Source organism: Callospermophilus lateralis, chromosome 3 (genome assembly GCF_048772815.1).
Source record: "Callospermophilus lateralis isolate mCalLat2 chromosome 3, mCalLat2.hap1, whole genome shotgun sequence".
NCBI lineage: Eukaryota > Metazoa > Chordata > Mammalia > Rodentia > Sciuridae > Callospermophilus > Callospermophilus lateralis.
This window is the reverse complement of record NC_135307.1, coordinates 162,662,841-162,807,019: the sequence shown is the minus strand read 5'-3', so window position 1 is coordinate 162,807,019 and position 144,179 is coordinate 162,662,841. Positions and strand designations below refer to the sequence as shown.

The following is a 144,179-nucleotide window of genomic DNA, read 5'->3' as shown; positions in this document are numbered from 1 at the left end:
CGGTTTATCCACAATTTATTCATAAAAATTGGCTGAATTTCAGGGAAGTGAGAGAAAATGAGCACAAATAAGCAAGCCCTGGGAGCTAAGCTGTCAGTCATAGTAATGATACAGGTCAGTAGTATTTACACTGTGTTCTGTGGAGTTCTTTTGTTCCTGAGGGGTCCCTCAGTGGCAGTCAGAAGGCTAGCGGGGGAAATGTGAAGAGAGATCTGGACAGAACAGCTGTTTAATCCGTCAGGGTTCTACCAAGTATGAGAGTGGTACAAGGGGAAGATAGATTGGCCTGCATGCCATTTCAGTGAGTTGGATAAAAGAGGTTTCTGTCAGTGAGAAGAGTTTTGACTTACACAATTATAAAAGTTTTAGATCTTCCCTCTAGGAAATAAGAAAACACAGAGACTGAGTGAGATGTTTATTTTTGCAGTCAGTTATAATTTAACACAAACATGAAGTACCATAGTATCATCACAACCCAAAGCCAGGTCTCTCTCAACTGTACCCAGATGTAACCTCAGTTTGTCTTAACAGACAACTCTAAGGTGGTCATTAGCAATTGATTGGAAATACTTTGGAGATGAAACTTATTTATGAATTTAAGTTCCAGGAAATAGAAAGATACACCAATAATTTCTCCAATTACCTATATTTTAGCAATGCAATGATTTTGTATGGGGACAAGAAATGAGCCTTTGTCAATTTTCTTAACTATTCAACTATGACTGTGATATTCCATGCCTTAATAATACTTCTCTTAGCTCACATCTCATTCCCCCCACCATTATCTATTGCAGATAGATCTATCCAATTATTTGTATCTATATAAGACTCTGATTGAAAACGGACAGCATGATGTAGCTGGTGCATCACAGAATCTATCCTTGGGTGAAGGGGGTGGTGAAGGCTACTGGCTTTCTAAGCCATTAATGGTGGGGATTCTGGAATCTGGCCACCAACATTCTTGTTGTGAACTGTAATGAGGACCTAACTGGAGCAGAGGTACCATATGCTTAGGGCATTGTTGTTGCTCTGGGCATGATGCTCTGGCTTTCCTGGAGATCATTGAATACCTGATGTATTCCTTTTCTGCTTAAACTGGTTATAGTGGGTCCTATTATTTGCAATTATAAATCCTGGCTTAGTGTTTCATAAAAACAAAACAAAACAAACAAACTCCAATTCTTTATCTTATTTTGTACTTGACATGGATGGTGGCATAATAAATCATTCCATAACTTAGTGACTTAGTAAATAGTAAATAGTAAAATAGTAATAAATAGTAAAATAGTAAATAGTAATAGTAAAACTTCATTATCTCTCATGGTTTCTGTGGCTTAGGAGTCTATTTAGCTTAGGGGTTCAGCTGCAGTAGAGAAGTGGGCAGGGGCAGCAGTCATCTGAAGGCTTGACTTGGGGTGAACAGTCTTTTTCCAATATGGCTGGCAAGTTGGAAATGGTATTTGATAGTTAGCATCAGTTTCTTTTTGTAGATATCTCAACAAGTCTATTCTAATGGCAAGTGACTGGCTTTCCTAGAGCAAGAAATCCATTAGGAAGAGACAGGGAAAGAGGGAGGGAGGGAGAGAGAGAGGGGAGGGAGATGGAGAGGGAAGAGTGAAGAGTGAGAGAGAAACAGGCAGAAGTTTTCCTTTCTATTACCTATCATGGGAAGTCATACACCATATTCTACTATACTCTATTCATTAGAAGTGAGTCACTAAGTCCAGCCCACATTCAAGGAAAAGATGAAAATTGCTACCACTTTTCAAAATGAAACAATATCAAAAACTCTGTGGACACATTCAAAAATCACCAATTGTGCCATTTACTATGTAACTTTGCAGTACCTTCTTGAAGTAAGTGAAACACCTGCTCATGAATCTGGGCTCAGTCATCCATTTTACCAAGGGAATCTTATAAGATGTGGTGCAAATAGCAATCTGAAAGGTATTGGAGCATCTCACAGTCCAAAGGGATAAGATGGCAGTGGAATCCTTTGTTACCCAGGATGAAATTAAGAAAGAGTCAGGAGAAGACATGCCTGCTGCTGCTGCTGCAAGTCTTCACCACCAATAAAGGTTCCCACCACCAAAGGGATAAATTCTCCCATGGAAACTCACCCTCCAGTGAGCTACATATTTGCAGTTGGATGCAACTCTGAAAGAACTGATCAGTTTAGTAAAAGATCTACCCAGAAGCTGAAAAAAAGGAAACACTCTTCAATTTTGCAATTATTTTTATGGATCTTAAAAGACCTGGCTATGGAGTTAAGGAATTGGCAGCACCATTTCTGGCTGAAAGGGGACTGATGATGTCATGACCTTGCAGTTGCAGAAGTTCCAAATAGGCCATTATGTGGACCTAGGAATTACCCCTCCAAATCGGGCACCACCTTCTTCAGGGCATTTGAGACCATATTAAATTCTCTTTACTAGATTTTATTTTTCAGCCAGTTATGTAAAATAAATTTACATACTCTTTTTCCTCCCCCGATTTTTGCCATTAAGCCTTTAAATTCTAAGCAAATTGTAGTGCATCTATTTAGGAGTTAGATTTGGATGTACTATGGTTATGAATATTAATAGAAAGTCTATGTTTCAAGCCTCTGTAAACCATGAAAAGTGCTCTTAAAATTCTGTGTAAAACTATTGTTAAATATATGTGTATAACCATCAAAAAGAAAAAAAAGGTACTATACTTTTTACTTGTTCTCTTAAATTTCTGATATTACCATGAGACTGTACTCAAGATAGACTATTGGATGAGGTGCATGGTAAAGGGTTTAGATATTAGTTTATCTATGACTGCTTATGAAATTATCCCCAAACTTAACATCAAAAAAAAAAAAATTATTACCTTTTAGAATTTCTGTGATTCAAGAATTCAGCAGCAAAGTAGCTGTTTGGTTCTGGCTCAGTGATTGCAATCATTTGAAGTTGACTGGGGCTGGAGCATCTGCTTGTAGGAAGGCTCACTCATGTGCCTGGCAAGTTGGTGCTAGATGTTGGGACCTTTCTTTTTTGCCATGTGAAGCTCTTCATAGTACTTACTAAGTGTCTTTACAGCATGGCATGTAGCTTATATTAGACTTGGTGATTCAAGAGGTCAGGGAAGTAGCTACAGTGTCTTTTGTGACTAACTCTTGGATTGACTGTTATTTTTGTAATATCTGATCAGTTATCGAGGACATCTCTATTTTATGTGAGAGGAGTCTACACAGCTGCATGAAGATCAGGAACCAACAATCACTAGGACCATCTTGGAAGATCACAACGACACCAAGTTGTCCTTGTCTTTTTAGTTTAGGCCAATTTCTATCAGTCAATGGCCAGTCAAACACCAGACAGAGGAGCATGCCCTGGGAGATCAGAGAGATGCCCCTGCAACTTCTGCTGGCTCTGGATATGTGAGCAATAAATGAGGTTCTGTAGTTGTGTCTGAGAGCATTCTTCAATACAGCCATATAATGTGCTGATATGAGCATATTAGTGACACTGGCAGAAATTTAAAGGATTATGACTTAGAACTACAAAAAGAATCTTTAGCTTCAGGATTCCCATCAGCTAATGCTAAGATGCACATATAAGAAGAATCTTTATATTCCAATAATTTGTACGTATTTAAATATTTGAGCCATTGATTTATTTGTTTCTCTTGCAAAATAAAAATCAGAAATAAATGCATGCATCTGTATTTGTTCTGAATTGTTCTCATGGTATATAGACAGCAGAATGAATTTTCCTAAACTATTTAAGATTTTTTTAAAAATAAGTTTATTAAGTATAGTTGACATTTATTAAAATTCACTGATTTTTTTAAGTGCACAGTCTCGTGAGTTTTAATGAATGTATATGGTCATAAAATCACCACCACAGTGAAAATATAGCACATATACAACACTTTCAAACTTTGCTTGTGAGGCTGGAGAAATAGTGTAGTTGGTAGAGTGCTTGCCTAGCATGCAGGAAGCCCTATTCAATCCCCAGCACCACCACCACAAAAAAAAAAAAAAAAAAACAACAACAACAAAAAAACCCAACAACTTTGCTGGTATCATACATACTTTAAAGTAACTATTTAATTGAAGTAAACATGTATGCAGGCAAAAAAAAAAAAAAGAAAGAAAGAAAGAAAAACTCACAAATGAGTTATGTACAGTGGTGCACGCCTGTGATTCCAGCAATTCAGGAGGCTGAAGCAGAAAGATTTTGAGTTTGAGGACAATCCTGGCAACTTAGTGACAACCCTGACTCAAAAAACAAACAATCAAAAAGAGTCTGGGGAGTATAACTCAGTGGTGGAAAACTCCTGGGTTCAATCCTCAGTTAAAACAAACAAACAAACAAAAAACCGAAGTTGTACAACTTGATGAATTTTCACCAAGTGTATCCATAATTGAAATCAAGAACTAGAACATGACAAACTCTTCAGAATTTCTCTCATGTTCCTTTTCTCCTGTGGAGACCACTAACCTGTCTTTCATCACCATGAATCATAGATTAGTTGCCTCTTTTGTGAAGTATAATATAAATGGAATCATATAATAACCAGTTGGTCTGCTTCTGTAGATTCAGCCAACTGAGGATCAAAAGTATTTTAAAAAGAAATGCATCTGAACTGAAAATGGCCAGAATCTTCCAATCATTATTCCTTGAACAATACTGGACAACAACTAATTAGATAGCATTTATATTGTTTTAGGTATTATAAGTAATTCAGCGATGACAGAAAGTACATGGGAGAATGCATATAGGTTATATGCAAACACTATGCCATATTATGTAAGGGACTTGAGCATCCACAGATTTTGGTATTTGTGGGGATCCTGGAACTAATCCCCTTCAGGTGTGGAGGGATGATTGCACTCCATTGTGTGGGACTTCTTTTGTTACATAATATGCTTGTGAGATTACTTTCATGTTGTTTCATGTAGTTGTAGGTTATGCATCTCCTTGTTGCCTAGCACTCCACTTTATACACATACCACAATTTATCCATCCTATTTCTGGTGAGCATGTGTTCTGTTTTTGGTTTGAGGCTTCTATGAACATTCTGGTACATGTTGGTTGACTTGCTTTATTATTATTTTTTTAATATTTATTTTTTGGACTGCTTTGGTATTTTTAGGAGATAGTAGAAATGAATATGAAATTGCCCATTTATCTTGATTCAATTTGCTATTTTGAGCATTTTCCAAGCAACAACATAAATTTCAAAGGAGAATGCCTGATAGAAGATTGGGCCTCAGGTTTGTGTTTATTCTATTTTATGAGAGAAAAAAAAATAAAGAGTATAATCTAAAATTTGAGAGGCAGGTTAATAAAATGTTCACATCCTGGGCTTTCCTGTCAACCTTTCTTCCCCTTCTTTTTGTTTTCTTTTCCTTCTCCCTTTCAATCATTGTAGATAGATGTGAATTTCAAAAACGCAGTTGAGCAGTCCTCAGATGAGGATTTGTTTTTTCTTTCATGAAGGTGAATATAAAGTCAAGTGATTTTCAATATTCCCTAAATGGCTCCTTTTTTCTAGGAAATAGATTTGCACTTTTGTAAATGTTGAGACATTTCCTTGTTGTCTCATTTTTGTTCCATTTATTCCATCCTGCCAGATGAGTCTCCACGGAAAGGAAATCGAGGAACTGGGAAACGGGTGAGTGAGAAATGAAAGATGGAGTCCTGGCAGAGATACAGGGGAGAGTTTATTTGCTGGAGCTGACAAATAAAGGCCATCTCTCCAGAGACAGAAAGAGGCAAAACAGGGTTGGATTCGGGACTTTCATGGGATAGGCTCAGAGATTAGGGCCAGGTGGGTCCTAATATGGTGGTTAAAAGTGGGGGTGGTATGAGGGAGTGGTGAGCCTTTCTCAGAGACGCCCTTGGGTAGGAAACTTAAATTTTTTTTTTTTTTTTTTAAATGGCAACTGTCACTTAAGATGGTCATCCAGATGCTAAGCAAGGACCTTACATCCACAAGGCATCACGAAGGCCACAGAGCCATCCTCAGCCACATCCTCTCCGTCCCTGAGACTCTAGTAACACTGCCATTAGAGGCAGCGTCACATTTCATCTGCCATTGATGATAGGCAAGTCTCCATTTGGACTGGCCAGGCATGCAAAATGGCGGACAACCGGCTGCTATTTACATACTCCAGGCTATACATACTCCAGGCTACTTTGAAAGTCCTGTTTCATCCAGGGAAGTTTACCTGTTCAAAACTGAAATCACTTGCAGGTCTACTGATAACATCCCCCCTATGTCACATTTGCCACATGTTTTAAGGAAAAAACCCTCTGCATATTTTAATTGCTTCTAGCTCTTTTCTTAGATAAGCCAACAATTAATCCAGTTTTGAAAGGACATTTTTTAACCCATGGCATCTGTATTAGACGGTGATGTCAGTTCCCCAGTTTACTCCCCACTGACCCTTTCTCAAGAGTCTCAGGCAGGTGGACCCCCCCCACCCACCCACCCACAGCTTCAGAGTGGCACTCAAATGGTTAAGTCAATTACAACTTTAGCCTCTGTGAGCTGTCATAATCGTCCACACAGGCAGGTCAGCACAACTGACCATTTGGCCCTTTGGTCTGAGCTATTGGGATAGCAGTCTGTCTCTAATTTGTAGGATTTAAAAATGGGAGTTTAGAGCTGGGAATTATGAGATTGCTGGGAATTATCTTCTCTGCAAGATCAGGCCCTGTTGTAAATAGAAGCAATACTAAGGAAGCAGTATTTGCTATATTTAGGCTCTGTTGTTTTCTCATTTTTCTGAATTTTGCTGGGGAAAAAAATTAAGTATTTCTTCTCCTTCTCAGTTCTGTCCATTTCAGTAAATGCAGACCCATTTCTCCAAACTGCTCGGTGGAGCTGTGAATGGCCAGAAAAGTTGACTATGCCTTCATTTAGGATGGCTTCAACTCACATTTGCAAAAGAAGCCAATAATTAACTGTGAGAGTTGGGATTTGTGTTTCTCCCCTTAGGCAAATTGGGCTCTGAGATGTATACAGGACTTGGTGTTACAATCTCATTCTCTTTGAGGCAGAAAACTCACTCAATAGGAGTCGTTTGCATTTCTATTTAAGCAGCCTGGGAGACAAATATAGTGAAATGAATAGCCTTTTAATTTAATTGGCTTCCCAGTGTGAATCCAAAAATAGAAGGCACAATCCATCCTGAAATTACTATAGAAATCACTGAGGTCCAAAGCCCAGCTCATAGCACCTCCTTGGAGTCTAAACATCTTTTCCCTAATGACAGACCTCCCATGGAAACTTGGGTGGGCTGAAGATGGGGAGAGTCTAATCCCACGTGGGCATTAGATCTATTTATTGGTGATTAGTTGTGATTAAGCTTCTCTTTACAAAATATGAACTATGTATCATTGTTACAAGAAGAAAGTAACATTGCATAATTATGCATAGTACTTTTCAAAATTAAATAGAAGCATTTAATAAGAGAAGAAATGTAATACATTTTGAGTATTCAAACTGAAAATAGAAGAGGATATCATAGTGTGCCTGGAATGAAAGCTTGGCTAAAAGTCTTCCAAAAGGGCCTGACATCTGAATCTTTGGCCTGTGAGAGCTAAGATCCTGTTGGCCAGTTCTGGAGTTAAATCTTGCCTTTGGATTGGAATTGAGGGAAAGGAGGCGGTTACATGCTGTGTTACAATTCAACATTGGAAATTCTTTAGTCAATTCAAACACCTCCCCGGAATACCATTCTCTCCTGGTGGCTCCTAGAGCAGGATATGTGTGAGAAGAAGGCACTTGGCATATGGTGGCTGTTCTGGAGACAGAAGTAGAAGGTGATGGGAATGAGAATCAGCCTCCTGAGGGGAGCAGATGTTTTCTTCAAAGGACCTTTCTTTGTTTACTGGGGAAAAGATCCACTCACGTCTAACTTCTCTGGAAAACAGATTCCATAGGTTGAATAATATGGTCTCTGGAATTTTGATGGAATTGAAATGCTGGGGGGGAAGAAATGATAGAAACACTATAGAAAAACCCTTTTGTTTTAAATAATACAATAATTGGTATAATATGAGTGGAACCAGAATGTTCCAAAGTAGAGAAAAGCCAACATCCTCCTCATGGCTGAAAGCTTTCCTCATGGTTTGACTTGTGTCCTTCTATAAGCAAAGCTGAGATCTCAGGTCACTTGCATAGACTTTGCTGGACCTGTGTTCATGACGAGCAGGGGTGATTTCATCTATGAAGGCATCCTCTTTTAATCAGATTCTGTTTTTTTTTTTTTTTTTTTTTAATGGCCCTAAGACATGAAACTTAACTAAATTATTTAAGAGGCTGAGTGAACTTTGGTTTATATACCCTTTCCCACAAATTTCTTGGGTATCTCTCTTTATTACTAACCTTTCATCTAGCTCCTCAACCAATCCTCTATCTGCGTCACCTTACTTAATTCTCACCCCGAACAAGCTGGTGATACTGCTTGTCCTGTGTAACAGATGAAGAAAATGAGCCTCAAAGAAGTAAATATCCTGAGTTCTCTGCATTCTTCATGCCTCCAGTTGGAGAGTTCTGAGATGTAGGACAACTTCTATACCCCTAAGGAATGTATGTATCTCCATTTGTGAAATTCTAGGTGCTAGGAGAGCTTAAGGATGTTAATGCTCTTTAGGGTAAGTTTCTGTTAACTCCCCTCTGCAGGTGATTGCTGATTCTCTACTTGCCATTTTTAGCGGAGAAGGGAGTGATCCTATTACATGGGAGAAATGGAGCAATAAAAGTCGGGAGTGATTCCTAGACTTTGCAAATGGTCCTTTTATTTTGGACACCCCCACACCTGTATTTGAGTATGGCATTAAAAGAGGTAGTGTTAGTTTAATTTTTATTTTCTTGAGGAATCTCCATTTTCCAAAATGGCGGTACTATTTCATAATACCATCCACAATGAATCAGAGTGTCCTTTTCTCCAGGTCTTTGCCAACACTTTTTATCTTCCATCTTGATTGTTAATAACCACTCTAATAGGTATGATGTAATATCTCATTGTGGTTTTAATTTGCGTTTCTCTTGTGATTAGAGATGTTGACCATTTTCTTTTTCTTGTATCTGTTGACTATTTTTAGGTATCCTTTTGAATAATGTCTTTTCAAGTCCTTTGACCATTTCTAAATAGGGTTATTTGTTTTCTGGCTATCTGCATATTTTGAACTCCCAGAACATTTTGAATTTTAGCTCTTATCCAATGTGTGATTTGCGAATATTTTCTCCCTATCTATGGGTTATATTTCCACTCTACTAATTGTTTCCTTTGTTGTGTGGAAACTTTCAAGTTGGATGCAATCCCATTTGTCTACTATCATTTTTTTTTTTTTTTTTGAGGCCTGTACTTTGGGGGTTATGAAAGAAATCTGTTCCCAGGCCATTGTCATGGAGCTTTCCTCAGACCTCTTCTTCTAAGAGTTTTATAGTTTCTGGTCTGACGTTCGAGTCCTTAATTCATATGCAGTTGATTCCTGTATAAGGGGTAAGATAAGGATCCATTTTCATTCTTCTGAATGTAGATACACAGCTTTCCCAACACTGTTTATTGAAATCAACACACTGAAAATACATCTGCACTCCTATGTTCATTGCGGCATCATTCACAATAGTCAGGAAATGGAAAAACCCAAGTGCCCATTCATGGATGAACTTTAAAGATGTTGTATATTTACAAAACAGAATACCATTCCGCCAAAATAGGAGGAGGAGAAGAAGAAGGCGAAGGCGAAGGAAGCAGGAAGCGAGAGAGGGAAAGGGAGGAGAAGGAGAAGGAGGAGGAGGAGGAGGAAATCCTGTCATTTGAGATGACTTGGATGGAACTGGAGATCATTATGAAGTAAAATAAGCCATGAGCAGATAGACAAGGACTGCATGATCTCAGATGTGGGATGTGAACAAATGGGCCTGAAAGAAGTTGAAAGTAGAACCAGAATGGCAATATGTAAATCAATGGTTGTGCAACTGATGTGATTCTGCAATCTGTATATGGGGTAAAAATGGGAGTTCATATCCCACTTGAATCAAAGTGTGAAATATAATACATCAAGAACTATGTAATGTTTTGAACAACCTACAATAAAAATTAATTAAAAAAAAAAAAAAAGAAAGTAGAAGGATGGTTTAGAGCCAGAGGCTCAGGGAGGGGGTGGATGGGAAAGGGGAGAGGTTGCTCCATGAATTTAAGTTCAGGGTGGACAGGAAGACTGAGTTCTGGTGTTCTCTTGTATATTTCAAAGTAGCCAAGAGAGGATTTTAGAAGTTCTCATCCCAAAGACATGACAAACATTTGAGGGAGCAGATAGGCTAATTGGTCTGGTCTGATGAGTCCATAATGTATAAGTGTAATGAAACATAACATCATGTTCCATAAATATATACGACTATTATCTGTCAATTAAAGAAGAGGATGAGGCAGTGTTATTTAGAAATAGATCTGGCAGGAAAGAGAATGTTTTGCTGCTGGCTCCGTCTAGCTATCTTGTTCCGTTGGGAGGCTCTGTCTAGGACTTCAGGTTTATTCATCGGTTGCATTAGATGATCACTCAGGCCACGATTTTAGCTAAACTGCTTGCTCTTCCAGAAAAGGAATGAATCTCCATTTCATATGCATGGTAAGAACTGGAAGCCTTTGATTACAAAGGTTTCCAATCAGCTTTGGGTGCGCGTGTGCGCTTTTATCTCTCTCACCTTTGGGATAGTTTCTGACTTCCTCCTTGGCCTGTTAATAATTAATAGCACTGGCGTTTATAAGCCAGGGGTAATATGTTTTGATTTTATGATTTCTTTTCATGAATTATGGATATCATTAAAAAGTGATTTTTTAAAAGTGCAAGAAGGGAACGGAAGTTGATGGGAGGTCAGAGGAGACGAGAGGGCACATGATCTTCTATCATCTGTCAGGTTTAATAAATAGCTTTCAGCTTGAAGGAATTTGAGGCTGTTGGTGGCTCCTGTTCTCTCTCCCCATCTTCCTTCCTGGGTGGGAAGACACAGCCACAAGTGGAATGCAGACTTATAACTACAGCCTTGAGACCTTCTGTCTGCAAGAAAGTACCATGTGAAGCAGGCTTCTCTTAGATGCCATTCAAATGTAAACCCTGGTGTTGTTCCTGAATTGACATGACTCAAATTCTAGAAAACTGAAGTTTTAATATTGACATTGATTCTGACTTACTGTGATTTTGAATAAGGCAATGAATCTGTAGGGTTCCTTATCTCTAAAATGCTAAACCTTACCAGATTCATTCAGTTAAGTAAGACTGTGTTGAGAGTAAAATTCAGTTGTGAATATTAAAAGCAAAAAAAAAAAAAAAAAAAAAAATCTGTTCTTTTGAAAGAAACCTTTAAGAGAATGAAAAGACAAGCCACAAACAGGGACAGCTTATTTGCTAAACATATCTAACAAAGGACTCATATCTAGAATATATAAGGAGTACTGACAGCTCAATGATACGAAGAGAAAATATCTGATTTTAAAATATTTGAATAATTGCTTTATAAAGAAATAGGCATGAATGGCTAATAAGCACATGAAAAGAGCCTCAGCATCATTAGTCGTTGTGGAAATGCAAATTAAATCCACAATGAGATAGTACTACATACTGATGTGGAATAATTAGAACTTTTGTACCAGCTGTAGGAATATAGGTGGTAAAGTGACTTTGAAAAACAGGTAACTGCTTATTATGTGAAATACATACTCATCACATGTCCTTCCCTTCCATTCCTCAGCATTTGTCCAAGATGAATGTAAGCTTGTCCACACAAATTCACCCCAAACTAGAAACCACCCAGTGGTTGATCAGCTGGTAAGTAGATAAATGAATAATGACAGGTCCTTAAAATTGAACCTTGCTGAACAGTAAAAAGGGGTACAACTGCTAATAAACAACAGTGTTGGTGAAAGTAAAAACTTCCATTCCCAACAAAAGGAGCCAGGCTCAAAGGATTTACTGTATGATTCCATTAATGTAAAGTACTAGATAAGGTAAATATAATATATACTGGCAGAAAGCAGACCAGGAGTTGCCTGGAACTAGAGGTGGGGGTGGGAAGATGACTACAAAGGAACATAGGAAAAAATTAAAATTTTCACATTACTTTTAGACAGGATTTAATTATATTGCTCATTCTGGCTTCTGAACTCCTGGGCTCAAGTGATTCACCTGCCTTAGTCTCTCAAGTAGCTGGGAATCTAGGTGTTCCCTACCATGCCCAGTTGGAGCACAAGAAAAAATTGGGGTGTGATGAAAATGTTCTATATCTTAACTTTGGTAGCCTTATAACAAGTATATATGTTTGTGAAAATGTCTCTAAATGTACACATAAAGTGGGTGCATTTTCTCACAGAGATTCTTACTGTATACTTTCTATTTCTATGGCCTTCACATTTATTTATCTTCTCTTCTGCTAATACTATTCAGTGAAGTTTTTCGTTGCAGACATTGTATTCCATTGTGTTTTTCATCTCCAGAGGTTATTTTGAGGTCTCCTTTTATCTTTTACATCTTTGCTCATGCTTTTCTCTACATTCTTGAATATATGGGGTATGCAGTAGTCTCCCCTTGTCCTCACTGAATATATTCCAAGACCCCCAGTGGCTGCCTGAGACCACAGATAGTAGTAACTGTTGTTTATAATTACTATTACAGATAGTAATAATAGTTGTTTTTCTTTTCCTGTCTCTCTCCTTTTTACACACAAAACACACATATACGCATATACATGCATATACGTTGTATATATGTGTGTATAGGAAAAACATTGTATATATATGTATATAAGCACATATATATATTTTCTATACATACCACATATACAATCAAGTTTAATTTATAAATGAGGCAAAGCAAGAGATTAACAATAAATACCAATGAAATAAAATGCAGCAGTTGACAGTATAAAAGTTAGGTGAATGTGCTCGATTTCTCTTTCTCTCTAAAAATATCAATTATATTGTATTCACTCTTCTTCTGAAGGATGGTTGACTTTGGGTAACTGAAACTGTGAAAAGGGAAACCACAGATAAGAGGGAACTATCCTATTTATTATTTCCTTGTATATTAATTCTATTATCTGTGCCATTTCTCTATTTTTATAGAATGATTTTTTTCCCTTATAATATGAGTTGCATTTTGCTACTAGTTTACGTGCCTGGGAATTTTTTAAAAAAATGTTTAGTTGTAAATGGACACAATACCTTTATTTTTATATATTTTATATGGTGCTGAGGATTGGACCCAGTGCCTCACACGTGTGAGGCAAGTGTTCTCCCACTGAGCTATAATCCTTGGAAGCAAGACATTGTAATTTCTGAATTCTGGGTGCTGGATATTTTGTGTGCCTGAAATATACTTGAGTTTTGTACTTAAAAAATACCCTGATTCTTTTGAGGCTTGCTTTTAAGCATTCTTAGGGAGGACTACAATCTTCATTCTAAGGTTAATTTAGTTCCATTTCTGAGGCAATATCCCTCTGAGTACTTGACCAGATGCCCCATGTATCATGAGGTTTCTCCATTCTGTTGTTGAAATAGGAATTATTTCCGATTCTGAATGGGCTCTGAGAAATTTTCCATCTGTTCCTTTTCAGTGGCACTTTCTCGAGCCTCGTGTAGTTAATTTCCTCACATACACAGGCTAATCAGTACTTTGGCTAAAGACTCAATGGTGACTCCCTGTAGAATTCTGGAAGTCTCTCTCTGTATGCCTCTTTCTCTTCTCTGGTATTCTGTCTTACAAACTCTAGCTTCTCTGGCTTCCTCTTTCCCCTGCCTCTGGGTACATTTACTCTCCGTGTGCTGAAGACTGAAAAATCTGTCCAGGTAGTAAGGCGGGTAGTCATAATGTTTGTTTTGCTTTTTATCATTCTTCCAGATTTACTGTCCTGTGCTGCGTGTGGTCCAGTGTTGGAAAAATTATCAATTTTCATATTTTATACAGTGCTTTTAATTTATTTAAGATGAGAGGGAAAATTTAGCCTGTGTTACTCCATTAGGGCTGGAAGCAGAAGTTCCAAATGTGTATATTTTATTGCACATACGTTATACTTTTATAATCATCATGGTGCATCCCCATCCGTGAGGCTGCACCACAACCTTGGAAACTGAAGATAGCTCTGGAAAACTCTGCTGCTCACGTGGGGACAAGTATTAAGAGACTGGCTAGAAATTACAGAGAGGCACATAACTGATCCACTTGGCTCTCCTCCCACATATATCACCCAAATGATTACTGTAGCACTTCTACCCTGCCATTTCTGACTCTGCCTCCCTTTGCCTGTCTATGCTCACAGCAGACTGGAGCTGCTGGAGAACCATCTCTTTCCTGAGCTGATTTCAACCAGTGACTGGTAGGAATTGGTGTAGAAACCCTCCAGCTACTTCACTCTTCAGGGAGAGAACGCTGCAGAGTGTCTTTCACATTGTTTCCAGACTTACCAGCAAAATAAACCACCAGTTGTTCCCAGTGGTAATTTAGTCAGTGACATACCCTTCCTTCACGAGTTTTCATACCGTGTCTCACATATTCCCTCCTACAATCAGTATTTTCCAGAATCAGCTCCCAAATAAGCCACTCACAGTGGAATTCTTGGCTCAGGATCTGCTTCACTATGACAGTAACCAACTGTGCCTTAGCCAGAATCCAGCTGCCCGCAGGTTAGCCACTCCCGACTAGAGAAGAAGCAGGGCCTGCTGTGCCCTCAGTTTCCTGCTTATCCTGTCTGTGGTCTCACACATGAATGATCTAGCACATGTCTTTTGCTTGTGGAAGTATTAAATGAGAATCCATTTCTAGAGAACAATTTTTGGCAGTAAATATACTTCCAAACTTGCCTACCACTTTCGGCTCAGTGATTATTTTTCTAGAAAAGTATTTAAAGAAAATAAATGAAGGTCTGTGTGAGATTTGGCTCTGAAGATCAGCAATAGAATATGGGAAAATGATGGGCTGACTCTTATAATGGCAGGCAGTTGAACATCTCTCATTTGGAAATATGAAATCTAAAATGCTCCAAAATTCAAAACTTTTTGAGTGGTAATATGTGGCAACCCCCAAGTGGAAAATTTCACACCTGACTACATGTGAATGATCATAGTAAAAACACACGTAAACAAAAATTACCTTTAGGCTATATACACAATATATAAGGTGAATATGAAGTATAAATGACTTTCGTTTTCAGTTGTGGCTCTCATTCCCAAGATATCTCATTATATTTATACAATATTACAAACTCTGAAAAAAATCCCCAAATTCAAAACACTTCTGGCCCCAAGCATTTCCCATAGACTTTGTACTCATGAAGAATAATGTAAAAGATGATTATATTTTGACAGAGGAAACATTTTACAATCTATAGTTGAATGCAAGAGGCATGTTATATAGCAATAAATATGTTATGATTTTATTTATTTTTGTTTTGTAGTAGATAAAAGAAATTACACTTAGACGTTGCCCATATACCAAAAGACCCAACGACTGCACAACCCAAAGTCTACTTGAGCTTCCAGCCCATCTCAGAACCAGTTGAGACCCACATTCTAGTTTTTTTTTTTTTTTTTTTTTTTTTTGCTTTTTTTGTGGGGTGGGTGGGTACTGAGGGTCAAATTCAGGAGCATTTGACCACTGAGCCCCAGCCCTAGCCCTATTTTGTATTTTATTTAGAGAAAGGGTATCACTTCATTGCTTAGCACATTGCTTTTGCTGAGGCTGGCTTTGAACTTGCGATCTTCCTGCCTCAGCCTCCCAAGATGCTTGGGTTATAGATGTGTGCCACCTCGCCCAGCCACACTCCAGCTCAATGAACACCCAGATGACTTCCTACAGCAGTAATGACCTATATGTTTTTTTATTTGTTTGTTTTTGTATTAGGGATTGAACTCAGGGGTGTTTAACCATTGAGTACACTCCTTGCCCTTTTTTATATTTTATCTACATTTAAGATCACATGAGTTACATGGGGCCTTGCTAAGTTTTGCTGAGTCTGGGCTTTGAACTTGTGCTCCATTTTCTTCAGTCTCCTGAGTTGCTGGGTTTACAGGTATGTGCCACTGCACCTGGCACCAATTTCAATAGTGAGTTTTCAATTTCCTCTAAGTAATTAATCACAAAGTGCCTTTCAACTTTTTCCTTATTAGATAGGACATTTTCCTTTTTGCCTCTGCCCAGTCCTCATACTGCCTATTAAAGAGAGGCTTGATGAATCCCCCCAGACGGATGTGGCTTTCCTTGCCCAACATACATCATCTAGGAGTTGGCTTTGCTGTTCTGCTGATGTGCGCTGAGTCCAGCCAACCTTCCTGGGATTGCTTATGAATTTGGGATTGCCTCAACAGAGAAGCTTTTAGGGGATTGGCTATTCTTCAATATGTTTGAATGTGGTAGTTCACTAGTCATATTTAAACACTCTGAGTCTTTTCTGAATACATTTTGTCTGCTTTGTGATTGTGCAGTACCAAACATACAGCTTTGTGTTACTAACTCATGAGGAGGACCTTAAGAAAATCATTTGAACCAGGAGTGAAAATTCTACTTCCTACCTGCTCTCTTCTCCTTCCCCTTTTTGATTTTTTTTTCCTGTCTGTATTAAGTACCAAGTGAATCACTGAGATACAAATCAAAGTGAAGCATCACAAATCTATAGGAATATTTTAAAAATGGCAAGGCTCTGGGTGAGAATTGAGAGAGATAAATTAAAATAAATAATCCAGAGTTTATTCTGGGACTGATGCAAGGGACAGAGTCAAAGAATTTTTGAACTAATTAAGCTAAACTTGCCAATTAACAGCTGAAGGATAATCCCCAGAGATTAAATGATTTTCTAAAATCTAACAGCTAACAAGTACCAAATAAGGAAAGCTATTTACATCTAGAACTTTGAATCTTTTCTATGTATTTATTCAAGGGCTGATTTGCCTCTTATTGTACCCCATTTTTAATTTAAAGATAGGGAGGTTTGTATTAAAGTCATCTGAGAGCTTGGAAGGCTTATTTTAGAGGAGTGATTCTCAATCCAGAGTAGGGATTTGTATTACTTGAAGAAAAAATACCAAGACTCAAAGTTGTCCTTTGCAAGTTTTGATTCCGCCAGGCTGAGATGAGACTCAGGGAATCTATTTGTAAATTGCTCCCCAGGTAAATCCCAAGTGAAGCTAAATGTTGGACCAGGTTTGAAAAAGTCTTAGTTAATCTGGAGTGGAAAGGAATGTAACGTGTACAGAAAAAAGTAGGAATTGCACTTGCAAGACTCAAAAACACTTCTGTTTTTTCTTTTCTGGTAGTGGGGATTAAACCTAGGGGTGCTTTAACACTGAACTGCATCCCCAGTCCTTTTTGGTTTTTATTTTGAGTCAGGATCTTGCTAACTGGCTGAGGCTGGCCTCAAACTTGCAATCCTCCTGCCTTAGCCTCCTGAATCACTGGGATTACAAGCGCACACCACTTATACCTGGCTAAGACCCAGAGCCTTTCTTTTGGTGTGAATTCATTTCTGCTGTTGTTGGTATATACGCTCAAATCTATAAATGGAATCCATACTATAACAGGGATTTGTAACATTAGGTGGAGGTGGTTTGAAGATCAGTAAATTGTCTTCTACCTTCACTAATCTGATAGTGAAAATAGAGCTATCTGGTAAAACAGATCTCTGTCGGGAGGTGAGCAGTACATATGACTTTGCTTTTTTATTGCAGAACAAGGCTTTCCGATTTACCATTGTTCTTCAAAAGCCTTTTTCTTCTTTTCTCTGTGATATAAACTCAAATCACAATATTTTGTTTTCTTTCCCAATAATAAATGGCTGTAGACATCTCTGTTTGGTAAGAGTGACAGATTTTCCTTATCATTTGTTTGATTAAAGACTCAGAAACTTTCAGGAGCCCTGCTGATTTCTTCCTATGTTTGAATGCAATACAAAACAAAAGGCTTAAAGTGCCAAGGAGTAGGCAGGTGTGTTTATATTGATTCTATCTATAGCTGCTGTTTATTTTTTGTGTGTGTGGGAGAATGGGTGTCTTCACGCTGTGAACTTCCAGATTCTAGAATTTTGAAGATTATGTTAGCTCAAAATGTTCTTTTCCTATCTTTTCATCTTTCCAACTTAGTCCACTTTGGAACTTGAGCCAGTCTTGTTCCTGAGTTGTGGTGACCCTGAATTAAAGGTGCCATCAGCGGAGGAACAGGGGATCACATCTATCCTGGGGACCTTGTGGTTACTATTAGAAGAAGGAAGCCCCCTTCCAAAACAACCGACCACTTACTACTTCTCATGAGTCTAGGCATTGGCTTTGCTGTTCTGCTGATGTGGGCTGAGTCCAGCCGACCTTCCTGGGATTGCTTATGAATTTGTTATGAGTTGATGGCTCAGCTGGGGAATGGCTTGCCCAGGTTAACCTCGGCTGGGATAACTCTCCTCTCTCTATGTGCTTCTTATTAATTTCTAACAGGGCAACGCAGGCATTTATTCATACAGAGAAGCAAGAGAGAAAGCAGATAACACATAGACTTTTTAAAGCTTCTGCTTGCATCCCAGGTGCTGCTGTATCGTGGGCCAAAGAACAACTAGCATGGCCAGGTCTATAATCAGCATGAGAGGTCATTACCAAAGCCATAGGGAGCAGTGGAAAATTGGGGCTACTGACATGATAAATGTACAACACATATTAAAGTGGGCAGTGATCATACAGACACCATTATTCCTTTTGTCATTGCTAAAATATGTCATAGGTTTCTAAAAACAGATAACAAGGATGCACTCAGACATTGTGAGCAGAAGCATATTTAAGTGCATTGTTTATGTGTCTTGGAGGGGGAGAGGTGATGTTTCTCCTCTTTTGCTTTTTTTTTTTTTTTTTTTTCCTCCCAAACCCAGAGCAGAGAGAGTTTTGAAGACCTTTGAAAATTCTTCTATCAGTCTTTTGGGAACTGTAAGAGGATGATTTTAAGGACACTGCCAGCTGGGAAATCTTTTTTCCAAACAAACACTGTTCTCATTTTTGACATCTTGCTTTTGACATCAAGAGCTGTCTGCATTCGGAGCTTAGAACTCATTTTTGGAAAGTTGGTTATTGTTTTTTCTGGCACACCCCAAGAAAAAGTATTTATTTTAAAGGTGTGAGAGGGTAACAAAACAAATTAAAAGAGAGAGAGAGAGAGAGAGAGAGAGAGAGAGAGAGAGAGAGAGAGAAGAAAAAAAGCAAACCCACATGGCTTGGTTGGTTATTTTTACAAAAATTATGGTTTATTGCAGACTCAGTTCAAGTGAAGATGGTACAAATATTTATTTGTATTTATACCTTTTACTATCTTCACGTGAGCTGGGACCACAAAACACTCAGATCATTCTTTTGGCTATTGCATTTGCTGAGTGCTTAGTAACACAAGAGAATGATGGGAAGTTGAATTCACCATATGTTAGAGCCGGGAAAGGTGGATTCACTGAAGTGAGGCTGCATTCCCAGGTGTCTTCTGTGGGGTCCATGGATCACCAAGAGCAGGATCACCTTGGAAAGGACCATGGCTCCACCCAGAGCTGCTAGATCAGAATCTGCATTTTATCAACGCCCCAGGGATTGGCATGTACATTAGCATTTGAGAAGCACTGGTTTATAATTAATTATGGGGTGAATTAGAGGCCACATCTGGATTTACTAGAAACACTGATGTTATAAAACCACAGATCCTTATTTGTAGACTACATTAATGACAGCAGTAGATCTATTATCTTTAGGCCTCAAGTGTTTTTATCTATCAAATGGAGAATGGAAAAGATCAAGGTATAATTATAGGAAAGTGCTCTGAAATAAATGAAGAGGTCTAAAAAACTTAGGTCTTATTATTTTATTAGGGAAGGTCTCAGGTCTTAACATGTTCTAAACATCAAGGAAGCTGCAAACTTAAGAATTGCAGTTCTGTCTTTATGTGTTATAACAGTTCCACCATCTGCCCTGAGTAACTGGTATTCTAGTACACTGATGCACCTGCCACGTACCCTCTTATATTGTACAATGTACAAAAAAGTAACAGAGAGTAGATGTCTGTTACTTTTTCTAATGATGAATCACCTATCATTTCCAAGAAGGGTCTAACATCTGGCCCCTGATTTCTTGTAAGATTTTGTTGCTGAAAATGGTGTCCTCTGATACATAATAGTGTCAGCCTTGCCTGGGAGCTACTTGGGGATGCAAAAATCTCTAACCCTATCACCTACTGAACCCAAATCTGTATTTTCACAAGATCCTTCAGTGATTCCTTTGTGAAGGAACAAAGTTTTACCCTTGCTTTTCAACATTGGATGTTCAATGGAATCCCCTTGGGAGCATTTAAAATTACCCATGCCCAGGTCCTTGAAGCCAATTAATTAGAATTTTTGTGAATGGCCTCAGGAATCTGTATATTTATAAAGCTTCTGATGATACTCTCTTATACTATTTGAAGGTACAGAATAAGATGGGGGAAGGGCCAAGAAGATTCAAATGACAAAAGTAATGCTTGGCATTTGAAATGATTTGACCTTTGAGTGTGATGGGAGAAGAAAACAGTGATGGAAGAAGCAAAGTTGAGCCAAATGGAATCTCAATTGTGGACACAGTGGAGGGGCTTTGGGAAGAGTTAAACCCAACACTGAATGGTGTTATGTATGCTAATTGGGATTAAAAAAAAATCTTCCATCTTTCCAGAACTGTAGTGTAACATATTGTGAGTTGGTTCATTGTCTGGGAAATATGAAATAAGTTCTGAATGAGATAGGAGTTCAGGGACATCAAGATGGTGGAAGCAGAACACAAGAAATATGCTGGCTGGAGTACTAGATGGGGAAATGAGTCATCATGCCCCTGTTTAGGACAAGTCTCTTTACCATGACACCTCCCTCCACTGAGGGCTTATTCCCCTTGGCAACTCCTGTCACAGGTTCTGTATTCTAATTTGGCAAAAATAAAGTAACCAATGGGAACAAATGGAACAAGATCTTTAATCAGGTCCACAGGAAGAGGGGACTCACAGCTCAGCATACAAAGCAAGACTTATTCAGACATGGGGCCTTGAGTTATTGGTTCTCCTTTGGTCCACCCTGCTTTATGTTATGGAGTATTGTTGAGAGCCATTCATGGGTTATGTTTGAACCAACAACTGGCATCACAGCCAGTGAATAGGAGAATCTGGTGTCTGGGAACTATCAGTGGAAATCTCCTCTGGCCAAGACTGCCCAGAAACATGTGAGTCCTATTCGGCTCTGCCCCAGGTTCCACATAGCACCAGCGGTGGGGTGACCTGCTGCAGCCACACAGCTTCTCAGAGATGGGTGTGACCTGACAAAATGCCAATCAACCTGTTGACTTCAAAACATCAGGAAGCAAGACTCCACCCCTGAAACCTTATCCTTATATACATACTTCTATATGTCTGGCTCAATTCTTTGTTTTGGAATCCAAGAACCTTTGATGCACTCCCTTAAATAAACCTCTGGAGCCATTTTCTAATTGTCCAGCTCCAGCACTTGTGTGGACTGGATCTATCAGGCACCCTGCTTCAAAACTATCTTTGTGACTCTGCACCTTATTTCTTCACTGATTATTTCTGACTTATCTTCTCTAGTGGCTTATACCCTCCAGGGCAAGAAAAAGGATTCAAGTGAGGTGCTGGCTGCCTCCTCATAGAGTATTACTTTCACTTTCAATAAACCTATGCTTTGCCTAGTACTTCTATATGTCTGGCTCAATTCTTTGTTCTGGAATCCAAGAACCTGGACGAGAGCTGGACACCCCACTGTTATCATCAGAATTATGCCTGAGTTTATGTAGAAAATATGCAGTGAGAAGGGATGATGATATGGGTTGTAGGATAATACTCAGGATACCTGGTTAACTTCAAGTTTTAGATCAACAGTGAGGGTCCTCTATGTATCAGTATGTATGACAACAATATTTTAAATATGTGAAGCTTGAACGTCACTGGGTGCCCTACATTTCTATTTGATAAATCTGGCAACCTTAGGATGAACTCTAACTGTTTGATGAGAATTAGGAACTGAGGGCTGTGGGCCATCATAAGAATGTTAACTTTGAGTTGGCAGAAATCCTGGCCAAGACATTGTAGTTAAATCATGCGTAGGCATCTCATTTGCATTTGGTCAGAATCAGAAATACTCTTTCTTTCTTTTTTTTAAAAGTATATTTTTGGTTATAGATGGACATAATACATTTATTTATTTATTTTTTATGTGGTGCTGAGGATTGAACCCAGTGCCTCACATGCCAGGCAAGCCCTCTACCACTGAGCCACAACCCCAGCCCCAGAACTACTCTTTTCTTTATTCTTCATTTTCAAATTTTCCCCCAACCTACCTTTGCCTTCCTTTTGTTTCTTGAAGTGAATTCTCTGGCTTTCTCAGAGCTCTCCAGTTCTAGCTAAAGAAAAGCTCTTAGTCTTAAAGTCAATTCAAATTCATTGGTATTTAGGGAAAGGCTCTTATTTATTTACCATCTTCTCATACACTACAGCATTAAAGATGCATCCACAAATTTACATTCCTAAAGTGCTCTCATTCTTCTCTATTATGTGATAGACAATTTCCTGGGGCGAGAAATAAAGTGAGCCCTGGGTGTGGTGAGAAAATATGGGGGCGGAGATGAAAAACAACAGTAAAAGGAAAACAAGAATTTTGTCTGAAACCACCCCTCACCCCCACCCACCAACTCTCCCCCTGTTTTTTACAAAGAGCCTTTTTCATATGGGTGAACAGGCAAGGGCCTCTCTCTAAACCACCAAGCCTATTTATGTATGTTATTTTCTTTTGAAAATTCCCTATGAAGCACTTCTCAAGTGCTGCCTCCAACCAGGCTGGAGACTGGGTAGTAATAGAGGTGCAGAAAGCACAAAGTACAGGCACTGGAATCTTCTTTCTTCACTTGCATGATAAAGAGGAAAGAAAAGGAGAAAAATGGGTAGCCCAGTGGAACTCAAAACAGTTGGGTCATTGGGCCAGCAGTACCAGAAGCAGAATCTCAGATCCCACCCCTCAGACCTACTAAATTAACATCTCTGGGAAGGGAGCCTCAATCTGTGTTTTAACAAACCCAGCCAGGTGACTGACTCCAAAGTAGGCTGATGTTGAAGAATCACTAGAAGTATTTTATCTGCTCACCCTCAGTAAAGAAAACTCATCTCTTCTGCTGAGTGCCACAGTCTTGTGGGAAATGGATTTTCTAGATTTGCAGGGCTGGGCTGTCCAACCCCAGGTGAGAGGAACAGAGGAGAGGTGTGTCCTTTACGTTTAGGAGTCTTTTTCTTTAACTAGTTGACAAAGATAGAACCAGGATAGGTAAGGGCAGTAGGAATAGCACAAAAAGAAATGAGACTTTTTCTGCCAGCTTCAAAAGCTGACAGCCTCAGAGAAGGAGACATTTCCGTTAGACAGTGAACTTCATATCCAGACCAAAAATTAGTTTAAAGAATGTTTTATATTTTTATTTAGATATCATGTGTATCCAGAATAATAATGGCAATAATTTATTGAGTACTGACATGTAAATAATAATGGCAATAATTTATTGAGTATTGACATGTGACGTGCATTATACAAAACATGATTTAAAATCATGTCAGTTAACGAACACTACACTGCAAGGGATGTCCCCGTTATGATTTAGATATGAGGTGTCCCTTAAAAAGCTTATGTGTGAGACAGTGCATGAATTCTTAGAGGTGAAATGCCAGGCATGGTGGCACCCACCTGTTATCCCAGCAGCTCAGGAGGCTGAGGCAGGAGGATTGCAAGTTCAAAGCCAGCCTCAGCAACTTAGTGAGACCCTGAGCAATTTAGTGAGACCCTGTCTCAAAGATAAAATTAAACAAGGGCAAGGGGCTGGGGATGTGGCTGAGTGGTTAAGTGCCCTGAATTCAATCCCTAGTACCCCTCCCCACCAAAAAAAAAAAAAAAAAAAAGAATTTTTAGGGGAGAAAGGTGAAATGATTATATTATAAGAGTTTATAATAATAATCAGTGAATTGATTCACTGATGGATTACCTGGGTGGTAACTACAGGAAAAGTAGGATGTGACTAAAGGAGGTAGGTCATGGGAGGCATGCTTTGGGGGCATATATCTTTGGGGTATATGTCCCTCATGAGCTGAGCTCTTTCTGCTTCTTAAATGTCATGTCCTAAGCTGCTTTCCTCTGCCATGCCCTTCCACCAAGATGTTCTGCATCATCTTGGACCCAGAGCTATGGAGTTGGCCAACTGGTGTACTTTGAAACTGTGAACCAAAATAAATTTTTCCTCCTCCAAGTTCTTCTTATCAGGTATTTTGGTCACAATAGTGCAAAGCTAAAACAATCCCATGCCCAGGAGTCCACAATTTTTAAGAGGTCAGCTATTAACTCTTTGGTTCTGGACCTTGGTTGTATCCTAAGCTCACTAAGGGAGGTTTAAAAATTATTAGTACTTGAGTCCTAGCCCTAGAGATCCTGATCTATTTGGTCTGGGGTACAATGTGTATTACCCTACACATTGGAATTTTTATAAGCTCCCTGAGATTCTAATGTGAAACCAGGTCTGAGGGCAATTGTCTTACTCCCTTGTACCTTTAGCTCAGTGGATCTCAACCCTGGAGGCAAATTAGAATCACCTGTTTCTCCTTTAAACCATGTTATTCTGCTTTCTGTTACTGGGAAAAAATACCTGACATAATCAACTGAACACAGAGGAAAGGCTTATTTTGACTCACATTTTGGGAGGTTTCAGTCTGTGGTCAGTTGTTTCTATTGTTTTTGGACCTGTGGACAGACAGCACATTGTGGCAGAAACATGAGGTAGAGCAGAATTGCTCACCTCATAGCAGCTAGGAAGCAAAAGAAAGGGAAGAGAAGGGCCCCACAGTCCTCTTTGAGGGCACACCCCCAGTGACCTGATTTCTTCCCACTAGACCTCACCTGTAAAGGTTGTAGCACCCCTTAATAGGACCAAACCTTCCACACATGAGCCTTTTGGATAAATTGAAGATCCAAACTATCAGAGACTCCATTTCTTAAGATTTGGATTTAGTTGATCTGGGGCAGCCAAAACACCACATTGTTCTGATGTGTAGCCACCGATGCAGGCATCCTTGCTCTGACTCTACTAAGAGCTGGGGTAGAAGGCTGGGTGTGTCATTCAGCCTGGACCGTGACCTTTTTATCAGTGCTGATCAAGTACTCATTGAGGATAGAACTGGGTGGTTTCAGAAAAGCAGGTTTCAGACTATTTAGTTCAGGATTATAAATGATTCAAGCAAGTGAGGTGTGTGAGTATGTGCAAGCCAATACATGTGCTGCCAGGACAAATAGGAATTAAAATAAGAGGCTTAATTCCTCCTGTTGAAAATAAGGTGAGATTTCCTCTCCCTCCCCTTCATCAGACCATTTACCCTAGACAACGTATAAATGTAAGGACTTTCCCTGTCTCTTTGAAAATAAATCTGTTAGAAACTACATAAGCTGTTTGTCAGCTTTGGAATGTCTTTCTCAAGGACCTGGGAACCATGTCTTTGAAACAGAAACATCAAGGGAGATAACTCTCCTATTCCTGAGCTTCTTTAGAAGGCAAACTTCAGAGCCTACTTCAAGTTGTAAAATTACCTCCCGACAAAAACATAGGAGTTTGTATTTTTCCCCCCTTCTGGATAAAGGCGATTAGCTCACATGGATGTCACCTTAATTACCAAGTAAAGTTTGGAGGGAGTAACTATGCATGGTTAATGGTGCTGTCGAACCTTCTTACTTGAGAACCAGTGATTGTTTACCTTGAAAACATGTATGTAATAGGTTGTGTCTGCTGACCACACAAAAGAGTGATTGTGATTTGTATCTTAACAGTCTATCCTTGATGCAAAGCATGTTCTGGCTTATCTCTTGCCTTTGGATCTAGAAACTTTTAGCTGAGAACTCTGTAAATGGTTTTTAAAAATTTCGTTCTGCCAACATTCCCATGGGAAAGCTAATGGATGCATAATGCTTATCCACAATAAAAGTGCTTGCTTTCTCTACTCTTTGTGAAGATGATCTCAGTTAGGAGAAGACTGTTTCTTAAAACTGTTTATTTTTCCAGCAGTGTGGGCATGTGTACAAATGCATGTCTTTGTCTGCAATTCTGTGCACTTGAGTGTGTGTGTGTGTGTGTGTGTGTGTGTGTGTATGAGAGTATAAGCTTAAAATTCATAAAAAAATAATGGGATCCTGGCATTTGTGGCAGTATAGCTAGAACTGGAGGATATTGTTAAGTGAAATAAGTCAGGCACAAGAAGACATATACTGCAGGTTATCTCATATGCAGAAGCTATTAGTGTTGATTTTATAGAAATAAGAGTGTGGAATGGTGGTCACTAGGGGCTAGGAAAAGTGGGGGAATAAAGAAGGATTGGATAACAAACACCAAAATATAGTTATTCTATTGTTCTATAGTCTACAAAAAAGTATCACATATTTCAAAATAACTAGAAGAGTTTGCAACTCTTGGAAATGGTAAATGTTTGAGGAGACAGAAATGCTAATGATCCTGACTTGATCATTACAAATTGTACACATGTGTCAAATTATCACACTGGATCCCATAAATATGTGCAAATATTATGTGTCAATTTGAAATAAATTTATGGGGAAATAAAAAGTTTGTCTTTTACTCTCTGTGTTCTACTATCTTCCACTTTCATAACTTTTATAATTTTTTTTATTTTGGTTTTCCTTGTAAGCTTTATTTGAGAAATTTTGCTCTGCTTTTAATAACAGATTTGAAATACAGTGAATTCAGTTTCACTGGGGTCCCCTCTAGTCCTGATATTTTGGGAATTATGGCTCATGCTAGGACCCTGACCCTCCTGGAGTTCCCAGTATGTCAGAATATCACCTATGTGAAGAAGGAGCTGGGAAAATACCCTGCATTTTTCCCTGGAGGAGGGCTGCTCCTGGAAAAGCTCTGGTATTGGTAGTGGTGGATATATAGGGCACCACAAAGCCATAAACAAGGTGAGGAACAGTGGTAAAAGTGGAGAATTGGAAAATAATCTCCCCTTTGAAAACAGTTCTCTGTCCTCAGGACCCTGTGACACATGCATCTAGCCTCATGAATAATAACTTTTCCAAAAGTCCCAGTGTAAACAGACTAGAAGAATATTTGGCTGGTGAGAACAGATGAGGCTGTGATTGATGGTCTTTTGATATAGCCAGAGGCTAGAAAGGTACAGTGGCCTCTGGGACTCCTTCTGATGGCCCCAAGAGAGACACAGGGAGATTATTACAGTAATGGGTGTTCTAGTTTCTTTCTTCTTTTCATGCTCAGCATTGCTACCATAGTTTCAGGAGCTCCTTTAAGATCTGGGGTGGAGAAAGTGAACACCAGACCTCCCAGATTCTCTCTCCACCCCTCCACCCACCATCCCAACAAAAAGTCACATTGTGCTCATTGAACCCTGGCACCATGAATGGAGCCTTTATTCTAGCCCCATTTCTGAGTGTGCTGCAAGTTTCCTTAAGTGCAGTGGTTTTGATGTCAACTTATAAAACCACAAAGTAGGAAAGCTGGAAGGAATTTCTGAAATGGCATGAGCCGACTTCATCCTTTTTCCTCTCCATTTTCGTAACTGAAAAGAAAATAGAACTAGAGAAGTCAAGGGACTTGTCCAAGATAAAGCAGTTGGTGGGCTACTGAGCTGTCTGCGGCCCTTGAATCTAGAAGCACTGGGCTGAAACCTCCTCTGCCTATTATTTTTTCAATTTCATCCCACTAACATTCCCATGGGAAAGCTAATGGACATATAATCCCATTAAATGATAAATCATTTTCTCCTCTTTAAATGTCAGGGAGACTTGAGAGCTGGAACTCAGAATTGATTTCTACTCTCTTGTTTCACCTTTCTAAATCCTCAGTCCAGGGTGAGGTTTACTGTAAAATTTGTTTGTTCAAATGACGGATTTCCAGCATGAAAGATTTTTGCCTTTTAATGTGATTGAAGCAAGTGAAGGGATGTATGTGTTAATAAGGTTGGCATCTCTGCTTGTTAGAAACATGAATAATTATTTTCACTTGGGTTGAGAATTGCTAGTTTTTAGGAACTTTTTTTTTTTTTTTAACTTGAGTTAGAGTGATAGGTTACATTTGCCTTGGTCTCTAGACTACACTATAAGACTCTTTGCTATCTAAAAGCATCACTTTTTAGGTAGGAAGCTTGTTTTTTGGGGCATTAGTTTTCTGAAGACTCTTTCCTTACCTTACTCTGATGCTTGGTTTCTGTTTGACCCCAGTCAAATATTTCCTCCTCTGAGAAGCTCTCCATGATTTGTCAGTAGCGTTGGTGAGCATATCTGTGGTTTCCTGGACATACTTTAAGAGCACTTGTTATAGTATCCTATAATTGTTTTCGAGATGGTGAAAAGTGAAATTGAAAATTTCACTCTCAGATTCATTATTATAAGAGAAAGATATCAAATTAAAAAAGCTATCTACTGTCCAATTCTATTTATATGACATTCTGGAAAAGGCAGAACCCTGAGGACACAAAGCAGATCAGTGGTTGCTTGGGAGTAGGGAGATGTATTGACTACATGGGTACCCGAGGGAATTTTCTGTTGGGATTATAATGGTTCTATATCTTGATTATGGTGGGAATTACCAGATAGCATACATTTTACAATACTCATAAAACTGTATGAGAAAGAGGATGGATTTTATTGTGTGAAGTTGATATTTTGGAAAACCTGACTATAGAGAAAAAAAACAAATATAAAAATATACCAACTCCTCAAAAAAAAAAAAAAAGTTTCAAGTCAATCAAAATTTCAAATTATCCCCTGATAACCAAACCAAAGTAAGTAAAGCCAACTTCATTCTGGGAGCTCAGTTTTTATGCTTTATTAGAAATAAAGCTCTTCAAAAATTATCTGAGTTCTTTTGAAAGTTACCATGGAGGCCCCTTCAAGATAAAAGTTCTCTCACAGCAGAATAGCTGTAGCCTACAAGAATTTATTATATATTTATATAATAACTATTTATATATATATAATTTATATATATACATATATATTATATTTCAAACTAACAATAAGAACTTGAAGTTTCCCATTGCATAGAAATGATAAATGTTAGAAGAGATGGAAATGCTAATTCAATCATTACACATTATATATTGGCATTGAATTATCATATTTTCCCCCATAAATTAGTACAAATATTATGTATCAATTAAAAATAAAAGATTCTTTCACTGGAACTACCTCTATCACTGGTCATATAGGTACCTACCTGAAGGTGCCTCCTCTCTCAGAAGAAAGGCCCAAAGTTCAGGTTTACTGGTACAAATGGGCCTAGTTAAGATAGGCTGGTGCCTTTAGAATCCAAGGAGTTTGTGCTGCTGCGATTTTTTAGATGTTGTGTCTATACCACTTGATGGAAGGGTCTACTGGAAGTAGAGGCTGAGGCGTTATCATGGTAGTAAAGTAGGCTGCTGCTTTAATCTCCTGCTGCAGCTGATGTTAAGTCAGGGATTAAAAACCACAGGGATTCAGGGCCACTCTGGTCCCACAGTCAAAGTGAAACGGCAGAGATCAGATGGGGGTTACCACTCAGTAAGCACCTGGGGGACATGATGATTGACAAGGAGGAGGATGTGGTTTTTCTACCCGCCTTGGTCAGGTTGGACTCCAGGACTGACACAGACCACATCTAAAGATCTGGGAGAAATGAGCCCCCCAGAAGCTTCTGACCATCTCAGGGGACAACTTCCTGGATATTGATGAAGGTGGCATCATTAAGTGATGAGACTGGCTTTTTAAAAAACTATGACAAAAATTTGGCTTGCAAAGTAGTGGATCTTTCCAGGAACCCATAATTATTAATGTGAAGCTGGAAGAGCTGACTGTACTTTAATAAACCAACTGTACCAAGGAATCATACTTTGTTCTATTAATTATTACCCTAATTTTATGACTTACATTCACTCTGATTCCAAGGTTCAAATCACTAGGATTGAATTGTCCTATATAATAGCCACTAGCCACATGAGGTCATGTAAATTTAAATTTATAGTATTAAAATTCAGAACAATTTAAAATTCAGTACCTGAGTTTCATTAGTCACATTTCAAGTGTTCAGTTGCCAGAGGAAGTGGTGATTTTCTGGGGCAGTATATAATGATATGATGCTATTGATAGAATATTTTCTATCGTTGCAGAAAGAGCTATTGAACAATTTTGTATTAGAGACTATTTCCTCAAAAGCCTAAAATCTAAAATGGTACCTAATTATCAACTGAATAAAAACACTGACTCCTAAAAATGATAGTTCATCTCATATACGCTAGTATCCAGGCCTACCTTTCTCAGCTCCCAGATGATTCTGCCATCTCTGAGGTGAGAGAGATTGTGTTCTCACTGAGTTTGTATCTGAACTATTTCTGGTGCATGAACACTTCCGTTTGTTTCTGTTTTATCATCTGGATGTCTTCACTAGTAGTAAGTGCTCAGGAACTGCTGCCAATTTATTCTGGATTATGTGTCTGGAAAGTTGGGAAAGCTCCAACATGAGTCTCCTCCCCTTAGCAACCTGGTCATCCATGGGCCAGTCTGGGTGGCATGCTTGATAAGATTGTCCTGAGTCATTGTCCCATACTACTTACTTATCTCATTTACATCTGTTTTGCCTGTAGGTTTTTTTCACAGATGCATTTGTGCCTGTATTTGCTTTGGGCCTGTAATTAAAGGTATGCTGCATGGATTTTTTTTTTTTTTTTGAGAGAGCAACATTTTCTCTAATATTGTTCTGGTAATGTTTAACAACAGGCTCTCTGGCAGGGGTCAGTGGGGAGAGGCCTTGATTTCTAGCATTGGTGGAAGATCATGGCATAAGTACTTCTACCGTGGCCAAGGAACTGTAACCCTTTTGAATATATAAGGCAACATTGGGTAGTACTATTAAAGATTCATAGATTATAGGAATCTTTTATCTGTGACCACTTTTATCTATTAAATTGGATCAAATGTATATAAAGATGTAGGAAATTAAAATGGTCCCAAATCTCTGCCTTCTAGGAGGTTGTGCCTGACCTGCATTTGTGTTATATTAATGAGAGAACATGCTGCTGTTTGGGAAGCAGGTGGGGTAGGAATGACCCCTGGCTTTATGACCTACTGTTAACACTACTGCTTAGGAAATCCAAAGAGGTTTAAGTATTCGACGTTTTCTGTTTTTAAAAAACCAAGTTGTTTTAAAGCTGGAGTTCTTTGCATTATATTGTATTGTGCTTAAAAGCTCCATTCAGGGAACCTTCATTTGACCCAGCTATCCTTCTCCTTGGTCTGTACCCAAAGGACTTAAAAACAGCATACTACAGGGACACAGCCACATCAGTGTTTATAGCAGCCCAATTCACAATAGCTAAACTGTGGAGACAACTTAGATGCCCTTCAGTGGATGAATGGATAAAAAAAAAAGTGGTTTATATACACAATGGACTATTACTAAAAAATAAAAGAGAATAAAATCATGGTATTTTTCAGGTAAATGGATAGAGTTAGAGACGATAATGCTAAGTGAAGTTAGTTAATCCCAAATAACCAAATGCCAAATGTTTTCTTTGATTTAAGGAGGCTGATTCATAGTGAGATAGGGATAGGGAGAGGGAACATGGGAGGAATAGACGAACTCTAGATAGGGCAGAGGGGTTGAAGGGGAGGGTAAGGGACATGGGATTATAAATGAAGATGGAATGTGATGATCATTATTATCCAAAGTACATGTAGGAAGACACGAATTGATGTGAATATACTTTGTATACAACCAGAGATATGAAAAATTGTGCTCTATATATGTAATAAGAATTATAATGCATTCCGCTGTGATATATAAATTTTTTAAAAAGTTAAAAAAATAAAAACTCCGTTCAGTTCTTCGAAGTTGCCTAAGAGTTTTCTCTGTGACAATTGGAAATCCCTGAAAGACAGAACAAGTGTCTTCTTGGTGAAGTGATTTCTCCAGTGCCTGATGTAATGTCTGATATGAAGAAAGTGCTTAAGAGACATGGGCTGAAGAAGGGCTGAGCTGGTAGAAGAAGGAACTGCTTCAGGTTAGGGAAACGATAACTTGCTCCATACTGCTGCCTAATTGTACTGCTCATTCTGGGGATGTGTTTAAAATCGGTCAGTACCAAAGGAGATCCTGGAGGGCTTTTCTGCTGTTCTTTCCAGGTTCTTATAACTCCACGAGTGGGAGAGTGGGCAGAATAAAGGTAGGAGCTTGGAAGCAAAGAGTTCTGCAGACAAATCTTTCCTGGGGCTTCTATTTCCTTGCTGCGTAATCCTGGGGAAAGCACAGTTCCCATCTGTTTCTAACCCATAATGAGATAGAGGTAGTGATTACTCCTACTTCACAGAATAGTCAAAATTGAAAAGGATGATGCATGCCAAATGGCTGGCACTCAAAACACGAATGTTATTCATATAATGCACTTACATTTTATCAGTGTTGGGTGAAATGGAAATACCTTTCCTCCTAGTTGCTTTCATCAGAGATGACAATATGTGGATATTACTTTGGCCCTGTGGAACCATAGCAAAAAAGGTTTTCTTACTCCTTCTTTGTTCCAGGGCCATGCTTGAAGCTGGGGACGAAGAAGTTAGTGAGTCACATTGACTACTTTGGGGAATTCATCCATCATTGTGAGTGAAATATTTAGCCATATTATCATGAAATAATGTAATCCATTGTCAAGAAAGAAAGATTCAAAAGAGATATTGACTAAGAGAAAAGTGTTTTACAATTAACTTTGAACACATAGGGTCAAACATGTCCTGACCTCTCTGTTCCAAGATTTCCTTTGAGAGCTCCTGACTCAAAATCAAACTCAGGTGCATCTCAAAGTAAGTGGGCAACTTTGTGAACTTTTTCTGGGTCACTTGAAAGTAAATGGTGCAGCTGGATATTATAGAGCTTTGAGCCTGAAGACCTGGAATCTCTGCCAGTCAAAGAAGACAGGTAAGGTCTGACTGCTTGATATTGTTATGATTTGGTTTAATGTTGAATAGAGGGGTTTGGGGATGTTGCTCAGTGGTACAGCACTTGCCTAGCATATGCAAAGCCCTGGGTTGGAACACTAATGCTGGGAGAAATAAACACATGAGCAAACAAACAAAAATTTTGGAAAAAGGCTGCACTATTCTTATCCCAAGTTTTGTCAATTATAATGCATGTCTCAACCACTCCCAAACCTTTGCTCCACAGAACAAACAGGATCACCTGCTGAGAATTTCACTTGCCTTTGTGGGCTCCCTGGATTTGGGTATTTTGAGGGCAATGCATTGAGTTTTCTTTTATGTATTTGTACTTTGTTCTCCCCAACCATTACCCCATCCCCACTCCCTCCAGGATTCGACTTCTTTGAAATATGCATTACAAATTCTACATCTGGAAGTACATGAGTGCAAACATGCAAGGAGATATAAATTTAAAAGAAATTAATTAAGTTTTCAGCCACTCCCCTTTGCCTGTCCTCTGTGTGCTGAGCCCTTCTGAAACAAATGAACCCTGGCTTGATTTGCACGTGAGGTAGATAATTACCTTCACTGGTTTGGTCAATTTGGCAGATTAGAGCAGGTAGAAATTCCACTTATGAATAAATTCTGCCAATTCCTGGGTTTATCATATTTTGGGGGGCAAGGGTTGTATTTGGATGTATTTTATTAAAATGTATTTGCCCTAGAAGTAGTGATTACCTTCAGCAGCTCTCTTCACTTCAGCAAGGACTTGTCAAGGTAAGAACTAAAAAGATGTCAGGGTTTGTAGTTGGAGGGGGACAGCCTATAGATTAACAAGAAAGGCCCCGAAGGACAAACCCAGCCACTCATAACTCTATACACGTTGGCCAGCTGCATATTCTTGAAGCCAGTGCTCCTCAGAGTCTGGTCAGTCTATCAGATCATCAACACTACCTAGAAGTTTAGACAAATATACAATCAGGCTGTCCCAGATGTGCTGAATCAGAATCTCTCTGGGTCAGCAGGGTCCAGAACTCTGTGTAACTACAAATATCCAAGTTATTCTGATGCATGCTGAAGTTTCAAAGTTCTGTGCTAAGCTATTGATTCAGACCAACTTTTTTGTACAAGTAGCAGAGTTTTATATAATATTGGACTTTCTCTGGCATAAGAAGAATTTAATGTGTGTGCACCAATAATCAACATTTACGATGCTGCATTAAAAACCTATAGTGTGAAATGATGCCAGTCTTATTGCATTGTGTTCCCCTTCCTTGCAGTACTTAAAAAAGAGCAACTTTTGAGACATATTTTATTAATGATAATTATGTGATGCTGCAGATAATGCATCTACCTTCACATTGTCCAGAAAATGTTGGCCATGATTTACAAAGAATCATGTGGACTCTCAAATCTCTCATAGGTTTGCATTTAGAATTAAACACCTATCTGAGTAGGAATTCAGAATATAAAGAAAAAAATAACTAAAAAGGGGATTGGGTATTTAATATCTGAAAATTCCATTTGCTTTTTTGCAGTTAAGCTGATGAGAGAAGAGATTTATTTTTCCATTTCTGAAATAATATTCCACTTGATGTGTTTTGGAACTTAGTAGTGCAAATTATACTTTTGAAAAACTCATACAGTAGTGAAATTATGCATAAGTAATTTCAAATTACTGTAATGCACATCCAAAACACTCAAACCCTTATTCTGTCCCTGGGTCTCATCATCCATTGGATCTTGGATAAGTTGACTACTTCTTGAGTGTCAACGTCCTTCTCCATGAAATGGGATTGCAGTCTAACTATTTCATGGTTTTCTGAGGATAAAATGAGAAAATATGAACAAAAGTCATTGTAAAAAGGGCATACAGATATGAGGTCTACCAGAACCATGGTGACCTGGAGCCATGTATCAGAATTCCTTCTGTACCCCCATCCCATCTCTTTCTTCTCTGAAGAAACAAAATAATCTGAAAATAAGAAGGGAACATCTGAGGCTACACATGCTTTTCAGCTTTTCAACAGAATCAGTGGTATGAAGAGTCCAGAGATAGATGAAGAAGCAGCAGTCCTCTTCTGAAGATCCAAACTATAATCTGCTACCCAAGGAGTCTTATCCAGCAGAGGCCTTAAAAGGGGGATGCTCCTATCTACTAAGGGCATGTAAGCCTGGGAGGGGCTCTCGGACCTTGTAACCCTAAATTTTGAGAGGAAGCCCACATTGTGTGAGAAAAGGATTAGTATTTACACCTGGAGAGGTTTAGCATTTACCTTCTCATTAATAGCAATTTAGAAAAGAAGGAGTAGGGTTCTACAATAATATACCCAGGCAAGATATCACCTGACAATGGAAGTAATAGACAACTATGATATTATGATGTGTGTGTGTGTGTGTGTGTGTGTGTGTGTGTGTGTGTGTGTGTGTGTATAGTTGTTGTCTGTGGTTCTTTGCTCATAATACCACCCTAAGGTGGAAGATTAGAATCTTCCCTGCTTGCATGCCTTAGAACTGGCTATAAACAAATTCTTTGACCTACCTTGTCTGATAGCAGATCATAAGACTTGTTTCATAAGAGGGCCTGCCCTGTACCCTGGAGGAAGGAATTCTTCACAGAGTGTTCAAGAAGAATCTGAACAGACAAGACTTGCTGTGTTTCTTCACTCAGTCTATTGATCGTACCTTTTTTGTACAATTACATTTATACACAATTGTCCATATTTCAATAAACTCTTCACAAAATCTCAAAAGAACAAGATTCAGAGAGTTTATAGATAACTGAGTACATGGAGGTTCCTGGAGTGTAGTATACCTGGAGAGGACATGGACGCTCTCCACCATACCTGGTCCTATCCATCTCTTCATCTTTATCCTTTGTAATATCCTTTAAATAAACTAGTAAGCATATTTTCCTAAGTTTTGTGAGTAAATTAACTGAACCCCCAAAGGAGACTATTGTTTTTACCTCATTGGGCGCAAGTACAGGTAAAACAATCTGGGGCATCTGAAATAGAAGGGGACCAGTCTAGGGGACCTAGTCCTTAATCTGTGGAATCTAAGGGTCCAACTAGATGGTTCAAAAGTGAGTTGGATTGGAGGACACCTATCTGGTGTTTGCTGCAGAACTGATTACTTACTTGTTGGTAAGGTGAAATTTGCACACCTTTGTGGGAGGGGGACAGTCACAGAAATGACCTGAGTTCTGCACATATAGTAGAAGAAACTGAGCTTGAGTTTGGTTTTTCTAGTCAGCATCTATTTTCAGAGCTATGAGGTCTCAGAGAGAAGGATAGAATGTAGCTAGAAAATAAAACCTCATGAACCTTGAGGAAAGTATTCAAGGACAGAGTCTAATAATTGATTCATGACATGGATCTCAAAATAGGGGAATATGCAAAGTACAGATATATGAGACCTGAAATGGCCTCTGCTTTTATAAATTAATAATTACAAGGAAAAGGAAAACCCACAATACCACAAAGAACAAACAAAATTAATTTGGACTAATATGCATCATTATTAAATATAAATCAGATAAATTATATCAGAATAGAACTTTTCCATTTGTACAAATCAAAAATAATTTATTCCATGCTATTTAGAAATGTCATACATAAAACAAAGTGTGTGACAATAAAATATGAGTAATAAAAGTTTTATCAAAAATATGCTAGAAAACCAAGTCAAAATGAAGCTAAGGTGAGACTATTAATGTCAAGTAAAATGAAATACAAGGACAAAATATCAAACAGGGCAGAGACAAATAACTAATGGTAAAAGTATTTTTCAACAAGGAGGACACAACAGTTGGAAAAATTAATGCATCAAAAATCTATCTGCCAAAACCACACTGACACAAAGCAAGCAAGCTAGAAATACAAGGAAAAAAATAAGCAACCAAACAAAAAAAGCCCTAATATATAGCACTGAAAATCTAATTAACAAATTCAGATTAATAGAAGCACATCAAGATACAGTGAATATGGTTCTTTTTCTTTGCAGAATACTGACAGGAAATGGACATTTTCCCTATTTGGATTGAGCATCTGTCTTCATGCCATGTATTTAGCAACAAAGAAAATTCTAATAAATATCCTAAATAGAGATTTTATAGGTTACATTCTCTGATGAGACTTGCTTAAACAAGAAACAAGCAATAAAAAGGCCAGAAAGAACATTACATTGAAGTAAAAAGTATTTTTCTAAATAATTACTGGATCAATAAAGATATTAAACTGAAATTACACCCTTTGGAAAATAATGAAAAAAGAACATTTGGTATGAAAATCTATGGGATATTAAAGTTAAAGTATGCAAAGTTTTACTTGCTTTTATTAATTAAAAAGGACTATAAGGGCTGAAGGTGTAGCTCAGATCACCTGACTAATATACAGTAGGCCCTGGGATTGATCCCTAGCTCTGCAAAAAGTGAAAGAAAAAAGACAACTATAAATAAGTGAATTTATAACTGAAAATTAAGAAATTAGAAGGACCATGTGAACCACAAGAAAAAAATTAGGAGGAAATATACAATTATAAATTCTCAATAAAAAAAATAAAAACAGAAAACATCAAACCGAAAGCAATTTCATTGAAGAGATAGGTAGAAGGTAGGTATGATTAAAGACCAGAAAAAAAAAAAAAAAACAAATGAACAATCTGTGTCACTGGAAGAAGGCGAAATCACAGATATGTGAGAGATGCGAACATTTAGCAGAGAATATCATGTATAAATATGTTGCAAAAAATTTATTATCTAGAAAAGCATAAGCAAATAGGGTAAATTCAACAAAATTAAAATATCTTATTAGGCCATTTACCAACAAATTGATGGTAAAATAATGAAATACCTACAATGTAACAACATCACTAGGTCGAAGTAGTGTTATATTCAAATCTTATCTAACATTTAAAAATATGAAAAGTTTTCTGTGATTTAAATAGGGACTGCAGAACTTCAGCCTTACAATTTACTTTATTAAATTTATAGAATGTTAATACTAAAATCTAATAAGATTCTTACAAGAAAACAAAGCTTTTTAATCAATTTACTCATGGATATAGATGCATACCTTCTAAAGCAAAGTGTTAGCAAAAGATTTCAGCCAAATAATAGGAAAGTAAGAATGCCATACTCAAATGGTACTTATTTAAAGAGTTCAAAGGGATTTCAAATTTTGAAATATCATCTGGTTTATACCTAAATTAATTAATTAAAAAGAGCAGCAGCTATATCACTACAACATTAGATACTGAAGGGTTATTTTTATAAAATACAGCATTGATTTCTTTTAAAAATTGCAAGTAATATTTGAATGGAAGGAAAGAAGAAGCCATCATAGAGAGCACGCACTTACATGTTTCACAAAACATGAAAATACATGGTAAAACCCTGAAACCAATTCCAATATAATATGGGAAAATTAAGGATGACTTCCATTACTATTAAAACTGAACAATATTTTACAATTGCTAATTGAGGAAACAAAGGTAGTAAATAAAATTGTCAGCTAAATATAGCAGAAGAAACTCAATTGTTTTATTCTTAATAACTTTTGACACATTCCACTTAGACAACAAAATTACTGAAAAAAATCATAAACTTGTGATGAGAGGTGTTGGATATATACATAAAATCAATAGTTCTTGTCCATAACTGTAATAGGTAGTTAGAAATGGGACAAAATTATTATTCTTTGTGACAAAAGTAATAACATATTTAAGAATAAATAAGATGAGGGAGATATAGTTTAGAAAAAATAAACTATGAATCTTATTCAAGGATATAAAATATTAATACATAACCATATACCTGAATGGGAGGGTTAATATTGTGAAAATAACAACTCACCCCAGTGCAATGCAAAGTAAATTGGAGTTGGAAGACTAAATGATTAAGAAAAGCCAAGAAAAATTTGAAAAAGGGTTATGGCTAGGGACATGATTTAGCATTGCTACAAACTGCAAAATGCTGTTGCATTAGTTTGCTATTGCTACTGTAAGAAATCACTACAAGTATGGTGGCCTAAAACAACAGAAATTTATTTTCTCATAGTTGTGGAGGCCGGAAGTCTGAAATCAAGGTGTACTTAAGGTCATGTTTTACGTGGAGTCTCTAGTGAAGAATTCCTTCCTTGCCTCTTTTAGCTTCTGGTGGCTGCAACATGCTCTGCCTTGTGACCACGTCACTTGAGTTCTTGCCTTTAGGCTCTCACTGAGGGTAGGACATAGACATGTATTAGGTAGACAGGGTTGACTCCCTCTCCCCATCTCCCCCAGGGGTTTACAAGTACACAGCTCGTGACCAGTGACTCCACTGGAGCCTGAAGATACGTGCAGGAAGTCTGAGCAGGTCCCTGAGGAAAAGCTGTGCATGAACAACATCCTGGGTGAACAGAGGGGTATGTGAACACTAGGTGCTCTAGTGTAACTGGGCTGAAAGACCCACTTTAAAATTTCTAGGATATGATCTTCAAGGCCACCTTACTCCCCTTTAATTTTATCATAGAAACCCTAGACACTATCCACTCCAGTGGCAACATTTTTAGGGACTCCTGCTATCAGAGCTGCCCTCCTCCTCTCCGCCCCCCTCCTCTTTCTCCTCTGCAGGGATTGAACTCAGGGGTACTTAACTATTGAGCCCCAGTCCCAGCCATTTTTTCTATTTTGTTCAGAGACAGAATCTCACTGAGTTGCTTAGAGGCTTGCTAAATTAATGAGGCTGGCTTTGAGCTCACAATCCTCCTGCCTCAGCCTCCTTAATCCCTAAGATTACAGGCATGTACCACTGCATGCCTTCTTTCTATTACTTAATAAATCCTGTTACTTTGTTCTCACCCTTTGTGTCTGTGGATCCCATTGTTCAAATTCATGAGACAAGGAACCTACTGGTCCTTGCATCTCAATTGCTTCTTCCTTTCTTTGTAATTCATCTCTCTCTTCTCTAGAAGCACCTTGGTCATGGGATTTAGGGCCTATTACAATAATCCAGGATAATCTCCTCATCTCAAAATCCTTAACTGAATCATATTTACAATGGTGTTGTTTCCAAATAAGGTGACATTTACAGAGTCCAGAATTAAGGCATGGGTGTCTTTGGGGGGCATTTTTTAACCTATCATAGGCACTTCTAGAGCAGGCAAATAGGCCAAGGAACAGAATAGTTCCAGAAACAGGACCAAGTGCAAATGAAAACTAGATTTATGGCAAAGGTGAGGTTTCAATTCACAGGGAAAAGATGCTTTATTTGATAACTGGATATCTATAGAAGAAAATAAAATTCAATTTTTAATCTCATTATCACATAAGAAAACAAGCCCCAGATATATCAATTATACATATGTTCAAGAAAAATTAGCAGAAGTTCTAAGACAATAGAATTGACCAGTGGGAAACATACATATATGACTACATTAAAGATGTAAAAATAAGCCAGACACAGTGGAGCACACTTATAATTCCAGCTACTCACAAGTTGCCAGCGTGGGCAATGTAACAAGACCCCTTAATAACAATAATAATAATAATTAATAATAATAATAATAATAATTACAAATAAGAAAAACATTCTATAAATGCCTTCTGAAAGATCAAGAGTCTACAGTTGGACAATAACTATTACATATAGCGTTATATAGTTATATAGCTTTCTATGATTTTGTGTTACCATGATCATTATTACATATGGAATAAAAAATAAAAATGAATAACATTTTAAGGGAAAATATTACCTGTATTTTTGAGCCACAACAATGTGGGTTAGAGTCCTGACTACTACCATTACTTAATATTTCTGAGACTTACTTTTTCCATCTGTGAAAAGGAACCAACACACCCCTCTGTAGGTTGAGCTATGATGTCTTTGGGATTTTCATAGTGAAGAGCTATAAGTATTGCAAATTATAGAGAAATCAAGGCGTGATAAGGGTGAGAATTAATATCTTACAGTTGATTGGAAAAGAAATTTATATTATGCCATGATTTGGATATGGGTTTTCTCCCAAGGGTTGTGTGTCAGAAGCTTGGACCTCAGTGTAGTAATATTAAGAGGTGGGGCCTATTGAGAGGTGTTTAGGTCACTAAAGGTGCTGCCCTAGAGGAGATTAATGTAGTTTTTGTGAGACCCTGGTTAGTTTTTGAGAGAGTGAGTGATTGGCCCTCTCCTCTCTCTGGCTTCCTGTCTTGACACATGCTTTCTCTCTCATTGTCTTATACATGCTGCCACCACTGTGACGCCATCTGGTATAGGGTTCTCACTGGAGCTGAGCTGTTTCATACACCATGTCTGTGAATCTCCAAAACTTTGACTTAAATCCCTTCTCGTTATGTATTGCCCAGCCTCACATATTTTATTATAACACTGGAAAATGGACCAGTGTTCATACAAGTAAAAACCTGAGAATGTACATATCCATATTAGAGAATGGAGATACCGGGATTAAGGATGTGCCTGAAGTCACCATAAATATATCTTGCTGACATCCCTAGTGATTGGGGCTCAAAAAATACAGGTTGTGTCTATTTTCACCTTGCATAGTGATATAGACATATACTTTTTCAAAATGAATATTTCAAACTTTATCATCTAACCCCCAATTATTTTTTTTTTCTTTTTATTTTATATTCTAGATTCTGAATTTATTTTGCTGAGAGAAAAAGACATTTTCTGAATCCTACTAGCAAAGCTGTTATGGGAATTCCTTAAAGTATTTAGATTAAGAGGCCTTTGAATTACAAAAAGCACAATTTCCCAAACCGATATCTATCAGTTAAGACACATTCAAGCCCTGGGTAGATTATGGCAGCCCTTCCTTCTACAGTTACCATCACTGACCTGAATAATACATTAACATTACTCTTACAGAATAGAATTAAAAAGCTGAGGAATTCTTTAGTTCCTTCCCATCATTTCAGAGAAGAAAGAACCAAGGTCAAGGAGAGATCAAATTGACATACAGATGTCCCATAGCTCGCCACGTTTAGATGTGAGGTACTTCCCAAAAGCTCAAGTGTGAGATAATGCACGAGAGTTTAGAGATGAAAAGATTGGCTTATGAGATCCTTAACCCAATCAGTGCATTAATCTACTGATATGGGTCAACTGGGTGGTAGCTGTAGGCAGGTAGGATGTGGCTGAAAGAAACAGGTCACTGGAGGTGTGGCTTTGGGGTTTAAATTTTGTCCCTGGTGAGCACAACGCTCTCTCTACTTCCTTGTTTTCATGTCCTGAGCTGCCTTCCTAGGCCATGCCCTTCCGCCATGATGGGCTGCCACACCTTGGACCAAGAGCCTTGGAGTCAGTTTTCTGTGGACAGAGACCTCTGAAACTGCGAGCCCCCAATAAACTTTTCCTCCTCTACTTTGTTCCTGCCAGGTCTTTTTTTTTTTTTTTTTTTTTTTAAAGGGAGAGAGAAAGAGAGAATTTTTAAAATATTTATTTATTTATTTTTTAGTTCTCGGTGGACACAACATCTTTGTTTGTACGTGATGCTGAGGATCGAACCCGGGCCGCACTCATGCCAGGTGACAAGCTACCGCTTGAGCCACATCCCCAGCCCCATCTGCCAGGTCTTTTGATCGAAGCAACTCAAAAGCTGACTATAACACCACAGCTGAGTGGGGATAAAACCTACATCTTTAACTCCCAGTTCAGGTGCTGGAGGTGTAACTCTGATAGACTAACTTGCCTAGCATGCTTGAGGCTCCAGGTTCAACCCCTAGCACAGAAGGAAAAAAAAAAAAAAAAAAAAAACCTTACAATTTAACTCCCAGTCCAATTTTGTTCCCATGAACATGTACTCTCTGCCTAATATAAAGACTGAGAAGAGGGTCTAGTCCAGGAATCTCCAAATGGTCTGCTGCCCCCATCTCTTGAAGACTCAAATGGCTAGTTTTCTTTTTTGAAGGTGAATAGAAAGATGATACAGAATTGCAATCTATCTTTCACACTTTACTGTCTGTCTTTCCAGAATGGGTCCCACAGGCATCATAAAGCATTCCAAGTACTTTCAAATACTAATGGAGTGTCTTAGATAGGAATACTCTGACTGTACTGAAGGATTATATAGTTATGCATACCTAAGAGACCAACAGGGACAGGAATGAGAAAAGCATATCCCTACAGAGGTTTGCCACTTAAACATTACTGATGGAACAAGTGAATGACTTCACACTGGCATGTCATACACCTGTTCTGATGTAGGGTTAAATGGGAATTTTTTAAATTATTATCATTATTTTTTTGCATATATAGAAAATAATTCCTAATGTCAGGCAATCAGACAATCTTCCATCAACCCTGTGTAATTATAGTGTCAGTGCAGATGTATCCCATTTTGGTCTATCACAGGAGCAGTTTGTACTTTCGAGTAGTCTTGAATCACTGAGCTTTTATCAAGATCTGGGCATCTGGGCTTGTGTCCAATCCAAATCATGCTGATGGCTGTCTAAGCTTGGGTTCTGCTAGAAACAGACCCTGAGTCTAGGATGGAGGCGGGATCAATTATGTGAGTTGTGGTTGCAGGAAATTCCTATCAGGGAGTCAAGTGTTGAGACAGGAAGGGGAAGAAGCCAACCGTTTGTGTTAAATCCAAGTTAACACCGGACAAGCAGGGCTCACTACCACTTGGGACCACTAGGGGACAGTGTGGAACACATCTCAGAATTGTCCCACCCAAGTGGTGAGAAGCTGGGGTAGTTAGTTGTCTTCTACCTCCCACCCTTCATTGGCTGAAGTCGACTTTCAGAATCTTGAACTTGACTTCTGCAGGCATGAACTTCTAGCCATTTCAGCTCTGCTTGGTAAGAGCTGAAAGAAAGCACTCAGGCAGGAAGTTCACAGCTGTGTGTAGCCAAGTCACAGTCACTGGAGCACCAACACCATCTGCTCTAATGACCTTCTGGGAAAGATAGTTCATATCTTAATTTTTAACAACTTTATTTTATAAATAGGTTAGGGCTTGTAACTTGACCTCACAAAGATAATTTAGTAATATATTCTTATGCCAACTGCAAATTTTAAATCCATTCATTTGTTAGTTTTTAGTTCTATTATGAAAGTAAATTAACAGTTTTAATTAAGACTGCCTTTTTTGAAAATATATATATATATATATATATATATATATATATATATTTTTGCTATTACCTGAAAAATTGAGAATGGCTAGGTCCTGACTGAGAAGTTAAATAAAGACCATGCAGTTTACTCCAGTTATGACATCTAAGCCCACATTATCTTGTTGGCAGGAAATGAGGTTCCTACAAATATTTACTTTTCAAATGGATAAGTAATTAAAGCTGACAAAGAAATACAAATGAAAATATTCAGTCATTTTCACTAGGACTAAAAATCACCATAGTAATACCAATCACAAAATCTGTGCAATGGGGACAGACATGATCCCTTTCCTATGTGCCTCTCCAGATTTTCCTCTGCTTTTGTCCTTCTCTGTACTTCTTACGTTTCCAGGGGCTAGACTAAAGAAGAGAGGCATTATAACCAGTTCTGTTTTGCTTCATGCACATTCTCTGGCATTGACAGTACTTTTTTTTTTTTTAATTGTGATGATTTTCTTAAACCTGGATTTTGCTCTTCTGCGATTAAAGCTGGAACCACAAATGCCTGTTGCATCGAAATCTGAGTCTTGTCTCATTGCCAGCAGGTTTCAAAGCCTAGGTTTTCTGTCTAAGACATGAGGACTGCATTGTTATTTATGGGTAATTACAAAATCACCTTGCTCCATTTGATTTATTGGAGAAATTTCAATCAAGGTTTAGAGCTCATCTCAACTAAGCAGTTATGTTGATAGTATTTAATGATTTATTGGATGCTGCCAACTGCAGCTCTTTCTCTCTTTGGATTTGAGTTGGTGGATTTGGGGAGTGTTTCATATGCTCTCAAGGCTATATTGATATTTGATAGATCCTAAAACATAGTCCATGGCCCCCTTCTGCTTCCTTTCAGTCAATTTGATGGGTTGTATTTTCGGCTAGTGTGCATAGATAGGAAGGGTCTGCAGTATCTCCTAAGGTTCTCTAGCTCCTCCTCAGTGCAGAATCTATTGTAGATAAGGGAATGCTGGTTTACCTGGAACTGACAGGTACACTCAGAGAATGAATTAATCATGAACTTACTGTTTAATAACAGTAAGTGTGCACAAACTAATTTGGTGTATGGAATATATTTTCCATATATACCATATGTTTAATCTTTGCTATAATTGAAATGGTTTACATAGAGTAAAATGCATAAATATTACTTTCATGGATCAATGAGTGTATATCTGCATGTAATACAAAAGATGGAACATTTTGTGTTTTGATATAGATACAAGGTATGGAACATTGTCCTATCAAGATAAAGAACATCTTCCTCACCCTAGAGACTCCCTCTTGAGTGTTTCTAGCCTGCTTTCTTCAACTTGAGCTAATAGTTTTTATGCTTTTTGTCACTACATAGTAGCTCATTCTTTACTTTTCCACAACTAGAATCCTATAGGATGTATGTTTTGTGTTTGGCTTCCTTCACTCAATATTATGTTTCATTTTTGAGATTCAACTCTGTAGTTTTGTATATTAAGTTTGTTTCTTATTGCCGAGTAGTATTCTATTATATGAATACAGCACAATTTATTTCTCAAATCTCCTGTTGATGGATATTTGAGTTGTTTCCAATTCTTGGCTACTATGAGTAAAACTGCTATAAATATTCTTGTATAAACCTTTTGTGGGCATATGTTTTCATTTCTCTTGGATAAAACCTAGTAGTAAAATTGCTGGGTTATGAAAAGGTTTGTGTATAAATTCACATTCTTTTTATAGCTTAGAAATATTTGTTTAAGTTTACAAGACTAGATATAACAGATTTCCATAGACACTCCTAATATTTAAAGTGATTTTTTTTTACCTTTACATAGTATCCCCTTCATTTCTACCCTACATACAACATTTTGTGTAGCAACCAAAGTGTACGTTATTTGCTTTATTGGCATGCGAGGGTAAGATGTAAAGACCTTTTGAGGAGTGTGTTCAGCCTGGAATGTTTCCCAAATTCAATTGTTCTCTTAAGCAAGAGAGGAGCCACTGGCATAAATTAACATTTACTGTATTTTCCTGATAGCACATGATGGTTTTTCTCTGGGAAGAGGGCACTCAAGGGTCCAGGTCCTAAATAAGCTAGAAAAAAATAGTGACTTCTAAACACAGATCATATATGTGAAAGGGTGCAAGTTAGTAACCTAAATAACCAAAGGAAACACAATGTCAAAAAAACTTTGGGAGGAGCACCTAAGAATGGAGTCAGGGCTATATTATAGACAATGATGATGGGACTTAAAGAACTATATAAATTGCTCATTTATTTAAATTTATTTTGTACTTGTATGGCTTTTCAATATAACAAGTATGTATTATAATCAATTTATAAAGGGAAAAACTTATTGCCGTACAGATTAGGGGTTTAGGTCTGTTTGGTTTAGACAGGAGGTCTCCCCAGTAGCTCCTGTGTTAATACAGAAGGTGGAATGATTAGATTATGGGAGCCATAACATCATTGGGGCATCCTGGTTTGAATGGACTAACTAGGTGGTAAGTGTCCACAGGTGGAGCATGAATTGGTGGGGGAGGGTGTCACTGAAAGTGTGCCCTTGAAGGATTCATCTTCCTGCATTCCCTTCCCATCTCTCTCTCCTTTCTGGTTGCCCAAAGCAGAGCAGTTTCCTATGCCATGTTCCTCTACCATGATGTTCTCTGCCTCATCTTGGGCTCAGAACAATGGAGTTGGCCCACTGTGAACTAAACCTCTGAAATTGTGAGAAGAATTAAACTTTTCTCCTCTACAGTTATATAACTGTATTTTGGTTACAGTTATATAAGTTAGCTGTCACAAAGTTCTATTGCTTTGGTCCCATGGTAAAGCAGCCCATCATGGCCAGGAAAATGTGGCAGAGCAAAAACCATTTAGTTCATAGCCAGGTCAGTAAACAAAAAAGAGAGGAAGAGGAAGAGGGCTTGCATCTCCCTATACCTCTCAAGGCCATCTCCCAATGGCCAGACAAAATCCTGCTCAGCCCCATCTCTTAAAGATTTTCCACCTCCCAACAGTGCCAAGCTGAAGACTAAGAATTTAACACATAAGTGTTTTGGGACATTTAAGATTCAAACAACAGCAGTCCTCTTTGTTGTTTACTCTGTAATAATTTGTAAGAAGTTAGATAAGTAAGGGTCCTAAGGACATAGGGGTGAGGATCTTCTGTGGAAACCATATTCCTTTCTAAGCCATTGAAATCTACCACTGAACTATAACACCTGCCATATTCCTTCTTAGGTCTGCACAAAAGGGAACCACACATGGAAGTCATCCTGTGGAACCTTAGGAATTCGTGGTTGCCAGGGTAATGGCAAGATGCTCTCTTCAGTTCCTGGAGGTTCAGGGTAAGAATTGAAAACCTCTCATTCATTATGTGGACTGACCAGCTTCTGCTCTTGTATTGGTCCATTTAGCCTGTGCAGTTATATTTTTATGTGACCTTGAGAGGTTCACATGACATTGGATTTGGTAAGTTCCCTTGGGCAGTTTTTCTCAGTGACAGCAATATTACATTTTCCTGTTGCTAATCCAAGTGAAGGTAACTCCTTAATTAAATGATTGATCTGAGCTCTGTATTAGCCTATGAAATTCCTACATGAAGATTGCCTAATCTAATGATGTGGGAATTTTGTTGGTTGGCTGGAGTTCTTGCTGGCAATTCAATGTGATTAAAGTGTCTGGGGAATATCTTCAAGTGAAGTAGCCCGTTGTTGTCACCAGATCCTCAAATGGACGTCTGTCTGTCCAGATCCTTTCATTCAAACTTTGTATCATTTATGAAATACTGCCAGGCTGAGATTGCAGCCTCACCCGCAAGATTTGGAGAGATTAATCAATGCCCTGGTTGTTTTGGAAGGTAGAGAGCTGTAACTCTCCACTTGTGTAAATGTTAGATTGTGTCATTTGTTGAATATAGGTTGCCAAAGGACCAGTTCCCCATGTTCTAAAAAAAAAAAAAAAGCATTAGATATCAAGACCTCATCTCCTTTGGTAGGAATTGTAGTTTGTAAAATTCGATGTTGGATTCTAAGTTCCTACAACACTTTTTATTTTAAAGCGGGATTCAATTCAATATATTTGCTTGACCTTCTATCACAAGTCTGCAGTTACCTGGTGAGAATGGAAGCAGCAGGCAATTTAATTTGTTCACAGTATAATCCCAGGTCTCTTTGAGTAAGGGCTTTTAGCAGCTCTGCTCCCTAATTGTGGAATTTACTACCCATTTTTAGTCACAGTGCCCTACCTGTCTCTCCTTAAATAAACTCCAGCTTTTTGCATTAGCTGAAGTGTTAGAGACCCTCTGCAGGGGTGGCAGGGGGTCTGATAAGGGGTTGCACTGCTTACTATTCAATGTCCAGTTTTTCCTCCGGAAAGTAGGGTATACACATTCTCACTCATGTTATTTGTATCTCTGTTTCAGGAATATGAATACAAAAAATAAAAGTAATGATAATAAAATCAAATAGAGCATTCAATGGGAGTCATGGAGAAGTACAAGGGGGAAAAACATGGGGGGGGGGCGGGAAGCAAAGAACTTGGAAGAGCCAAGGAGGGAATGCATCACCTATTCTCCCGAGTCCTTCCCTCCTACTTTTCTGTAACTGTAGTGGATTTAGTGGCTTTCTTAACTCAGTAACATTCACATATATCATGGCAGTTCCTTTTGCTGAAATTTTTATTTGCCTTGAGTTGGGCTGAATGAAACATTAGCTGCAGATTTGGTAATTGACATGCACTACATTCCTTTGCTTTGTGGGAAATCTTTGTCCAGGGGATCAAGGCCCCAGAGAAGGATTGCAACCCCCTCCACATCCCTGGCAACCACCATACCTTGCTGCAGCCCTACTCCAGAGTCTGGCAGATGCAAGCACGAGTTATCTTTCTAAACTCGTTTTGCCCATACATCTCTGGGATATGTGCTAGGATCCAGCATCTTTCCTTTGTTACTTACTCATTAAATTTATTAACCATAGACTCAGAGAGGGCAAATTTACAAGAATTCTGAAAAAAGCAAAGTGGTGGAAAAGGGGAAGAGATTTATGAAAATGATTTCATCATAGGCTTCCCAGGAGAGTTGAAAATCCTTTCCCCTTGCTATACAATGGGGCTATATAAAGGCTCACTGACAAAACACGTCACAGCATTGGATGCACAAACTTTGTGAATGCCAAGGCTCCCAATGACCTGTGTTAGGGACATTAAATGCTATGATGAGTAGACTTCAGATTTCAAGGAGGTGGAAGAAAATGGCTGATGATGCCACTCACACACCCACGAACTTTTTTTTTTTTTTAAAGAGAGAGTGAGAGAGGAGAGAGAGAGAGAATTTTTTGATATTTATTTTTTAGTTATTGGCGGACACAACATCTTTGTACGTGGTGCTGAGAATCGAACCCAGGCCGCATGCATGCCAGGTGAGCGCGCTACCACTTGAGCCACATCCCCAGCCCACACCCACGAATTTGACATCAGTAAGTTAACAGTTAAATATTTTCACAATGAGAGGATCCAAGCAATCACCTGGGGTTCTGAGGGTTTCTATTTAGCCTCTTGTGGACTGTGACTATGTGTGAGGCTTTGAGCATTAAAGACATTCAGCGTCTCCTTTTTCTTGTTGTAAGGTGTAAAGGAAACCTAATACAGAGCTTTCCACTTTGCACAGAGAGCCAGCATGCATCCATGGGGAAGGAACTTCCTGACTCCTGATTAAATTCAGAAAGCAGACTAATGTATTCTGTCTAAGATAAAGGAATGACTTTATTGCTGAGAAAGTTTAACCCACCTCTACTATTATGGGTCAGAGGCTTTTGAAGCTAAGATGAACCTGGCAGGTGGGAAGTCTGAGAACTGGATAGACTTGGAGGAAGGGATAGTCACAGGAGCTTGAGGAAGTTGGGACAATGAAAGTTAGCATCAGAAGAAGCAGAGAACTGCCGGGTGTGGTGGTGCATGCTTGTAATCCCAATGGCTTGGGAGACTGAAGCAGGAGGATTGAGAGTTCAAAGCTGGCCTCAGCAAAAGCGAGGTCCTAGCAACTCAGTGAGACCCTGTCCACTAAATTAAATAAAAAATAGGGATGAGGATGTGGTTCAGTGATCAACTGCTCCTGAGTTTAATCCCTGGTATCCCCCCACACAAAAAAAAAAGTATCAGAGAATTGTGTCAAAGGCAGGCAGGATCAGAGAGCTTGGGACTATAGTCTGCATTGGAGATAGAATGTGAATACCTTAACTAGATGGTAAACCCAAGAAAAATGAATGATAATACCAATTTGTTTTTGTGATACCATCCTTAAGTTTACACCCGAGGCCAGCATATATTTAACATTTACTAATTGGATGAATGAAAAAGATCACTGGATGAACTGGGTAATATATGAAGACATGTTCTGGAGATCCTGGGATAGACAATAACACAGTGGGTAGGGCAGGTGCATCATATCACTGCTGGCCCCAATCCTAAGCAGGGATGTCTCTGTGGAACCATATGTGGGTACTGATGTATACTTGGTTGCAAGGCTGCTTGATCAACATTAGGTTCTGATCTTTACATTCCTGCTGATTAGACGCAGGGCTGTAATCTGAATTTGTCATAGAGGAATGACTCTGTATGGCAGGTACAAAAGGTCCCAACTAAAGGGATATGAAGGGCATTCATTGAAGGAAATTTCCTTGATTCAACTAGTTTCAGGAAGACTCATATTTCAGGGCTACATTTTAAGGGTACAGGCAGGGAAGAAATTTTGGTATTGAGATTTGGTGTTGAGGTATCTCCAACTCTTAAGTCACGGGTGTATTTGTGCACTTATGAAAGAATTGAGGTAGAGGAAGAGAAAATGCTCAGAAGGAGAGATTACAGAAATGCTCACACCTGAAGGTAGATAGAGATATGGAGAGACAGTGAGATAGTGAGACAGAGAGAAATACAGAGATACACAGATATAGAAAGATGACAAGAGAAAGAAAGGAATAAGAAGAGTCAGAAGCAGGCTTCTTGGAATTTCCTTCTGACCCATTAATCATGATAATTGGCAAGATTGAGGATGGAGTGTTTCTTTACTTTAGTAGCTGAAACTCTAGGGATCTCTTTCTGTTAAATCTTAGAAGGTTCAGAATATTTGAGATTTAAAAAAGAAGAAGCCTGGTGTGGTGGTGCACACCTGTAATCCTAACAACTCAGGAGGCTGAGGTAGGAGGACACAAGTTCAAGACCAGATCTGGAAATTTAGTAAGAATCTGTCTCAAAATAAAAATAAATAAGTAGATTAATTAAAGAGGGCTGGGAGTATGGCTCAGTGGTTGAACACCACTGTGTTCAATTCCCAGTATAGAAAAAAAATTTTTTTTTTTTTAATGAGAAAAGAACAAGAAAATCACTCTCCAAATAGAAAGTACTCCCCTGAAAGACAGTCCTTTGACAAAGGTGTTTACATTCAGAAATACAGGAAGTACATGGAAATGGATCCCAGTCCCCCAGGACGTGAACTGGGTGTAGGTGATAAGACCTTATTGGCCATTGTACTAGAGCTAGATATTTTGGTTACAAGCACTTTGTTAATATTCTCCTATATATCTGTATCCTGTGATGACTGAAAAAAATATTTATGGCTCAAAACCTTAATAAGAAGATGTCCTTTTCATTGCTTTTACTCATCTCCAGGTGAGGGCTAGGCCAATTTTCTTCCTGGCTCCTTTGCCCCACCTTGCCCGTAAACAGAAATAATTATAAATTATACCGCAGGCTAGTCAATAGGAAGTCTTCCAAGCCCTGGCTTTAATTTATCTTGGGTGATAGTTCATTTCACACAACCCCACCAGACAGGAATAACTTATTTTAATTGGCTATCATTCGTGATCCAGAGTGCGGTCTACTTTAGAAATGACACTGCCACTTTATTGTAACTGTATTTCTCTGACTCATGGTTACCTAACTGAAAGGAGTAGATCAATTTTTCATAAATCATAAAAGTATAGAGAAAAATAAAATGGATTTCTCTCTCCAGTCTTTTCTAGCTCTCCCACACAACGCCAATAAATAAAAGCCCGTCCAATTTGGTGACCATCCAGCTACACTTGGAATTTTCCCAGAGGAGATAGCTTTAGGAGGTAAGAGCCAGAGAGACAATGGCCACAGCTTGAGGTTGGGAAAGGAACAATATGAGCCATTCTCCAAGTTTCTTTGGCCCTTTGCTAATAGGGCTGACAGTCCGGACTCCTGAAGTCCCAGTGAAAGCAATTGCTTTGTCTCCTTGGAAGCCTGTCTTTGTTTTTCATTAGAGATAGCAACTTAATGTTGCTAAGGGACATCTGTATAATGGCATAAGGAATCCTTTATCTTTCAAAGATCTAGAGAGGTAGCAAAGATATGCCCAGGAGTGTGGATGAGAGGGATAGTAAGGATCTGAGCTCCCATAGAGCCATATTGCTATGTAAACAGGAGATGCTAACAGGAACTTCAGTGTTATTTTCTGACTCTCTGTTTAACCAAGGCCCTTTTTGGAGAGGTTGGGAAAGGATGGAAGGAAGCCAGGCTGTGTTGTCAAGAATTGCCATCTTAGTAAAGATAAGATCATAGTGGACAGATTGATTTAAACAGAGGCAGAGGAATCATATTAATTTCACCAAAGGTCACTCTGGTTCCCCCCACAATGGATAGAGTTGACCTCTTGTGACTCCCAGATGGCTCTTTTCCACTCCTAGCTATACGAGGTCTCATACAAACAGCTTACCTGCTTTTAGATACCCTTTCCTTCTCCCTGTAGAAGAAGGACACTTGGGTATACAAATACATTAAAGTCATAGGCTTCTAGTATAGAAATGGGGCAATAAAAAATTAGGAAGGAGTTGTTTTCAATTGATACTCTGGTTTTCAAGAAAAGGGAATGACACAACCGTAAGGGACAAGCAGGTGTGACTCTGGGTCTGCTAATGTGTACAAATCGCTTCTGTCCAATACAGAATCAAAATCATTAATATTTAAACAATAACAGTTTGAGCAATGCCCAAGAACTAAGCCTCTGTTCATACAAATAATTTTAGGAAGTACTTATTCATGCAGGTATGTGTGTGCATGTGTGTGTGCGTGTGTGCGTGTCTATGTGTCACTGTAAGGTGTTCTCAGTACACAAACAGCCATTGTTTTAAAACCAGGTGTTTAAACTTGGCACACATTTCCTTACAGAAGAAATAATAAAAGGTAGTTTCTCTAACTTTCCCTATTCAAAATTAAATAAGCTGTGAGACAACTGAACTAGTATTCATTCACTCAAAATTATTTCAGATAATAATGCGGTCTCTTGTTTTCAATCAAACTTCATTAAGTGTATTTGTATGTACAGTTACTCCTCCGAGATCCTCAGGCTTCTATTTCCTTTCTTGCAATATTTCAAAGAAACCGCACATCCCAATACTTTCCCTAGTGGGAACCTTCGTTTCCTATGCAACTTTTAGGAAATAGCGTGAGGCTACCACTGAAGTCCAAAGAAAGTGATGCACTTTGTTGTACTTTTGGGCAACTTCTCATGTTTTTGCACAAAATATACTCCCAGATATGTCTAATGGTAGGTGTACACGGATAAAACTACACACAGATGTATGTTGGGGGGTTGAGATAGATAACAATTCAAACACAAGGTAGTCATCATCTGCAAGTGCTCAAGAATAACCAACCAAACCTTAAAATGATATTGGTATATTTTGATTCAAAATAATTAAGCAGGCAAAACTTTCTTAAGAATGAATAACCTTGAAACATTTTTTTCCATGACCTATTCCAGTCTTGCATTTCAGATTTATTTTCTTCCTAATCAATGGTACAGTAGTTTAGTAATGGGTAACTGATTCAAAAAAGTCTGTAGGGGTAAGGAGCTTCTCAATTCTAATTCAGTAAAGAGCTGTTCTGGCCATTTGCCAGGCTCCTGGTTCTAGAACTGTTAACTTTAGTATTGTGGGATTATTTGTTTGGGAGGCTTCTCTGTTAATTCTGGCCACAGCCTGTGAATAAAGTGAGTTTGGATCAGTTTTGCCGTGTCTATTTTCCAGTGTTTCAATTTTGTTTTCAAATGCTCTGTAAGCATGCTTTGAAAAATGGGTTGCCAAAACATAGACACAATTGAAAGGCACAGTCACAAGCGAAGGATGCCAGGTGATATCTCTGAGCAGTTATGGAGAAGAAGAAGTCAGAAAAGTTTATTGCCTTTAATTTTCACAGCATTCCTTCTCCCACCCCCTGTCTGTAGGTGTTAGGAGATCTTTAAGGGAGCTTGACATTTAGCTTTGAAATGAACACACTTATTTTTTATTTTTATTTTTTTGGTTCTTCTTATCAACCAGGGTAAGTTTTCATAGGTAATTTAGCAATTGTCAAACTTTTCTTATAAGATAGATTTGATTTATATGACTGAGCTAGGTATTTTCATTACCCAGATGCCTCTGAACTTGGATGACTTTCAAAGCATGGCAGCTCCAACACCATTCACCCTCAGATCCCCTTAGTCCCAAGAGGAAGACCTGTTCCTCACTCGCCTTCCTTTTTTTTTTTTTTTTTTTTTTTTTTAGTACTGTTGTCTCTCTTTCAGCTATTCTGAATTCTCTCTACCTGTACCAGTTAGGATGCCAGCTGGTACAAATACCAGCTGTTTCTCTTTCTGATTCCTTCATATCACATATAAAAGTCACTTCTCTTCACAATTACAGATTTTCTTATCTTTCAATGGTGAGAGTAAAGTGGGCAATTAAGCTTGTAACGAGTCAATCAGGACATATTTGCTGAATGTCGTTTTTGAGAAGGATCCTCACTGTGTCCAGTTCTTACTTGTTTATCCAGTATTAATTTTCATTTTTTTCCTAGTAATAGCATCTTGACTTACTTTTATCATTCTTTTTTTTTTTCTAGCTGTATGTCATTTAGGTCATGTCAAAGTCCTCCAAAGGTGAAATTTGGTCCACTTTTTTTTTTTTTTTTTTTTAACTTTCAGACCAATTCTTTTACTTAGAAAACTAGAAAAGCCAGGTTTAAACAACCCTGATTCTACTTTTACTTCCTTGTCATGTAATGCAACCTAGTTGATTAGGGCCTAGCATCACCTGGCCTCATTGATTGACTAAAAATAGAACATATCACTTGATGAAAACCAATTAGCACTGAGAATCCTCATGAAGGAGCACATTTTCCTCCATTGCAGTTGAGGAAAAATAAACTATAGTCGTGGAATTCATCTGGAGAATAGCCTGCCATGGGGACAGTTAAAGGCCAGATATGGAGAAACAGGATTCTTTGAGACTCCAGAGGCACCATATGTAACAACAGAGTTTGCCTTTAGCTTTTTCTTCATTTTTCCTTAAGTCAACTTGAGTTTTTGGTCATTTGCATCCAAACAAGACACGGTCTTCTCCCAAAAGAGATAATGTGGGGAGATTAAAACACCAGACTTTATTTAATGTATGGTGTGTTACAGTCACATGTGGGATGAGAACTGTCCTTGTGAGTAAGGGGTTATGTGTGAGGGCTTTGCAGCATCCACCATCTGGCAATTCAATAGAGCCTTCAAAAATGAAGATCTAGGGATCCACAGAGGGTCCTTGCATGAGCATTCATTCTCCTTCTCCACTGTTGTGATGCATCTTGGTCTCTTTTGGGTACCATCTCTCTTCATTGGCCCATTAATACTCCCTTTTCTCAGGATTCTATTCTTGCATGACTTCCCATCCTGCTCTCTATCTCTTGGTTCAATCAACACGATGATTTTGATTGTCACTTCTGTATACAAATGATTTCCAAATCCATTTCTCCTACCAAGACATCAGTTTGGATTTCTAGACACTTCCAACAGTCAAAATTTTTACCTTTAAGTCTCAGAGACCTCTTGCTCTTAATAAGCTACACTTTAATTTGTCACCTCCCTTGTTCTTCCCTCTCACCTCCTTAATGGGTTATGAATGGCACTGCAGTACTTCATTTTTCACTTTGAGGAATAAACCCTATGGACAGCCAGATTTAAACTTAGAATCATCATACTTGGTTTATTCTGCTTTCTTGATATCATAGAAATCTAAATCCTCCTATCCATTCCATTGCCCTTAGTTTTGTCATTTCTTAGATTTTTGCCAGGGCTTCTTAGCTGCTTTACCTTTTAACCTTTGACATTGTACTGTCAGAAATAAGGATACATAATGCTATGGTTTGAATATAGTTCCCCCCATAACTCATGTAGGACTCTCCAAAGTCATATGTTAATGATATTAAGAGGGTAAAAACTTAATCTGATTGAGATATTTACAGCTGAGTCCTTTGGGAACTGATTGAGTTTGGCAGGGTCATTAGGGTAGATCCCCATGATCAAGCCCTGAAGGATTTATAAAGAGGGAGAGAGACACTTAGACAAGCTGATACATTCCCTGCCCCTTGCCTTGTGATACCCAGAGCCTCTTTGTGACTCTAACATCAAGGCCATCACCAGATGTAGCCCCTCAACCTTGCACTTCTGGAACTGCAAGCCAAAGTAAATCTCTTTTCTTTATAAAATTAGCCTTCCTCAGGTATTTCTTTACAGTATCAAAAAAGGAATACACATGTAAATATGTTTTCAAATCTATTTTTATCACGTCACACCATATCTTGGATTCCATTTTGCTTAAAGAAGATTGCATCCATATTCCTTAATATGGTATATAAAATTTTTCATAGTCTGGCCCCGTCTGTGTCAACGTGTCTTTTACAAGTTACTAAATGCACTTCCAGCTATATCAAGTTAATTCCAAAACACTATGTTCTGAACTGAATTAACAAATGGTGAATAACTATAGGCTTAAATGGGTGAAGAAACCAATCATTGGTCATAACTTTAAGTCAAGTAAACAGAAAGAGTCAAGCACAGTCAGCATTCAAAACAGATATATCAACCTCTTTCTCTAAGACGCATGGAGGTGCAGTCTTTGGGGCTACAAAATTTTCACCAAAGGGGTGCAAAGCTGATAGTAATAATAATGTGTCAAAAAAAAAAAAAAAAAGAACGTGGTAGACCTTTGTGAGGTTTAACTAGCCTTTGCAAGGCTCAGCCTTATTTACATAAGACTGGAGAAGTTTTCTAAGTTTAGACATCAGGAATCACCCCAACTGGGCTGTGTCCTAAGTAAGTTATGGGGTCAAACAGATGTAAGTTCCATAACAATCAGGTCTGAACAAAACTTTTTGTTGCCTAGATGAACTTGGTTAGTTAGTAATCCAGTCATTTCTGGGGTCACAGTAATCACATCCATAGGCCCGCATCACCGACCATCTTCCAAGATGCAGTGACCCCACCTGAGGGCCTGTCCCTATCCCCCTTTTACTCCTCTAGCTGGTGAACAGTTAGTTACCCATCACTCAAAACTCAATATGGATACCCCCCATTTTATAAAAATGTCTCAGCCCTTTTGTTATACTTTCATTGATTTGTATTCTCATTGCCCTTTGCACACCCCTTTTTGCAGAGTGTGCTGATATCATTATGATTGTCTCAAGGATATGAGTAGTGTCTGGCACATAGCAGTACTCACAAATGGTTTTTGAATTAATGATTGAATGAGATGAAGGATGGAATGAGCAAAGATAACAAATCCAGAGAATCAAATATACACACCTTGCTTGTTACATACTTGGGGATGTGGATGAAAATATACTGCAGAGATAGACTGGAGAAGCTGCTTTGTTCTAGTAGTGAAGCACAGCTCCAAATGTAATACCTTGTGAATTTGATTGAATTAAATGTAGAACATTCAAACATGCATTAATCAGCTCCTATTACAATATTGTTGTAGAAGTGTATTTTTTTTATTTTTTTATTGGTTATTCAAAACAATACAAAGATTTCAGAATCACATCGGTTACACATCCACATTTTTACATAATACCATAATAGTAACTGTTGTATTCTGCTACCTTTCCTATCCTCTACTATCCCCGCTCCCCTCCCCTCACATCTTCTCTCTCTACCCCATCTACTGTAATTCATTTCTCTCCTTATTTTTTTCCCATTCCCCTCACAAACTCTTATATGTAATTTTGTATAACAATGAGGGTCTCCTTCCATTTCCAAGCAATTTCCCTTTTCTCTCCCTTTCCCTCCCACTTCATGAAGTGTATTTAGTGATTAAAAAATATTGTTTTAATGTCAACGTAAGATATTCATGTATGACATTGTCACCCAGGATTGACTCTGGGAATAAACTAAGTGTCATTTAGTGTAGGTTAGCTCCCAAGACACACAAACCCTCAAATACTGTGTCTTCACCCAATGTCGATTCTTGCTTAGGCAAAATGCAATGAGAATACCTTTGTTGGATGGAATGAATTTACTCAGTGAATCAGGAACCAAGTTATTTCTCTCTTGTGAGTGTACCATCTTGGAGCTTTAGGAATGCTTTGTTACCATCTTGTTGGCTGCAAGAATACTGAGGAAGGCGTGGAAGTTCCCATGGGACTTTAACTTGGCTGTCTTTGGTGGAGAATGACTGACTAGGATTATGGGCTAACTCTGCTACATTGCCCTACCTAACTTCAGTGGGGATAAAAAGGTATAATCGGAGGAAATGAAGTGATTTCATGACCATAGAACACTGTCTCTTCTGCACTGGGGGAATTAAACAAAAGAGAAAATACAACAGGAGAGTATTTGTTTAAAGAGATCAATGGAAAATAATATTCATGGCCCCATTTTGTGTATCTTACAAAGTCTAACTTTAAGAGACGTGAAAAATGACAAAAGGCATGTGATATTATTTTTCAACTTTGTAAATGGTTGCTTTGTACTCATTCCAGCCGACAGGATAATTTAACAGCAGTGGTTCTATCAGCACCATCATCACTATCATCATCATCATTATCACATCTTCATTGAAAGTCTAATATGATGTATAGGTCACTGCACCAGGTAATGGAGTTTCAAGGAGGCATAAAGGCCTTGAGGATCTCATAATCAAGTTGGGAAGTCAGAGTAGGTAGATCATAATGCGAGACTGCATGTGCTTAGTGCTAAATGAGTGGCAGTGATATTATAGAGAAATGGGTCTCCCCAAGATAGATGTAATGGACTCTAGGAAATACTAGTATTGTTTACATGAGAGAATGATAGATGATAAAAACCACAAAGGCCTTTAAGGGATGTAGGCCACCCTCTTCACATTGTGAGTGTGGCAGCTTGTTTTTAAACATCACTCCCTTCTCCCCCACAAATCTTATGTAGGACTTTCACCTTGAGCCGGAGCTGGCCCTATGACTTGCTTTTTACCCGGAGAACATGACCAAGTGGCACGGTGCTGATTTCAGGCCTAGAACCTGAAAAGACCCAGCAACTTCTGTTAAGGTCTCTTAGAATTCACACTCTGGGGGATGCCAGTCATGACATAAGAGGGATGACCATGCTATGAGGAAGCCCAAGCTAACCACATGCAGAGGACATGTGGAGAGAGGTATGCCTCCCCAGTCGTCAGCCACTGGAGTTCAGACACCAGGCTTGTGAGCCAAGTAGCCACCTCAGAAGTTCAGCCAGGTTGCTCATTCCTATGACTCCAGCTTCTGGTACTATTTGACTATAAGCATGGCAAAACCCCCATGTGAAAACTCCCCAGTGGAGTCCAGCCAACTTACAGAGCTATTGCTGTTTTGAGCGACTAAGTTTTGGAGCTGTGTTAGAGAGTGGTAGATGACAAGAACAATGAGTAAACAGACCGTAGAGGCTGAATAGCTTCCTCAGGGCAAACACTAGACAGAGCCAGGAGGACAGCCAGTCTTCCATCTATAACCTCGTGTACTTGAGGCCAAGTACACTTCTTGAGCCTTAGTGGGCATCAGAATCACCTGGGGAGGTGACTAAAACTCAGATTCCTGGATTTCCCCTCAGATATACTGATTCAATAAGTTGGAGGTAGGGTCTGAGAATTTGCATTTCTAATAAGCTGGCAGTCTGTTCACCACATTAGAAGTAGCCCTGCCTTGGCCAGGCCTGAGCTAATCTCACAGCACAGGCTTAGGCAAACATTAACATCTGCTCATTAACCATTGTGCTTCTTCACCACTGTCTGTTTGTAGCGTTTTCAGGTAAGTAATTGAAAAGCATAGAGTGACACGCCTTGTTTAGGAAGTGCCCAGTTGCAGCTGAGCCCAATTTTAGCTGTTCCAGCTACAGAATGAAGAAGCCCACATGGTCTGTGAGCTATATACCTTTATCTGAGTTCCGCTTTCTTTAGGCATGACACTGCGGGTTTCATAACCTTGTTACTAGAAGCAATTAAGGGCATCATCCAGATTTTCAGATCCATTTCCCATGGAGACACACGTTAGGAATCTCCCACAGTGAATTTAATTAGCAGAAAACGTGGCTAAGCCAACGGCGTGCTGTGTAGATAAGAGTCATGACTGCCCAGTGATAGCAGCTCCCTTTTCTTAAAAAATGACAAGTTTCCTAAAAGGTGGTGATGAGTCCCAGCCAGACATCAGGTGGAACTCTGTGCAACCTGATTTCATGTAACCAAGCAACTCACACATCTTCCTTCTATTCAATTTAAAGAACTCACCTAGGCAAAGTCACTAACAAGAAAGGATAATGGCTTGAGAATGACAGTGCTAGGAATTTCCCCAGTGTGCCTGGGCCCATGTTGGCCACTAGTACATTTCTGCAGATGTTTTGGATGAGATAAAGCAGTCATATTTACATTCAGAATCATTATTAAAGGTTGTCTTATGAGTATTTATATCCTGTATTAATGGCAGTTACACTATGAATTGGCTATCTCTGCAGAAACAACAACAACATCATAGGATTAGAGTCTTCTTTTATTATAAGATCGAGTTTGAAAATAACCTTGTTCAGCTTTAATGAAAGTTAAAGGCAAACATTTGTCAGGCATCAGTGGGTGAATAGACCCCTCCTATGCAAAATATTCATGCCATCTATTGCAATACCTATTACATATAATGGGAGAAATTGGTGCAATATGCTTCTTGTAATATAATTCTATATGAGGATTAATGAATATATTAAGTACCATATGGTATAATTTGACATTGACTGAAGTTATTGGTAAACTGAGAATATTTAATGTCCCCAGTGTTTCTGATTTGGGCTAATTGATTGATGATCAAAATTTAGCCAGGACTTTTGCATTGATGGGGCCCTGTGGCTTAAGGTAGCTGTTGATTGTGTTATGTAACTGACTTATAAGGAGAAGATTTAGTTATAGAAGGGGAACTATGGGATCATTTGGTGAGTGCCTCTTATTTTCAGTTGTGTTACCAATTCACACAATCACAATAAGCAATATTGGAAAAAATTCACTCATTCTTCTTCATCATTTCCAAGGTAAAAGTGTAAATTTTTAAAAGTCTTAATCTCACAGTTCAGTATCAAAGTAGTATGTTTTTATATGTTGTAACACTACTAGAAAAGACATCTTTTTTCTTATGTTTATTAAGCATTTGCTGTTCTCATTTTCTGGCCTATTGATGAATGTTGGCCTCCCACCCCCCTGCCTCCCCATTAGTATTTTGGCTATTCTTTTTCATTGATTAGAAAGAGACTAAATATACAAAAGTTTGTTGGCCTTTGGGCCTTCAGTAGCCAGGAGCATGATATTGAGAGAACTCTGAAGTAAACATAAGTTATGTGATCAGGCAAGTTGGTTATATAAAGAAGGATGGGGAACAAAGGTGGGTTTCTGTAAACCCCACCTAAACTTTTGCTCAGGGTGGTAAATGAAAAATATCTTTAAAAGTGAAACTAGCAAGCAACTCTCAGTTTTGGGTAATGTATTACTTTAATTTATATTCACTTTACAGTCTGTGCACATGAGACTTATTTAGAAGAGGTTTAATTTTACTAGTTGCTCAATGTGGTAAGGTCGCTAGCAACCAAGCAGAAAGAGGTAGGCTGTTTATTAATGCACTTGGGCTGTACTGTGACTATCCAAGGCAGGGTGAACAGTAGAACTGTCAAGAAACATGCTGTTCTCTGGCTTTGAGGGTTATTTATTTTACTGAGACAGTATGTTTTTTTCTAGTTAACATTTTCTGTAGTGCTCTGTTTTTGCCTATGTTTGAAAGGCTTGTAAATACAGCTTGAAGGTGCAAGAGAAGGAAAAGGTATTGCCAACTTCATCTCAGTGGATCAAATTCACTGTGTCTGCTTCTTTCCCGGTGAAATCCTAACATGCTGAGCTTGCATGTCTTTTGAAATATGGCAGAACTGAACTTGAAACCTGGGCCTTTTCAGGTGTAAGGTACCTTTTCTTCAGGAGTCCCCAGGGAACTTTTAAGATGGCCAGAACAATCTAATTTTAAAAAATCAGGCTCTATCCCAATTTTGTCCCATTTATTATGTTTGATTGACATGAATGTTCTACTTATTTTAATCAACGAAAAGACTATATTTGGTTGAGATTTTAGTTTGTTACTACTGGGAAATTTGATTTATCTGTTTTGAGCAACCATCTGGAGTTTATTCGCATTACGTGTTAAGAATATATTTATGCTGTAAGATCAAAATCCTTAAATTGCACCCTTTTGAAATTTTATATATTATATAATGACAATTGCCAACACCACAATGAAGTGATTACATGGCTTTCAAAAATGGAAACATCGTACAACAAAAAGATTACAATGTATAATGAACAAGTTCATTTACTCAAATATAAATGTGTGGCGAATAATGAAATGCATGCAGGATGAGCTGGGATGAATCTTCTGTCATTAGAAATACAATTACAGTGTATTGAAATTTCCAAGGTCTAACAAAAGTAAATAGATATATTGTTATCCAGCCAAATCCAGATCCATCCAATTCACTTGTGAAAGTTTTCCTTAATAATGACATAAATATACCAAGTAACTTGTAGTTAATAAGGACTATGTAAAAATGTGTGTGTGTGTACATATTTTTTTTTAATCAAAGAAGTGTATCTCTAGGTCTTCATAGGTACTTTCAGTCTCTTATCACTATCACCTTACCTTACACTCCTCCTATTTCCCTGAAAGCATTATTGCTTTCTTTATGTCTCACACTCTCTCTACCAAACTCTCTCTACCAAATTCTTGAGTTGGAATACCAAGATTATTGCTTGCTGTTTGATGTTAGGTAAGTTGCTTAACTTCTCTGAGTTTTCTTTATTTCTTTTATTTCTTTTTTTAAACACTCTTTCTAGCATCCTCCAAGGGTTTTGGTGTGGATTTAGCGATGTATTTTATATATTGCTATTGATAGAGTTCTTTGTTCATGAACTAATGATGCTAGTTCCTTTCATCTGCTGCAATGCTAGTTTCTTTCTTGTGCTAATTACAATATGGTCTTCTTGGCCAAGGTAATTAGCTTATTTAGGTCTACCTTTCCCTGTTGATTCAGATAGGCTGTTTCAGCTCCAAGTAATATTATATCTACCTACAAATGGATTGAAAATGGGAAGATTCATTATATCACATAGCAATGAGCCTAGCAATAGGTGTTTCCAAAGATAGAACAGTGGCTCCCTTGTGTCCTCTCCTTTACCATATTAGATTGGTCCTTCAGCTCTTCCTTTTCATGGTTGCAGACGAGCTGCTACAGTTTCAGGTATCACATGTAACCATGACAACATCCAGCTCAAGAAGAATCATGTTGTTTCTTTGTATCTCTTTATATCAAGGTGAAGTTTTCACTATCCCTTATCCTCCCTGCAGGTCTGATCCCAGTGGCCAGAACTGGGGAACATTTCCATGCCGTAGTTTCAAGAGATGTTTAGGTTTTTTTAAGAAAAAAAAAGCAAGGACAATAAGAGCATCTGTCCCATCCCTGAATCTTGTATTTATCTTTATGTGAGATAGTATGGATATGAAATGAGGTATGTGGCATTTTAAGAAACCAAAAGAAATGTTTCTCAGAGAGTGAAGTCCCATCTATTCAACTTGTGACTTAGGGTGAAGAAATTGATTTGAATTCAGAAAATATTCTTCAGATGTTCTTCAGTTGCACTGGGTAGGTGGGATTCATCTCACTCATGTTTTTTGCAGTAGAGTTTTGGGGTTTATGGGAAAGACTGATGGTTTGGATCTGAAATGTCTTCCAAATATTTATAGGTCTATCTAGATCCCCATGCACCCAGGTTTTGAGGTGGGACCTTTGGAACTTGATTAGATGGTAAGAACTTATGCTGACTTCATCAATGGATTAATCTACTATATTCATAGCTTAATGGACTATTAGGAGGTGGTAGAAACTTCTCTTTTTTAAGATTTTTTTTTAAAAAATTTTTCTTTAAAGTGGTGGAAACTTTAAGATGGGGTCTAGTTGGAGGAAGTAGGTCATTGGGGTCATGCCCTTGGTAGATACGTTTTGTCCTTGACCTTTTCCTCTCTGTCTCTGTTCTGCAGCTGTCACCAGATGAGCAGCTTTACTGTACTGTGTGCTCCCCACCATAATGTTTTATTTACAGGCTTGAAAACAGTGAAGTCAGTCAACCATGGACTGAACTTCTGAAACTGTGAACCAAAGTGAACCTTTACTTTTTTAATGTGTCTGTGTTGAATGAATTGAAGTTCTTGTTGGATTTCTGAAATGGGCTAAGTGCTAAGAGGCTGTTGGAGCCCTAGACACAATGAAATGTCACAGTTTCTATCCTGAAGATGCCATCAACCTTTAGTGAAGCTCACCAAAGAGGGCCCACTTGGGTCTCAAAGACAGTGGATCTCAAACTTAGCATGTGTGGGCTGAGGGTGGCATAGCTTACTCCAAAAGATTCCTACCTGAGTTTCTGATCAGTAGGTATGGGTGGGTTTCTAAGAATTTGCATTATGCAGCTCCCAGATCTTGCTGTCAGTCTTACCCATGTCATGGGAACAAGTCTTTCGAAGACCAGCAAGCCTGGTGCAGTGGTTCACGCTTGTAATCCCAGCAGCTCAGGAGGCTGAGACAGGAGAATCACGAGTTCAAAGGCAGCCTCAGCAATGGTGATGCATTCAACTCAGTGAGACCCTGTCTCTAAATAAAATACAAAATAGGGTTGGGGATGTGGCTCAGTGGTTGAGTGTCTCCAAGTTCAATCCCCGGTACCAACAAACAAACCAGCAAAAGAACACTAGCCTAGGAGTCTCCCCATAAACTGCTTGCTTCAAAGCAAAAAATCTTAAGGGTAACTTCTGGGAAAAGGTATAAGGGAAGACCAGCATGGGGTGGAGCATCCCCTTTTACCTCCCAGAAGTAAAATGTAGAACAGCTGAAGGTGACACCATAAGATATCAAGGTATTTATTGGTTATTGGGGTGCAGGCTTGGATCACGAGAGGGGCTTCCTGAACATGTTTGGCCATTTGAAGGAGGATGGTGGGTGACAGGACTCCTGCTTTTCAGGCTGCCAGGGTGTCTCTCTCCACTCTTTCCAGAGTGCTGATGAGAATATGCTCAGTTACATCCACTGAACCCTCCTGACTTCCAAGAGATGCATTTCCTAGGAAGCTAGGCATATGATGAAGCAGCAGTTTCCCCAAAATTTCCAATAAGGATCTGAGGATGCAGAGATGTGGACACATTAGGATGCAGATAAGCAGAAGTACAATTTTATCCTATCTGTAACTGAATTCAGCTTGCTCATCAATTCTATATTTGAGACAACCCAGTCCCTTCTGATTTAAAAATGTAACTTCACTTGGGGTGAATATTCAGGTTAATTTGGGCCTCTAAGAATTGCTAAGTACAAGGCCATTCCATTTCTCTTGAGGGTTCTTACCCCTCTTTGGTTCCCAGGAGAGCAGCTGAATCCGGGGATACACATCTGGAATGAGAGGAAGGAATATAGTCATGCTTCTCCTTAGTCCTCAGGGTCTCCTCTTGACCAGTTTGGGGACTACTCTCATATCAATTCTGGTTGTTGAATGTTCTCTGCATCTACTGCTCATGTCTGTGATCCTGGCCAAGGCTTCTAGTATGATGTAGGCTTCATTCCCTGCCTGGTGGTTGTTGCTGTTGTTGTTGTTGTTGGGGCAGGGGAGCAAGTACATTCTCTAAGGGTTTTTTGGATTTTCTTGTGTCATGAGTAGGGGCTATGGGGTAGGTTGAAGTGGGAACTCATGACATTTTGGCCTTTGCAGAGCTGTCCTCCAAACTACGGGGGTGGGGCCTCGGGAGATTCTCCTCCTAGAGTTCCAAACAGGAAGCTGGGTGACTCCCTCTCTGACAGCTTCTCTGGGATCCTCCCCAGCAACCAGCCCAGGAAGCTCATTTCAGTCCCTGTGGTTCAGGAAGTACCCTGGAAGTCACACCCTGTCGCTCTGAAATCACCCATTTTCTCTGACTTTCTGTTAGCAAAACAAACAAAAATAAAAATACTCCCTTCTCTGTGATATTGGCCAAATTATATTGTTATATTGTGTGTATGTCCGAATTTGTAACAACAGATCCCATCAATATGTAGAAATATAATGCAAAAATTAAAAAATGTGGGATAAAAAAATATTCCCTACTCTTCCCTGAGCCATTCAAACTTTTTTTCTTTTTTTAACACTTTTAGTTTTGCAAATGAAAGCTTTGGTGTTCACACCCACTCTTTTCTCTGGCTGAAATGGGCTTCCAGAAGCTGCTTTGGAGTTAGAACCTGAGTGCCCAGTTCTTTGGCCTTTCCTGAGGTCCACACCAAGCAATAGGTGACTTGGCTTCAGTGGGAGGGATTTGGGAGAGAGGGGCAATGAGAATCAATAGGAATGGAAAACTGATAGATAAAATTTCCATTTGACTTATCACTGCACCCTTCAGTTCAATGTGCCTGTATTTCTCCAGCACTAACCCCTACCCTGGTCTCCATTTTCCTTTTCTAACTCTCTCCTTTCCCTTCCCTCCTCCCTCATTTCCCCTTTCCTCCTTGATTCTGGGTTCTCTGAATTACTACAGCTATGGCAGGAGGGGTAATGGGATTGTGTAACATGAAAATAGTCAAAGATACTTCACTTTGACTCCTTGGAACTTAGAGAAATAACCTTCTCAGAAAATCTACAGTCTTTTTTTCTTCTCAATTGTCAACAGAATCTAAAAGTTCCTTTTTTTTCTCTTTTAATTTTTTTAAGCTCAAGCAAAAATAAAAAGTAGAGAGTTTACATTTCCTACAAAACATTTCTTTTATACATGGCTAGATGTCAAACTTGTGAGACTATTATTGTGACTTTAATGGAGTATATTTATGTTTAAAGCTAGTGCATGATCGTAGGAAAAGTGTGTACACATTGAAAATGACTCTCTGGAACTCAGCAGAGGGGAATGTTTAAAAGATAATGATGCAGCCAGAGATGAAGCTCTATTTCAGCTTTCTGACTGCCATTTTCAAATGCACGCAGGTCCGTCTATTGAAAATCTTTCCACAGCTAGAAAAGAGGACTGCAAATTTGAGAAGCAAACAGGAAAAATGCAAGTGTCTTGCTACAGCACAGTGAGGTTCGGGAGAGGGACATCCTGACACCAACAGTAATAATGGGCACTTAAAGAAATGGGGCTTATTCCAAACAATATATTGAATTTGTATGTTTTCTAGGTCACTGAATTGGTATGGATATAGAAAGAAACTAGAAATTAGCTTTCTGGTGGGTTTCAATGTGAATGGTATCTTGATCCATCCTTTTACATTACACATCCAGAATACTTTTTATCCAATTTGCTCCTTATTTATTTTTTTTCTTTTAAACTTACATTTTGTTTTTGTCATTGTTTCACTGAAGAGCAAAGCTTCTAATTAAAATTATTTTAAGATTATTATTTAAATTATAATAGTTTTATCTAAGTATTATTATATAGTTATACTTATTGTTATTTAAATTTTAATAACAAACTTTAGCAGTTCATTAAAAAAGAAACATATCTATAAAATCTCTTTGATATGGTTTGCACATAAGAGATCTTTTTATGATTGGTTTCTAAGGCAGGAAAGTCTCAGGACAATTGGTATTGGTGTAGGGATGTACAGCATATCTGAGATGAGAGGAATGTAAGGCCACTGTAACCTTCTCCTTTTGGTCTCCTAGTGAGATAGAAAAGAACCAGAGAGTCATATGACTGAGTCAACAAATCCTGGCTAATATGTGGTAGAAGCAGAATTTGAATTGAGGGCCGTATTTTCTGCTAAGTTTTCCATGTATTATCATGAGGAATCTATACTAAATAATAAGAAGAGTTATTATTTTTGGAGAGTTGGACATTGTATATGTCTTATCTCAGGTTTTGTGGGAAAGAAAGTAAACATAACTAGAAGCTTTGTCTATCAGATTTTATACATTATACATTAAAATGTTAGTCTTATATTCCTGTGATGAAAACAATTGACAAGAACAACTCAGAGGAGGAAAATTTTATTTTGGCTCATGGATTCAGAGGTTCAGTTCGTGGTCAGCTGAATCCATTGCTCTGAGCCCAAGGAGAGGCAGAACATCATGGCGGAAAGGCATGGTGGAGGGAAGGTGCTCAGCTCATGGTGGTGGTGAAGCAAAGAGAGGAAAGGGACAGGTCCACGGGAAGATGAAGCCTTCCAGGGCACACACTCCTGCAGCCACACACACCCCACCTGCAGTGACCACCCAGTTAGTCCATTCAAATTAGTGTGGACCAATTAGGTTACAGTCGTCATGATCTAAACATTTCACTTCTGAACGTTCCTGCACTATTAATGTGGGAGCTTTTGAGGGATGCCTCATCTCTAAACCATAACAGAAAAAAATGCATACTGTATTTTCTTTACTTATGATAGCCAACATTCTATCTATATAAACAGCATTTCACCAAACCAACCCAGGTTTGAATATGATATTAAGCTGGTAAGCATAGCGGCTGCAAGAATGTGTTTACCACAGACCTCTTCAGCCTTTGAAATGGAACTTACAGGTTTCTGTTGTGGGGTAAAAATAAACCGGGAGTGGTGTCCTCACCAATGCCATGGCCAATGACAGTCTAGGGGAATAAATACACAGCTTGAAGGTTGCCAGCCAGTGCCTTGCATGCAAACCAGACACTTCTCTCCAGAATTATGAGCCTAGCTCAGTGCTCTGTGAAAATAGGCCCTTTCCAGATGATTTTGTGTTGGCTTTGATGATGGGGTATACACTAAATGCTATCATTACTGAGCTATAATGGCTGGAAGTAATTTTCTCTCAGCATCAGGGACCACAGAGAAGTTGTTTTGTGCCTGTTATTAGTCTACATTGGAGAGAAATTCATTTGCTGGAGGAAAGTTATTAAAACCCTCTAATTCAATATTTTTGTGAGAAATGATAAAATTGATAAATTACAGGTGAGGAAGGCCAGTGAGCTCTTTTGTTTCTTCCTTTTGGGACCCACTGTAGATTTCCAATGTTGATTGTGCTGCAGCTTCTTAAATGAACGATTTGTCTATTTGGTGTGGGATTAAAGACATGTATTCTTGGCAAAGAAGCCAAAAGGTCCGCCACTGCTGGAAAATTACCATTCATAGTACCCTGTGTGTGTGTGTGTGTGTGTGTGTGTTTCCCAAAGTAATGAAAGCTCTATTTTATAGAAGCAGTCATAAGTTTTGATTTGTCAACAATGAAGAACAGATTATTTTTTGAGCTACTTACTCTAACAATACCCTATTCCTGACTAGTTTTTTGACACACAATTCAACAGTTTATGAAAAAGACTAAGATTAGTAAGCAAGTGATTTTATCTTTCCTTGATTTTTACAATAAAATGCACCATAATTTTCCTCATACTCCTTTGAGAGTCTTTCTACTATGTTGTTTTATTTTCTGCTTTTCAGCCTCTGCAGGAATTCTCTAGCATGCAAACTTCTTATGTCATTTACTTACTCCTTCAGCTGATTTCATTAGCTTCCTAGTCCAGTGCTTTCCAGCCTGCAGTATTCGTAGAATCATTGGGGATGGTGAAAGTACAGATTGTGGGGATTCTGACTTAGTAGCTCAGGGTAGAGCCCAAGGAAGTGCATTTCTATTATCCTTCCAAATGATGCTCCTGGTCTGTCCACCCCACTTGGATTAGTACTGCTCTGGAATTCAAATGATCATATCCAGGTATGTAATACTAAGTTCTAGTTCTTTCTCAAGAGCTTCAAGCTGATGTTTCAAACTCCCTGCTGGAGGGCTGACCTGCCAGGGTTTCATGTGTAAGATCCCTTTGTTTTACCCTCCGTTCTTCTTGCCTTCCTGTATTTACTAACAGTATCCCTCTATCCCACGTATCCAAGGTTGACATCTCAAGGTCCACTTGCCCAACTCTCTTGTCTTTTGCTTTTGTTATGTTGGGAATTAGATCTATGAGAGCCCATCTTACCAATAACCTTCATAGTCACCTCACTGCCACAAACACTTCTGCAGCTGTGCATGTCTTTTCCTACACCTGCCTTCCTTACACTCCATGACTCAGCTACACCTACACCAAGCTCTAAAATGTCACACAGCCCATGACACGTGCATCCTTCTTTTTCACCTGTCATGTAGCTACAGCATTCTGGGTTATAGAGGGGTAAAGAGCAAGACTGTTGTTTAGAGGCTCAGACAACTTAGACTTACAAGGGAAATCTGAACTAAGCTAGGTAGGAAATTCTTGGGCTAAGGATACATGATGTCCTGTATTTTTTCAGCTTTACTAATCTATTTCTAAAACTAGTCATCCACTTTAACTGAATAAAAATGAAACTGCGTCCCACTTGGTAATATTAGTCTTTCTTGTGCCTCTAGCCTCCTCTATCATTTGAGTAATAAGCTATTCTTAATGGTATAGAACTGACCTTTATACTGGTTGAATACATTGTGTTAATTACAGGAGATCTAAAAAATAATTGGGAAAGCGGAAAGGGAGGTATTAAAATATTGGATTAAAACTGTAGTATTAACTACCAATCTCTATTACTGTTTACTTTCCATATTGACAAACTGAATTTGCTGAGGGCTAAAAATTGATTTGTCCTGCCTCATTTACATTAAAGTTAAAGTCATTATGTGAAACAACAACAGCTTTTACAAAAAGGGAAAAATGTATCTATCTTCACAATTAACCAGGAAAGTGACATTTAAGTATTTCAGTCTATTGGGTTCTCCTTATAGAGAATATAATTGTTAAAGATGTGATATTCTGAAATGGCAAGTTCCCACCACTTAGTTAACCTTTTCTATTCTCTGACAGTGAGGTTAGATTGTGTATTGCCTGCATTAGGAAATCTCTGTGTAACTCTCAACTTTTTCTTTTAGCTTATCTGTTCACACACATCCACTGAACGAGGTACTATCCATGAATATCTGTTATGTAACTGGGAAGACAAGACACATGAATAAAACAAAGAGTGAAGGACCAGTGTTATGCATAAATACAGCACATAAGAATTCCTTCCAGGGCAGGGTAACATGGCTGGGGTCCATGAGTAAAGTAGGAAGTGAAAGAGATGGTGTGGGCTAGGGTTGGGAGAGTTGTTCCTGGAGGAAGCAGGGCTTGATTTTGACCTTGAGTGTTTTCCAGAAAGGAGTGGATCAGAGAAGCCAGATGGTTCACTAGGGTTCTGCCTAACATGGGGGATACACATGAACTCAGAGGGAGGGCTAGATGCTGAGGAACTTGAAAGATGCGTTGCAACCACGTTCTGTGGGATTTGAGAAGAGGGGATTTGGGTAAAGGGAATAACAATGCAGTGGTAGAGAACTGTCTCTTCCTCCAAGCCAGTGGAAAGGAGGAAGGGATTCATAACAGGAAAATGTTGAGACAGTTTCTAATAGATGGCTAGAGACTGCAGGAGAGCAGATTTTGTTAGGCTACATTCCCCAGAAGCTGGGGACTCTATACAAGAAATCCACCCAGGGAGTAGGAGGCAGGAATGAACCAGGAAAGAAGCCAAGGAATGCAAGCTTTCTTCTAATGTAGAGCCTCGAGGGTTAATAAATCTGGAGAAAAAGGGGTAGGGTTTTGTACTGAGCTTTAGCCAGTTGCAGGGTGCCTCCAGGTGGGGCAGGAGTATAACCATGTAGATATTTCCAGGCAGGTGCTTTCTATTTGCTAAAGGCAATTCTTTGGATATAGGGCAGGGGTGAGAGATTGGCAGCCAGTACTCACAGCAGCTGGGGGAGGGATATGAGTTTCCAGAAAAGAGGATATGGGTGGACACCACAGGATCTACCATACAGATAGATCTCATGTTCTAATAAACTACTCTTAAAATCTCTCCTCTATTTGTTCAGACACATACTTAATTAAAAAGTAGAAACTGAAATACTCCCCACCATCTCCTTCCCCAAAGGTATTCTAATCTCATATACATTTTGTGCCAGTTTTTGCCAAAGTCATAGCCTAAACTGAATATAAAGCAGCAGAAAGGCTTATATCAATTAAAGCCAAAGGTAGAGCAGGCTTTGGGGACCATGCTCTCTCATATACCCTTTAAGCCATAGCTTTTAAAGCAGAAATTACCATCTTATTGCCTGGAAAGATTGATGGACAATTAGAGAGTTGTTTTGCATGTATGAAGACATATTCTTTCTCTTCTCGGTGATATGTGGGCATAAGCAAACATACATCAGAATTATCTAGACTTAAGATAATAAATGTACCACTCACCTAGAATTTTAATATTCAGAAAAGCCAGGGAGAAATGTCTACTCTAGGAGACTTTTAATTTTGGCCACATATTAGAATCACCAGTAAAATTTAAACCAAACAAAACAATACTCACATGGATTAAATACAACTTCAGACTAAGAGGAAGGGGAACAGACATTGGTATAGGTATTAGATCTATGAGAGCCTATCCTACTAATGACCTCCATAGTCACCTCACTGTCACAAACACTTCTGCAGCTGTGCATGTCTTTTCTTACACCTGCCTTCCTTACACTCCTGACACCTAACCCTGCCCTGCCCACCCAGGAGACTGTAATATCCAATTGGGATCTAGGATCTAATTATTATTCTAAGAAGTCTCCCAAAACTGAATGGATTAATACATGAGCATTTATGGCTTGTGTCATGAGGACTAATTGGTTAGAGTTGCTGGTGTAGGTTTGGCTTGTGCATGTATCTGAAGGCAGCTGTGGATGGAATAGACGGTTTTGATGATGTTGGCTATATCCTCATAGCTAGCTGCTAACTGATCTGTAGTGAGTACTACTGGGCTCTGCTCCACGTGGTCTCTCATCTCCCAGGGGAGTTGAGCATGATCATATGGTGACTTGACAGGGTTCCAAGAAATATAACACAGGCACAGTCTCTTGAGTTCTAGGCTCAGAACATGCACTTTACTTCTGTCATATTCTCTTAGTCAAGTCTAGTCAAAGGTTTGTCTAGAGTTAGAGAATAAAGAGGATCCTAAGTTAGGGGCCAAGGACTTTGACAGAGTGAGGCCAATAATCAAGACCAACAGTGCAATCAATGCACTACTTAGACTTAACCTTTAACTTTATGGTCAATAAAGTAGTTAATTTAAAACTTAAGACATTTCATTCACAAATTGATTCATTGTCTTCACCTCCCCCACACACCCCTCCATTATGAGCAGTATTTGAAATTTGACCTATAGGCATTGCATAACCATAAATACATAAAATAAGAAAATATCTGCATTTTTAAGTTTAATTCACTTTTTAAAAAAGTAAGACATATTTTAATGCATGATTGAATTAAGCAATACATAAGTATGATTGTGAAAATTTCCAAATTCATATGTAAAGCTATTACTAAGTTCTTATAAAATCTATTGAATGGGCAAAGTTTTGGAGAGCAATAAGAGAAATTAGTTAGTTTGTGGTGTTAAGACAAAAGTAATAGAATAGACTGTATCACAACTATAATATCTCTATGGATATATGAAAGATAGAATTCATAACATTACATTATACTTTGAGTTTCTATTTATTTTCATTTAGTTACATATAGGGTATGGATCATTGAATAAAACATGCTGTTTTGGATACTTAAGTTTAGAATGAAAAATTTTATGTAGAATACTTTTTTTCTTTTTTCTTGGTGCATATTAATTATACACAGTGCTAAGTGTCATTGTAGCATATTGGTACATGCACATATCATAATTCAGTCACTAATTTTCACTTAATATGCTTGTGTTCCATGACAGTTTACAAAGCATCCAGAGTTAGATGCACAAAGTGAAAGTACACACTTGAAATTCATTTTCTGATATATTAGTTATGGAGTATTAATGTGAAATATTAAGAGCTAGAACTTGTACTGAGAAGTGATTATGGACATATAATTTCTCACATTTGACAATCCATATCAGAAGAGTCTGATTATATTTCAGTGAGTTTCCTCACCTGCAGAGGTGTTGTTCTTAGGAGAACGAATAGTCATGGAGGAGAAAGTCCCTCAGTGTATCTTCAATCTGCACATAAGCACCTTGAGTAAGGTGCACCTACAACTGCAGATCACTCATCATTCACTTTCTGTTTTTCAAAGTAAATATTAAAGATATCACTTTGCCTTTCTGTTTTTTTTTTTTCTACAACAGATACCTCCACCATAAGACTCTTTCCTACTTAAAATTGCCCTCTCTGGCCTAAAATTTGGCTTAACCAAAAATCATCATTCTTGGCCTCACATACTTCCTTACGTTATTCCTTTTACTCTACGACTTAGAGATGATTGTCTCTTCTCTCAGCTTTTTCAAATCCTACCATGTGGTTCAAAGTTCTTTGAAGCCTACCAAGACTAGTTTGGCCATATCAGTTCTTCTACATGTTGAACAACATGTAACTTACTATCTGAAACTGACACTCAGCTGTCTTAAATAGCTGCTAGGCTTTTCTTAAATATCTAGCTTTGTCCCGACTGATTGGTCAGTGAGTTTTATGGAGAGAGCTAGTTCAACGGTTTTGACTGCTCAGTTATTGTTGGATACAGTTGCAGTAGTGTCAGCTTCATGAAGCCAGGGGATCCATTTGCTTGCTCAGTAACTGTGTCCATAGCATATAGAGACAATGATATCTATTGAGTGAATAAAGATAAGCAAGCAGTTCATAAGTGTTTAATATGTTGGAGTTTCAGCAATAAGAAACCACAAAAGATTCAACAACAACAACAAAATTCAATAAAAAAATTTTGAGTATGTTTTGATTTCCACGTTTGTCATTTATGTATTTAAAATGAGTCCCTATTCTGTGGAAGACCATTTGCTGAGCATTGGAGAGTTAAGAGAAAACAAGATATAGCCCATCAAATATCTTACAGGCTTGTGTGGGGAGACCACCATTAGCGATTGGCTTTTGGTGCCAGGTGTAGATGTGGGTGATATTTGAATAACTGGCTCATATTATCAGCAACTACAGTAAATAGTATTAAAGACCTCAAACCATAGGACATAATTAGTATGAATATTGGCCCTCCCACACCTAAAGGTCTTGGGTATGTCATGTAACAGTTATGGGGTTCAGTTTTCTCATCCACAAAATGAGAACATCTCAAAGGAACTCTTCAGGTCTGTTTTGGACTGGATTTTCTTGAGAAAGACTTAGCACCCCTCTGATAGAACCATGTAATTTTAAATGTAAGGAAATAAATCTGAAAACTAAAAGAAGCCATTATTCTTGTCCAGCATGTCTTTCAGAGCTAGGACACCCTCCTTCATCTCAGGGCAGTTATGAGTAAGAATCTCAAAGTTTATTTGTCATTCATCAGAAAGGTTATTCAGCATATTGGCATCCTATATATGATCCCGAGTTTGAAGGAAAAAAAACAACAAGAACAGAAGTGCTCTTATTCTTAACTGGACTTGATCTAAGGGATATTTTGTCAAATCCTATTGCTAATCTAACCATCTGAATGTTCCGTTTAAATCTGCCCAGAGACATATGTTGCATTTGGAAATTTATCACTGTTAGTAGTTACCTCAAACTGAACAACTGAGACTGGAATTATTATGGCTAATTCTAGACCTCAATCTCAGATTCCTGGAGTTGTCCACAAGAGGCTTTTAGACACTACCCTAACTTTTTAAAAGACTCTCAGGAGCAGAGAAGAGAGCAATAGCCTGTTTCCTTCTAGACTTACCTTAGCTGTGGTCATCACTGGGCTTCTCCTCACCTTACTTTTTGGAGGTTGAACAGATTTACGAGCTTCCAAAATGAATACTTTCATAAGCACGGATCCAAGCGAGGTCTGATACCATACCTCACATTAGTGTGTTAACCTGTTTAAAACTTTGGCAATGATGGATTCTTTTAATGTTCTTCTTTCTGAGCCGCTCAGCATTGAAAAATGTTTTGTTTCTGGGACTGTGTTTGCCTGTCCTCCCACACGGTGAAGCAAATGTCCCCATGACAGATGGGCCATGCAGCAGTCCCCAAAAAGTCAGCAAACTAAAGGCTTATTAAGCCAGAAGAAAAAACAATGCCCAGAAGCCTCCAGGGGAAGCACCTTTTCTCCTAGGCCAATTGCACATTTTAAGATCCAAACTGGCTGAAATCTCTGTGTGTGTGGAGATGGGAAATCTCCCTGCAACCTGGGGAAATGGCTGACTAGCTGACTATTATTATATGGATATGAGATGCTCAAAAAGCTCCTGTATTAATACAGGAATGTTTGAAGGTGAAATGGCTGTGAGAGCTGTAACCTAATTAGCCTGTCCTGGTTTGAATGGGCTAAATAGCAACTCTAGATAGGTGGGGCACAGCTGGAGGAAGTAGGTCACTGGAGATGAGCCCTGGAAGGGCTCCTTTTCCCTGTGGCCCCTTCCCCTTCCCTCATATCCTTTTTCTCTGCTTCCTAGCAGCCATGAAGTGAGCCATGTTCATGTTCTCTGCTGGGAACATGAACCCATGGCCTCACCTTGGGCCCAGAGCAGCGGAGTCGGCCATCTAAGGACTGACACTTCCAAAAGTGTGAGCCCCAAATAAACATTTTCTCCTTTAAGTTGTTCTCATTGGGTGCTTGGTCACAGCAATGCGAAAGCTAACTAAAACACCAGTCCATATACTGGTGGGATCCTCAGAGCTAGCACTTGTTGCTATACATAGTGTTAGTTGGGCTGAACTTGAGATGAATGATCCACTCCCAAGTAGGCTCATTCACATGGCTGCCAGCTAGAAGCTTGACCTCAATCCCTCTCCACTAGGCCACCATGTGGCCTGGGCTTCCTCACAAGATGGTGCCTTGTTCCCAAGAAGCTTGACCTCAATCCCTCTCCACTAGGCCACCATGTGGCCTGGGCTTCCTCACAAGATGGTGCCTGATTCCCAAGAAGCTTGACCTCAATCCCTCTCCATTAGGCCACCATGTGGCCTGGGCTTCCTCACAAGATGGTGCCTGGTTCCCAAGATGAGCATCCCATGAAGAAGATGTGGACAGAAGCTGTACTACCTTTTATGACCTGGCCTGCAAGTCCGATAGCATCTCTTCTGTTCTATTTGCCATTCTCTACAAGTCTCAGTCACAAAGGTCTGTCCAGATTCAGCGGGAAAAGACACAAACTCTGTTTCTTGATAGAGGTTAGGGATAGTAAAGTCACACAGGATAGGAAATACTGTAGTGGCTATTTTTGGAATATAGAATCTATAATTGTTCCTTTATTCAGACATGTTCCCTATTGTGGCCTGGCCTTTGATTTTTCTTTGTTAAGATGTTCTTCCCATAGATATAGATGTAATTCACTCCATTGACTCCTTTTCAACTTTACTTAAATATTTTCTTTTCTGCAAGTTCTTCCATGGACAGCCCAAAAAAATTTCGAACTCATCCCATTTGTTCACTGTCTCTGCCTTCCTATATTCCATAGAAGTATGTGCTCTTTACTTTTCCCTCCATTATAAGTTTCTCTGAAGGCAAAGCCTTGCATGCTTTATTCACTGCTACTTCCCCAGAGCTAGAAGAGTGTCTAACACATGATGGTGACTTAAAAATGGCAGATTTTGGGGGCTGGGGATGTGGCTTAAGCGGTAGCATGCTCGCCTGGCATGCATGCGGCCCGGGTTCCATCCTCAGCACTACATACAAATAAAGATGTTGTGTCCGCCGAAAACTGAAAAATAAATATTAAAAAAATTCTCTCTCTCTCTCTCTCTCTCTCTCTCTCTCTAAAAAAAAAAAGAAAAAGAAAAGAAAAAAAAGAAAAAGAAATGGCAGATTTCTCCTCATTTCCCTTGACTCACAGGTGCCAGGCATATAGTTACTCTTTACTTAAAATAATGATTAATGAAATATTGTGGTTTAAAACAATGGATTGTTGGTTTGAAAACAAAATCAACAATGAACCAGCAGCATTTATAGCTATTTATTCCTGTGGCACCCCCTGCCCATCTACAATGTAACAGTTCTAGCCAATATGGATATTAAAGTTTACTCCAACAATGATTTTCCTGCTTTCAATTAGAGCCAGAGAGTTATAAAAATAGAAAGAGAAAGAAAGAAAGAAAGAAAATCACAGGTGAGGCCCAGGAGACAAAATGCAACTCTGACCATGAACCAGTAGGTGTCTACTTGATATTCCCTGCATTGTCTGTAGTTGGAAGGGGTTGACCTGCAAGTCAATTGGAAGGTGGCTTTCCCCCAGTCTGGTTCAATGTTCGCAATTCAAATAACAGGTGCCTTAGAAAATGCGAGAAAAGCAGGAAGACAATTACCTCAAATAGTATCGTGCTGCTGTTGATTGGGAGACTTTACTCTCCTGGGGGAATGACCTTTCTTATTTCAGCATCGTTCTTTAAACAGATAAGTCACTGCCTTGTGCTTGTTAGCACATTCTCCAAAGGTGTTTGGAATAAAGTAGTGACATTTCAAAATGGATTAATCAAGGATGTTTTAAATTGGATGTGTTCTTGAATTTCATTTAAATGTTATTTGCTAAAGAATACACATTGATATCAGGCTGGTATGCCCTGAACCCCATTATCAAGTATAGAGTTCCAGAAGTTCAAAAAGAGGCTATGCAGAGACAGGCTTACGAGGACCTTTCACAGTATTCAGCATTTAAAAAAGAAGCTTCTCTGCCAAAGAAGAGAGAAGAAGAACCATGCCTCAAACAGCTTTAACTTGGTGGACACGATTGTAATAGTGACTTCCATGTGCCACCTAAAGCAATTCAGGTTATTATCACTCGTTTACATCAGGGCACTGATCTGAGAATGTCTAGGAATGAGGACAGGGGCAGCCTGCTCTTCGTGTTTGGTCTGTTTGGGGCAAAAGGGATCTTAAGGCCCTGCCAGTGTTGGTTTTTCCTCAAGCAGAGGTTATAAGAAGAAAAGACTTGACATGCTTTGAGCTCCTTTCAAGACTAGGTAAGAAGAATATAAACTATTAATGTAATTTATGGACAGAAGCACTGTGAATATAAATGAGGCAACCAATGGCCCTTTTGATTGGCATTTATACCTCCTTTTATAGAGATCACATAGAGTAGTGTTATAATTCTTGACAGTTTTGATTGTAAAATATATGGGGCTTTAAGCTCCCTGCATGAAAGCAGAGATGATTAATATTAATAATGGACAACTAAGTACACAACAGATATGAGTAATATGTTTTGTATTTATACAGCTATTGTTTTACTTCATTGGAAAACACTGAATGCTTTATTATTAGGAATGCAGTAATAATAAGACACTATATTATCTAAGCCACATAAAAGAAGACATTCAAGCTAATCCCTAAATCCTATTTAATTTCTTTACTCACATTACAGAAAAAAACAACCATCATTTGACTCTACTATTCAAACTTACGTATTCAAAACAAGGTGCCTGATTAAAGACGTAGATCAAAATTCAAATAACTTGGTTCAAATGCAGTCAGTTTCAAAGTCATTTGGAAGTGTCAAGAAAGATTGTGATCTAAAACAAAAATAAGAATAAAAAATATGAGATTAGGCAAATCATATCAGAGTAGTGAGTATGAATTCTGCAACCCCCATATACAGAATGCTGAGGGAAGCAACTCTGAGCTCTGTCAGCAAAAATACAGTTCTAATAAAAGTGTGTATTGTTATGAGGGAAGCTATTCGATAGAAAATGTGCATATCTTAGATTATCTCTAGCACTTGGAAAATTGCAAAATGTTTTACCACCTCTAATTTCTACCTCCTTCCTTCACATGACTATCTATGGCCAGGTGGAACAAAGTGGAAGGAGAAGAGCAAAAAGGATGGGCATTGGCATCTGCTGAAATTAAGGTTTGCCTTTAAATCAAATAGAACAAATCAATAAGTATAGTAAATATTGTACATGTGAAGTCTTCATTCAAAAGCCATTCCGAATGCTGTAAAGGGAAACATAATAGATTAATGGTAAAAAAAAAAAAAAAAAAAATTTGCAGTGAAATAGTGGTAAATATTTATATAATATGTGGAAAATATTACCCCCCCTCCCAAGTTGATGAGTAGCCACCCTGGAGTAGCTACCCTGTTAGAGATGGGGCATAAACTTGAATCTGATTTTATTTTTAAACCGAAGAAAAGAAGAAAATATGATCACCTATATAGTGTCTATAACGTTAACTACTGTTCTCAGAAAAATACACTTGTTTTATTTTCTAAGTTTTAAAAGTAGCTTTTGTTTTGTATTTTTGTTGTGTGTTTCTTCTCCTGTGACGGGTTATGTGTGTGTGTGTGTGTGTGTGTGTGTGTGTGTGTGCGCGCACCGCGCGTGCGCGCATTGCTGGGAATTAAATCCAGGGCTTCACACATGCTGGGCAAGCACTTTACCACTGAGCTGTGCCCACTGTTGGCTTTTAAAACAAAAAAAAATTATACCCTTCCCTTTATAATTTGCTGTGATTTGGGAAGCATGTCATGTTACATGAGTAGGTGCTGACTCTCCATTTCACCATTTGCCTCTAATGCTGTGTACCTTATTTTTAGTGATGGCATTCATTACCCTTTAAATAAATAAAGTAACCCAAAGCTTAATGACTTAAGTCAACAATGATTTATTTGTTCATAATTTTGTGGGTAGGCAATCTGGTTGGACTAAACTTGGACATTTTCTGCTGGTCTCACCTAACCTTAGTCATGCAGATGCTAGCACCTGTCAGCTTACTGTCTTGGATGGGCTAGGACAACCTTATTCACAGGTCTGGTAATTAGCAGGCTGAAGGTTGAGGAACTTTTGTTTTTTTTCCATTTGGATTCTCCAGCAGTCCAGCTTACTCTTCTTAAAAGTGTTACCTTAAATTTCCAAGTACATAGAAAAAAGTCAAACCTCAATGTGAATTTTGTAAGCCTCTCTCTTTACATTATATTTGTTCCATTGGCCAAAGTGAGGCACATGTCTGAGCTCAGTTTCAAAGACTGGAAACAGACTTTACTGTTTGTTACATGCGGGACTTGCAAAGTGTGTGTGTGTGTGTGTGTGTGTGTGTGTGTGTGTGTGTGTGTTTAGCATTCTACTACAAGTTCAGTTTTATTGCTGGAGGGAAGGGATCACCTTTTCCTAATTTACACAGTAGCATGAGGAAGAGAATAGTAGCTGTTACTCCTTGCAAAAGTATCCTATGTCTATATAGGGATCATCTGTGGGGGTTTTGGGATGTTTTTTCAGAAAGAGATACTTAACCCTCCAGCTGATGCAGCAGGAAATTAAAAAGCACATGATCTCAGTGGTTTGAGGTAGGTAAGGAAAAGGTGGAAATCAGTAGAAATGAGGCAGCTGGAAATTGTGTGTGAATGGGTGAGTTTAAAGAGAGTGATATCACATTTCAATATTACCCAGTTTTATTTTTTGAGGGGAAAAAGAGAATTATTAAAAAAATTATAGGTGGACATTTCTGTCTCAGGTTGTGGGTTAATGTGGGTGTGTGTATCATCACGAGGCATTTTTTCCTCTGGCAGGACCTTTCAAGGTGCCTTCTATTATATCTGGCAGTCCCCCAGCAGCATGGCAAATGTGTTCACAATCACAGTGTTCTTAGCTACCATGTGGTGTCTACCATTTTTCCTTTTTTAGTTCCCTGCAGGGATGTCGGCTGCCGAGGTCACAGGCTGCTGACAAATGCCCTTTGAAGATTCTGGGGATACATAGGTGCTGATGCAGGCTTTGTCTCCCACCAGGGATGAAAGTGCTAGCGCCAGTCTTGGACCTGCAGGTGCTCCCCTGTGTTCTTATAGCCTTGTAAAAGTTTTCCTACAATAGTCACCTGTCAATTTTGTTGGCTCTTATATTTGTTTTCTTCACTTAATTCCTGAGATCTCTTGCAGCAATTTTTCAGTTTCTCATCCAAATGGAGTTGGGATGGAACAACTTCATGGATCCTTCACATAAATTTTGTATTAATTGTCCATGGACACAAAATGCTGTGTACCAAATATACGCCAATCTTCATGAATCTGTCAGTTAAGTGGCTGTGTCTTACAAGTCTGAGTTTGGCTATGGGTAATTGGGTGGCTTTGTTATTGTGTTAGTCAGCATTATGACCAAAATACCTGACAAAAACAACTTGGAGGAGGAAAGATTTATTTTGGCTCATAGTTGCAGTGGTTTCAGTCTGTGGATACTTTGAGCCAGAGGTGAAGTAGAACATCATGGCAGAGAGTGTGGTGGTGAAAATCTGTTCAGTTTATGGAGGCCAAGATCATGGAAGGGCTAGGGGACAAGATTAACCCTTACAGGGTACCCCTCCAACTATTTCCCATGTCCCAATTAGCCACTCAAATTATTAATCTATCCAGGGTCTGGGACAGGTTAATCCACTGATGTGATTAGAGCCCTACTGATCCACTCATTTCCTAAAAGTATTACCTCTGGACAGTTTTGTATTGGGGACCCAATGTTTAAGTACATGAGCCTCTGGAGACATTCCAGATTCAGACTATAACCACCATCTTGGCTGTGCTCTCTGACATGTCTAGGGGTTCTAGGTTGAGAGACATGGCTCTACTCCCTGCCTCATCCTCCAACAGATTATCCCTTGTTTATTCTTCTGGTCGTGACAGGTTCCAAGAGAGACAAAGCCAGTGCTCAAAGCCTCCAGAGGTCAAGGCTCAAAATCTCCATGATGTCATACTTGCTGTTCAAAGAAAGTCACCAGGTCAGCCCAGATTCAAAATATGAGGAAATAGACTTTATCTCTTGTTGAGAGAAGCTGCCTAGTAACATCACAAAGCATACAGATGCTAGTCAGATAGAGAATGGGAAGCTCCCTTTAGAATCAATCTAACTATCACACCCCTAAACACCTCTGAGTTAGCACAGGTTGGCAACCCAGACAACTCTAAATGCAGTTTAGAAAGATTAATTTGGTAATCCCTTTAAAAAAGGTGGAAGATAAATTGACTTGGATTGTCACAGGGGAGGTTGGTGTAACCAGTGAAGTGGCTTTTGTTTTAATGCATGTGATAAATCAGCAGGGTCAGGGACAGGGACAGCAAATAGGTTGCAAACTAGGTGATCGATTTAGTAGAAGCCTAGGGTGTTAAGGAAAATTATGTGCCCACTTTCCTGGGTGAATTGAACACAGAGCCTAGACAGATAGGCTGTGTCCACCACAGTTGTCTAAGAGAGGAGTGATGGCACAGTGTCAAGTATTTGCCATCTGTGTCCCATCAAGGGCAGTGGCAGTAATGTCAAAGAGTCTTTGAAAAAAAAAAAGGAGGTAGAATTTAAAAATTTTAGTGATCAAGTACAAAATGGAGTAAACTATAAGTCTAGGGGAAATACTGAATTTTGGATTTGGGCTTTAGGTGGATTATTATGTCATTTCTGGGGTCATATTTTAAGGAGTAGGTTTGAGTCTGTTTTATATAGGTCTCTATTGGATCATATTATATAAGGAATACATTCTTTTCTGTCTTCATTAATCCACAATAAACCACCTAGAATCTTATTATGAAGGTTAATCTTGTGTGTCAATTCAACTGGGATATAGGGTGCCCAGATATTTGGTAAAACATTACACCAGTTCCCCTTTATCCAGGAGGATACATGTTAAAACCCAACAGTGGATGCCTAAAACCATGGATATTACCAAACCCTATATGTATGTATAAATATTGATATGTTTGCATACATGCACATACACATATGCTATGTTTTTTCCAATACATTCATGCCTATGATAAACTTTATAAAGGGGACACAGGTAGGAGATTTTTTCTTTCTTTACAATTTCAGAGAATATTTGTTCTTATCATAGATTTTAGTTACCCCACTTTCATCTGTATATTTTCTTATTAAGTTGAGAACTTTCACCTTTTAATTTAAAGAAAACATTTCATGGCTTTTCTTTAATTTATCTAAATTTCCAGCATCATTGTTCTTGTGCTTTGGGGCCATAAGTAAAGATTATTCAAACATAAACTCTGAGATACTGCAATGTACATCTGATAACCTAGATAGCTACCAAGTAGCTAATGAACAGGCATTATACACATCCTGCATGTGCAGGGCCAAGGGATGATTCACATCCTGGCTGGAGAGGAGTAGTGACATTTCACCATGTACTTATTCAGAATAGTGTGCAACATCAAACTTTTAAATTGTCCATTTCTGAAATTTTCCATTGAAAATTTGCAGACCACCGTGGTTGATATCAGTAAATGAAACCCTTGGAAGTGAAACTGTGGATAAGGGGCGATTATTGTTATGGTTTGGGTGTAAGGTATCCCCCACATGCTCATGTGTGAGACAATGCAAGAAGATTCAGAGGAGAAATGTCTGGGTTGTAAGATTCTTAATCAATGAATTAATCCCTTAATGGGGATTAACTGAGTGGTAACAGAAGTGGTAGAGTGTGGCTGGAGGAGGTGGGAATTGGGGTGTGGCTTTGGGGTATATATTTGTATATATTTGTTTCTGGCCAGTGGAGATTCTCTCACTGCTTCCTGATCATCCTGTGAGCTGTTTCCCTCTGACCATTCTTCTTCTATGATGTCCTGCCTTACCTGGAGCCCTGAAGAATGGAGCCTGCTGTCTATGGGTTGAGACCTCTGAAACAGAAGAAGCAGAGAAAAAAGACCTCTGAAGCAGAGAAAAAAGCTGACTAACACAATTACCATATTCTGGGTCTTTTGGTGAGGCTGTTTTGGATCAGATTGACATGTAAATTGGTAGACTAGGTAAATCTGATTGCCTTCCTTCATGCGGGCAGTGAGCCTGAATAGGACAAAAAGTCTGAGCCTGCCCCAAGGCAGAAAAGAAAGAAATTCTCCTACCTAAGGAGAAAGCTGGCATGTTGGATTTCTTTTGCCTTCAAATTCAGACTGAAACGTTGGTTGTACCTAGGTGTTGGGCCCAACAGATTTCAGGATATAACTTACCCTATCCATTCCTGGTACTCAGGTCTTTATTCTCAGACTGGAACTGCACAGTCTGTTCTTCTGAGTCTCAGGTCTTCAGACTCAGATCGCAACTGTACCCTGGGTTCTCCAGGGTCTCCATCTTGTCAACTCACCTTGTGCTTCGGACATCTTAGTCTCCATAATTTCATGTGTCAATGCCTTTTAATAAAATATCTTTCTGTATGTATATGCCTCCATGGGTTCTCTTCCTAGGGAAAACCCTGAAGAATAGACAAGCTTCAAAAGCAAGCATTTTTCTTCTCACAATCCTATAGGTCAAACATTTAGACATTTGGAGTAGGGATGCTTGGTGACTGAGACCACATACTCCTCTCCAGGGCCTCTCTTGCTTATCACGGTCCTAGCCCAAACTTCTTTAAGGTTTGGTAACTGTTCAGGAGTGAGCATTCAAGAGGTCAAGTACTTCTTTGACCCCTGCTTCCATCACATTTGATAATCTCCCACTTGCCAAAGGCAGTTTTATGATCAAAGTCAAAGTCAATATGAGAAGAAACTACACAGGAACGTGGAGGAACAGTGCATGGGGGCCACCAAAATAAAAGTTGTCACTAAGGGAGGTTCAATGAGTTCTATCCTGGACATATTGACTCTATGTGAGCTCCAATTAAGAAAAGCCAAGTGTCAATCTGAGGCTAAGAAAAGATGCTTGAGCTGCATAGAGACATTAGGTAATCATGAATACAAAGGAAGCAGAAATAAAAAAAAATATTCAGCAATTAGCACAACATGGATACCAACTTATTGGAACAGAGACTGCTGTAGCATCTAAACAGGATCCCGTGGGTTTCCTGTTACTCCCTTTAGTTATTGATTCTTGGGAGATGTCAGGAGTCCCAGAAAAGGAGGCAAGAGAACAAGGTAATGGGAAGGCACTGGTGGGAGAACAACAGACAGCATTTCTTTATAAATTGGTAGGAATTATTAATTAAAATATTGCCATATTTTAATAACTGGTCTGAGTATTAGCCCAGTTATTAAAAATAATAGAGGAACAGTATCTTCTTTAAGATGAGAAAGGCTTGTCTACATTATTATGAGAAATGGAAAATAAGTGGTATTTATAGAGCCTTCACTTGAAATACTAAGAGATTGTGTTGAAAAGATAAGATGGTGAGTGGAAAGAGTGAAGTTTTGGAGTCCAGAGCCTGGGATTCTGTTCCCAGCTTTTTCAGTCTTGAGGGACAGTGGCAAAGCTTTTTTTAAAAATAAATAAATAAATAAACAGAGGTTCTTATCTTAACTACACAGTTCCTGTGGAACTTTAAAAATTCTCCATGCCCAAGGCTTAACCCACATTGATCATATTGATGTACCCAGGTTTTAATGTTCTTTTAAAGCTCCTATGTTATTCTGATGTGCATCCAAGATTGAGAAAAACCACTGTAGCATGATAGTTATATGCTGTTGATTGCCTCAGTTTTAGTGCTTTGTCAAAATTCTGAGACCACAGATAAAGCCCCAAGCAGTTCACTTACACTGCCTTCACTACCAAAGATTTTGCATAACAATGATGGCTGCTACAGACCTGCTCCCAGGCCAGTGGTTCTCAAGCTCAGTTGCTCATTAGACCCTGGGGCACTTACAAAACACCCAGGTCTGAGCTTCCCCCACAGATTCTGATGTAATTGGTCTGGTTGTCTACTTAGGTTATACCTGCTACATGCCTAATTCTTTTAATAGTAAATATAATAATGAAAATTAATGCTGGTTGCATATTAGAATCACCAGGACAACTTTTAAAATTACCAACATCCAAGCCCATCTGTACGGATATCCTATGGCTGCTATTACAAAGTGACACAAACTAGGAGGATTATTGTCTCACAGTTCCAATTGTTATGGTGCCCCGAAATGACATGTGGAGGTTCTATGTACCTCAGTCTGTCACCTTATCTGGAAATAGCAGCTTTGTTGAGGAATCAAGTTAAAATGAGGTCATTAGCATGGACCCTAATGCAACATGACTGGTTTTCATGTGATCGGAGGGGAAAGTTGATCATAGAGACAGACATGAACAGGGAAGAAAATGTGAAGGAATACAGGAAGAATGCCATTTAAAGATTAGATTGGAGTTATTCTGCCACATGCCCCAAGGAATGTATGGGGCTGCCTGAAGTTAGCTTAGGCAAGGAAGGATCATTCCCTCAACAGAGTTCAGAAGGAGCATAGCCAACACCTGAATCTCAGACACCTAGCCTTTGTTTGGAACTATGAGACAATAAACTCTTCCAAGCCTCCCAGTTTGTGGCACTTTGCAATAGCAGCCATAGGATATCAAAATCGATGGGCTTGCAATCCCCCAAAAACAAAGGCCGAATGTTTTCTTTGATATGAGGATCCTGACTCATAATGGCGATGGAGAGGGGAGCATGGGAGGAATGGGGGAACTTTAGATAGGGCAAAGGGGAGGGAGGGGAAGAGAGGGAGCAAAGGGATAGAAATGATGGTGGAATGAGTTAGACATCATTACCCTAAGTACATGTAATGAAGACACGAATGATGTAAAAATACTTTTTGTACAATCAGTGACTTGAAAAACTGTGCTCTATATGTGTAATATGAAATGAATTGCATTCTGCCATCATGTATAACAAATTAGAATAAATAAATAATTTAATAATTAAAAATATATCAAACTAAGTGCTTTTTAAAGCATTGCTACTTGAAGTGTGGTCCCCCTACCAGTGTCAATCTGCAAAATGTATACTGCATTCTTGGACCACAATAAGATAAATACATTATAATTATGTGTGCATTATTAAAAAATAGATGGGCTTGGACATTGGTAGTTTTAAAAGTTGCCCAGTGATTCTAATTTGTAACCAACATTAATTTTCATTATTATATTTACTATTAAGGGAATTAGGCATATAGCAGGTATAACCTAAGTAGACAATAATATTAATATCAATTTAGGAGCCAAGAAAAATAATTCTCAAAAGAATAATATTTAAAAGTTAGTAGCATACTGAGTGATTTTAATACTCAGTTTTACATTTATTTTTAACTTGGGGCTTTGCATTAGAAAAGAGGCATTTGCTGTCTGAATCCTGTGCAATTTTTTGCCTGAATGATCATTTTTAGTATAATTTCTCACCTTGAGTGATGAGATTCTGGATTTTCACTTCATATATGCTTTATAGGTCTCCTCATGGTATATCCTTTCTTTTTCATGCCTAAGGGCTCTGTTTTGCTCCTATCCCTGTTGGACTTTATCCTGTTCATTTATAATGTAACGTTTCTCCAATTTGTCAAAGTTACTTAGAATTCTGATCCAGCAGTCCAACATTCTAATTTCTATTGCTCAAGGAGAGTCCCCAGGACAATTGAATTAAGAATTATATGAACTCCAGGAGGAATCAATTTGGAGCAGATCAGATAATGGAAGGTTTATTATATTATGTACTGCATTAAAGTGTAAAGATGTATAAAAGATAAATGGTCAATGCATGAATTATACAGAGAGTTCCTTAAATGAGGTTGTAGGAGCACTTCTTGCCTGGTCACAGTGTATGATGTAGAATCTTGTCACTGTCATTCAAAGTGTGATCCAAAGACCAGCAGCATCTCAGGTGATTCTTAGATTCACCTCATATTTGTTATTATGGACTGAATTTTTTTCCCACTTCAATTTATATGTTAAAGTACTTCAGAACGTAACCATATTTTGAGACAAGGAATTTCAAACAGTAATTATGTTCAAATGAAGTATTTAGGAGAGCCCTAATCTGATATGATTGGAATCTTTATAAGAAAAAATTTGGTATCCTTATAAGAAGAAATTTGGACATAGACTCATCCAGAGGGAAAGACCATAGATGGTCATCTACAAGCCAAGGAGAGAGGCCTCAGAATAAATGAATCTTGATGACACATCCATCTCATCTTTTCAACCTCTAGGATCCTGAGAAAACAAATTTCTGTTGATGAAGCTACTTTGTAATCATAATCCTAGCAGAATAAAACATCCACCAAGTTAGAATGTACATTTTGAACATGACCCACAGGTGATTCACATATATAAGAAACACTAGTCTAGGAGACATGTTCTCAGATTTTAGTTAGCATCAATTACTTTGAGAACTTGTTAAAATGCTCAGTTCTGGGCCTCATCCTCAGAGGTTCTGATTCAGCAGACCTTTCGTGGAGCCAGGAAAACCCGTACTTCTAGCAAGCTCCCAGAGCTTTCTCAAAGGCATGTTTTCATCCCCTGTAATTCAGAAGCACTGCCAGGAAATTATTCTGGGAAAATAGCTAAGGCAGTTCTACCCAGTTTAAAAGTACATCAAAGTCACCTCATTATAGGGCCCTACATCCAGATTTTGATCCAATGAATCCAGGGTGGAGTCCCAGGAACTTGTATTTCTTAACAGTTGAAGTTTGTGCTGCTGGTTCACGGGCCAAATTTGACCATCTTCGAACGAAGGGCTTGTAAAATATGGTGTGAATCAGACCTCTTGATATCCTGAGTGGCAGACACTATTGTTTAACCAAGAAAACACTGATCCATGTCCTGTTTCCCCCTTGCTTAAAAGGAGAATGTTCACTTTCTCAAACTGTGGCCAGGAGTGAGTATGTGACACTATAATACAGTTCTCTAGCCTGTGGGACTTGAGCAGAGATCTGCAAGGATGAGGAACATCTCTATTGCATAGCAATCCAAGCACTATAATTTCTCTTTCTCTGACTTTGAGCATAGACATGATGCTTGGAGCTAAAGCAGCCTTCTTGGTACCATAGGCAAACATACACAAAGGCAAGAAATCAATAAGATAAAGAGGACAAAGGGAACAGGGAACTATTGCCAATTGCCCTCACCCTCCAGAAGCTGCATTATATGAGATAGAAATCTTTATTGTTTAACCCACAGTGAACTTCCTTTTCTGTTACTTATAGCTAAAACCATTCCTAATTGATAACAAACTATCTGCACAATAGAAATATGAAGAAAGAAAGGAAGGAAGAAAGAACAAAGAAGGAAAGAAGGAAGAAAGGAACCAATTCAAGATTTATTAGATTCCATTCTTTTAAGCCAGGATACACAAATCAATTAAAACAAACAAACAACAACAACAACAAAAATCATAGCAACGACCACAAAATTGCCATCCACCATGATCATCATTGTATAAAAGAATGACAGATGATAGTTTTGTAGTTCCTAGTATCAGGCTGTATACCTTAAATTTTCCCCTTAATGAGTTACAGTTCAAGCAAACAATGATATGCATTTATTGAAGTATCCCTGTTTAACTTATATCAGTAATCATTAATAAATGAAGCTCACTTAGCATTTCATGTATTTGAACTTGACTTTGTCTTTCTGGCTCACACCAGGCTTCCAAGTTTAGTCAACACATTCCTATAGAAACTCCTTTCATCAATTCAGAAATGGCTCTCACCTGCTGTTTCCTGATACATGTCTATATAAGCACACATATGCACATTTAACCATCAGCAGTGAAACAGAGGGTCGTGTTGCAAAAGGACTCAGAAAAGAAAAATGACATGTGTATCTTAAAATAGCCTTTACAGATGTGTTCATTGCTAGAAACTGCTTTACTCAGACCTAAATCTAGCTTGAATTTTTATGGTTACAAAATAATTAGTCTTTGAATCAGCTTTTAATCTTATGCTAATGAGACCCCCTACAGTCTTGGCTCATACCTTCAAATTAGAGATTGATCTATAATTAATAAGGCTCATAATGCCAGTACCTGAGGAAAAAACCTGATCTTTGGACAGCTGCAAAGAGAACAGAGAAGTCTAGCAATGGCATTTGCAATCACATTCCTGCCACATACCAAACTGGAGCCCCATTACTGTAGCAGATGTCTCTGGGCAGTAAGTCCACTGGCTCAAGCTTGTTGAACACAAAAAGTGACTCAACTGGCCCTCTGAGGCCTTAGGAGGGACTATGGGAGCTGCATCTGGTTTCCACTTTTAGCAAAATGTTCCTGCTCACAGCAATCATGGTCTCTGTCTGCTTAGATTTCCACCTGAGTTTAAGGAACCTGCTTCAAACTAATTAACTTCTGGGAAGAGAAAAAAAACATCAGGCCAAAGAATCTTTTTTTTTTTTTTCCAGCTATTTTTTAATCCTTGTGACTTCTCTACTTAGTAGTTTTACAGGCTCAAAATTCCTAGCGATTGGAAGGAAGGAACCCTTGCTGATTAATTAAAATCTAATTTTCTATTCTATCATAATTGCAGCAATAGAGGGAGGGAAAAAAAAGTAAGACTTATTATTCTAAAAATGAAAATGATCCCTGGACTGTTTGGGCTTATTATGAGTTCTGTGTTACAATTTGTTTTAAATTGAATCAATAGAATAAACATGGAAATGAGCTCTGCAAGATCATTTATTTTTAAAGGATCTAAATGAAGGCATGCACCATTTTGTGAAAAATTTTCTAGACTCTGCCTGGATAGTCTTCTTCATAAAGACAAAGGGAAAAGGGGGGCTTGGGAGTTTTTGGTGACTCTGGAACAATTCTTTTGAGTCAGCTGTGCATGGCTTTAATGACCGTGATTACTAAACCAATTTAAGGTACCACTGATTCAAGGGGTTATCTGGATTTTTTTTTTCTTCTTTAAATTTCAAAACAAAATAAATTTCAGTTTACTTTGCATTTTTAGATTCTTTGCAATACTGGAGAGTTGGAATAGCTGAACAGAAACATACTGGGAAAGGGAGAGGCTCGATTCTGCCATCCCCTGGGGTTGGTTCTGAGTATGTGGACTGGGATGTGAAGGGCACCATGTGTGAGGTGGTGACCCAGCACATTGGGATTGGAGCCGGCTGTCCTTGTGCAATTACTTGGTTCACTGGTTCTAATGGGAAGAAAGAGTTGATTTTTATCTCTTCACTTTCTGCTGAGTCTTCACATAATCTGCAAACGTTTATAACCTCTAGATGTGTGGGGTGAAAACCAGGGATAGTTATTGGTTGGCACCTGAAAATTTTTAAATTTGCACTTTCTGTGTGAATATCCTGCTTAAATAGGTGAAGTACAATATAACAGAGTGTTAAAAAAAAAGCTGGCTACACAATTATATATTTCTTATATATATTTACATCCATGTCTGTGTGTATATATGTTTTACATGAAACAAAATGTGATTCTGTTTTATATAAATGTTATAAAATTTATAAATGTATATAACATATATTTTATATGTGTACATACATATTTATTTCTATTTTAAAAGGTTTTTACATGTGCGTGTATTACATATAAGAGTGTTATCTATGTATAGTGTTGGTGTGTGTGCATATGTGTTTACATTTTTATAAATAAATGTATACTTGTGCATACGTAATTGTTTAGAAATGAGATGTCCCCTAAAAGCTCATGTGTTAGACAATGCAAGAATTTTCAGAGAGAAAAGACTAGATTATGAAAGCCTTAATCTAATCAGTGGATTAATCCATTGGTATGGATTAACTGGGTTGTAACTGTAGGCAGGTAGGGTGTGGTGGAAGGAGGTAGACTTTGGAGTTTTTATTTTGTATCTAGTGATCAAACATCTCCCTTCTTCCTGATTGCCATGTCCTGAGTTGCTTTCTTCCATCATGTCCTCTACCATGATGTACTGCCTCACCTTTGGCCCAGAGCAACAGAGTTAGCTGTTTGTGAACTGAGACCTCTCTCTGAAACCGTGAGCCAAAAGAACCTTTTCTTTTTCTTCATTGTTCTCGTCATGTCTTCTGATCACAGTGATGAAAAAGCTGACTAAAACAGCGTATATGTATATGTATTTATATATATATATAAATATATATATATATACATACATATATATTTCTTACTATATATATAGTTGTATCTTATATATTAAAATTTCAAATGTATAAAGAGGAGTGGATAATGATTATGGATATTTTTATTTTTTTCATACCTCTCTAAATTGTCTAAACATTCTGTGAATACAAAACATCACATTTTTTTTTTTTATCATAGAAATGCTATTAAAAGGAAAAGGAGAGGAGAAACCTTCTGAATATTGTGCAAATCTTTAGGGCAATTATTTTCCTGCTCTGATGAGTGAGTATTCCTGGATTCCCTAATCATGAGTCTCTATGTTCGTCTCAAATGTGGTTTTCATTCCCTGGGAAGAAAGCTTGCTGGCTGCATGGATTTGCATGGCTCTAGGATTGTTCTCTTTCCTCCTTCCCCTCCCCTGGAATGCATAAATTCACTCCGCTGATATCATCACAAAGAAAATCCAGGTTCCCTCAACGATTCCTTCTCCTATGTTCATTGATGCTAATATGATTTTAATGTATATGTGTCTAACTTCCTTCAGTCTTTCATGGCAGACAGGAGGAAACAAAGCTGTTATACTAGTTAAGCTCAAGTTCTAGACTTGTATTCTCAAGTGTGTGAGAACTGGGAGTACTGATGAAAATATAGATCAGTGGGTCCCATTCCCTGGAGATTCTGATTCAGTAGGTCTAACTGAGGTCCAAGGAACTACATTTTTGACAAGCCCATAGGTGATGCTGATGATGCTGGTGGTTGTTACGGACCACACTTTGAGAAGCAAGGTCTAATTGTTCTCAAAGTGTGAACCCCACAGCAGCAGCAGAAACACAATGCATTTATTAGAATCACAGATTTTCAGACTCCCTCAAAGAGGTGAGGCATTCCTACTACATACTAAGTCATGTTCTGGTGAGAGCAGAGTCTGCTTTTAATAGGATTCTCCGGGTATTCAAGTGGAAGATGTGGAAGAGAGAAGCACCAGAATACATGGGTATATCTAAAAGCAACTGAGAGGCACATTGACCTGACAGAGTCTGGCTGCCTTCCTCCTCCTGCTACCTGGCTAAGATCCTGTGTCCTAAGTCTGAAAATCAGTACCAGAAAGAAGAGATGCATTTCTCAAAATTGGAGATGCAAGTTGCTACTGAAGAATAAAATCTGATTGGCAGCAAATTGATTTATAGTGAAAAACAAAGCAGGTGAGAAGTGTGCAAGAGCTGGGGGAGTCTCCCTGGGAAAGCGGGCAACACAGGAAATGCAATCAGACTCTGCAGGTGGCTATCGGAGCAGAAAGCAAGCCCACCTACGAGTTAGGGACTAGGATCTGGAGGTTGGGGCTCTATGAGTGAGGGCCTTCTACATAAAAGAAATCCCAGGCCACCGTTCCTGCCTGTGAGAACAAGCAATTTTTGAGAAATATTTTGGTTTCTCTTGTTCCCAGGACTGAACAACCATTTCTAATTAAGACATTCTTTGGAAAAGTGAACACTTTCATTAGGTCACTTTTTATGCTCCTTATTTTATTTTATTGTTTACTTTTTTGGGTACTGGGGATTGAAAGCGGGGATACTTTACCACTGAGCTACACCCTTAGCCATTTTTATTTTTTACTTTGAGTCAGGTTCTTGCTAAGTTGCTTAGGGGCCCATTAAGTTGTTGAGGCTGGCCTCAAACTTGTGATCTTTCTGCCTCAGCCTCCCAAGCTACTGGTATTACAGGCATTCCTGGCACTTTGTGTCCTATATTAAAGATGATTTTGTATATTTCTTCCCTGATTTTTTTCATTTCAAAGTTCAACTGTCAATAGACATTCCTGTTTCTCTTATTTCAAAGTTCTCTGGGGTTATTTCAGAGCAGGCTTGTTTCACAGGATTCTCACAGATTGCTCAGTAATGCTTTTATGTAATTCAGGGTTTCTTTTTTCTCCCCCAAACAAATTCCTAAGATAAAAATGACTATCCCCATTTTCCAAGTGGAATACTGAGACTAGAGAGGCTGTGAAAAGAATTATTTTTCCTAAACTGATATGTTGAACGATAGGTTCTAATTTCAGCTTCTGTGAATTATTTGGAAATAGGATCTTTGCAACTATATGCAAATTAAGATGAGCTTATGACAGTGAGCTATAATCCATTGCTATTGCTATTTTTATATGAAGTGGAAAATGCCATGTGAAGACCAAGACATGCAGGAATATGCATGGGGGCAATGACATGTGACCATGGAAGATCGGAGTTACACAGCCGCAAGCCTAGGAGTGCCAAGGATGGGTGGGCACCATCACAGACTGGGAAGAGGCAGGGAGGGAGTCCACCTGGAATCTCAGAGTGAGCCTGTTCCTGCTGATACCTCGAGCTTGGACTTCCAGCCTCCAGACTTGTGAGATAAACACATTTCTGTTGTTATAAGCCATCCAGTTTGTGACAACAACAGAATTGTGACCTTTGTCCTCACAAGCTCTGGAAGCTGCTGAGACCCCTAGTCCAAGCTCGAGGTATCAGCAGGAACTACTGGTGGACTCCCTCCCAGATTCCCTGGGTCTTCACCACGTCAATAAGCATGGAAGGTGTTAGTTGGCAGACACCTGCTCCTCTCCACCTGAAGACTTTCTCTTGTTGCAGGAGGTGGGAAGGTTGGAAGTGCTGAGAAACTGATACCTCCAGGAGCAACCTTCAACCAGCAATGGATGGGAACTGCAGGATGTATGGGCCAGCTCAGACCTTGCACATGGGGCTACATTCAGATGTTTTCATAGGGTAACCTAGAGGTCCCAAGTGGATCTGAGTTCTTGATGACCATATCGGTGACCTGCTCATTATCACCCTGCCCTGGCTTCCTCCCGATCTCAATCTTGTTCCCATTACCCAGCTGTGTATTTTAGAATCACCTCGAAATAAATACCTATTGCCTTGCTTTAAGGAATCTTTAAGGAAATCCAGCTAAATACAGACCTATGTTTAACCGGTCCTAATGTTTTTCAATTTTATCACTTTTAGGGGAAAGAGAATGACATTTTTCTTTTTTTTATTTCCCTCCAAACACTGAGCATGTAACCATAGAAATACTTGTCATGTAAATTTTATTATAAACATCCCAGAAGGTAGGAGGTGAAGTGGGGTTGGTAATCTTATGCGTTATTGTGTTAAATTGTATCTGTGGTGTATAAAATATGCCAGGCCCCATGCTTAGTGCCTCCTGCCCATTAGATTTTTAAACCACCGGTATCATTTTGTGTGTCTGCTACTCTTGCACAAGTTTCCCTGTTACAAAGAGAAAAACTATCTGAGGTCAAACAATGTGTCCAACTCAACCAAAAAACAAAATAAAACAAATGCCACTTATGTGACATTCTTCAGGGAAGATGTGAAGGACACAAGGGTGACTATGCCTTTAATGTAGTCTTTACTTTCTTTTATTCTCACGAAATTTTGTATTTCCTAAATACTCTATAATTTTATGATAGGATTGAATAAATAGAAACATTTTTAAAACTGTCTTGTGGGGACCAAAACTGATAAAATTTCCGGGGATAGTTTTATTGTGATAAAACATACATAACATAAAATTTTTCATTTTTACTGTTTTAAGTGTATAATCAAATGACAATAAATACACAATCACCATATTGTATAACTATCACCATTATCTATTTTACGAATTTTTCATCACTCAAATAGAAACTTGGTAATCTTTAAGCACCAACATCCAGTTCCCCAATCCTTCCAGCCCCTGGTGTCTAACTTAATTTTGTCCCTATGATTTTGTGTATTCTGGGTGCTGTAGTTTGAATGTTGAATGTCCCCCAAAGACCAATGTGCCAAGGCTTGGTCTCCAAGGTGGTGCTGTTGGGAGATGAATCTCATGGGAGGTTGACAGGTTATTGGAAGGACACGCTTGAAGGAATAGCGGAATTGGCCCTTTCCTCTTCCTTTCTTTTTTGTGAGCAGCATTGTTCTGTCTTGTGTTCCTGCAAATATAGGCAGTCTCATCATAGTTCCAAAGCCATTGGTCTCATCAAGCCGAGTTTGAAACCTCCAAAACTATGAGCCAAAACCCTTTTTTTTTCTTTATAAATAATCAACTCGTGTATTTTGTTGTAGTATGGAATGCTAATGCACTGGGTATCCCACAGAAGTGGAATCATATAAATATTTTTCCTTTAGTACATAGCTTATTTAATTTTGTTGCTCTTTTTTAAATTGGGAAGGAAGCCTTTTAAGAATTAAGAAGGATCTTTTATGTAAACATATCACAAAACATATTCTCCTCTGTCCAGTATGTGCTGACATCTGCCCTCTTGTTTAGTGGATGGCTACAGTAGCATTGATGTGAATATATTTTTGAGACTTCTTAGAAGCAGTGTGAGTGAGGAGCTTTGGAGCTTAAGCTTCATCGGTTTCATGATAAGTCCATCATTGTGGATTTACATGTAAGACCAATTGCTTTGCATTTGTTGAAATGAAGTTATATTTTACAAAGAAAGTAAAAGAGGGGACCATTATTTTTAAGTGAGTCTAGAGATCATCATAATGATTGGGACTTTACATTTCAGCCTGTTTCTTTGTGATATTTGGGTTAAATTCTTCTATGAAGAGGATCTTTCTCAGGACCTCCTTAGACCAGTGCAGGAGGTAGCTGCTCCAGGCCACTTGCTTTGGAGAGTCCCCATTCCTGTCTTGTTGCAAAGATCCAAGCTTTTTTTGGTCTAAACTAAACTTCAAGTACTCAGGACTCTGAAATCTCTTTCCACGGAATCACGAGTGCCCAAAGAGTGGGCTGAGGATGGTTGTTGAAAGTATCAAGAATGTGGATGAAACTTGAATTTTGAGCTAATGTGTCTAAATATATTCTCTCAAGGTACTTTACAGTTGGGACACAGCTAGGGTCTGAGAAGAGAAGAGAACAAAAACATGGGTCTGAGGTTGAGGTAGGCTGGATTTGTGTCAACCACCATGCTCCACTATGGTGCCACAAAAAGAATATCCAAACGTTAAAAGGGGCTGTTGGCTTTTCAGTTGTTATGCTAGAATATTCTACAAGGCATGAGGATGAACACATTTTATTTATCAATTTGTAACTTAACATATACTTTTTAGTATTTAGTATAGGGTGTTGGGTTCATCATTTCCAGCCTGTGCTAGAATAATTGTTATAAGTGATCCTGCCCTACCTGTCTCTCCTCCAATATGGAAAGTACAAACATATCTATCCAAATACCTGAATAAGCATGGATTATACCCATGAAGAGAGTTATTACTTAGTAAGAATCCCAGTTGAGGCAATCTCATGGTTTGTCAAATTGAGATAGTATCAAAAGCGTGGGATTTTTCTTCCTTCTTTTCTATCATCTTCAGAGTAACAGATATCTGTTCTCCTATTCCAAAAGTGACTGCCTCAGCTCCAAACATCACATTATCCCAGGGCTGTGCCTTGAGCAAGAAGTAAGGGAGTCAGGAAAACATTCTTTTCCTACTGTCTACTTTTGAAAGTAGAAAATCTGACCCAAATGCTCCAGCGGAATTCTCCTTCCATCTTATTGGCCAGAGTGAGTTAGTTACATTATACACTTCTAGACAAATCAAAGCAAAGTGGAATTTGTTATATTTTGCCTTAGACCATATAAGATTTTTCCTTTGGGGATCGAAAACATTGCTGTCTGGGGATTAAAAAAAAAGAAAAAAGGTTGCTCTAAGAAACAAGGAAGGGAAAATTTGCTTTCCCTTGGGAAGCCATAGCAACAGACAGAAAATGGTTACTTCCCTTAGAATCATAAAGGAGGATTAGTAATTAGAAAGTAAAGGAGGAAAGGGGATTTGTCACAGGATAGAAAAGGCAGCTACAGCTAAGCTTGCAATAAGCAGATTGTGAGAAGGAAATGTTCAAATGAAGTTCTAGGGGTCTTCATTATAAATGGTGAGTGATTAATGACATTGCATTTCATGAAATGTATGAGTTGTATTTGTTACACAACGTATCACTAATAAATAACTGCTGATGGATTAATATTACTGTTCCCCATCAATATTTTCATGATGTCTTTTCACCAGAATTAACTGTTGCCAGGAGAAAAATCAACCCTAAACTCTTCATTGCTCGTGAAGCAAAATGACTTAATCAGCTCATCCTAGAAAAATGAAGGAATCTAGAGTCACCATGTAAAATCCCAACCAAGTATTCTGAAGGAAAAGGAAGCGGGGTTTGACTTTTTTTTTTTTTTTTTTTTTGTCTTATCCCAGGGACAAGCCTAGATAGAGTTAAGAAAAGTACACATGTTGACAAAGTGCCGTAGACCTGAAAGCTGCTCAGTGCTTGTCTGACCCCCAGCTATTTCTTACCTTAAACAATACTTGCCTGCAGTTTAAAGTTTGCATGTCAGCACTAGCAGGATTAGGTGTCCTTTTCCTAAGCAAACAATAATGCTTTCACACTGACCGTAAATATTTTGACCTAGAGATACCACAGGTATAACATATAGCCTGGAGGTCAGGATTAAGTCTCAGTAGCTATGTTTCTACACAGTCCTGATATGGGGCATTTCCCATTAGGTACGGGCTACAGTTCAAAGACAAAAGTGATTGCTTTTGGAAGTGACATGTGGCAAGATGCCAGGAGAAGGGAACGGCTTATATAAGGTAGAATATTTCAGTGTGTGCTGCTTGGGGTCTCTTCATCATGGTGGCCAGGCTCTGAGACTCTACATCCTTCTAGAGACATGAAGTAGAAGCTGCCAGTTTCTTAGGGCCTGAGCCTGGGAACTATCCAGCATCACATCTGTTTTGTTCTATTGGTCAAACAGTCAGAAGAGCCGATTCAAGGGATGAGGATATGGATGCCACCTTTTCATGGGTGGAGTATCAAAGATGGTGCCAGAATTTCAAACCATCATGTCATCTTGCTGTCGCCTCCTCAGAGAGGGCTTTCCTCTCTGCCTCCTCTTAAGCAGTTCTGCCTGCCCCCTGGATACATTCTCTATCACTGCATTGCTTTGGTTTTCTTCATGACACCATTACCTGGACTTATTTTGTAAATGCAATTTGAATTACCTACTTTTTCATCTTACTTCCTGTTCAGTATGTAATTTCTACAAAAAATAAGACCATGAGCAATTATGTTTATAGCTATGTACCCATGTAGTAAGTGTTTGATAACAGAGTCCAGGGTATGACAAACATTTTTTGAGTGGATGAAAATTTTATCACATAAGCCTCTAATAGCATGCATATGTGCACATGCATGCACACATACACGTACTCACACACACACAGATTGTAAAATATTCACCATTACTACCCATCTCTTAGGCTTCTTTAATAACTTGGGGCTCTCATTAATATCACTCCTCCCTCACCTGAGAGTACAGCTAATTATCACAGACTTAACCTGCAAAGCTGTAACTGAAAGCTACCAAGAATGAAGGGATTGTGGCTGAGCCTTGCCTTGTGGAAATGTACCAAATACCCTGTCACACAAATTTCTAGCTTTGACATGAAAAAATTGGATTAGGAAATAGCTAAGGAAGAGATATTCATGAAGGCGTAGCTTTCTGAGCGCAGAGAAGAAAATGTCTTTGCGTATTTGTTACTTTCCGTGGTTATAAAGTTATTGGGAAGCAAACAGTAACAGTGCAGAGGTAATTCTGAGAAAATGGGCTGAGTGACTTATTGCTTGTTGGTTCAGAGCCTGCAAATCTGTTTTCCAAAGTGCAGCCAGGATAAAGCTACAGAATAATGTGCTGCTTTTTACCTGCTCCCAAGTCCTTTATTGGGTCCCAGGAGGGAAATCTGAGTGAGAAGAAGAATAAAGGAAACTCATGCACCAGATTTTGTATATTATAGGCTGGGTAGCTGCAAGATGGATATTTACCAGGCTTCCATTTTTTTATCTTAAATGAGTGACGCATGTTCATTAATGGGGGCAGCCCTCACTATGATTGTGCATCTCTATTTCTTTTTTGAAAGAAAATAAAGTCAATTAAAATCATTGCATTTTGGAAGGGAAGCAATTCACACAGTCTTTTATTAGCAGCACAATGATGTTGTTTTCCTTTGTTACCAAGACATCAATTAACAGGCTAATGGCACAAAGGTAGGTGAAGAGAGAAAAAGGAAATTTGAGAAGGTGACTGCTTTCAGACCTCTAAACAGAGAAGGAGTCTTCTAGGATTGAAAAACAAAATATGACATCCTCTCTGTACCTTCAATCTCTTTACATGAGTTTGCAGACCTATTTCTAGCAACTGGCCTTATGCTGTCTGCTGGGAGCATTTAAAGAATGATATTTTTCCTAAAATATCTCAAATATTAAAATGATATGAAGCAAATATTTAAGTCATTTCCAGAGAGCAAAAGAGTAATTTTAGAATTTTTAAAAATATTTTTAGTTATAGAGGGACACAATGCCTTTATTTTATTTTTTATGTGGTGCTGAGGATAAAACCCAGTGCCTCACATATGCTAGGTAAGCGCTCTACCACTGGAGCCACAACCCCAGCCCGATTTTAGAAATTTTGATTACAGTAAAGTTACAGTTGGCAGTTTTGATGATTATTTTTATATTTATTGATTTTTTGATTCTAATATTTATATATCAGAATGTCTAATATATATATTTTCTTGCTTTTAATGGTAGTTGGTGACATTTTTCTCAGGAAGTCACTGTGAGACTAAATAAGGTAGAAACCAAGAGGTGAAGTGCAACCAAGATGAGCAAGAAATCTTAAGGGAGGACTCCAGGTCTTCTGATACACGTAGAACTCACAGGGAAGATACCTAGAGGACAGAAACTGCTATGACCAAACAGAGCTCTTTGTTTTTGGTTTCATCCTAAAATTGCTTTTATTTTTTTTTCTTTCCTTTTCTGTTTTTTTTTTTTTTTCCTCTTTCTACTTAGGATTGAATCCAGGGGTATTTAAACACCAGGCCACATACCCATCCCTTTTTTGTTTATTTTTTTAAAAAATTTGAGACAGGGTCTCACTAAGTTGCTTAGGCCCTCGCTTAATTACTGAGGATGGCTTTGAATTTGCAATCCCCCTGCCTCAGCCTCTCAAGCTGCAGGATTACAGGTGTGCACCATAATACCTAGCCTAAAATTGCTTTTTTCTCAATTTCCCCTAACTCTCCACACAATGTTAGCATTCTTTGGCTTTATACGGCTATAATATTCTATCTCCATGACTTTTATTTTTTTTAATCTTTTCCTAAGATGAGTGTTTAGAATAGTCATTTATTTCTTTTTTTCCACTAATTATATCCATCTTTTTATTGTTGTTTTAATTTTTTTTCATTTCCAGTTTGGAGTAAATTTTTGGCTTAATTTAAATATTTTAAACATGAAATTTATTTTAAACTCTATTACAATGGTTAATATTAATGTATCACATGCTCAAGACACTAGAATGCAATTTCTGCCAAATGGGTATAAATGTGGGATTGGAATTCAGGAAGAACCTCAGGGTTTACAAAAAAAATCCAGTTTTGAAACTTCGTTCATAAAAAGAGACAGTAGTTGTTTGTATAACACTGAACTGGGTGGAAGTAATCTCAGAGAGGTTAAGTTCAAAAGCACTTCCACAAGAATAATGGCAGCAGGAACAGGAGCCAAAGGCATCATATTCAGTAAGGGAGGACAAAAGCATGTTAGGTCTAACATATTAGAAAGCAAAGAAGATCCAAGTTTCCAGGACTCATCAACTCATTGTTCTCAAATATTGTGAAGAGGTTCAAGAAGAATGGAGGAGGAGAGCAGCTAGATGAGCTTGACTTCCAGGAGGGACTTTCAAGGTCACACGAAGTGTTAGGAAACCAAATCAAATAGCAAAAAATGACTTGTGGTAAAGTCTAAGTGGGAAGCAACATCTTCAAAATGAGTTACAACGACCTCTACTCCTATGCTAGCCTGGGTTTCCTCCATTCTCTTGCTTTTGCGTTGTCTATAGAAAGGTCTTGAGTGCATGTGGTTTATCATGAAACATGACCCCTCGGAATGGGGGAGATTTTAGGAAATAGTGAAACAGGGAAGATGAGAAAGAAATGCAGAGTGTATTCTGAAGTCAATGAATGTGAAGCTGTCAGTACTTCAGGGTGAAACCATGGGAAAATGTTAGCCTGTTTCTCCATTTTTTCCAAAACCTATTTTTATGCTTTTATTAGTGCACTATAACTATACCTAATGGTTGGTTTTATTTTGACATAATCATACATGCATGGAATTCCGTTTACTCTATTTCAGTTCCAGGTGCTCCCTGTCTTTCCCTCCCCTCTTACCTCTGCCTTCTTCTACTCTAATGGTCTTCCTTCTACTCATTTATTGATTTATTTTAATTGGTGCTTTATAGATATACATAAAGGTGGAATTCACGCTGCTGTATTTATACAACACAGAGCATAATTTTGTCAAATCAGTTTCATATTTTCTCCCTTTTCCCCTTATTTCTTTCTTCCTCTCAACCACCTTCTACTGCATAGTCTTTGATTTCCCAGAGAAGTGTGACAATAAATTCCTAAGTTCATTTTTTATTACTTCCCCCCCAAAGAAGTAACTCCTCTTTTCCCCCTTACTTTGATCTAGCTTCTATATATAAGAGAAAACATTCAAATCTTAATTTTCTGAGTCAGGCTTTTTTTTTTTTTTAATTAGCATGGTGTTCTTCAGTTCCATCCACTTACTAGAAAATGCCATAATTTTATTATTCTTTAAGGCTCAGTGAAACTCACAAAGGAAAATAAAGGGAAGGGAGGAAGGATGGGATAGAAAAAGATAATGGAATGACTCTGCCCTAACTTTCCTATGTGCATAGATGAATACACCACTGTGAATCTCACTATCGTGTACATCCACAAGACACTAATTAAAACAACTGTAAGTAAATAGCAGAAAGATCAGTAGAGTATAGAGAAAGGAACAGGGGGTGGGAGGACTAGAGGGGAAGAGGAAGTGCTGGGGACTGAATTAGGAAAAAAATATATTCCAAGCTTTTATAATTATGTCAAAATGGATATTATTGTCATGTATTTATAAGCAGAACCAATAAAAACACCCTCCATTTTGTATTTACATTACGATTTCTTAATCCATTCGTCTATTGATGGGCATCTGGGCTGGTTCTATAACTTGAATATTGTGAGTTGTGCTGCTATAAACACTGAAGTGGCTGTATTACTATACTATGCTGATTTTAATTATTTTGGTCATATGCCAAGGAGTGGGGTATCTGGGTCATAGGGTGGTTCCATTTCTAGTTTTTTGAGGAACCTCTCTACTGCTTTCCAAAGTGGGCAGACCCATTTTTAAAATTTCTTGCTTCAATATTGTTAGAGAAACATCTAGCTAGAATATAATTTACTCACTCCTGTTCCCCTAATCTATGAAGACTTTAGCTCCCAGAGGATTCTGTGCCTGATCACTGTTCTCTCCTTCTCTAAAGCTTAGGAAATGTATTTTATATGCTTTGTTTGAAAAGGGGTCTTCCTGCATCTTCAGATTACTCCATTTATTTCTTCTAATTCTGCCACCACCTCAGTGGGTTTAAAAACAATTTGCAGCGTCTTCTCTATGCTGTCAATCTCCTTACATGATTTTGTAGACATGTTTCCAATAACTGGCCTTATGTTGTCTGGATGAAACATTTAAAAAACAGTATTTTTCCTAGTGTATCTCAAGAACTGAAATAATATAAAGCAAACCTTTAAGTCATTTCTAGAGACTAAGGAGTGATTTTAGAAATTTTGATTGTGGTGAATTTCTAATTGGCAGTTTGGGTGATTATTTTTATATGATGTATATTTTAATACTCATTGATTTTATTTTTAATTCTATTTTATGAATTACTACACATTTTTATATTTCAGTTACAAAAGTAATGAGTCAAAAACTGTCAAATTAGTTCTAAAGTGCCATTTTGCATTTCTACCACCACATAGATAGTGTTTCTTCATTCACCGAAGAGTTCTGAAGGCTCGCCAGTCTTTGACTTCCCAAAGACGTGTGCCAATAAATTCCTGAGTTAATTTTTTATCATTTCCTCTCCAAAGAAATTTCCTTTCTTTTCTTCTTCATTGCACTTAGGAATACTTGAATGGGATATGAGAAAAGGGAAGTTAGAGAAAGGAAAAAAAATATGTGTCTTTAGGTATGTTCGGTTATTAATATCTTAAAGTGATTACTTGAATGGAAGAAGGGAAAAGTAAATACAGTAAAAGTAAATAAAAGAAAAAATGTAAGTTAATATTTCCAAATGTCATCTGGCCACATGTTTAATTATATTTTCTCCCCAGCTTTACTGTAATAGGCTGTACATTTATTGTGCCTATGCACTGCAATACTTGGGCATTGGTGATATCAGAGACTATCTGAAATACTATTCCATCTGAGAGATATGAAAGGCTTCTTTTTAAAATATCCACTCCAGCATGTGAAGGCCTTTATTCTGCTCAGAGGGATGTTGCATACATCAAAATTTATTAGGTAATTGTCAGCCAGAAGAACAAAAAGTAGCAAGTTGCTTGTATGGGCAAGGGTAAGGTGGGGAATAGGACGCCCTGCCATTGGGCCTGCACACTATTTTCTTTAGGACCTCAGAGGGGGATGTACAGGTCACACTTCATACAGCAACTTTATTGACCCCAAATTTCCATCTCAGAATATTCTCCCTACTTCTCTACTAGTGAACTTTTCCTTGTCTTGTTTTCCTTCATAGCCTTTTCTTGGTAGGTTCTCCTAGTTTACTGTCCTTAACATTGGGTAATATACCTGGCAAAAGATTATGTATGTATTTGTAAAAATTTGTAAAAAAATTCCCTCAAAGTTTAGGTCACTTTTTTATCTTCTCAGGAGGCCTTTCTGTCTTAGACTGGGTATAATTCCCTATTTTATAGGTTATATCTGTTAACATGATAACGGGACCAGACTCAATTATTTTCACTTGGTCTTTATTTTCAGAGATTAATGATACTGGAATAGAGATCGAACAATAATCCAGTCCAACTCTCTGTTTCTATCTGTACAATAAGCAAACTACTCACACTGAACAATATTAGTTTTTAGGGAAGAAATCTCTCAGTGATATTATTATTATCTTATGGCTTTTAAAAAATGCATTTACAACCAATAAAAAATCTGGGAAGACACTGAAATTGGATTTTTTTGTAAAGGGGTTGTTCCATACAAATTTTTAACAGAACCTACTATCAGTCCCTGATGCAGGTTCTATAGACTGATGTGGAGAACAAAATAAGGAGAAAGACAAGTCAGTCCATTTTCCTCTCCGAATGCTAAAGCTATAGGAGAGAATTAGAAACAAGTGTACATTATGTTTTCATAAGAAGGGGCACTGGTACTTCCCAGTGCATTATCTAGGAACTTGGTATGAAATAATGACACTAATTAGAAATTGTTATAAGGGTCTTCTCTTGGCTCTGCTTCTAACAAATACCCAGACTTAGGGTCTCAGATAGACTTAACTTTTGTCCAGTTTTGCCCCTGGTAAAGGAGGTCTTATTTAGCATGACTTCTAGATATTTTACTGGGAATAAAGTTTCCAGAAAGATGATATTCAACCTCAGATTTCCTAGAACAGTAGTCATTTATGAAAGAACCTGTAGAGCAGAAAATGATACTTCATTTCTTTCAGGCAATTGAAATAATCATGGCTAAAATATCCTTCACCTAAGAATATCTAATGTTCTCAAATATTATATATATGTATATATGTATATATATATATATATATATATATAGAGAGAGAGAGAGAGAGAGAGAGAGAGACCCACACAGAGACATACCAGGTTCTAATATAATCATGGAACCAATCCCCATCACCCAAAGTGAACATTAATGATGCATCTGTTGGGGGTGGTTATATATTTCCTTCTCAGAGTCATAAGAGCAGGCTGGATCTTATTTTTTAGAATAACAGGAATTGCTGGGATATTCCACCTCAATCACAGAGGACTTATCCTATTTTTTCCCATGGCTAATGATATATTCTTTTATGGTTCCTAGATCAGTATCTTCCATATGGGTTCCCAACTGTTATCCCTGTGAATGACAAATAGAAATACAGAGAAAGAATAGATTATATGAAGAAGATGGGTTATATTATTTACAAACTTCTTATGTAAGTAAAGATTTTTTGGCTGGAAGTGATAGAAATGGAACTTAAGTTAGAAATTTATTAGCTTATACAATTGGGAAGTCAAAGGGTTGGCTGGACTTAAGAACTCCAGGTGAATAAATAGGTACTCTCACATATGACTCGTAGAAATGCAAAATGGCAGAGCCAATTTGGAAATAATTTGGCCATTTCTTATAAAGACACACATATTTTCCAAGTGACCCAGCAATCTCACTCCTAGGTATTCATCCAAATGAGTGGAAAACCTATGGATGCATGTGTTTATTGTAGCTTTTTTTTCATAATTGCTCCAAACTGGAAATAAACCAAATGTCCTTCACTAAGAGAATGCATAAACAAATATTGGAACATCCATATAATGTAACTCTTCTCAACAATGGAAAATAGTGAACTACTGATATATAAACACCGATGGGATTAACTGAGTGGTAACTGGAGGCAGGTGGGGTATGGCTGGAGCAAGTGATTCACTGACAGGCATAGCTATGGGGTATATATTTGTATCTGGCGAGCAGAGTTCTCTGCTTTCTGATCACTGTGTAGGCCACTTCCCTCTGCTATACTCTTAGGCCATGATGTTCTGCCTCACCTTGAGCTTTGAGGAATGGAGCAGGCCTTATGTGGACTAAGACCTCTGTGTGTTCATATTAAATACACGAAAAGGACTCCTTTGGGTGCATTCTGAGTCAAATGGAACCTCTTGACCAGTCCCTTTGCTCAAACTGATGGAGTTCTGTTCCTGGAAATCACATGTCCATCCCTGTGGGAAGGGAGCTGGGGTATGCTGATGGATCACCTGGAATGGAGGGTGAATCTGGTCTCAAAATGAGGAGGTAGTTACACTATGAAGGATGGAATGACCAAAATGGAGTATCACTTTATCACTGGTTTTCCATTTGCAGGATGCAGGGAGGTCATTAATTAGTTAACAGATTTTCCACAAGCATTTACAATTAGGCATCCAATCTGTTCTTTCACATTCAAACAGAATCACTGAGACTTAGAGACAAAGAAAGTTTTCTTTATCAATTGTCTAAAATGGATATGCCCTTGATTTTTTTGTTGCCACAACAACAAAATCAAGGCTTGTTGTGGTTATTATTGGCTATGTATTTTTTAAATTTCTGAATCACAAAATCTTTTTACAATCTAATGAATTACTTTAGATCAACTCTCTTGAAAACTATAGGAAGTGTGAGGTGGCATAACCAATCCTCACTATCCCTACTCCTCATGCCCACCTCTGCCAGTTCATGCATGTCAGCAAAGGACCATCCAACTAGACTAAGGATGCTCAAGTATCACCCTACCTTATGATTTCCTAGTGAGCTTGTTAAGCAGAGACTCCTGCATGCTACCCCAGGATTTCTGATTCAGCAGGGCTGGGATGGTCCCGAAATTCTACATTTGTAGCATATTAGCAAATTCCCAGGTGATGTGGCTGTTATTTGTCCTGGGACTGGACTTTGACAACCACTGCTTCAAACCATAGACAAACAATTTCATCAGCAGCTGTCCTAAATCTCACTTCTCCAATTCACACTTTTTTCTAGAGTGTGACTCAGTTAAGAAAGTATCCAAACTTTGTTATAGATGGCTACACTCTTCATGCCTCAGAAGCAGAATTGAAGACAAAAACAAAAACAAAATTACATAGTTATTCATGTATTAATATTGATTCATATCTTACAACTTGAGCAATTTAAAATGTGGATAATATTCCTCCATGGCATTGAAGGACATGAGAACTTGGCTGTTAGAGTCACAGTTAAAAAATCTTAACATTTATTGTAAAACGATCCAGACTTCCTAAATAAATCATTTGCAGTTCTTCCATTTAAAATAAAAAGTGATAATGAATATTTATATATTTTTACAAATTTAGGGCCAGACTGTGTAAACAATTTTGTTCCCATTTTTGCTCAGCATCCTATGTGTTTCCTCACACCCTTCCAAACCCTTTAAAAATGGGATTTCTAATTGGAGGTGCAAGACTCTGTCATATGAATGTGTTGGAATTTGCAGGGATATTCTGTGTTCTGGTCAGTGAAGTTTCTGATTCCAAAAGGTTGAGAATGTCGGATAATGGTTTAAGCATACCCTCAAAAATATGTTCCTCAAATATATTCTTAGTAGTAGAACCACTGGATCAAGGAGACTGAACTGTTTAAAAAGACATTTCTTCACAAACATGGTACACTGATTTATCCAGGCGTTTATGGTTTGGATGTGAGGTGTCCCTCCAAAGCTTACATGTGAGACAAAGCAAGATGATTCAGAGGAGAAACTATTGGGTTGTGAGAGTCTTAACCCCAATAGTGAATTAATCCCCTGATAGCGATTAACTGAGTGGTAATGGAAGTGGTAGGGTGTGGCTGGAGGAGGTGTGAATTGGGGCGTGGTTTTTGGTATATATTTGTATCTGGCAAGTGGAGAGCTCCTTCTCTGCTTTCTGCTCATCATGTGAGCTGCTTCCTGATGCCACACACTCCACCATGATGTACAGTCTCAACATGAGCCCCAGGAATGCAGCCTGCTGTCCATGGACTGAGACCTTGGAAACCATGAGCCCCAAATAAACTTTTCCTTCCCTAAAATTTTTCTGGTCACGTCTTTTAGTCACAGCAGTGAAAAAGCTAACTAAAACACTGGGCAACCAAGGCCATCAGTCAGACAAGGGAACTTCAGAGAGCCCTTCCTTATGCTTAGTGGGAAAAAGAGGAAAATTCAGGGGCACCTCCATGTAAGGCAGTTTCTAAAGTCTTCCAGTTTCCTTTAATTCCAAGGTCTTCATCATTTTAAAGTGTTAAACTTTGGGGCATCATTTTCTGAACTCCAACACAAATAGCATAACATACCCATGGGTTCTGGGGACTAGGGAGTGGCCCATCTATGGGAGGCCACCATTCTGCTTACCACACCAGGACTGCAGAATTCTCTACCTAAACAGACCCAAGCCATGTAGTATCCTCTCTGAATGCAGACCCACTATCAGTGAGAGCATCCTATAGCTAAGGGATGGCAAAGAGAAGAGACACTGTTGGTGGATGCTGAGTAAAGCAGTTGAACATGGGGGCTGAGGGCCTGCAGAATTGTACATTAGATTTCACATTGTGCTGTGTATAGATGTGGAAATCATGGGAGGGAGAGGCCACCAGCTCTCCTTGGTAAGCCTTTATGTGCACTTTTGCTCCAGGGCTCACAGAATGAGGAGGAGATCTACACTATTAAAAGGAAAAAAAAAAAAAAAAAAAAAAAAGGAGACATTGTATTTCATTCTTCTGGTTAAAAGAAAGTTAATTAACATTTAAACCTAAATCCTGTGAATTCTTTGGTATTTCTGAGAAATTAAAATCACAGATGTTCCTGTTATTTTGCTGCATTTTATGTTACTTTAAAAGTTAATTTAATTATTTCTGGAATAACACGGGGAATGAACAAAATAAAACTTTTGAACTTTACTGAAACTTTCTTTATACATATAAGCTTAGAAACATAGTGTTAACTTCTAATTTCATTTAATCACCTAATGAATACTTTTATTCTGTAGAAGGGAAGCCACATGTTGTTGCCATGTTGTTTTGGAAGTTTTGAGAAAATTACAAAAAGCAAAATCTTGCAGTCTTGCTTTGCTCTTCTAGAGCATCTCCAGAATCATGAGAATATATCCACAGCCAGTCATTGCTGACGCTCTGATCTCCAAGACCTGGCATCCAGCCTTCCGAGTCGTGCGTGTCACCCTGAAGAGCCACAGAATGAATCTTTTTAAAGTGACAAGAGTCCAAGCAGCCAAAGCATAAAACAAATTATTTTAGTGTTAAATGATCAGAAGAGAAGGGGACTGCAAGCCCTCTCTGGAGTTGAAGCATTTGCAACCTTATGCCTCTATGAATTTGACAACTTTCTAATTCTGAAATTTCCTTAAAGGTTTGTTTCTTAGGTCTTTCCTTTCTTATTCTTGCAGTTGTATTGCTTCTTCTGACCTTGCAGGGCTTAACTGAGGTGCAGCAGTTAAACGAGAATATTTACCTTCCTAAGACAATGTTTAATTTTGTTAAGCTTGTCTGATTGTTCCTTGTGTTTGGGCTAAAAAATTCTCAGCCGGAAACCTTAGCTTTTTGACCCTTAACCTCAATTTCTACTCTTCCAAGGAAGTGCTTGCTCTTCATACTTCAATTTTCCTGAGAAACTTAAAATATAACACTTCAGTCCTCTTCATCTCAGCATTTTTCTGAGAGTGGAGTTGAAGTCAGTCTCAGGCAACATATGCAAGGCTAATAGTTGGTTGATTAATTGAAAAAATATATTTAAAGCAAGAGCTCATAAAAAATGATTCATATATGTTTTAAAGACTTTTATCTTAACCTAAAACATATAAATTGGCATTCATTTGCCAATGTTTGATGTAAAGTCGAGGTCTTTCCTATGACTCTGGGTCCCTTAATTGGCATTATATATTGTCTCTCATAATAAATCACACTCTTAATGCATCCCCTAAGATTTCCAACTTCAGTTTCTTTACATTGAAACAAGAATTAAAGTGAGTTCTGAAGCAATCTGATTGAATAAGCTTCCTTAGTTGTTGGAATTTCTGACAACTTCACACTTTTCTCAGCCACACCTAATGCTATAGGGCCTCTAAGTTCTTTTTCCTACTCAATACCATTGGTACCAACCAAACCGTTCAGGCAGGAAATCACTCCTTTTCTTCCCTAATTTGAGCATGACTGGAACATCCTGGTACTGGGAGGTGTGTTTTTGACATTTTAATGCAATTATAATAAGTTTAAGGTGGTCTGGAATGTCAAGGTGGTATTAGCCAATCTGGAGTTCCCTTGGCAGGTGATAACTATGTGGTAGACATTTGAAAGGTAAGTACTTATTGGCAATCTGTCTTTACCTTTTGCAAGCAAATGGTATCTGTGGGCAACCAGAGCTAATAGGACAACAAGCTATTTGTAATTTGGGGGATCAGATGTTGCCAGGACTCACTTTTATTGGCTTCCTTTCATCAAACCATTCTGAAGCATTCAACATATGTTTCATGGAAACACCTCTTTCTTCAAGAACTCATATTTCATCAATTTGCATAAATGCAATTTACATGAGACTTATTTGCGTACATAGCCGCAATAGCAATTATTGCTCTAATACATTTGGTACTAAAAGTAGCTGACTCTTGAAAAGAATAGATGTATTCTGAGATGGAAGTGTGTTGGCTTGTGGTGAGAAGCATTTGAGGAGTGAGGACACTCCGGGCCCTACAGCAGATGTTAGCTGTGCCTTGCCTTGGCTCTTTGGCCTACTTTGGGTGACACTTGCCGCTTTGACATCCTTCTTCCTCAAGTGCCCCTGTCTCTCTACCTAAGGGAAGTATGGAAATGCTATGGAGCTTAGTAAGCTGAAGAGCAGTGCTCAAGGAATAAGATTCATGGGGGATGAGTGTTCAAGGGTGAATATCCCAGCTTTCTTTTGCATCAGAGGGATGGTTCTGAAACAGATTTTACTTAACCCCTTGTTATGGTTTGGATGTGAGGTGTCCCCTAAAAGCTAATGTGTGAGACAATGGCAAGAAGGTTTTGGGGAGAAATGATTGGGTCATGGCTGTAACCTAATCAGTGAATTAATCTCTAATGAGATTAACTGAGTGGTAACTGGAAGCAGGTGGGGTGTGGCTGAAGGAAGTGGTTCACAGGGGGCCTGGCTATGGGGTATGTATTTGAATCTGGTGAGTAAGGTCTCTCTGCCTCTGATCATCATGTTAGCTGCTTCTTTCTGCCACACTCTTCTGACATGATGCCCTGTCTCACCTCAAGCTGGGAGAAATGGAGCCTGCTGTCTGTGGATTGAGACCTCTGAAACAGTGAGTCCCAAAATAAACTTTCCTCCTCTACAATTGTTCTGGTCGGGTCTTTTAGTCACAGCAGTGATAAAGCTGACTAAAGTGCCCCTCATGTGTCTTCATTGTACCCAAATCCTTGTCTTGCATCCACCAATAAATCATATAGAGAGAACTGAAAACTGATCAGTAAATTAACTGGAAGCTACCTAAGATTTGGAAATCTATCTTGGTCTCTCCCCCTTCAGACTGTTAAGCAGTTTCTATCCTTATGTTTAAACACATGGGCCGTCCCTGCAACCAACTTTTGGCCTTCCTCTTTGAGAACCCTAGGAGGTGTTATAAGCTGGGAAAAGAGTTTGGTTGGTGTCTTGTCTTCATCCTCCTTCTGTAACTCTTTTCTCTTTGACACTCCTTTTGCCCTGAAATTACAAATTAGCCATCCGGGGTCTTTGGCACATTCTCTGTCCCAGTTTCTGTTGCCTCCCTTGATATCTATCCCAACTTCTCTTTGACCTTCACCTAATCTGTGCTTCTGGGCCCCTGCTATAGGAATCCAACACTTAACTGAGACCCACCCCCCATCTTGGACTTATGCCCTGAAAATTCCAGTCCTGCTTGCCACTCTGTCTTTCTTTTTCTTCCTCTTAATAGTTTTTCCTTCCAATAGCTTCCCCTTAGCTACACTGTAATCATGGCCCTCAGGTCCTGTTTCTTACCTGTGAACTCCAGGTGGCATTTCCAATGCACGACTTTATGAACATTTTCCTATAAAACCTACCTTCCTGTTACTTAGAGCCATCTAAATGTTTTTCTTCAAAGATGCACAATATTGAATTAGTGCTCTTTTAGAAACAGAGCAAAACTATTGTACTCTCTCTTCCCCATTCTTAAGAACAAGTATTTGGATTGTTAAGTGATTGAACCACACTCCATTCTCTCCTATTAATGGAAAATTGGCCATAAATTGTCGAGGCGTGACTAGCTCATTTCCCAACACAGCTGCAAATGCTTTATGCTGGGATCACTTTTGATTTCTCAGAGTGAAAAGAGAAAACTGTATAGAACTGACACCTCTCCAAACAGCATCCTGTGTCACTCTTAGCAGAGAACAACTGTTCTGAAGAGACAATTGATTGAAAAAATAGTGCCACCTTCAGCCAAGGCTTTTTCCTTAGAGCAAGCACATGTCTTTATTTTTTTCATGGCATACTGGATTTGCCTGTGAGCTTTGAGAATGTAGCCATTAAATATTTTCTCTTTTTTTTCCATTTTAAACACTAATCTAAAATGCACATATGCTTGTGAAGTGCTCTGTAGTTAATACACAATAATTCATAAGAGCATCTTATTATAATTTTGAAAGCACATTACTTTATACAAAGCATCTTTACCCATAAATTATCTATTTTAATCCTCAGAAATCCTGGTGAAGCATACATTAGTATTCCCATTTTATAGATGAAGATGTTCAGATAGATTTATTGATATGGTCAAATACTATATATAAAAGAATGATAGTTGAGCTTATAGCTCTGACACCTCATCTCATATCTCGGTAGATGTTTATCTTTTGTCTCCCCCCCAAATCTTTTTTCTCTTGGGACCATCCCTTCTTTGATAAAATATTTTCTTCCTGACTTTAAATGAAACTCATAGCGTGAATACTAAGCACTGTGCTCAGTTGACACCTTTTTCATAGGGTTTATAATCCGTACAATAAAAAGAGTATACCAGGGGCTAGGGTTGTGGATCAGTGGTAGACAGCTTGCCTAGCATGCATGAGGCACTGGGTTTGATCCCCAGCACCACATAAAAATAAACAAATAAAATTCTTGTGTCCCTCTACAAATAAAAAAATATATTATTTTTTTTTAAAAGAGTGTACCAGTCAGCAATGTTATCCAGTAGGAACAAAGGGAGGATTTTTTTCCTTTTCAGAAAATACATCTCATCTCTGTCACATGAGGAAAGTATTGCAGTCCGTGGGAATGAAATTCACATGGGAAGAGAAAGAAGCGATGGTAAGGGGGAATGTTATGATTTGGTAGTGTGGGTGGCCCCAGTCCATAAGGTTAACTGCTCCTCTGTCCTACACCTTTTCTTAGAGTGTCATTACAGTTACTCTTTCCCCCTAAACCTTTGGGATCAAAATTTGCATTAAACAAAATCCTATATTTCTTTTCCATTGCTTTAGCTCATTGGAGCTTTCCAAGAACACCATATGTTGGGTGGCACCGTTATTGAAGTTTATTTTCCATTTTGGAGAAGAATTAACTGAGATTATGGTCATTTGGGACCAAGCTACTGAGATAAAACTAGGTAACCAGGCTAAGATCAGAGCATCCCTCTTTAAAGAAAGTATAAATCCTTTATTTATCACTATACAGTTTTTATACTACCAAAGAACAGAGAGGGTAAAATAAGACAGAATTTATTAGATATAACCAACCACTTATTTCCATTTCTTTGGAAATAAAATATCCATGTTCTGCCAACTCAGATATTACCACTTTGCTATATGTAACTGCTCCCCCAACCCCCCAGTTTTTTTTTAGTTAAATCATTTATTGAGTACCTGTTTAACCTAAGGACTAGTGCTTAGTGCTAGAAACTTAATAAATGTGTAAGATATGATCTCTCAGTTCAATTTTATAGCATTTTCTTTCTTTCTCTGATGTTTCTGTTATTTTTCTCATCAAGTTTGATGCCCCACACAAATCCCCTTAACCTGGAGAGGACCCTGTCTCCCAAACACTGGGGATAGCTGCTGTTGGCTTACATCTGCCCTCTTCTTCTGAGAGAATTGCCTTGGGCTTCTAGGAGGTGCATCAACTAGAAATGTCTATTGGTTGTGCCCTTTTCTTGAGGCAGCTTTTAGCCAATGAGACTGGTACTTTCCATGTACACTTTTCAACTCTTTGCACGACCAGGCTGAAACTAGACTGCACCCGAAACTACATATTTGCTTGCCTTCTTTCCTTGCCCTATTTTATTTTTTTCTCACTTTGAAAGCTTCCTCCTGATAGTACTCCTTCACTTTCCAAGCTCCTCCATGTCAGGAATGAATTATAAGGACCAAGACTTAAAGATGCCATCTTATTTACATCTTCACATCCATATCACTTTTGTCCTATTGTCTATGCAGCCTATAATTGCATACTTCCCAAATATGTTGGTAAACTGGAGTCAGTGGAGCTGCCTGGTGGTTTTAGGGATGGCTGCCAAACCTCAATATGCCATATTGCATACTGCTACTCAGGTGGTTAAAGCTGGTAAGCCCAAAGAGTGAGAGATGTCCTGCTTTCCAAAAATAGTATAGCCATGATGGTACTAATTTTAGATAAGGACATAAAATGCCTGGGGATGTAAAGATCTTCTAAATTATTTTGTTACAAAACCAACTTTGTATGAAAAAGCTTGCAAGAACTACATGTGAACTATGTCATAGTTTTTCACTTGAAGTAAATGCAGGGATTAAGGCATAGATAGCAGGAACCCCTCTCCAGTATCAGTTGGCTTAGCTAATTGAGCATCTCAGATGACAAAGGGGCAGAAGGAGGGGGGGATCTCTTCTATCTATGGCCAGTAGTATTGACTTAGTAATAAATGCCAGAGAATTTTGAGAAAATCTCAGAGACTAATCTATAAAACAACGTGCAAAATTGATAGTTTATGTAGGGGTGCAAAAGTCACCAGGTAAGTAGTGAGGACATAGCCAGCCATATTACAGGAAAAGAGAAGGCAGAGTAAGGGGGAGAGAGCTCAGAAAGTGTCAGTTTGGATATTTACCTACATCTTTTATGGATTTCAGAAGATGTTTGGTGGGAAAATGTGGCCAAAGGGAATATATCTTTATTAAGCACATACCTTTATTAAGCACATACAAACAAAAGGGCCGTTTTATAATCCTATGAGGTATGTACAGTTATTATCATCACATAATTGAGGGACCCAGACTTGAAGTTAGAGGATTTGTCTTAGGTCTAACAGCCATCAGAGTTGAGGGACTTAGCTATTATGTTCTGTGTTACCTCTTCTGTCATCTCCATTTCTGCTCTAACCTCACTATATCTCTTTGAAGTTCTGGTATTCTACAGAGTTGGAAACCTGAGATCAAATCATATCCCTGATATTGTGCAGCTAATTTTAAATCTATGTTCCTAACTGTAAGGTTTTTAGGTAATGTTATGAAATTCTGAGCATCTGTTATATTTCCTTTGCCTAGCATACGATTGAGCTGCTGCATCTTTTTTTTTTTTTTTTTTTTTTTTTTTTTTTGGCTAGTTCCCAGTTATAACCTCCTTTTTTAAAGCTTTGATAACATTCTAGCTATGATGTAGCAGAAATTAGTGAACATGTCTAAGTCTGGTGATCCAGTCATGATCATGATTTGACACTTGTTTTCATGGTTCCTTTCAGCTTCCACTTTCCCCACCTAGAGAACACACATTTCTTTAGGGCTTTCTCATTTAGCTCTTCCTCCTTTTCCTTCAGTGATTGGGTTGCCTAGTTTCTAACCTTACTCATATCTAGGGAAAACCATCTTAATAGTTCCACAGCCCTCTTGACTCCTGACTTCTGATCATTCCCCTTGGCCTCTTCTTCATTCCTGCTTATGGCAGTAAACCAAGTGGACTATCTACTAGAAAAATAGCTCACCAATCCCTTCACATTATTTTGGGTATAGCACCCTTATCTCTCCAGAGTTATGAAATGTGTTTTTAATACGTCATTCATAACCATGCATACATGTAGCATGCTATTATAAACTAGGAAAAGTTCCCCAGAGATCACCACAGACTCAACTTCCCCATCTTAGAGATGAAAAACTGAAGCCCAGAATTCTGATGTTGCCTAGGTTTGCAAAATTACATGGTTGTAAAACTGGAGCCCCAACTCATCATTGTCATCGATGTTTTCTTCCCACAATTCCATTGCCACTCATACATACCAGAATAATGCACAGCATGTACTATGAGATATTTCCTGCCTTTTGTATTGGTATGGAGGATATCTTAGGATTGTTTCCCTTAAAACATTTCTTGTAGTGGGAATTTGAGTAAAGGCAATGTTTTCAAATTGTGTTCCCAGGAGAAACCAACCAGTAAGGTTGCAGAAAAAGCTAGTAAGAGGAAGGAGACAGGCAAAGGCATGCTTTAGGGCCAAGTTTCAGCCTCAATCTCCTCCCATTGGTATCTCAGGAATGCAAATGAATTGCAGAGATTTCTCCCTTTAAAGTCTAGAAATGGGCTTTCATGCACCTGTATCAGATCAGTCACTGCCTTGAACTCCCCTTGAAGACATGAATTTCTGATCCTGTGCCTAAAGAGGCTTCAGTAGTCCAGGAGAGGATCTCTAAAGGAAGCATCAGGCATAAGACATCAAGTAAAAAATCCAGGGTGAAGCATGACATGCAGACCCAGACAAAAGCATCTGAGAGGATCTGAGTTGAGTTCCAACACTGGGCTCTCCTGAGGCAAAGGCCATGGCAGCAGTTAACTTCTCTCATCTTCTGCAACCACCTAGCTCTTCCAGGCCTCCTGTCAGACACTCCAACCCCACATCTCCACATGAGTGCCACCTTCATCCTTCACGTCTCAGTACCTCTCCCAAAAGGCTTTCCATGGCTACCCTCTGTAATGTAGGTCCCGTCTCTACCCACCAATATTTATGGTCCTGTGCCATTTTCTTTGGTGCAATTACACTCTCTAAATCTACTTCTATAAAAGTTTAAAATCTCTGTTCCCAGCGTATGCTTATGAAGCTTAAGTTTTCATCTTTCTTTTTACCATTTTATCTTCAATCCCAGAAGAATGCTTGGCACATAGTAGGTGTTTAATTCACATCTGTTGAATAGTAATATAGAGATGGGAGAAAAAATAGTCATGAAGTTTCTGTAGAGAAATGTGGAATGATGATAAAGTTCTGATGTGTATAATGTGAAACATGGAATTTCTTGTCATTCTCTTATTATATAGAGAACATATAGGAAGAATTACCTGACAGTTCAACCTGTAGTCTTTCAAATTATTGTAGATAATATCAGTCTTAATGGGTATATTTTACAGTGGCATAATGCTTCCAGAATATTTTCGAAGAAAATTATGGCATGGAAAGAAGGCTTTTAGTTCTTGATACATTATGTCTCTCAATGGAATATAATAGCATCTTTTTTCCCTCAGAAGATGTGTGCATTTTATTATCTCATTATCTGATATGTGTTTGGCATAATAGCACTTTTCCATTTCCTTTATTATAGTTTATTTTTGGGGGGACACATATGGGAGAAAATTTCCATGAGTTGGCATCACCTTCTGTTCTACAGTGTGTCTCATTTGAGATTAGCCACAGCCACTTTTCTGCCAAGGTATAGGGAAATATGTTGATTAATTATATAATTGGTGTTCTATTACTTAGGTCAGAAATTGACCTAGGTATTCTGGTTGTCACACATCTTTCTCTCGGTACCAATTTTTTCCCCTTAGCCAAATACCACTTCCCTGAGCAGCAATTTAGTCATTACCCCCTGATATAAATGTGAAATCTGTCACAAAGATGATGATGTTGTGACACAGAGAGGGATCCTCTGGGAGGTTTAACCAGGTTTTCTACAAGATTGAAATAAATGTGACATTTTGTTCATATTTATAATTAAATTTATTCCTTTAAAAATGTGTGTGTGTGTTCTTTACTATAGAGAGAATGAAAATGAGAAAATGTGGATCTGACTGTAGAATGAAGCTAGAAACCAATCCTAGCCTTAAACATATCAATATGTGGGTTATGCTTTAATTTAAGTTTCAAGTCACTCAAGGGAAAGCATTAAAGTATAGCTGTGACTTCAGGCATGGACTAATAATAGATGGCTAATGGAATCCCCAGGAGAATTGTAATTACCTTTAAATGTCTTTCTTCTCTGTGGGGCATGAGAAAAGTTGCTGTGGCTGGCCCCTCACTGCTGTGTCTCCAATTTTTGGACAGCACTGGCACAAGTAGGCACCTAATAAATATTCATTAAAATTGGAAATAGAAATAGATGTGAAGAGCAGAGAGGGGATGGGGAAGGAAGAGGAAGAGGAGAAAGGAAAATGAAGAAGAGATAGGAAGAAAGGAGAAGATGGGAAAGGGAGAGGGGAGGAGAAAAGAGAAGAAGGGACACAGGGAGAGAAGAAAACTTGTGAATAATTACACTAGGGGCTCATTATGATGAGGAAAATCCTAAACCCAGTGGATAGTAAAAAAGTGACAAAGAACAAAAGAAGCAAACTGGAGAAGTAAATGCCACCGGGTGCTGAATCATCAGGAAGAAAGCAAACAAACTGGGAATAATAAGATGTGGAAGACTGCAATATAATTTTTATTCCTCACCACTTAACGGTTGTTTCGCTGCTTCATTGGATGTGACCACAGTTGTTAATTCTCACCCAGGGTATGCAGGAAAATATGTATGGTACTTGATTTATGGTCATGTTAATACCATTTGGAATTTCAGAGAATATAAATAAAATGACTTATCTTTCTACCGCATCTTTTTTTGAAACCTGTAGGCCATAATCACTGTATTGCTAAAATGTGATCTCTCAATGTGGATCCCACTCTTACCGACCACACAATAATCCCAGCAGGAGGGGTTGATGAGGGACATACAGGAAGAGAAAGTAGAGATACCATAAGAGCAAGGAGTGTCCATCCCTTGTGAGGCACAACTAAGACTTATCTGGGAAAGCTTTATGTTGCCACATCTTTTGGAAGGGTTCATTGGCATTGGAGACTAGTTATTACCAAATCCTTGGAGAAGATAGTGATAGCCAATGGTAGAGAATTTCCTGATATGTGATGTGGTGTCTGAGGAGAGGGAAGTGGGACACTCTGAAAAATCAACTGCATGTTACACCCGAGGCTGTCAGGTACTGCAGACCCATACGGATACCAAGGTCAAAATGCAGATGGGTGATGGGCAGGCTGTGGGTCATCAGTATCCTGGAACCCTGATTTTTGTCCTATATCAGATGTGAGAGTCACCCAAAATTAGCAATTTACCTCTATTCTGGTGGCTCAATTCCATGAAAACTCATAAAAGAAGTGCTCTGGTGGGCGGTAGGTCAGTCTGTTCACTGGGTCCCCAGGTAACCCCACAGGCAGGAGTCCTGGTCAACTTTGGGGCATTTGGTTAACTCCTTGTATGGGATAAAGGGTCAGAAAGTTCTCTGAAGTAAGAAACAATGACTAGGGCCCACACAAACCCTGTTCTGGTCTGGCATGTGCTGTCCACGCTGCACAGTTGCCAGAGAGGGATTTAGAGAAGTCTAACATAAGTACCTTCTTTAAAAGTCCAGTGAGAACAGCTTCAGGCTTGGGTGGGTGTTTTGCCAGAAGACAACGTCAATCCGATCTGTTCCCAGGCCCTGGGAGAATTTTGAAAAATTGAGATGGGTCTCAAAAGCATGAGCTTATTGACCTCCTGAACCCAACTTGACCAAGTTTAAGGGGGTTACATTGTGATGATATGCCAGTTTTAAGTGTAGGCCTCAAGAAAACTTGAATGTTTCTGTTGGCTGCCTATTGCCTCTCTGTGAGAACACTCGGGATAATCTGTTAGAGGATGCGACACAGTAAGCGTGGCCGTATCACCTCAGTAGCCCCTCTTGACAATTACTCAACTGCTAGACACATGAACAATCATGGCCAAAATTAGCAAAACCAGCCAGGTAACACCATCTGATCGCAGATAAGAGAGCAATGAACATATCACTGTATGCCATTTAAGTGTGATGTTTGTATACATGGCAGTGTTATTGTGACAACAGATAACTAGTTCAACTTGTCTGCTAAGAATTTAGAAGCTACCTGGAAAATTACTACGTTTCAGCAACCATCAAATGTCTCAACAAGGTCTCTACATTGTCGTAGCTGCTGGAGTGTGTGTGTGTACATAGATCTATTTGATTCTGCAGATACAGAAATGACCAAGAATAAGAGAGGACTGCAGATGAAGAAAAGTCAGTATGGAGACTTTCTTCTGGTTGAAAGCAATAATAGATTTTCTCAGTGGTATTCTAGGTATGATCTCTGAGAGTACAAATTTTAGCTCTAGAGACTTCAAGTGTCAATACCAGAGCAATGCAGGATGGAATGGGCCAGATAATAAGTGCTGATACCGTGCAGCATGAGGCATAACTCTCAGGAAAAATCTAAGTCCTTAGGCATCCTCTGGGGCAGAAGAGGGTCTGAGTTGAACATGAATAAGCAGTAAGATTTCTTTAAATGAGAAAGAAAGCATCTTAACTGGCAGAATCCTGTTTGGCAAAATAGAGTTTCTCATGGAAAGAATGAAAGGACAATTCCTATCACATTTTCTGAGTTTGAGAAATGATTCCATTTTAATGTAAGAATGGAGACATAGATACTGGAAATTTGCATCTGAAGCTATAGTTCCTTGACTCATGATCAAGAGAGACGATTAAAAAAATCCCATGAGAATCTAGATCTGCTTCCAGTCCTGTGTGTTTCCCTCTCTACCATCATTCATTCATTCATTTAATGAACAAACTCTTGTTAATTATTCATTGACTGCATGCTTGATAGAGATAGAGATACATCAATAACGATACTTGGCTATTGGTCTCAAGGGCTCAGAAATAAGGAAGAGTGAAAAGATGTCAACAGAACTGTTGATCAATATGACTACCGTTATAATAGAGATGGGCACCAGCTGTCACTTGGTGCCAAGGAAGTGTGGCCATTTCAGACTTGGTGAGATGGGGTAGCTTATGGTAGAAAAAGGCTATTGCTCTAGGTCTTTAGAGATGAGTTGGAGGTCATCAAGTACACCAAGGAATTAGCAATTATTTCCTCCACTGGGCCTAACACAAGCATTTAAAGTTTTAAACCAATCCTTATCAGTTGACTGCATGCTCTCAGTGATACCTCAGCAGTTTCTTATTGTCTGATTAGTTCAGCTAGTCTCAGGGAGGCACTTTCTGCTACTGTTGCCCTTGCTATTACAATATTTGACTGGCTGAATTTGATTCTCTTGTTTTGGGTCATTAAGTGTTCATTGAATTCTTAGGATGGGTGGTATATATAGAACTGTAACCCATTCTGGTGCCTGTGCTGGATCAGATAGAATGTCTTAAGTCAAAGCTATAGGACATGGAGCCAGGGAGACGCTGGATTGTAGATGAAGAGGACATAAAAAGAAAAGCTTGCAGACCAATGTTGAGTGTAAAGCCTGAATCTGTGATAAAGTCTAAGCTCAGTCTCTAGAAACGGAGCCAAGATAGGGCTTCTTGTGCAAGAGATTGAGGAAGTGCTCTTAGGAGAGGGGCAGTGGGAGAAGCAAGCTGATACATAAGAAGAAGCCAAGTCAAAATGTAGCTTCAGGTGGAGTCTAGCCTTAGCCTGATCCCATGGGAAGCCTCAGCCTGATCCCATAGAGAGCCCTGGAACATACAGGTACCGTGACTTTGGTCACTTTAAAGTAAGAGGCCTTTATACTTCCATCTGATTTGGTCATTAACTATAGGCTGCTCCGTACCAACTGAATTTGGAAGGAAACAGTTATACCTCCTGAGTGTTTCTACCCAGGTGACTCCCATTGGCCAGGGCCAGATCTCCAGAGAAAAAGACAATTGTGAGTAATTAGCATCCAGCACTCACCACATCTGGGGAATGAGTGCACTGAGCCAGGGACCAACAGCATTAATATCAAAACATAAGGAGGGGCTGGGGATGTGGCTCAGGTGGTAGCGTGCTCGCCTGGCATGCGTGCGGCCCGGGTTCAATCCTCAGCACCACATACAAATCAAAGATGTTGTGTCCGCCGGTAACTAAAAAATAAATATTAAAATTCTCTCACTCTCTCTTAAAAAAAAAATAAGGAAAACACACTATAGGCATAGAAAAGAGGGTGCTAGAATTTTCCTCTCTGAGTGTGGATTCCATTACTTTTAAACCTTGGCAAGTTTCTTAACATTTACGTCCCTCTCTGTAAAATGAAGATAATTTTTATTTACTCATTTTAGTGAAGATTAAATGAAATACTTTAGGCAGAGTTCTTGAAAAAATACCTCCTTTAACATAGATAATTAAAAGATTTTGCTGTTTTTCTTAATCATCTTACCATAACCATTTCATGTTACACATTCTGGTCTTTTGCTATTGTCTTTGGCTCCTATTGAACAGTATTTGCAATATTGAAATACCCAGCCTCTCCATTTGCCTGCACAGCAAACTTCCTGACTTCTTAATAACAGAATTAGAAATGTAAAGTCTTAGAGCATAAAGTAGAAGTCACAATATACATAGGTATTGTTGTGTCAGAAGGATGGACTCACAAGAAAGCCCTTCCCCAGAGGTGATAATTGATAACAGAAAAAACAACGGTTGTTATAGAAAAGAAAGGTCATAAAAATGAGCTCATCCATGTTGTTATTTTTTCCCTTGCTCTTTTCTGTTATCACTACTTCTAATGCTATTACTGCCATTTTTCGAACATTCAATAAATGTCAGGCAGTGTAAGACGTTGCCATAGAAAGAAAATGAATAAAAAGTATTCTATGGTTCCACCAAAGGAAATAAATGTTGACAGATTCTCAGAGTCTCTAAAAAAATAAAAGTGTAATTTTAATTTAGTGAAGGTTATCTGGAAAATACTAACTTAAAAAATTATATGCATAAAAGCAATAATGTATATATACATTTAAGAAAATAATTCTTTTAATATGTTGAGTGGAAAAGAGGAAGTGCTGATGTTGAAATGGGTAAACCTGGAAAATTCTTTATATGAAATTTTAAAATTGGATCATTAACAAGTAGATGAAGGGAATCCTTTAGATTCAGTGAAAAGGTTCTTCATTCTTTATTTTTTTACTTATTTTAAAATATTTTTTTAGTTGTAGATGGACACAATAATTTTATTTATTTTTATGTCATTCTAATGTTAAACCCAGTGCCTCACACGTGCTAGGCAAGTACTCTACCACTGACCTACAACCCCAGCCCCAGTCCTTAATTTTTGACACAGAAGATGTGGATCTTTCATGAACTAGTTGAGCACATCACTTCAGTTCCTGGATTTACAAAATAAGAATGTTGACATAACCAGGATTATTCTATGATTGTTTGCCTTAGGTAAATGGGATGCTGTTGTTGTTTTAAGACAAATCCAGCAATGTTACTCCATAGTTAAATTCAATGCAATAATGATATTTGCTTTCTGCAAAAATATAAACAAAAAACACCCTATTATTCTGATTCAGAATAATTGAGAATAATTCAATGAGTCTTAACTTTTAAGAGATATTGAGGAAGGATATAAAGAAAATGATGCTGTTTGTTAAAATTAAAGAAAACACACATATAGACAAATGGTTCTTGGTAGAAATGTAAGCAGTAAAATACTGTCTGCCAACAGACAGTGTGTTACCACTGATGTGTTACCACTGATAGAGCATAAAAACTAGAGGAAAAAAAAAGAAGAAAGAGGGGAAAAGGAATGGCTGAGGATAGAATCAGTTTTGTCTGAAATATGTCTTTAAGGAATTGATAGTAAGAATATAGACGCTGGTATACTTGTTTTTTTTTACTTTGAAATAACTAATAATATTATAATTATTTATTTGTTTTAACTTATGCATGTCCTTTTAAAGTGAATTTCTATGGACAGCATATAACTTGATTTTTTTCCATTTGGCTACTCTATGTATTTTGACTGCAGAGTTTAATACACTTACATCTAAAGTAGTTATTGATGGGATAGAAAAATGTTCTGTGCAAGTGATAACAAAGGAGAACTTGGTGTCTATAGTTGTATCAGATAAATTAGATTTTAAGTCCGGAACTGTCATTAATAAACCCTAATAGAAAGATTGAAAACATGACTGCAAGGGAATGCAAGTAGAAATCAATCTCAGAAGGAAAGCTGGAAAATTCATAAATATGTGGAAATTAATTGACACACTTTTTGAGGAATCAATAGATTGAAAAGAAATAAAAAGGAAATTAGAAAAAATCTTGAGACAAGCAAAACCACACCATTTAAGAACTTTTGGATACATCATCAGCATTATAAAAGGGAAGTCTTGTGATCAATATCTACCTTAAGAAGGAAAGATCTCAAAGAAAAACAACTTTGTACCTAAAAGAACTAGAAGAAAAAGAACAAACTAAACACAAATTTACATGAAGCACATGCTAAAAATAAGAGCAGAAAAAATAAAATAAGGAATAGAAAAATAATAGGGGAAAAATCAATGAAACTTAGAGTAGGTTTTATGAAAAGAAAATGTAAAAATGGCACACCTATAGTTGGACTTAGAGGAGAAAAAATTAAATGATAAAAGAGACATTAAAATTGATGCCACAGGGACTGGGGTTGTGGCTCAATGATAGAGCACTTGCCTAGCATGTGTGAGGCACTGGGTTTGATTCTCAGCACCACATATAAATAAATTAATAAAATAAAGATCCATCAACAACTAAAAAAAAAATTTTAAATTGATGTCACAGAAATCAAAAACAATTATGACAACAAATTGGATAACCTTAAAATGGTAAATTCATAGAAACATAAAATGTACCAAGTCTGACTCATGCATAGAAATAGGAAATCTGAATAGAAATATAACTAAGAGGGAGATTGCCCAGTAATCAAAAACCTCCCAACAAAGATAAGCCCAGAATCAGATGGCTTTACTGGTGGATTGTACCAAAAATTTAACAAATTAATGTCCTAATTAGAATAAGATATATTCCATGCTTGTATAATATATCAAAATGGATTCTACTATCATGTAAAACTAAAAAAGAACAAATAAAAATATAAAATTTAATGTTATTCCTTAATCTTTATAAAAAATGAATCTCATTTATGAGGCCAACATTACATTTATACAAAAGCCTGATCAAGATACCATAAGAAAACCACAGATCAAATTCCTAATGAACCTAGATACAAAAGCCCTCAACACAATACTAAGAAATCAGCTTCAACAACACATTTCAAAGGATCATACACTGTGGCCAACTGTGTATCTATCCCTTGCTGCAACATGTGAAAACCAATTAATGAGTACATAATTCAGTCTGCTTTGGTGGTTCTATTTCACTGGGTGGCTCTGAAATGGACAAGGGATGGAGGAAGAAAATGGCATACTCTGAACCCACTCCAAGAGTGGTCTCAGAACCATGAACAGTGTTTGGCAGCAGTTGGGAGCTTTGCAAGAAATGCAAATTTTACCTATCTGTCCCAAATCTCTGAGTCAAGATACCAGGGAGCGGAGCCATCATTCTGTGTTTTAAAGAGCCTTCCTGTTGCTCTTGGAACATATTCAACTTTGAAAAGAAGTGTCATCCCCTTCCTCCTTATAGTGAATATTAATTACATCTAAGCAATGAATATGTTCACAAAAATGCAATGATGTATGATTGCACTGAAATATACTATTTCACTAATTATCTTAGTATAATACCAAAGTTGGGAACTAAAGAACTGAGATAGAACAACAACAAAAAATTATGTGCACTTGCTGTTTCCCATATTTTGGGTATAACTTCTACACTGCTTTCTAAAGGAAAACATGATATAGCTCTTTTTTTGGGTCATATAACAAGTATATCACTGTCTATTTCACAGAGATTTCTAACAGAAAGATGAGGGATGGTTCAGCTTCAAATCACAGTTTTATCTGCCTTAATGAAATAAAATGCCTGTGGAATTTAATGGAATATGGTTCATAAAAACTAATTTAACTTTTATTCTAGCAGTCACATCTATCAGAGAGCCATTTTCAATGAAGGTTGAAATTCTGTAAAATTTAATCGCCAACAATCCAGAAACAGCTGACTATGAAAGGTATTACAATTTGTATTCAGAGGTCCATTTGTATCTTATTTTTACTTGCTTTGTGAAACTTCTGAAGAGCCTTTACTTCTAAAGACGAGTACATTCTCTGTGAAAGCACATTTTTGTTCTGTTACTTCTGACGTTCATGTATCAGTGTAACGAGCATATATTGAACACAACGTATGTGCCAGGATCCATTCTGGGTGGTAAGGATAAATTAGCAACCAAATCAGATATAGCTGGTGATTCATTCTGCTTACTAGCCCAGGACACACAAAATTTTATGATATGTCACAGGCTGATAAATGCTACAAAAAAGATCGAAGGAAGGTAGGTGTATAGAGAATCTTATTAGTGTTTTTAATGGGAAGGGGGAAGTCAAGGAGTTTCTCTGATGTGATACTGAGACAAGTGAGGAAGTAAGCATAGGGTTAAGGGAAAAAGAGATCTGAGGATAGGTAAGTGTGCAAGGCCTTGGCATGCTAGGGAGTTAGAAAAATTGGACCTGCTAGGGTGAAGCAGAGTAGGGGAAGAGAGTGGCTGAATAAGTAGCATAAACCTCTGATTTAGTAGTCTGTGAACAATCAGCTCTTTTTGTGCCAAAAAAGATTTAGGAGCATTATCCCAAGTCAATCAACTTCATTTCTTTCTATTTATATGCCATATGCAAATTATTAATCTGATACCAAAACACTATTAAGAAGATCATTTGCACTCCTGTCAGTATTAGTGAACTCTATTTGATGTCTGCAGTACAATGTTGACTGCAGGACTAGGCAAGCCAAAAAGAAAATGCATGTGCTGCTAAATGGGGTCCTCTTCCTCTCTTTATAGGAGACTTCTCATTCCTGTCCCATCATTACATTAGAATTTGGGTATGGAGGATTATAAAAATTAATTTTAAGTTTCCTTTATGTTTTTAAGCTGGGATGATCCTTTGAATTTTGTTGAAGTTTTTTTTTTTTATTTTATATCTTGAATTCCTAGCAATTAAATTTTGACATGAGGAAAAATGTTTAAAACTACTTTGGACAGCTGCAACCTAGGCAGGGCAAGTCCACATCACAATGTGTCTGTTGCTATAGAAAATCTGGGAGGGTCACGTTTTCCTTCACCCTTGGTTTCTTTCAGAAACCAGACTCTCTCAGATCCCCTCCTGCCACAAGCCCTTTGTACCTGCTATTTTTGTTTTGTTTTTTTCCTGTTGGGGGTAGGTGTATGTTTGGAGGATCTGGGAATGTCCAGACCCACCCCAAACACATTTAAATCAGAATCTCTGGGCTGAGCTCTATGTATCAGTCCTTTGTAGAAGTCCCCCAGGGGTCTGATTCCACATCCTACCTGCTCATTGTCCTTGCTTAGGGACACTTCCTCATAAACACTCCCCTGCCCTGACTCTAAGTCAAATCTCTCTATTGTACATGCACCCCCTTGGAATCTTTATCACTCTAGGCATTTTACATTTCTTTGTGATGATATTTGTTTAATATTTGTCTTTCTCAAACTCTTTGCCAAATGATCTTTAAGAGACTTACTGTGACATCCAACACTGGCAATCCTAGTGTCCTGCTACCAAGAGTAATGACTAAATCTCTGTTGAATAATTTCCCTACATTTTTTTTTTCCTGAAAGAAGCATGTGACCTCTGTCCACAGACCAAATGAGTGCTGATTGAGGTCATTCCAGGCAAATTTATCTTCCCCAAACAGGGCTTTGTGGTTCAAACTAAAGTAATTGAGAGAACACACCATAATAAGAGATGCATTGTAAGGATCTAAGTATAAAACAAACTCTTCATTTTCTGAGACAATGTTTCTCATGAGCATGAAACTTGCTCTATGTGCTGTAAAACACATGATGCTCAAAACTGTGTTATTTCCTACACTGGACTATGAGCTTTATGAGGGAAGCATCTATCTCTGATCTTCTTTTATTAAATAAATCTCTAGGGCATGGAACTTAGCACTTGGTAAATATTCAATAGATGTCTATCAAATGGATGAACTGGAAAGAATAAACTACACTAAAGTTTTATTTTTCAAATTATTCCCATGCAGTAAAGGAGGAGGAGCAGAATTTTGGGATCTTATGTCTCCCAGAAGACCAAGTATTATAGGCTTGGTTGTCAGCCTATGGTGCTACTGAGAGATGGTGGAGTCTTTATAAGGTGAGGGGCCTAGTGGAAGGAAGTTAGGTCATTGGGGGAGTGTCTTTGAAGGAGCTATTGAGACCCCTGCCCCTTTCTCTCTCTTTGCTTCCTGGGTGGTATGAGGTGAGCAGTCTTCCTCTGCCAAGTGTTCCTACTGCCATGATGTATTGTGCCTAAGCCCAGAGTATTTTATAGAGGTCAATGCAAGTAATTAAAACCTGTGAAGTCATGAACCAAAACAAAAACAATGTTTTTCTCTTTTAAGTTGATTTTTTTCAGGTATTTTATCAAGTGATGGAAAACTACTAATACAGGCAGGGATTTTCATTCCTGGTTGAATATTAGCATCACCTGGGTGGAATAGTAGTGTTGGAAAATACCCATGCCTGGACCCCATCCCAGACAAACCAACCAACCAGAATCTTGGAGGTTGGAGTATTGATTTTTTTATTTGGAACATTTAGTTTTCTATAATTGCTTAATTAATTACCAGCTTAATTTAGCACTTAAAACAACATAAATATATTACCCTGCAGTTTCTGTAGGTCAGAAGTTCACACACATAATAGTTGGATCTGTTGCTCGGGATTTCATCAAACTGAAATCAATTTGTTGGCCAAGGCTCCAGTTCTCTCTGGGATTCTTTATTCTTTCAAGCTCTCAGATTCTTGGCAGAGTTATTTTCTTTATGGTTCTAGGACTGAAGTCCTTGTTGCCTTCCTTGATATTGGCCAGGGAATTATGCTGGGGCATAATGAGGGTCCTTGTCATATGATCTCATCCATCTCAGCAACAAGAAACCTTGTTGGTGTCAGCCCTCTTCAAACTTCAAAACTTTCTTATTTTTCTTGTGTGACCAGTTGGACAAAGTTTTGGCTGTGAAAGGGCTTGAGTCAATAAGCCATGTCTGTCCCAATAATTTTTCTTTTCCACAAAGGTACTCTATAACAGAATCTGATCATGAAAGTGAAATCAATCCAATCCTCAGTCCTGAGTATGATGAGGGAGTATGAAGTGGGAATGGCATGCAGGACTTCTTAAGGATTACCCTAGAATTCTGCCTACCACATTGGTACTAAACACCTTCCAACTGAGATTAAGAACTCCTGGACAAAAGGTATTAAACATTTCAAATAGTGAAGTATTACATGACCTTTTAACACAATAATTTTTTTAAGAAATAAATCCTTTAATCCTCAAAAATTTTCAGAGATCAGGGGACATCAATAGAATTTCAAACTATAAGGATAGCATAGATTTACTTGGGGCCCTCTGAGAATCTCAGTAGAAATTCGATCCTAGAGAAGCACTACCCATGGGGTTTAAATTATTAAATTAAGTCATTTCTGAAACCTATTAAGGTCTCAACCAGAAACATAGCCCTTCTCCACCACAGTCTGAGTGAAAAGAGTAATTTTAATGATGTGAGTGAGACTCAGAATGATCAAGGGATAGAGAAACACCCAGGGAGAGGGGCAGGAGTAAAGATTACCAGTTGTGGGAGGACTCTGGGATCTGAAGAAAAGCATGAAGAACTGTAGATGGGAGGGACACAGCTCCTTTTGGAGACCAGGGAGGGACACACGGAGGGAGCTGGGAGAAACCCTGTCATTGACACCTCCCGCCCTCTGATCTCCAGCCTGTATTTCCTTAATTTACATTAAGGAAATGGGTTCTGAAAATTAAAAAGTGGTGTAACATGGGGGTTCTTTATACCCTAAGAAATAATTTACCAAACTGGTTTCCTATGTTGGTAGTCCCTGCCATTTAAGTCCCCACTTGTCAGTCGTGGGCCCAGGGATCCACTCTAGTTTTATTTTTCCAGATCCATGGAGAAATGAGTTTGGCACTGGAGTGGGAGGCAGGGAAAGGGAGGGTGAAGACACATATTTTTTTTTAAATTTTCAAATTCAACAATATACTTAACTTTGTGATTTTTCTATTTTAAAGTCATCTTGTTAATGGAATAAGTAATTTTTATTGGTAACTTAGGATATTTCTAAATGATATATCTTAAACATGGTATGTGTAGTCTACTTGACATGTTTTTTTAAGAGTAAAATGAAGATAAAATAACTTTTTTTCAGATATGGACTTCTAAAATATTTCTTAATTTCTAATTTTTGTTGATTTATAGCACAGGCAAATTTTAAACTTTCTTCCACCATATCTTTGATTTGTAAAAAATTACATTAAATTCAGAGAACTTCTTAAGTAGATGGCTGGGGGTGGCAGAGAGTATTTCTATTGCTTTTGTTTTCCCTATTCCTATCCAAGTTTGTGTTTGTGTGTTTGTATCTCTCCAGGTGTTATCAAAATAATCTTGATATATTTTACTTTCTCACTTTAAATTCCCTAGATGCATGTTGTTTATATAACATTAATAAGTAAAAAATAATATTCAAGTTAAAACATTTTAATATTTAAATTCAAGGACATTGCATTGTCGAACCTTTCATCTTATCTGTTCCTAAAATAGTAATAAACAAGGAAAAACAGAGGTAGGCTATTGAACAGACAGTGATTTTAAGAGAAGATAAGAACATGAGCAAAACAAAGATTTCCACAGGTGACTAGAAGGCAGAGGGTCCTTGTAATCATAGCAACATGTGAGTGCAGAAGTTAACAACTGAGTGTGGATTTCTTCATGCTGTGGCCTGTGAAATTGGTAGATTCCTACAGCAGAACTAAGAGTAACATAGAAAGCAAGGGGCTAGCTGATGCCTTTGCTTAAAGGCTTCTAGAATAGCTCCTGGAAACCTCCTCCATCATCCCTCCAATGCAGCCAGAAGACTCACTCTCTAGAAAAATCTAAGAGATTCCCTCTAAAGAGTAATTCTTCTGGGCAGAGCTTGGGCATGGACAAGATGAATTCTCCAAATTCAGTCCTGTCTTATTATGCCATTTGGAGGAGGGGCACATCTATGTAGGTACCCAGTTTTGGGGGGTGCAAGAGAAGCCTGACAATTGGGTGTTTTCTCATAACATACACAGGTATACAGTGGATCTTCTCCTTCAGTGTAGAAGCTGATAAAGTCTGAATATACCCAAGACAGTGGCTTATATTTTCAACATAGTCCTTCAACAGTAAACTGGATACCAGTAACTTATAGACAATTGAAGAAAACTAGCAACGATAAGGAGAAAGAACAAGGTAAGCAAAAAAGACCACTAGACTTAAGGGGATCCATAGACTGAGGGAAAGAGATGCCAACTAACGCTTATCATTCCCAGTGATATTTGAAGGAATATTATGCCCACAAGTAGAGAAGCAACCTTTAAAAATAAAGTGTGCATTTTTCTGTTTGTTTGTTTTTGTAATAGGACTTGAACCTAGGGGCACTTAACCACTGAGCCACATCCCCAGGCTCTTTTTGTATTATATTTAGAGACAGGGTCTTGCTGAGTTGTTTAGGGCCTTGTGATCCTCCTGCCCCAACCTCCAGAGATGCTGGGATTACAGACATGTGACACCATGCCTGGCTGAATTATGCATATTTTAGGTGTACAATAGGATGCTATAAAATATGGTACATACAGAGTAAAATTAATTCTGGTGTGGAACAAATTAACATATTCATCATCTCACATGCTTACCCATTCTCTACCCTGTGCCAAGAGCAGGAATAATCTAATCATTTAGCAAATGTTCCAAATACTATTATTAATTGTAATTATCAGGTTGTACATTACATCTTTTGACTTTCTTATTTTATATATCTGCTGTGTCGTATCCTTAATGCTTATCTCCCCATTTGCTTTCCCCTATTATAACTCCAGAAAATCCCATTTTTATTTTGTGCCTTTATACATTTGACTTTTTAAAATTTTATATGTAAACAAGTTAGATCATGTTGTAATATATTTCTCTGTGTGTCTGTGTGTCTGGCTTCGTGTAATGTCCTCTAGATGTATCCACATTGTCACAAATTCAGGATCTCCTTTTTTAAAGTCTAAATAACATTATGTTGTGTGTGTCCTTCATTCCTGTTGTGAATGCTTCATTTATCAGGACCAGTGTAGTTTGCTGTATAGTCTCTCATGGAGAAATGGATGTGCTGGTCAGGAGAGGGCAGATTCTCAACATCTACTCCTACTGGTCTTGGCTTATCTGTCTGATTTTGTCTTTTGATTTATGACTGATCTGGTCCCTGGCTCTGGCACCTCAATCAACTTATGCCATTCTGCATCTTCTTCTTCTGAGATGTTCGCAGGAGTCCCACTTAGGGGGGTCCTATGCTTTTTGCAGAACCACCACCCTTGCTCTACCTTGTGGTAAATATTTACCTTTGTTTAGCAAAGCAGCAGGCTAGAGTTTCCAAATTTTCATTAGCACTCCTCATATGAGCAAGTAATTACACAGTAATCTCTGCTTGAGTTAAACATGCTTCATGCTCTAGCTTCAATTCCTTCGGCAATTACTTCACACAGCATTGGGCCTGCATCTCAGCCCCTGTTGCTTCTCATTCCAGCATGCGCAGGGATCACCCCACATGGCTGCTATCTCACATAGCTCTTTCTCTTCTTTTAGATCACATTACTTGGCCCTGAGCAACAGATGTTACCTAATTCTTGAGATGTATATGGTGGTCCCTACCCACCTATAATAGCTGCCATGCTTTATGATAAAAGACACTCAAAAAAATATGATTAGAGGGAAAGTTCCTCAACATAATATTACATTCAACTGTGAAAAACTAAAAGCTTTTCTTCTAAGATCAGGACTAGAACAAGGTACCCACTTGATATCACCATGTATATTCAATGTAGTAATGGAAGTCCTAATGGAGTTATTAGGTAAGAAAAGGAAAAGCATTCAAATAGGAAAGCAAGAAGATCTGTTCATAGACATCATCTTAATATGTAGAAAACTATTACTTAAATAAGTAAAAAAATCTTGCAGTGCTAATAAATGAATTTAATCAACATAGTCATATGATACAAAGTCAACATACAGCTACATTTCTTACACTAACAATTAACTATCCAAAATGGAAACTAAGATAATGATTCCATATTTAATAGCCACAAAATAATAAAATACTTAGGAATATATAAGGAGATGAAATACACATATACTAAAGTCAACAAAACACTGATAATTAACTAATTAGTTAATTAATGGAAGAACCTCGTGTTCATGGATTGAAAGGAATAATATTGTTTGAAAGGCATAATATTCTTAAAATTTCCATATTACCCAAAACAATCTACAGATTCAGTGTAATACCTATCAAAAATCACAATGGCATTTTAAAATACACAAATCAAGGAAAATAAAGTTTAAAATACGTTTAGAAACTCAGAGGACCTCAAATAGCCAAAGCAATTTTGAGGAAAAAAGAACAGTGTTAAAGACATCACACTGCTTGATTTCAAAATATGTTTTGAAGCTGGAGGAGATGAAAGGATATGGTAGTGGCATCAAGACAGACATGCCGACCAGAAACGGAAGAGAACAAAACAAATATACCCACTTGTTCTGGTCAAGTGATCTTTGACAGGATGCTAAGAAAATGAAATGGGGAAAGGAGAGGCTCTTTAACAAATGATGTTGGGAAGACGAGATATCCACATACAAAAGAATGAAATCAGACCCTGATCTGATGCCATGCACAGCCATCAACTCAGAATGGGTTAGAGATTTAAACACAAGACCTGAAAAAACTAAAATTCTAGATACTTCTAGAAACTAAAATATCCAGGATGGGGAAAAATTTCCTGACATTTATTTATTTTTCATAATGAATTCACGAATATGAGAATAAAACATAGGTAACAAAGGCAAAAATAGACAGATAGGGCAATATTAACCAGTAAAGCAGCTGAGATGTGGTGACATAGACCTCCAATACCAGTGTCTCAGGAGGCTGAGGCAGGAGGATCACGGAGTTCCAAGCCAGCCTCAATAATTTAGCAAGGCCTTAAGCAATTTGGTGAGATCCTGTCTCTAAATAAAATTTTAAAATGGGCTGGGGATGTGGCTGAGTGGTTAAGTGACCCTGGGCTTAATCCCCTGTACAAAAACAAAACCCATAAAGTCTCTGCAGAATGAAGGAAACAGCAGTGAAAAAGCAACTTACAGAACAGGAAAACAATTTCCAAACTGTATATCTCAAAAGGATAAATATCCCAAGTATAGAATTCCTACAATTCCATAGAAAAAGTATTCCAAAAAACAAAGAATCCTATTTTAAAAGTTGGAAAATAATTTTGAATAGAAATTTATCTCAAAAAGAGTACAGATTGCCACAGGTATATGAAAAGATGCTCAGTGTCATTAATCAACAGGAAAATGCAAATCAAAACCATTGTGAGGGGCTGGGGATGTGGCTCCAGCGGTAGTGTACTTGCCTGGCATGCGTGTGGCCTGGGTTTGATCCTCAGCACCACATACAAAAACAAAGATGTGGTGTCCGCCGAAAACTAAAAAATAAATATTTAAAAATTCTCTGCCCCCCCACTCTCTTTCTCTTTAAAAAAAAAAACATAGTGAGATATATCCTCTCGCTCATGTATGATTGTCCTTTATAAAAAAAAAAAAAGTATTGAGGATGTGGAGAAAATGGAACTTTTTACACTGCTGGTAGGCATTTAAAAACTAATACAATACAGATGAATTTTGAGACCATTTTGCTAAGTAAAATAGATCAAAAGGGCAAATACTTCCCTTATATGACATAACTAAGTAGTAGAATTCAGATTTAGAAAGTGGAGTGGTCATTGCCAAAGCTGGGTGAGAAAAAAATGGGTAAAACAACTTTAAATTAAAAAAAAAAAAATCCCTACAACAAGGCTTTTCTGCAGATACAGGCTTCAATATAAAAATTGAAAAAAAAAACCTCATACAAAAACTTTTATCCATGCATTAAAATTATTTATTTATTCTAATCAGTATACATGACTATAGAATACTCTTTGGTTTATTGTACACAAATGGAGAAGTTTTTACTTCTCTGTTTTGCATGAAGTAGAGTCACCATTCATGCAATCATACGTGTACCTAGGGTAATGATGATCATCTCATTCCACTGTCTTTCCTACCCCTTTGCCCCTTCCCCCACCCCTTGCCTCATCCAAAGTTCCTCCACTTGTCCCATGCACCACCCTCATATGGATTAGCATCCACTTATCAGAGAAAACATCCAGCCCCTGTTTTTTTAAGATTGGTTTCTTTTGCTGAGCATGATATTCTCCAACTGTCACCATTTATCTGCAAATGCCATAATTTTATTCTCTTTTAATGCTGAGTAATATTCCATTGTGTATACATATTACAGTTTCTTTATTCTTTATCTAATAAGGACATCTAGGTTACTTCCACAGTTTAGCAATTGTGAATTGTGCTTCTATAAAAATTGAAGTGGCTGCATCACTGTCGTATGCTGTTTTTAAGCTTTTAGGGTAGGATTAGGATAGCTGGGTCAAAAAGTGGTTCCATTCAAAGTTTTCTAAGGAATCTCCATACTGCTTCCCAGATTGGTTGTGCCAATTCCTGCATTAAAATTTGCATGCAATAAAAAATAGCAAATGAGGTATATTAACATACAAAAAAAAAAAACTATGGCCAAGTTAGGTTTATTTCAGGAATACAAGATTGCTTAAATCTTAAGTCTTAATATATTATATCTCATTAATAAAGAATAATCAAAATTATATATATATATATATATATATATATATATATGCAGTCACCTCAATAGATGCAGAAAATCAATTCATTGAGTTGATTCATTTTCATCATTTATGAAAAAGTTTCATTCATGATAAAAATTCCTTAGTAATTTAGAAATGAAAAGAAGCTTTCATATGGTGAACTTGGACTGCATGAAAAGAATCCTGAGACCAGGGTTGACGTACAAATGTCTTATCACTATGTATTTTCAACTTTGAACTAGAGGTTCTGCCCATTGCTAAAAGGTAGAAAAAAGCAAGCAAATTTTTTAAAAAAGTTGTTATTATGTGGGCATAAAATGCCTTGATTGTTTTGTTAATGCAGAAAATCTAAAGAACCTTCAGAATTAACAATTAGTTTACTCACTGGTTATAAGATCATCATTAAAATCACATGGCATATACACTAGCAGCAAATATTTAGAAAATAAAATTAAGCTACATGATATCATTTACCCAGATTCCCAAATATCAAATGTCTAGACACAATCTAATAAAAAATATGCAGTACCTCCACATGGAAAATTACAAGATGTTATTGGTAGAAAATAAGGAAATTAAAAAACATAATGATGCATATTATTTTCATAACCACGAAGAATTATCATTGTTAATATTATTAAGGTACCAGTTCTCATAAAATGTATCTATCTATTTACCTATTCAATAAAATATCAACTTCCTAGCAGGATTAATTTTTTAGAAATTGGAAAGTTGATTCTAAAATTTACATGAAAATGTAAGAAGTCAAAATGACTAAAATTATCCTGACAATTTGACACACCTATGTTACCATGTTTAACTACACTGTATATATTTACCATAAGAATGGGCATCATAGTGCCAAGGTTGACTGATAAAACAATGGAACACAATAAAGAGTCCTGGAAGCCTTGTGTATTAATTGACTTGACTTGTGACAAATGTAGCATTTCATGATAAATGTAGAATTGCAAACCAGAGACAAAGGGACTTTTCCCCCTTAATAAGTTATATTAGGCCAATTGAATATTAAAATGAAAAATATGGACATCTACCTCTTACCATATATCAAAAATCAGTTCCAGGTGATTGTACATCAAAATGTTTCTCCGTTATGTACCCACATTATAATTATGAAAAAGATGAAGCAAAAACAACTGAATTTCATACCAGAGTGTAAGAATTGTATTGGCATTAAAATTCTCACCTCAACAAACTTGCATCTTAAAGATGCCTTCAAAATTCTGAGGGGAAAAAAATCTGGGGACCTAGAATTCTAGAAAATAAAAGTCATATTCATTTCTGGAAGAGCTCATTAAGTTCATCTTTACACACTTTCTAAAAGAAGCCAAGAAAAAAATCAAAGGCCTTAGGAAACAATGGAACTAACCCAGGAGAACAATAAAAAGAAATAAGACAGCTCTGTGCATGGTCTAGAAGTATTTTATATCATCTAACAAGTAGTGCGATAAGGAAAGTAGATGCTCTAGGAACGTGATAAAACATAAATACTTATAACAAGAAAAATAAATAAGTGCAATCCAATTCTCTAAGAGATTTCCAACATTGTATGAGAAAATCATGTTACATACTGAAGCAAAATGAAATGTGCCATTATCTTGAACAGGTGATGAAACATAATGGAATACAGTTGGTATTAACGTTAAAATATTCTCCTTCTAGGGACTCAGGTTAAGGGACACAGAATTACCTCTTTTTGAGTTCAAGCAAGACCACTGATTTCTGCATATGGTATTTATATGTTAATTATATTTTAATACAATTTTATGAGCTCATAATTACCAGGATCAAATTATAGATGTAAAACTTTACTGAAAATAGAGATCAGACTACAAATGCTACACAACTTAACACTGTCAATATGAGGCAGTCACTGACACATTCTGACCAGTGGCAGAGGTGGAGGCTGTGAGGTTCAGGAGGAAACATGTCAGAACATTAAATACCTCATCCTATAAGGTGAGGAATTGAGAGCTATAGCTACAAACTTATGGGTCCAAAATAGAGACTTTAGTATATGATTTAAAATGTTTAGAAATATAATCAAGTAATGTAAGAAGGAGAGAATAGATTGGAAAAATATAGAAAAAATATGCTAACTAATTCCTTGTTCATCATAAAGCCTCAGCAGATATGGCATAGTGTTGATAAATTCAGACATAAAAACACAAATATTTTACTTTGCATTACTTCCAAAAGCCCTAATGCAGAACAAGTTAGAAATTGTTGTGTACAAGGAGAAGGTATGGAGGGGTGAGGGGATAAGTATGGTAAGCAGGAAAATCTTCTCATTTTGAACTTCTTTTTTTTATGTTTTACCTCTGCATACTTATATTATATCCATTCAATTAATAACTAATAAGATTTCTCAAGTAATATGTAAATAGTTATTAAAGGAATTACCTAGAAGTAGCCATAAAGTTTAAATAGTAGTTCATATATAGAACTCATGTTTGGAAATTTCATGCTAAAGACCTTATTTTGGCACCACTGTGACGTAGCCCTTATTTTGTCTGATATGATAAATTCCACAATTATGCATATACAGATCTTTCCATGTAAAGGCAAATTTTTCCCCATTCCTAGAATCTGGCCAGCCCCCTAACTTGCTTTGGCCAATGGAGTAGGAGCAAATTTGAAAAAAAAAAAAAAAAAAGACTTGGAAAGTACATATAAATTGGATTTACCCTCTCTTGTTCTCTTAGAATGTGAGATTTGGGTGTGAACACATCTAGGCAAGCCTGCTGAATGATGAGAAGCACATGGTTCCTGAGGACTGACCAACCTCCAGAATGTGAGCCCATGCTAGATTATTCAGCTCAGCTGTGAGCTGACCTGCTAGCTTGCCATAGACTCCTGAATGTTCCTGGCCAAAATCAGTTGAATGATCCCAGATTAGATGAACTGGCCAGTTGTTCCACAATATTGTGAGCTAAGCAAGTAGTCATTATTTTATATTTTGCTGTGGTTGTTTTGTAGTAAAAGCTAACTATCATAGTTGTTATAACATAGGAGACTTTTGACTGTCACCATCTCAGAGGGAGGTTGTGAATAGTAACAGGATCATATTAGTTAAGATCTTGAGATAGGACTTGGAAAGAAAATTTAGTACATCTTTACTTAATAGTGTATATTTGATAAATTTGTAGTTGGTGAACTTTTCAGGACACAGCATTTATGTGATGCTCTCTTCATTGTTCTGTTTTGTGGCTCAAATGTTCTTGCTAAAAATACTTGTACCTATTTCAGTTCACATAAATCTACTCCGGTTATGCTTTGCAGTGCTTTGTACATCAATCCTACCTTGAGATACTGCCAGAACTAAAAAGGACTCCCAGGTAATTGAACTGGGATTATATATTGGGTTTTGTCAGCTGTAAAATTCACAAGGAAACATTACTTAGAATGTTTGGTTTCTTAACTAAAGAGATAAGGATTTGCTGAGTAATATTCAAGTATGTCCATGGATATTCCACAAACTTTCACATCTTCACAGATAGTAAGAATTAGATTACTTTAGGAGTTAATCCAAAAGCCTCTTTAATATTTAAGACAGAAAAGCTGTCTATATCTTTTAAGGGAATATCAAATCTATAGAAAACTAAAGGAAATTTTAACATCTAGATTCATTATAGTCAAAAATCTTGCTTAAGACTAGGGATGTAGCTCGGTGGTAGAGTGCTTGATTGACATGTGTAAGATACTGGGTTTGATTCCCTAACATTGTAAAAAAAAAAAAGAAAAAAATAGATCTAGCTTAGATTATTTAGACTTCCAACAACCAATTCAAGGATAAGTAATGATATCAAGGTGCCAGAATAATTCAATGGAGAATGAATAGTTGTTTCAATACATGATGCTTGAACAACTGGATATACATAATGTAAAAGAATGAATTTGGACTCCTTCCTCAAAAATACACAAAAACTTAATTAAAAATGGATTATAGATCTACAAGAGGTAAAACTCTTACACTGTTGCTAACATAAAGATTTACTCCTTGTTTTTTTTTTTTTTCTTTTATGACCAGGGTTTAAGCAAAATCTTCTTAGATATAATACCAAAAGCATAAGTACAGAGACAGAAAGAGAGAGAGAGAGAGAGAGAGAGAGAGAGGGGTTAGACTTCTTCAAAATTAAACACATTTGTACTTCAAAGTATTTCAGGGCCAGGGCTTGCTGCACGGCTCAGACAGCCACACAGTTGTTTTTCAGGGGTTTTTGCCATCACTGCAAGATTTCAGAGATGTTGCTCAGTGTGGCAGCCATGAGTTTAATAGAAGGCATAGAAAAAGGGAAAAGGGGACACTCTGATGAGAGAGAAGGAGTCTTCTCAGAGAGGAGAAAGATGGTGTGTTCCTGCAGCCCTCTGGTTTTATCGGAGGTCCCAGGAAAGTTTCCAGGAGTCCCACTGAAGCCCACCTCTTGACTTGAATCACAGCTGGGTTGAGTCAGACTTACATGTTCCCACTGTGCTTGGTAAACGTTCAGGGAGCATGCTGATCAGTTCTGTTTAGAACCTGTTCTTTAAGAGACTGTATAGTTATGGGGTATTATCCTTATCTTCCTGATTTCTGGAACCCGGACTGTGTAAGGGTCACCAAAGTCCCTGCTGCACCCTTCAGAGTAACTTGTGTTCTTCCTATCAGCAATTTGGGCCTGCATTTCTCCTGAAGATAACAGGTTGTTTGTTGAGGAATAAAACATATCCTGTTAACTTAAGCCAGGCAGGGATTCAGGGAAATTGTTTTTTAAAAGAAAACACATGGGGGTCGGCATAGTGGGTCTAGTTTATAGAATTTATTCCCTTAACCTCATGTTCCCACTTCTCAAGTCTGTTACCTATCAAAAGGATATGCCAATAAATAAATAAATAAAGTGAAAAGACAACCTTCAGAAAAGACATTCTTCATCTGAGAAGACTGTGGCATCCAGAATATTTAAACAACCTTTACAATACAATAACAACAACAACAAAGGACTAAAACATGGGCAAAATATCTCAACAGACATTCAAATACAAATGGTCAATAAGCACATGAAAGATGTTTTATGTCATTGGTCATAGGGAAATGCAAGTCAAAACCTTAATGGGACAGCAATTCATTCTTTCTAGGATGGCTATGATAAAAAAGACAGGTATTGATAGTGTTGGCAAGAATGTTGAGAAATTCAAATCTTGTGAGGAATGTGAAATGGTACAGCAACTTTAAAAAATAATCTGTCCATTTTCTCAAATGGTTAAACAGTTACTTATGACCAGCAAGTTCACTATTAGATATTAACCCAAAATAAATGAAAGTAATAATTTCCATAAAACAAGTATACTATGTTCATAGTAGCATTAGTCATAGTAGACAAAAAATAAATAAAAGACAATTAACAGATGTATAGATAATAAAATGTAAAAAAGTAATAGTATTTGTAAAAAAAATAATAAATTACTGATACCTAATATAACATTGACAAACTTTGAAACAAATACTAAGTGGAAGAGTCCAGTTGCAAATGGCTACCTATGTATATGAAATTTCTAGAATATACAAATTCATATAGACAAAAAATATTAGCATTGCCAGCAGCTGGTGGGAATAAGTATGGGAGTAACTGCTAAAAGGTATAGGGTGTTTTGGGGATATGATGAAAATATTCTTAAATGAGACTATAGTGAGGGTTTCAGAGTTGCATACATTAAATGAGTGAATTTTATGACACATAAGTTCCAATAAAATTGTTGTGTTTCAAAATATATATTGGATGACTTACTTGATCATACCATATAATGATGGATTCAAGGGATTTGAATATTTACAAGGTATTTAAGAAATCTTTCATTTTTTTAAAGCTAGACATATTAAAGTCAAATCTGCTAACTCAGAGCAAATATCCTGAATACTAAGAGAAAAAGATTGGTATTCTTTTCTTGGTCAAAAAAAAATTATACTTTTCTAAGTCTGACTTACTATGTATTCCCTATCTAGGTTATCCAAGCTATTATTTAAGAGAAGCATCAGCATAAATTAGGATTTTTTAAAATACCAAATGTAAGTAAAAACAAAGTAAAAAGTTTGTTTTTTAAAGTACTTTTTTCCTCTAACATATTCATGTGTAAAACACATGCTAATATTTCATCTTTATTTTTTCATTCAGCTTGCCAAAGAAACAGGCAAGGTGTGATATTTTAATCATCTTTGTTGCTTTAATATTCCAGCAACATATTTTTTTGCTCTAAGTTCTGCAAAGAATCATTTCTCAAACAGACGCTATGAGAAAAAAGATGAGAGAAACTTTTTATTTTGCATGAGGAACTCATCAGATGAATTGATAAGTACTTAATAAAAATAGTTTATGGGAAGGGAGTAGGGAGTGGGTTGCAAGGAAACAGAATCAAATTACTCATTATTTTTAGAGTAAAATAAGATTGATTTAAAAAATGTAATCA

General features: G+C 38.0%; 1 pseudogene; it reads left to right on the top strand.

Moving 5' to 3' along the window:
* The first annotated feature begins 1,974 nt into the window (after nucleotides 1-1,974).
* On the top strand, nucleotides 1,975-2,421 carry LOC143394335 (histone deacetylase complex subunit SAP18 pseudogene; annotated as a pseudogene).
* Nucleotides 2,422-144,179: the final 141,758 nt, after the last annotated feature.